This window comes from Vitis riparia, chromosome 6 (assembly GCF_004353265.1).
Source record: "Vitis riparia cultivar Riparia Gloire de Montpellier isolate 1030 chromosome 6, EGFV_Vit.rip_1.0, whole genome shotgun sequence".
NCBI classification, from domain to species: domain Eukaryota; kingdom Viridiplantae; phylum Streptophyta; class Magnoliopsida; order Vitales; family Vitaceae; genus Vitis; species Vitis riparia.
Window position 1 is genome coordinate 20,649,055 of NC_048436.1, and position 142,502 is coordinate 20,791,556.

The 142,502-nt window shown below is 34.5% G+C and overlaps 12 protein-coding genes across 21 annotated transcripts in view; 6 read left to right on the forward strand and 6 right to left on the reverse strand.

Annotated features, from left to right (window-relative positions):
* Positions 1 to 7: 7 nt before the first annotated feature.
* On the reverse strand, positions 8 to 3,279 carry LOC117917158. 2 transcript variants are annotated; one of them, XM_034833411.1, is made up of 3 exons: positions 3,142 to 3,279; positions 2,970 to 3,065; positions 8 to 2,627 (listed from the first exon to the last, which is right to left on the reverse strand). In XM_034833411.1, the coding sequence occupies exon 3, from the start codon at positions 2,596 to 2,598 to the stop codon at positions 1,234 to 1,236; it is 1,365 nt and encodes a 454-aa protein (XP_034689302.1). In that variant the 5' UTR covers positions 2,599 to 2,627; positions 2,970 to 3,065; positions 3,142 to 3,279; the 3' UTR covers positions 8 to 1,233. The 2 variants fall into 2 exon arrangements, with proteins under 2 accessions (XP_034689302.1, XP_034689303.1); XM_034833412.1 differs by lacking the exon at positions 2,970 to 3,065.
* A 369-nt stretch (positions 3,280 to 3,648) lies between these two features.
* LOC117916522 (copper-transporting ATPase HMA4-like) lies at positions 3,649 to 12,359 on the reverse strand. Of its 5 annotated transcripts, none has more exons than XM_034832595.1 (9): positions 12,124 to 12,359; positions 10,484 to 10,773; positions 9,095 to 9,840; positions 8,499 to 8,970; positions 8,264 to 8,431; positions 6,820 to 7,074; positions 5,614 to 5,736; positions 4,591 to 5,076; positions 3,649 to 4,453 (listed from the first exon to the last, which is right to left on the reverse strand). In XM_034832595.1, exons 2-9 carry the CDS (start codon positions 10,739 to 10,741, stop codon positions 4,031 to 4,033), a joined length of 2,931 nt encoding a protein of 976 aa, XP_034688486.1. In that variant the 5' UTR covers positions 10,742 to 10,773; positions 12,124 to 12,359; the 3' UTR covers positions 3,649 to 4,030. The 5 variants fall into 5 exon arrangements, with proteins under 5 accessions (XP_034688486.1, XP_034688490.1, XP_034688488.1 ...); XM_034832599.1 differs by lacking the exon at positions 12,124 to 12,359 and adding an exon at positions 11,889 to 11,960; XM_034832597.1 differs by lacking the exon at positions 12,124 to 12,359 and adding an exon at positions 11,563 to 11,664.
* Positions 12,360 to 18,049: 5,690 nt separating this feature from the next.
* On the forward strand, positions 18,050 to 44,949 carry LOC117916184 (outer envelope protein 80, chloroplastic). Its single transcript, XM_034832085.1, has 16 exons — positions 18,050 to 18,720; positions 22,502 to 22,595; positions 22,758 to 22,840; positions 22,962 to 23,059; positions 23,209 to 23,278; positions 30,075 to 30,168; positions 30,809 to 30,890; positions 31,027 to 31,065; positions 41,221 to 41,374; positions 41,463 to 41,603; positions 42,090 to 42,160; positions 42,287 to 42,365; positions 42,442 to 42,557; positions 43,014 to 43,161; positions 43,794 to 43,863; positions 44,490 to 44,949. Exons 1-16 carry the CDS (start codon positions 18,193 to 18,195, stop codon positions 44,642 to 44,644), a joined length of 2,022 nt encoding a protein of 673 aa, XP_034687976.1. The 5' UTR covers positions 18,050 to 18,192; the 3' UTR covers positions 44,645 to 44,949.
* A 13,412-nt stretch (positions 44,950 to 58,361) lies between these two features.
* On the forward strand, positions 58,362 to 61,122 carry LOC117915872 (zinc finger protein WIP2-like). The gene is made up of 2 exons (XM_034831610.1): positions 58,362 to 59,359; positions 60,434 to 61,122. The coding sequence occupies exons 1-2, from the start codon at positions 58,796 to 58,798 to the stop codon at positions 60,872 to 60,874; spliced, it is 1,005 nt and encodes a 334-aa protein (XP_034687501.1). The 5' UTR covers positions 58,362 to 58,795; the 3' UTR covers positions 60,875 to 61,122.
* Positions 61,123 to 64,830: 3,708 nt separating this feature from the next.
* On the reverse strand, positions 64,831 to 72,171 carry LOC117916765 (zinc transporter ZTP29). The gene is made up of 12 exons (XM_034832936.1): positions 71,966 to 72,171; positions 70,897 to 70,955; positions 70,283 to 70,375; positions 70,091 to 70,180; positions 69,873 to 69,954; positions 67,610 to 67,665; positions 67,041 to 67,097; positions 66,469 to 66,509; positions 66,256 to 66,323; positions 65,852 to 65,908; positions 65,643 to 65,760; positions 64,831 to 65,126 (listed from the first exon to the last, which is right to left on the reverse strand). The coding sequence occupies exons 1-12, from the start codon at positions 72,027 to 72,029 to the stop codon at positions 65,081 to 65,083; spliced, it is 831 nt and encodes a 276-aa protein (XP_034688827.1). The 5' UTR covers positions 72,030 to 72,171; the 3' UTR covers positions 64,831 to 65,080.
* An 87-nt stretch (positions 72,172 to 72,258) lies between these two features.
* On the forward strand, positions 72,259 to 73,587 carry LOC117917097 (cytochrome c-type biogenesis protein CcmE homolog, mitochondrial-like). The gene is made up of 2 exons (XM_034833325.1): positions 72,259 to 72,352; positions 72,693 to 73,587. The coding sequence occupies exons 1-2, from the start codon at positions 72,259 to 72,261 to the stop codon at positions 73,310 to 73,312; spliced, it is 714 nt and encodes a 237-aa protein (XP_034689216.1). The 3' UTR covers positions 73,313 to 73,587.
* A 16,533-nt stretch (positions 73,588 to 90,120) lies between these two features.
* Positions 90,121 to 94,882, reverse strand: LOC117915572 (serine/threonine-protein kinase Nek6). Of its 3 annotated transcripts, XM_034831160.1 has the most exons (14): positions 94,418 to 94,882; positions 94,050 to 94,214; positions 93,551 to 93,617; positions 93,136 to 93,201; positions 92,938 to 92,984; positions 92,754 to 92,799; positions 92,575 to 92,655; positions 92,446 to 92,488; positions 92,307 to 92,356; positions 92,042 to 92,123; positions 91,909 to 91,958; positions 91,742 to 91,815; positions 91,595 to 91,646; positions 90,121 to 91,511 (listed from the first exon to the last, which is right to left on the reverse strand). In XM_034831160.1, the coding sequence occupies exons 2-14, from the start codon at positions 94,166 to 94,168 to the stop codon at positions 90,462 to 90,464; spliced, it is 1,827 nt and encodes a 608-aa protein (XP_034687051.1). In that variant the 5' UTR covers positions 94,169 to 94,214; positions 94,418 to 94,882; the 3' UTR covers positions 90,121 to 90,461. The 3 variants fall into 3 exon arrangements, with proteins under 3 accessions (XP_034687051.1, XP_034687052.1, XP_034687053.1); XM_034831161.1 differs by lacking the exon at positions 94,418 to 94,882 and having other exon boundaries at positions 94,050 to 94,402; XM_034831162.1 differs by lacking the exons at positions 94,050 to 94,214; positions 94,418 to 94,882 and adding an exon at positions 93,727 to 94,013.
* An 8,953-nt stretch (positions 94,883 to 103,835) lies between these two features.
* On the forward strand, positions 103,836 to 106,625 carry LOC117916385 (zinc finger A20 and AN1 domain-containing stress-associated protein 8). The gene is made up of 3 exons (XM_034832352.1): positions 103,836 to 103,946; positions 104,069 to 104,147; positions 105,672 to 106,625. Exon 3 carries the CDS (start codon positions 105,685 to 105,687, stop codon positions 106,201 to 106,203), a length of 519 nt encoding a protein of 172 aa, XP_034688243.1. The 5' UTR covers positions 103,836 to 103,946; positions 104,069 to 104,147; positions 105,672 to 105,684; the 3' UTR covers positions 106,204 to 106,625.
* A 3,196-nt stretch (positions 106,626 to 109,821) lies between these two features.
* Positions 109,822 to 112,859, reverse strand: LOC117915596 (protein slowmo homolog). Of its 3 annotated transcripts, XR_004651419.1 has the most exons (4): positions 112,753 to 112,859; positions 111,145 to 111,684; positions 110,159 to 110,408; positions 109,822 to 110,065 (listed from the first exon to the last, which is right to left on the reverse strand). XR_004651419.1 is itself a non-coding variant. In XM_034831192.1 (3 exons), exons 2-3 carry the CDS (start codon positions 111,659 to 111,661, stop codon positions 110,004 to 110,006), a joined length of 579 nt encoding a protein of 192 aa, XP_034687083.1. In that variant the 5' UTR covers positions 111,662 to 111,684; positions 112,753 to 112,859; the 3' UTR covers positions 109,824 to 110,003. The 3 variants fall into 3 exon arrangements, 2 of the variants coding, with proteins under 2 accessions (XP_034687083.1, XP_034687084.1); XM_034831192.1 differs by lacking the exon at positions 110,159 to 110,408 and having other exon boundaries at positions 109,824 to 110,065; XM_034831193.1 differs by lacking the exons at positions 109,822 to 110,065; positions 110,159 to 110,408 and having other exon boundaries at positions 110,803 to 111,684.
* Positions 112,860 to 124,671: 11,812 nt separating this feature from the next.
* Positions 124,672 to 127,743, forward strand: LOC117916649 (AP2-like ethylene-responsive transcription factor PLT2). The gene is made up of 10 exons (XM_034832778.1): positions 124,672 to 124,802; positions 124,898 to 125,072; positions 125,171 to 125,552; positions 125,641 to 125,723; positions 125,848 to 125,856; positions 125,944 to 126,032; positions 126,172 to 126,245; positions 126,355 to 126,405; positions 126,476 to 126,552; positions 126,698 to 127,743. The coding sequence occupies exons 2-10, from the start codon at positions 124,925 to 124,927 to the stop codon at positions 127,450 to 127,452; spliced, it is 1,668 nt and encodes a 555-aa protein (XP_034688669.1). The 5' UTR covers positions 124,672 to 124,802; positions 124,898 to 124,924; the 3' UTR covers positions 127,453 to 127,743.
* A 3,165-nt stretch (positions 127,744 to 130,908) lies between these two features.
* Positions 130,909 to 132,355, reverse strand: LOC117916773. The gene is made up of 2 exons (XM_034832944.1): positions 131,533 to 132,355; positions 130,909 to 131,212 (listed from the first exon to the last, which is right to left on the reverse strand). The coding sequence occupies exons 1-2, from the start codon at positions 132,293 to 132,295 to the stop codon at positions 131,175 to 131,177; spliced, it is 801 nt and encodes a 266-aa protein (XP_034688835.1). The 5' UTR covers positions 132,296 to 132,355; the 3' UTR covers positions 130,909 to 131,174.
* Positions 132,356 to 141,942: 9,587 nt separating this feature from the next.
* The window catches only part of LOC117915737 (zinc finger A20 and AN1 domain-containing stress-associated protein 5-like), an 814-nt gene continuing 254 nt past the window's right edge, over positions 141,943 to 142,502 (forward strand). Inside the window, exon 1 of the mRNA XM_034831408.1 lies at positions 141,943 to 142,502. This exon is cut by the window's right edge and continues 254 nt beyond it. Within this exon, the coding sequence (XP_034687299.1) occupies positions 142,048 to 142,428 (381 nt within the window). The 5' untranslated portion in view covers positions 141,943 to 142,047 and the 3' untranslated portion in view covers positions 142,429 to 142,502.

A 142,502-nucleotide genomic window follows, 5' to 3' on the forward strand; every position in this document is an offset into this window, starting at 1 on the left:
GATTTCATTGGAATGCTTATTTATTGTTCAATGCAAGGGAGACATTCATCAAAGAACAAAGTGATCGTACCAAGTACAGTCACTTGCATGCAGAGAGAAGAACCATACACGAGGTTGAGGGCATTTCCCTTCCTTGAGATCAGCATGTGCTGGAGCTCCTATCTTGGTGGCTTTATCTGTTGCATTCTCTATCTCCTCCCTCTCTCTCCCTTTCTCTGTGAAGAACTACCTGCCCTTCCTTGAATGTTATTCCTTTTCTGCTTCATCTAATCTCATTTCTTTTCCTTCTTCACCTCAAAAGGATCTTGTTTGGAAGTCACAAAATACAAGATCAAAACCGAGAACTCAGGTAATACCAATAAAGATTTTGCGCAGAAAACAGGAACTCAGGACCCAGTAAGACTAATGACCAGGTTTCTTCTAAATTGTATTACCAATGCCATTTGACAAGGTAGAATGGAAAGTGCCTCTCTCTGTATACTCTAGGTGACTCTAATCCTCTTTCGACCCGGCCCAAATCCAACGCATCCAATATGACCATGGACAGGATAAAAATGAACATGTCGAGAAGTTACAAGAACTAAATTGCTAACTCGAAAAATTTCAGACCTTTTATAGCATGGGTGTTGGGAAGCACAAAGCAACTTCTAGCAAACAGAGAGTTTAACCATAATTATAATAGAGACTGCAATGCTAGTAGAGAATGAATCAGAATTCTGAATCCAATAACAATCAAGCAAACAAAATGGAATGACACAACAAGAAAAATATATTTGAGAGGGTCTTAAAGAAAGATGCCATCCACCAGATAAAACAAGCAAACTAAATGCTATACAAATATCTGGATTCAATTGAAGTTTTTCAGAGGCCCTTTTGAACCACCAATTCTGAAATTACAGAAAAAGAGTGCAAAGCTTCGACTGTTGCATATTTCAGCCAAAAAAGGGAAAAAAAGACAGTTTCAAAACTCAATCAGGTAATCACAAGAACTCAAACATCTTTTACATGGTCTGGAGAACAAGATAGGTCCAAGGTGGAGAAAAAAGGGATCATCAACTTTAAGGCAGAAACCTTTGCAAAAAATGAGAATTTTATATGTTCCTACAATAAAATCTAAAGCATTATCTTGTGAGGTTAATGCATTTCTTACACTTAAGCATCTATGGTTTTCTTGCATAATGGATTAGTAGGATCCCACACATGATTCTAACAGCAACTAGTAGTACACAGGACCTACTGATGCCTGCCCAATTCAATCTGATCTCTTCCTTGTAGCCCGTCAATGCAAAAAGAAGCTGGATCCAAGGATGCTTCTGGACCCTTTAAATCTAATTCCAATTCCTTCTGCTTCAATTCCAAGACCAATCGCTCATTCTCCAATCCCATCCTCTCATTCTCCAGCCTCGAATCCTCCAGATCCCTGCCTTTCTTGCTGCTGAATCTCAACCACTTAAAGCGTTGTTTCTCAAGCTCAAAACCTTGAGCCATGATGGTGACCATTTGCTCTTGAAGTTGCAGCATCCGGTTCTTTATCCACTCTTTCTGCTCCCACGGAGACTTGGCGGGGTCTTCAAAAATCCCAGCCATTTCCACTTCAAAACTATCCCGACCAGCATACTGTAGCCAAGCATTGCTATCCTCATGATTCACTTTCCTCCTTTGATGAAACCCCCCCATACTCTGTGCATGCCCATCAGCATTATCATACTCTTCATTATCCAAATCGTTAAAATCAAAGTCCTCATTTTCCTCAGCTTCTTCCTCCTCAGAACCATTATTATCCTTTGAACTTCTGGCAAGAGGTGAAAAATAACCTTGTAGATCAACATCATGACAATTTGATATGCTTTTACCATTATGGTAAGCACACATTTCCTGATAAAACAAATGTTTTGAGCTCAATATTTTTTTCACATCATCCTTCATCTTAGCAGATAGTTGGGGCATGGAGTCCATTAGTGCAGGGTTTTCCACCACTCTACAAGTAGTTCCCCTCCCAAGAATTTCATTCAACCTCTTGTACCTCTTGTTCAAGTCATTAAATTTATCCTCGCACTGCTGAGGTGAAACGCAACAACCCTTACTAATCATTAACTTAGAGACGGTTTTCCATTTACCCTTCTTCAGCAAAATTCCTGATTTCCTCTTCAGTCCTTCCACACCCTCAAGGGTACCATCATCCCCAACACAAGCAACCACTGCTATAAGAAGTCTCACCACATTATCTGTCCATTTCATTCGCTGCCATGGAGAGCCCTTTTTACCCTTCACCCCACCGAAGTTCTCACTGCTCCCATCTTCTGTGTAACTTAGCTCATCCTCGTCGCTAGTATTGCTATTGTCATTATTTGCAACACTAACAGGAGCAATCACCTTCCCTTTACCATAATTTATAGGAATACCCTTTGGGGTTGAGCCCTTGGCTTCCATGGGACAATGATCATTCTCAAAGCCAGTCATCACATTCATGTGATGGTGATGGGTATGAGGTGGAATACTCATCTGGGCCTGCTGGTGCCTCTGAATAGAAGTTTCAACGTCTAAAATTCCCGCACTCGCACCCGACAAAAACCCACCCCTCATACCTGAATTATCCATCTTCTCACGCTAGGTTCCAAACCCCTAATCTGAAGTACGAAAAATGGAGGGAAAAGGGAAACAATCAACCTTCAAATCTTAAAATTTCCATATCTAGAACAAAAGAAAGAAAAAAAACACAAAAATTCCACTCTTAATACAACTACTTGGCTTGAACCCCACCCCCAAAAAAAACAACGGAAAAATATATATATATTGAATCTCTATTCTTTACTTTTCCACCATTTTCCACCAACCAAACAGATGAGTAACCCAAAAACTAAGAAATAAACAAACGCCTCACAACTTTGCTTCTGAAATTACTGATTAGAAACAGAAACCCTTCAAATTAAATAGAAAAAAAAGCCCTCAAAGGATTCAAACTTTCTTACGCATATCGCACAGTCGAGGCTTATCCAAAACCCCAAAAAAGTTCGAATCCACGAATTTCCCCAGGAAAATTTCCAACTAACGCAAAGAACTTTCCCCTGGAAAAGTACACAACAATTAATGATTAAATTGAACCAATTTTTTCATTAAAAACGCAAATTCCATCAAGCTTACCATTTGATGATCTACAACGGAGATTTTACAAGAACAGGGGTTTGAAAGAGTTGAGAGAAAGAGAGAGAGAGAAATGTGCTGAAAGGGAAGATGAAAACTGAGTCGACGATGAGTCAGGTGAGAAACCTATTGAATTCTTATTGGTCGTTGAAAAATGAGTTTCTTCGACTTGAAGTCACATATTAGTCCATTTAATTCGATGGTTGTTTGCCACGTCAACATCGAGACAAAGATCTTTGGTGAAGTCAGGAGAATGCTTTGGGCTGTTATTCTTTTACACGTGGTGACTGATGTGGCGTGCAAGATTCCACATCAGCAATAAAAAATTATGATAATTCAAAATTATTTCTCTTATTTAATTTGTGAATTTATATTAGTATTTCATTTTGTTAGAAATATAAATAAATTTACTATTTTTTTTCTTGCAATTATCTCATAATAGCAATGATATACATAGTACAAGAAATTTCTTCTCCTAAGCAATGTGGGACATCACAAATAAGTAGATAAAATCAGAATAACAAAATTTCACCTCCCTCATAAGTAATTCTAAATTTGAAAAGTTTCCCATACATAACTTCATGAGGATTAACGTTTCTATTCCTCAAAAAGATGGTGTTTCAATCAGTTCACAATCTGATGATCTTCAAAATTGTAAACTGGGAAGAAACATTGTTAGGTTTACAATGTTAACAATGTTGCTAGATTGTAATACTATTTATTTCAGTAACCTGGAAGATGTAAAGCGCTCACAGTTCTTGATAAGATGCAGTGTAAGAAATTCTGGAGACACACCTCTAGCCCCATCTGGCAGAAGAATAGAGGAATTTATTTATCTACAAGTGCTTGTGTGTCTTCATCCTGAAGGAGGATTGACATGAGGTTGGTTTCATTTGGAATTCGAGTTGTGACTTACATCTCGAGCATCTTCAACATGCAAAGGTTTCTTGTAAGACTGCAACAGGAGAGAAGAGCAAACCACGCTCACGGATGAAGCAGCCATGCAAGCACCAGCAAGCCAAGGTGGTATGCGGATTCCATCTAAGGGGAACAGGATTCCAGCGGCTACTGGCATGGCGAGCACATTGTAGCCAAGGGCCCAAACATAGTTCAGCCGGATCCTTGACATTGTCTTTCTGGAGAGGTCTAACGCTGTGATTACGTCTTCCAAGTTGCTCTTGATAAGAACTATGTCAGCTGCTTCTATAGCTACATCAGTCCCTGCACCAATTGCCATGCCAACATCAGCTGCAACCAAAGCTGGGGAATCGTTTATTCCATCACCCACCATTGCCACAGTCATCCCTTTCATCTGCATTCAATTTTCATATAAATAGTTAAAACAAGGTACTCCTATCATCTAGCAGAAATTGTTTCTGGATAAGAGGATGCTAACTTAAAAAGTAATATTTGATGAATCCACACCCTGGAGTATGAAAATGAGCATACCTGTAAATTTTTAATCTTTTCGGCTTTCCCCAGTGGGTCTGTCTCAGCATACACCTCCTTAATTCCAACCTCCTTTGCTATAGCGGTTGCTGTAGCCCAGTTATCACCAGTCATCATGACGGTTGAGATGTCCATCGAGTGGAGAAAAGATATTACACGCCCAGCCTCCGGCTTCACTGGATCAGTCACAGCAAAAGCTCCAGCAACCTTTCCATTAATTGCCACTAGCACACACGTGCGAGCCAGATTCTCAGTTTCTGAAATGTGGTTCTCAACCTCAGGACTAACTGGCACACTAGAATCTTGCATAAGCCTCTTGTTCCCAACCAAGACTAATTTGTCACCAACTTTTCCGCTAACCCCAGCTCCTGGGTGCACCTCAAACTCCTTAATATCTGTCATTTGTTCCGTTTGAGGGCCAAACTTCTGGCGCAGTCTCTTAGCATACTCCACTACAGCTTTTGCTATTGGATGCTCACTATTTGCCTGAAGGTGGAAGGAAAACATGGAGAAATTAACTTTATATGTTCTCAATCCGCAGCATAAAGAATCTGCAAAACATCTTGAATCCATACATATACATTGCTTTTCAACTGTGCATGCATTAGTAAACTCTATTGCCAAGCAAATAACCAACTCAGAAATATCATATGCAGTGTGCATACATTTCTCAAATTATTCATGAAATTCCAGTTATATTCAGAAAAAAAAAAAAAAAAAAAAAAGGCATGCTGTCAGGACATTCTTTTCTTTTCTTTTTCATGGATTGCTTTGAGCCAACAACAACAAACACCAGAAAAAGAAAACATATATTTTTCTTTAAAAGGAAAACTAAAACTTGAAATTTCAATTATTTTGTTCTGAATTATTTGGAATGATTGCAGAGCATTTTTGTTGCAACTACCTTTCAGACCTACTTTTACAACATCTACCTAATTGGTTCCTGAAATAAAAAAATAAAAAAAAGAACTAAAATACCAAAATTTTCAAACCAAAACAGAATCCTAAATACGTTCAACTCACCTCTGCAGCAGTAGTCATGTCACACAATTCCTCCATCGAAAAACTGGAAAAGAGCACTGCACTAACAACCACTGGTTTTCCTACTGTCAGCGTCCCTGTCTTATCAAAGACAATTGTTTTCACCTGAAGGATCAAACAATAATGCTCAGTTAAAAATCAAGAAAAAGACAAAAAGAGTAGCTGTTTGTCATAATGCATATAATAATGGGCTGCTAATCTTAGTGAAATGATGCATGGAATGATGAGAATAAGACAAGCATAATCTAGATAGTTTCCAAAAAGAAAATAAGGCTATTTAGATAAGCTTGTGAGTCAAAAGCTCTTTTTTTTCCCCCTTTTTTTCTACAATAAAAGCTTCTGAGTGTGTTTTTGGGTAATTTAATTAAAAGAGCTTCTGGCTTAAAGACGAGCATAAAATGGAAGCAATGACAATGTTACTTCTTGTGAAAGCATTTTTTTTAGCTTATGCAGAAAGAAGTTTCATTTTTAATGGAACCTTTGTAATACTATGATTGCTCCTTTGAAATCATGACTTTAGCTTTAAGTTAAAGCCAGTAAAAAGTATTTTAAACTGGCCTAGGCATCCCACTAGAAAAGAAAAAAATAAATCAAATTGTTTTATTTTGGACAAAGGTAATAGCCTTTTCAAGAAAGGATCATTTTCTCCCATTGGAATATAATCTTAGAAGCAACCCACAGAGAATTTTAAAACAGACTCAATTCATTTCAGAGAAATGTAGATTATGTTCTCAACAAAGACTATTTGTTTTAATAGGGAACAACAAATCATGAAAATGGAGGAGCCATGGTTAGATGAAGCATGTACTTCTTAATACCACAGTGCCTATATGCTATGTTGTTTAGTCATTTACTAATATGAGTTACATGGGGCATTGACAACCAGCTGAGATCCAGGAAAGCAGTCCCTAAAAAAAGGAGTATGGCATAAATAAATTAAATTAGCAATCTCTGTGCTGCAAACATCCAGTACTCTGTGCAGTCAAGGTCCATTTCTCATATCTATGTTTCCTTGATACCAAGAGAAAACATGCCCATTTTCCTATTTTCCTGAGCCCCAAACCAGACTTATTGGTGGGTTTTTTCCATTTTTTTTTTGTTCAACAAAGTACTAAACACCGAACATTAATATCAAATCCAAATCCCTATTGTTCATCCCTAGTAGTTAGCAGAAAATAGTGGTGTTACCTTGTGCGCCTTCTCAAGTGCATTTCCACCCTTGATGAGCACACCTAGCGAAGCACCCTTCCCTGTGGCCACCATAACCGCTGTAGGGGTTGCTAGTCCCAGAGCACATGGACAAGCCACCACCAGCACTGAAATTGCAAACTGCAGTGCAAGCTCAAATCCATCCATGCCTTTTGGCATCCAATGTTTCGGGTAGCTGCCAAGTTCTCCTAGGGTGAACCAAGTCACCCACGTTATAAATGCTACTATAACAACCTGGCACATGGTGAATGAACAAAATCAATTTCCCACACAAGCAACCATCCTGGAAAATAGAATTGTACTAAACTATAATAATGCACAAATTTTATGCTCCTTAAATCGATGGAAAAATGATAGGATACAGGTATAACAATAGGAAATAAAATCAAATGCAAATATTAGCAACTGAGTTTATGAATAATATTTTTAACTAAACGAGATTGGTCCAAGATTGAAAGAAAACCAACCCTCCAACTTATACCATGGCAGATTTCTGAAAACCAACGGAAAATATTTTCCAGCATTCATTTGAATAATTAAAACACAGAATGATTTTTATACATTTGTCACGTAGTTGGCAGTAGTTTCATGTATAATATCAATTAATTTCATCCTTGTAATTTTCTGAATCCCAGATTATATTTTCCCTTTTTCCTTCTATATTATGGTTTGTTAAACACTCTGCAACAAGCAGATGTGCATAACTTCCTTTTTCAGAGTGCCTATAACAATGACAGCAATTTGCACAAGAAAAAAGCATTAGGCCTTTTTTGTGGGGTATTTCTCACAAGGCAAAGCTCTGGAGAAGTAGTGTACATGTTTTCAAAATCTGTCTTAACTGTTCCAATTTATATCAGCTTCACAAACTAGAATATACATACGCATTTATGTGTGTACATGTGTGTGTGTATAGTGTATTGTTATTCCAGAATGAAGCAGTGTAATTCAGAGCCAGCTTTTCCTTGTTTTATTCGGCTAGGTATGCAGTCATGGCTATATTGTATGTTTATCATCAATCCACGAGAGAAGCATGCACTCGTTAATACATCATGAGCACTGAAATGAATAGACCCTGACGAACAAGAAAAAAAGAAAGAGTAGGAGAAATATGCATATATAAACATATGGTGCATATGAACACACAAACATATATATTCTCATAGAAAGCATCAGCTCTTCTGATAATACTTCAACCCAGGAACAAGCTTCTGGAAAGACTAGAACAGGGACCGAAGTATCTAAAGTTGATATCCTCATGCAGATGACAGTTACATCTCCAAATTGACAGCAAAAAAATCCAATTTTGAGCTTATTATAATAAATTAAATGAAAAGAAAAGCAAAAACTACCAACTTAAAGCAAGAGCAAACGATTCAAACAGCAAGCAAACAGAATCTGGGATGAAGGAGACTAATGAACTCACAGTAGGTACAAAAAACCTTGAAATCTGGTCAGCTAATTTCTGAACAGGTGCTCTGGCAAGCTGAGCCGCTTCCACTAGTTGAACAATTTGGGAGAGCGCAGTCTCTGATCCAACATGAGTAGCCTTAACCAGTATGCATCCATTCTCATTGACAGTCCCACCAATAACCTATAAATCACAAAAAAGAATGGTTTGTCTTTGAACATCAGAAATATGAAAAACAACAAAGGTGTACCTTATCACCAGGTTTCTTAGCAATTGGCCTTGCTTCTCCAGTGATCATACTCTCATTCACATGGCTTTGACCATTTACAACAATGCCATCAACAGGAACTTTTTCCCCTGGAACAATCTTGAGTATGTCATTCCTTTGTATCAATTGAGTGCTAATTTCGATATCTGATATTACATTATCTTCATCATCCAATGCTATCAGATGAGCCGTATCAGGAGCAAGGTCTGTCAGCTTTGCTAAGGCATCTGATGTTTTCCCCTTAGCTACAACCTCCAAATATTTTCCTAGCAGAATAAAGGATATCAACATTGCACTAGTCTCAAAGAAATCATTTCCTTCAAACATATCTGTAGTCAATGCTTTTATTACTATATAAACAGAGTAAAAATAAGCAGCATTGGTGCCCAGTGCAACAAGAACTTCCATATTAGCAGATCTTCGTCTCAATGCATGATATGAACCCACATAAAATCTGTCAACCACAGGCAAAGCAAGAAGATTATTGAGTTTCAGAAAATCATCTCCAAATCAGAAATTCTCAAACCATAAAACATACCAATAGCAAGAAGCTGTAATTTTAAGTTTTATTTTATTACCTTCTACCAATGATGAATTGCACCGGAGTGCAAAGGATCCATCTTAAGAGCATCCCAACTGTAAGCATGTTTTGAACTTTGAAGTCCAGCCAGTTCCCATAAGGATGAAGCATTGGAAGTACCATGGCAAAAATAAATACTGGAATTGAAAATAGACAGCTCCAGATAAACTGGTTTCTGTACATCCAAATTTCCTGTTGACGTTCTGTTTCTCTTTGTCTTGGAGGGCTGTACAAGGTTGCATGGTAAAAATTGGAGCCCTGTCCAGCTTTTTCAATGCAACATATGAGGGACCTTGGACCAGTAAGGTCAGGGTCATAGCTGACAGTTACCTTATTTTCTGCCAAGTCCATTTCTACATCATTCACTCCTTCTACTGATTCAAGATAGGATTGAATTATGTTTATGTCTTCCTCAGAGCTGATCCCCTCAAGTTTCAAGTGCACTTTGTTCACATCATTCCCAGAATTTATGACATCAGCTCCAAAGCCAGCATCCTCTACTGCTTCAACAATGTGATTGAAGTCAGTGATGCTTGGATCAAAGTGGACCTTTGCTTCCTCGAGAGCTAGACCCACCACAGCCTTTTTAACTCCATCAACCAATGAAAGAGCATGTTCAACCGATTCAGAACAGCTGGTACATGCCATGCCTTTAATTCTGAGACGGCACACTGCTATTTCTTGTTCTGGCAGCTCATCAACTGGAAAACCTGCATCTTTTATGGCTTCTTTAATTGCATTTGCCTAAAACAAAATTCCAACGTAAATGCTTCCAGCATTCAAGAATATAAAGAACCAGAATATAGACATCCAGAAACTATGAAACCACAACCATAAATTCATCATCTAGGAAATAAGACATCACCTTAGCATAAAAATATTAGTAATCTAACTCAAGATTTGTAAAGGTGTCCACAAATCTGCTAGAGTATATCATACTTGGAATGAAGCAAACAAAATTTTTAAGGGAGTAGAACTTGTGCTTTTGCCTCTCTTAAGGACATGCACACATTAAACACACTTGCATCAAATGCTCAGGCATAAGAAAGTTAAAGGGTATTCATTCATAGTCAATAGCATTCTAAGAAACAAATTCACGTTCATGTTATTCTATACTGCATGAAGCCAGTGAAAAATAATAACTCTTCATAAAGAAACACAAAAAGCTACCAAGTTATCATGAGATCTAAAAATGATAAAAAAAAATTGATTTGCCATATAAAACTCACAAAATGATCAAAAAATTGATTTTCCATATAAAGGCTACCAAGTTATCCTGAGATCTCGAAATGATCAAAGAATTGATTTGCCCTATAAAACTCGCACAATACATCATTTCAAGAAAAATTTCAAGAAAAATTCAGCTGCATTGCCAAAGATGACTTACCGTAATGAGTTCTGGTATATATTTAACAGCAGCCTGACCTTGAAGCACCGACACCATAACACTCTCAACCCCATTAAGCTCAAGAAGTACAGATTCTATGGATGTTGCACAAGACGCACACGCTATATTCCCTATTTTGAACATAACCGTCTTAATTTTCTTGTCTATGATGGTACTTGGTTGAGATGCAGTAACTACAACACCATCCAGAGGCTGCAACAGAGGCAGCTTAAGTTCATCTTTTCCATTGATCTCCATTTCCTTATTCCAAGGATGCCTATTCTTCAATCCTGAATAACAGAGAAATAAATCAGAACTACAAAGCCAAACACTTCATCTTTGAAGTTACCAACTTCCCATTTCCTACTCCAAGCAGTGCAATATAAACTGCCAAATATTTTCATAAACTGAGCTCCATTTGATTGATGACAAAACATAACAAAAGTACGGAAAAATAATACAACCAACAAAAAAATTTTGAATCTTCGACTTTTCGTCTGAGCCTGATACACGTATACAGCTTAGTGGAGTTCAATCCCTCACTATAAAGAAGCAACAAGTCAACAACAGAAAACATTGACATTTTTTCTGTTTCTTTTCATTTCCTCTTCTTTCTCAACAATCAAACAGAGGATAAAATAATAAAATAATTATCAAAACACTCCTGAGCAGGGCAGGAGCTGACATAAAGTAAGAAACTTTGTACCCCTATAAACCAGATACCCAGCAATAAAAAATTAAAACCTCAATATTTTTCTAAAATCTAAAAGGTCACTAATCTAAATCACAAAAACTCAGCTGAAACATATTTTTTTAAAACTTTATACTAACATTTATGGAGTACCAAACATAAAAGATAAGTTAAACAATAAAATTATTAAAAAAAGAAAAAGGAAAAGGAAAAACTCCAACAGGAACGTATTAAGACCCAAAGAAACAAAACAAAAACTGGTCATCGTACGCATTAAATGAGCTAAAACATACATCCAAAAACTTCATACTTGTACTTTTTCAGAAATACCAAGTACCAAAAACCTTCAATGAAAGAAAAAAACTGATGGGAAAGAAGAATATTATACTTGATTTTCTCAGAGAAAGATAGCTTCATAGCGACAGATTCCGGGTAGTTTTAAAACTCCCGGAAACTGCTTGCTCCCCCTGGTCCCCCACTTCTTATATATTGGGTCGGGTTGGATCAACCCATTTGGGCACCCAAACCCAAACCCAACAAAAACGAATATTAGTATAACTTCGATTCCCAAAATAAAAAAATAAAATAGAATCAACAATCATTCACAACAAAGGAGCCCAAGAAATCCTATATGCAATTTTCTATAAAAAGTACAAATATCAAACTACGAATAAGATCAAAACAGGGGAAACCTGAATAGAGATAAATCAAGACCTTAAATTTCAGGAGCAAAGAAGTTGAATCAAAACAACGCAAAGCCGAAAAAGTGAAATCGAGACCTTAAATTTCAAGAGAAAAAAAAAAAAGGTTGAAAATTTGACAACGTAGCAGAAAGCAAAGTACTAAGAATATTGAGTTGACATGATAACAAATAGAAAGGACAGAGAAAAGTTCCCAGATTGCAGAGCAGACATCAATGGAGCATGGACTCATGCGGATGCAGCAGTACCTGTTTGGACTTATCCGGGCGTCAGATTACGGAAGAATCACGTGAAGTAGATAGAGCTCTTGGCGGCAGACTTGGGAAGGGAGGATGGAGAGAAATTAGGGTTTCCCAAAAAGATGGCGGGTAGACACTAGACGATTAGGGCTAGGGTTTTGTGAGAATGAAATAGAAGATTCTGGTTGACGAAGGTGTGGCGCACAGAAAGGGGTGGACTCTTCCGCTTGGTTTCGTATACTTTTTGAACTTTTGAATCCGCAACGTCTAATTATTTCTATTTCCCACCAATATTTGTATTATTTAAATGGGGTGTGTTTGGCTCGCGGTAAAATGATATATCTTGTGGAATTCTATTCCAAACAAGGGATTTCATAGCCAAAAATAAATGAAAAAAAATAATAATAAAATAAATGTATAGAACTATGATAAAAGTAACAATATATATATATATACTATCGTTATTTCACATTTTATAAATGGTCCCATTTGATTTCATTATTTTGAATTTTGTAAATAGTTTCATGTTTCGTAACTTATAATTAATTTTATTATCATATTTTTGTCAATTTATTAAATAATATTGTTATCATATTTTTGTTTTATTTTTATTTTTACCTTAATATCGTATAATTGTATCTTATTAAGATTTATATTACTGAATGTTTCGCATCATGAGTGGTATAAGATAGAGAATTAATGTTATAATATTTTAATTTTTAAGATGTCTTTTTGAGTTTTAATTTCTATATTAGTTCTAGTATTGAAAATGACAAAAAATGGTATGTTTGGTAATTAGTTTTTAAAATAATTTTTTATTCTTTAGAAAAAAAATATAGGAAAATATGTTTGATAACAAAAAATTATTTTTTGTTTTCAAATAACATTTTTACTTAATTTCTATTGTTTTCATTTGTTTTCTAAAATCTATTTTAAAAATTAATTATAAAAACATATAGAATTATTAAAAATAAAACATTAGATATTAAAATTATTTTTAAAAATTGATTAAAATATTTTAGGTTTTCAAGCAAACTTTTATTTTACAAAACATCAAATTACGATTTTAAAAATTTGTTCTCAATAAATATTTTTTAAAATAATTACCAAAACAGACGTTACAATTCTATTTATATTTTATTTATCATATTATAAACTATTATGATATTTTTGTTTATGAAATTTTGAATTTTTCACAAAGGAGTATAAAATGGAATAAAAAAAGAAAAAATAATTATAAAAGAAAAATAGATTGAAGCAAAATCTTTGCTTTATACCTTTTTTTTTTTTTGATAAAATATTCAAATAAAAACATAGCCTCAATGTATTAAGTTATAATTCTATTTTAAAATGAAACATTTAAAAAAATATTGCCTCTAAATTTGACTACATGGTTTAATTATAATTTTTTTTAAATATATACATGTGAAGATTGATACAAATTTGTAAAACAACCCTTCAAACCATGTTTTCTAGAAATCAGTATATAATAAGGAGAATTTTAAAAAGGGCAATTAGCATTTTATTAAGTGAAAATGAGCATTGCACTAATTTCTCTCCTTATTTAATTTTAATAATATAAATAAATAAATAAAATTATTCATAAATAGATATGATACTTCTTTCCTTCTTAATTTTCTAATAATAGGAATGAATAAAAAATTTTACCTAATTTAGGAATGTTGAATTTACAAAATTTTCAATAATCATTTTCTAACTAAAATACTTGTAGAACAAAAGTTACGAGCATAAAATTAGAAGTAGGGTTGCACTTGATAAATTATTAACCTCGAATATATATTTTTTTTATTAGTCTTGACTTTGGTGAATATATTAAATTTATAAGATAAGACGTTATAGGACATATATTGATAATTTAATAATTAATTAATAGATTTTCCTCGGTCCTAATGCTATTAATCTATCGAACAACAACATGAAAAATACTAGCAATTATAAGTTAATGGTAATAACATATAGCAATTTTAAATGTCATCCTCCATTTTTTAAACTTTATTTGAATTAAGTTCCACATTTGTCACAATCCCACTACATAAATTTTAAATATTCCTCTACCTTGTCATCGAGCTCATACCTATGCTAAACATGTGGCCTTAATATAAATGCTAGTAGGCACATTTATCTCTATTATGCTAACCAAACAAACCTTACTTAAATTAGATACTGATTCATATTTATAAATATCAAACTCAAGCCTCTTTCATTATCGTCAACATGTGATTAAATTAATGACACGTTTTTAAATATATACCATACAGCATTGCAACCTCTACCACAACGACACTATCTATAAATCAAATTTTTTTATGGATTTGATTTCACTTGATTGTTTACAACTAATATTTTGTTTAAATCGATGAAACTTGACTATAAGGGATAAAAAGAAAAAATTGAAACAACATGACGTTTACCCACCATTATATGCCAAATTTCCCTAATTGGATAAATAGCATAAACCATTCCTTAAATTGATTAATCAACTTATTAATCGATAGCTAAAAAATAGTAGCATGGACCCATGACACACCCTTATCAAAATGTAACTTTGTACAAATGGGTATAAGTTGAGAGCCACTAAAATAGTGGTCCTTGTCCAAATTTTATTTTACTTTTAGTCTTGAGCTAAATGTCAAAAAGAATTCAGGCTTTTAACTTTTGTTGGAAGTTTTGGACATCCCAAAGGCCATAGTGATTGGCCACGACCATAATTCCAATGAGGTGAGTTGTGGAAGTCAACATCATCTCCCCACATTTTTAGGTGAACACCCTTAGACAAGCTTTGGTCTTCCCTCCATTGCCATTCATGGCCGACCATGGAGCATCTTCACATGATTCTTCTTTTAACCTACACTAGGGAAAGGATTTAGAAGGAGGGATGCACCAAAGGACTGTTTGGGAAGATAGAAAATAACTCTAGGAAAGCTGTTTGGAGATGAATCTTTTATGGCATACTAGATTGGCCATCCAAATTGACATTTCACCTCCCACTTTTCCTTTGTTAATCATAAAGTCATAGACTACTAATATTAGTATATGGTGGGTCGTTTTCAATTTTGGTTTTTACTCATTAATAACAACATAATAATTAAATTGTAAAATAACATATGTTCATTAATGCCTAAATAAAAAATCACAATATATCATAAAGTATATATTACAAAACACCTGTGGCAAAGTAAAAATTGTCATATAGTAATAACTCTCTTAAATTAAATCGTGACATGTGTCAAATGGTCCCACACAAGGGAGAAATCAAGTTGCTCCAAATTAAATAAAGGAAATAAAATATAATTATAAAAATAATAATTTTGATAATTAAAATAAAATAGTATCAAATTTCATTAGGGAAAATTATGTTTTTGAGCCATCTGTTACAAATATTGCACATCGATTAGACCATCGGTATTGATTTGGTTAAGTAGCGATTGGTCCAATTGATTAGACCGCCGACTTGCATGATAGTGATTTGATTAAATAGTTGAATCATTTCAAACATTGAATTGAAATCAAATTGCTTGAACCGTCCAAATTGTTGGACTGGTCCAATTATTGAACCGACATTAAACCGTTGAATAGACAATCGAATCATCCAAGCTGCTGGATTGGTCGATTTTTCAAGAATCAAATAGGTTTTCTCTTTCCTGCTTGCAAACCCAACTTTTCCCAACTGTTTGCCTCAACCTTCTGTCATTTTGCAGCTTTTTGCATTCGTTGCCCTCATGCATGATCCACTTTGGAGCACTTGAAAATTTAAGTTTCTTTCCCTCTTCCTCCCCCCAACCTCCCATGGCTCGAAACCAATAACTATAGGCAATTGGTAGCCACTTGACTTATTATTCTTTTGATTTATGAGTTAATTTTATTTACTTCATTGAAGTTTTAGTTAAATACATCTGAGCTTCTTAGGTTTAAAATTTTATCAAATACCTTTTTATTTTAAGTGAGATGGGAGGTAATTGAATATTAGAAATAAAAATGAAAAGGGATGTATAAATATCAAGTAAATGAAATTAACCCATATAAATATTCATATAGTAAAATAAATTTAATAATTTTTAAATGATAGAATAATAAAACATATTGAATAAAATTTGATTTCATTTTAGGATACATCTTCTTAATATTAAATAATGAATACAATATATAATTAAAATTAGTAAAAAAATATTTATATTTAAAAATTTTAATTTTTATATGAAATAGTTAATTAAGTAAAATGAGTTTGAAATGATATATAAAAGTAATTTATTAATTTTTAATTTATTTTACTTCATTTGTTATTTATCTCTATTTTCTTTACTTCACCTTCTCCTCTAAACTTTCTAAAACATTTTTAAAAATGTGTTAGGAAATAATTATAAATTTAATATGTTTTTTAAAAATATATTAAGAAGTAATTAAAAATATAAATAATATTTTGATCAACAAAAATAAGTGGATAAAATCATTTTTTATATTTGAGTTTTAAAACAAAGTTTTGACTTTTCCTGGTAACGGTTTTTTTTTTTAATTAATTTTCGAAAAATATTTTTAAAAGCATTATTAAAGATACCTATTTTTTTTTTTTGAAGTTTTCAATTTTCACTTTAAGAGTTTAATACAGTTGTTTATGATAGATTCTGGCCTTTTAAATATTTTTTAACATAAAAAATATCTTAAATTTCTCAAAAATCAAAATATTTTAAAAATAAATTGTCAAAAGATGCTTTTGAACAATTTTTCTAAAATAGTTGTTTTTTTTTTTTTTTGTTTTTTGTTTTATATCAAATGAGCCTTAGGGTCTCTTTAGTAACTGGTTTTTAAATAATTATAAAAAATAATTTTTGAAAATAATTCTAAAAATTAATTTTTGAGAATTATTTTATAATTTTATAGAATAAAAATTTGTTTGAAAACCTAAAATATTTGTATAGTTATTTTTTAAAATAGTCATAAGAAAAACAAATTTAAACAAATGAAAATAACTAAAAGATATTATCTAAAAATATCTTATTTTATATTTTAAAAATAACACTCAAAAAATAGTTTTTAATCGCCTTAACATATTTTCTATGTTTTTTATTTTTGAAAACATAAAACTATTCTAAAAAACCGATCAAGGCCTATTGAGTTAAAATGATTATAAAAAATAATTTTTGAAAACTGTTATTTAATTTTTATAAAATAAAAGTTTGTTTCAGAATCTAAAATAATTTTAATTGGTTTTTAAATTTTAAAACACGTTTTAAAAATAATTTTTATATCTAATATTTTATTTTTAATTATTTTACATATTTGTATAATAATTTCTTAAAACAACACTCATAAATAAGTGAAAGCAAAAAAAAAAAAAAAAAAAACTAAAAAAGTTAGTTGAAAACACCTTATTTTCTATTATTAAAAATAAAAAATAATTTCAATTGTTAAATATGTTTTTTATATTTTTTTATTTTGAATAACAGAAAACTATTTTTAAAAATACTTTATCGGTAGGCCTTTAATATCTCTCATATTAATACAATTTACTAATGTTGTATCTTACAAATTAATTTCTTTATTTTTGTATTAAAAGGGATAAAATAATAAAATTTCTCCATAAACAAAATTATTATTATTTATTTTATAATCTCAGGTTATTTGATTAAAATGGTAAAATCTAATTCTGAAAATCTTCTTTATTTTTTTATCATATTTTTACAAAAATACCCTTAGTACTTTTCTTGTAAAAATAACTATTTATTTTAAAATTAAGATATAAATATTTGATATAATCAGGGGTATTTATGTAAAAAATAGAAAAACTCTTTCCAAAAGAGGCACAAATATGAGAATTATTATAACCCTTTAACCAATTAATTCAGTCTTATCCTTTTAATCAAATATTTGTTTTATTTTTATTTTTCTAAAGAGGGAAAATTTCTCATTTCAGTGAATAAACGGAGTAGGGTTTATCTCCTTAATTGCAAATTTGCAGACCATAGGAAAATGATAAACCTCCGGCAAATGATTTCCGCTTAGGGTTTTTCAGATTCTCATCCAAAAGCCGTCTTCGATCTTTGTTTCGCTCACTGATCCACAATGTCCAAAAACGAGGATGTTCGATTTACATCTTCTTCTCTCAAAATCCCTCTCTCACCCCCTTCCTTCTTTTCCCAAACCCTAGGCTCCCATCTCACAGAAGCCACAAAGTCAGTGATTCATCTCGTTAACTCGTTCAGAAATTTTCGGAAACCCCTCAATTTTCTCGCCAGACCATCCCCGCTTCTCTGCTCGGCGTCGCTGTCATTGTCTCAGCCCGCCGAGTCGACTCAGTTGGAGGTCGCGGCAACTCAGCCGAAGGGCCAGACCGTTGCTCGCCACCCGAGGGAAGATGAAGAGAGGGTGTTGATTAGTGAGGTTCTGGTTCGGAACAAGGACGGCGAAGAGCTGGAGAGGAAGGACCTCGAAGCGGAGGCCGTGGCGGCGCTGAAGGCGTGTCGCCCTAACTCGGCGCTCACGGTGCGTGAGGTTCAGGAGGACGTGCATAGAATTATTGATAGCGGCCTTTTTTGGTCGTGTATGCCAGTCGCGGTCGATACTCGCGATGGGATTCGATTGGTTTTTCAGGTATGTTTGGAAGACATTGTGTTTTTGATGGAATTTTAGTCAGTTGAATCGTTTAAATTTTGAGGTTCTGACAAATTTGAAAGAATGCGAACAGAATTTGAAAGCATTGACTTTTTTTTTTAAAATTTTCTTTTGTTAGTTTTGCTGAAAATTTAAATGAGTATTGGTTTTGGGTATGTTGGGCTGATATTGTGTCTTTGGTTAATTAATGGATGGCTTTAAATTTTTCTGTCGTGACAAACTTAGAAGAATTCAATACAATTGGCCAGTTTATTACATTTCCTTGGCTAATTTTGCTGAGAGTTTGAGTTTTGGTTTGGGTATGTTTGGTTGGCATTGAATTTTGATGGCATATGGTTTAGGCCTTGCGGTTCTGACAAATTTGGGACAATTCGGGTCTGAATTCAACATGATTGGCTATTTATTAAATTTGTTTTGTAAAACGTGAATAATTCAAATATTTTAGAAATGGCTACTTTAATTTGCATTATTAGTGGGTAGTTTTGCTTTTCTCTAAGTGGTATTTTAGATATGTGAATTTTTAGGTGTTTATCAAAAATAAAAAAATAAAAAAATGGACTCATTATGAACTGCATTGCCTTGTGGTTCTGACAAATTTGGGACAATTCGGGTCTGAATTCAAAATGATTGGCTATTTATTAATTTGGTTTTGTAAAATGTGAATAATTCGAATATTTTAGAAATGGCTATTTTAATTTGCATTATTAGTGGGTAGTTTTGCTTTTCTCTCAAGTGGTATTTAGATATGTGAATTTTTAGGTGTTTATAGAATCATTATGAATTCTTATAAAAAAAAATGGACTCACTATGAACTGCATTGTGAAGATTGGATGGAAATTATATGGTTGCTGTGATGATTTTGATAATGTCGAATCAGTGGGGACATTTAATAGAAGGAAAAAGTAGAGAAGCTTAGGAATGAGTAGAAAATGTATTGGCAAGGAAATGTTTTTTTTTTTTTTTTGATAAGCAAGCACAATTCATTAAAGAGGTTAAAAAAACCCCAACGTATACAGGGCGTATACCAGGCAACAAGACCCAAAACAAGCAAAAAAACCAAAAAACAAACCGCCCCTCAACTGGAGGCCAACCACTCCAGGAAATCTAAAAGGGAGAGCGGCTCCTCTTCCATGTACAATTTAGCCCATCCCCACAAATTACATACAAAAGAATATTTAAACCTCTGAATTGCTAAGTCCCCCCCCCTAAAGGCTAATCTATTCCTTTCCTTCCACACCATCCAAAAAATGAATAACGGAATAGCATTCCAGAATTTTTTCCTTTTTTTCCCCACATAAATCCCCCCCCCCCCAACTAAAAAGAACCTCCTTTACAGTATTAGGGAACACCCACTTGACCCCAACTAAACCCAACACAAAGTCCCAAAGAACTCTAGCCACTATACAATGTATAAGTAAGTGATCCACACTTTCCGCTTCGCAAGTACACAAAAAACACCTATTCGGAAGCTGCCATCCTCTCTTTTGGAGCCTATCAAGAGTCAAGATCTTTCCCCAAGTCGCTTCCCACGCAAAGAACATGATTTTAGTTGGAACCCTTCCCATCCAAATCTTATTTTTTGGAAAATTGACATCCAAAGACCTGTCCAACCAGCTGTACGCATCCTTCACTCTAAACTGCCCATTTCCCCCTCCCTTCCACAAGACCGTGTCATCCTCCCAAGTTATCCTGATGCCTCTTAACGTTTGTAGCAGCTCACCCACCAACTCCACCTCCCAATCATTAAAATCCCTTATAAAACACAAATTCCAACCTCCTTCCCCAGCATTCTGGTCCCACAGATCTCCAACCTTCACAATTCTGTTGGCTGCCAAGTTGTAGAGATGCGGGAATCTTTGTGATAGCGCTGCATCCCCGCACCACACATTAGTCCAGAAACTGATTTTATTCCCCTTTCCCACTTTGAACCCCATTTTATCCCAGCACCAACCAGCTTCCTTTAAAATCTCCTTCCACACCCCCACACCACACGCACCCACAGCCTTTTTGGTCCTCCAACCATACTCCTCCTGACCATACTTAGCCACCAGCATTTGCTTCCAAAGAGCCTCCTTAACCGAAGCGAATCTCCAAGTCCACTTGCCAAGAAGCGCTTTGTTCATGATAGTAAGCTTCCTAATTCCCAACCCCCCATTCTTCTTGTCCCCACACACTACATCCCATTTAACCATATGAGCTTTCCTCTCCATGGATCCCCCCCCATAAGAAATTTCTTTGTAGTCTTTCTAACCTTTTTGCCACAGAAATGGGCATGCGAAAAAGCGACATCTGATACACTGGCATGCTACCCATTGAGCTTTTAATTAGGGTTATTCTCCCACCTTTTGATATATATTGGCTCTTCCAAAGAGCAAGTCTCCTTCTCATTTTCTCTTCAACCCCATCCCACCCATAAACAGCCTTGTTGGGCACCCCTAGAGGCAGCCCCAAATACACGGACGGAAGCTGCCCCACCTTGCACCCTAACTCCACAGCCAGCTCCTCTACCCTCTGCACCTCCCCTACGGGTATAATCTCGCTTTTAGCCAAATTAATTCTTAATCCGGACGCGGCTTCAAACCAAAACAAAATCCAATTTAGATTCGTTAAGTATTCCTTTTTTGCCTCACAAAAGACAATAGTGTCATCAGCGAAAAGCAGATGAGCAATGTGGACAGCCCGCCCTCTATTACACTGAATTTTGCACCTTGAGATGAATCCCCCCTCCATAGCCCTTCTAATAAGGATGCTTAAAACTTCCATCCCCATAACAAAAAGGTAAGGGGACAGTGGGTCCCCTTGCCTCAACCCTTTGGCACTCGAAAAGAAACCAGCTGGCGATCCATTCACCATAACTGAAAATTTGGCTGTGGATATACACCACCACATCCACCTCAACCACTTAGCACCAAATCCCATTTTTTCCATGACTTTCAGGAGGGAATGCCAATTAATGCTATCATAGGCCTTCTCTATGTCTAGCTTGCAGATAACCCCCTTGTCCCCCTTCTTTTTCCAGTTGTCGATCACTTCATTTGCTATTAGAGACGCATCAAGAATCTGCCTTCCTGTAACAAACGCGTTCTGATCTTGGGATACGACTTTATCTATAACTTTCTTAAGCCTGTTGGCCAGCACCTTTGCCAGCAGCTTATAAAGACCCCCCAATAGGCTGATGAGCCTGAAGTCTCCTAACTCCTCTGCTCCTCCTTTCTTAGGAATCAACACCAGAAAAGTATTGGCAAGGAAATGTTAGCACACGGTGAATACAAGAAAGCTTTTAGTATTCTTGTAAAGACTGCAAGAAATAAACAGTCCTCTGTATAACCAAAATTGTAGATGATTAACCATCCTGGGAATGAGAAAGGAAGGAAAAACTGCTGATGTTTCACATTTTATTGCTGATGTGGAATGCTGATCTTGTAAGGTAAGGATTAAGTTAATAAACAAATGGCTTGGGTTAATTAATATATACTAACACTCAGTGGGTTCCAGGGTTCTAGATTTGGATCCTTGATATCCTTTTATCTTTGCTATGATGTCAGGCTTTCATGAGGTTCATCAATTGTAATTAGTTAGGCTGAAAATCAATGTAATGATCCAAGTTGAGTGAGATCCCGGAAAATTAAAAAGATCTATTCCTTTTTTTTTTTTTGGTTTTTTTTTCTTATTTATATATTTGTTTTGGTGGTGTGGGGGGTGGGGTGGCAGTAGTTTGGCATGGATTTGTTTTTTTAACATTGATTTCTTGTGGCATAAGGTAGAACCAAACCAGGAGTTTCAAGGGTTGGTATGTGAAGGAGCTAATGTTCTTCCATCGAAGTTTCTAGAGGATGCTTTCCGTGATGGATATGGTATGTTCTGTTTATATTTATTTATGCTTATGTATATATATATATATATATATATATATATATATATATATATCACATTATTTACCTTTTTGGCTCACATATTTCCAAATGTGCTCATGTGAAACCTCCATTGTCTTTTAATTTTGGTGTCAAGTGTTGCAGGAAAAGTGGTTAATATTAGGCGATTGGATGACGTGATAACTTCCATTAATGATTGGTACAATGAAAGGGGCCTTTTTGGCATGGTTAGTGCTTCATCTAGGATATCATATTTGCAATTGTTTATTTGTATACTAGTCATAGTTTGTCATGATTTGGACTGTAACCTGTTCATGTTAATGGACAATTATTTTTAATCATTGACAGGTTTCAGGTGTTGAAATTCTTTCTGGGGGTATTATTAGATTAAAAGTTTCAGAAGCTGAAGTCAATGATATTTCCGTGCGTTTCCTTGATAGGAAGACGTAAGAACTTCTTTGAGTTGATCTTTATTACACAATGCACATGTGTGTGTGTATATATATAGACACACTTACACTTGTATGTCTTATTTGATGAACTTGTATGTTTAGATTTCATGAGTAATATTATATTCCCAACTCTTTATCTTCAGTGGTGAGCCAACCATAGGGAAGACAAAGCCTGAAACAATACTTCGACAACTTACAACTAAAAAGGGACAGGTATTCACATGGACCTTAGTCTTTTTTATGTAAACAGATGATATTTCTAGTAAATAAATATTGAGGTAAAGTGTCTATTTAAGAAGAAGCTGAAAGTGTGTTTTTAAGAAGAATCTAAAGTGAGGGTGACACTCATTAATGAGCGAGTCTCCACCATAGCTGCATTTTTAACCTTCCATTGCCTTACTGGTATATTTTCTTTCCTTTATCAATATGATCAATTTTCAGGGAAAAATGATTTTCTTTGGTTTTCTTGTCATCCATTAGTATAATATTATCATTGAAAAGGTGTCTTCTAGTGGATATGATTGTCGCTTTATTGGTTTGGAATCTCTTCATCTCTTTTATTAATTCGTCGAGACACTCACAAATTTGTGAGCGATTGAATTCTACTTATTGATCATTTAAAGTAAAATAAGAATTAAGAGTATTTTTTTCCTAGTAACCTAGGTAATAACTACCGATTCATTTGTCTTTTGTATAAAAACAATTAGCATGTGCTGAACTGAAACAGGTAATATCCAAGTACCTAGAAAGTGTACGAGGATGACCAAAACATCAAGTAAAAGAAAAGACTGTCTCCCCACAAGCCTTAGGCTTAGGATACTAGTTCTAAGATTTTTGAGAGAGAGTTTTCCATTACACAAATTTACTCAATTATTTAATCCTAGATGTATCTGGGTGGATAGAGTTCCAACCAAAGTCGCTTTCTTCGCTTGGGAGGCGACGTGGGGGAAGGTGCTTACTCTTGATAGGTTTCAGAAAAGAGGGTTACAACTCTCAAATTGCTGTTTTTTGTGTGGTTGTGAAGAAGAAAATGTAAATCATATTCTTATACACTGTATAGTGGTTAGAGTCCTGCAGGATATTGTTCTTGGGTTAGTAGATGTTAAGTGAGTCTTTTCAGAAACTGTAAAGGAGGTCTTAATTAGCTGGAGGGGCTCTTTTGTGGGGAAGAAAAGGAAAAAGGTTTGGAAATCTATCCCGTTATGTATTTTTTGGACTGTTTGGAAGGAGAGAAATAAATTAGCCTTTAGGGGGTGTGTTGAATATCCAGAAACTCAAGAATTTTTTTGTTTGTAATTAATGGAGTTGGGCTAGATTGTTTATAGGTGAGGAGTCTCTCCCCCTTATAGGCTTTTTGGAGTGGTTAACATCCACTTAAGGGGTGGTGAGTCTCTCTTGGTTTTTTGTTTTAGAGGCCTTAGCCGCCTTGTATACCACCTGTATGCTGTGTGGCTTTTTGCCTCTTCTTTAATGAATTTTTGGTTTACTTATATATAAAAAAAAACTATTTAATCCTAGATGGTATAAGCTTGGCTCTCTACCATATACCATTTCACTAGTGGGGAGTTTCAAACTCTGGAAATCTGATTCATTGCTAAAAGGCATTATCTCTAAGCTACACACATTTAGGGGAGTTGGGGGGGATAATATTAACACTAACACCACTAGTAATTTGGTTTGAGTTCATTTCTTCTCATTCAGCTTCACAATCTCATGACTGCTATACCAGTTTCCAATGGTGTGAACATGACATAATGTGTATATTGATTTGAACTTTTAGGCATTTTTGTTTGCTGTGGTAAATGGACCACATGGAGCGTTTCCATGGATGTGTCTGTATATGTTATAAAGATGTCCTATTTCTATTTGGCATTAGGTGCTTTTTTTATTATATTTATTCTTATTTGTCTATCAAAAGATATGTATTTTTGTCAGGAAGTAACCTTGAACATAGAATGTCAATAATGTAGGAGGGTGGTTTTTTTAGATTATACTAGTAGGCCAACAAGTGGGTGACACTTATAATGGCACAAGGCAATGGTTAAATGACACCTTCTAGGTGTGATATGCAATGTTAAATGTGAATAAGCTCTGTCTATCAAAAAGTGCCATGAAAACTATGAACAAGCATCCGGTGCAAATTTTGCAAGAAGGCTCCTTGAAAGTGAGGCTCACTTGGTACAATGTGGAAAATTTGATCAATAACCACCTTATCCTTAATGCACACTGATGCTTAATGCTTGCTTGGGTTCATGATAGGGTTCAAAGGGTTCTATGGTATCTTAGGAATTCTTTTTTTGCATTCTTTTTTTCTTTTGGATAAGCAAGTAGAGGAAATATATTAAAATCTATGTTACATGGGTTCAAGTACAATTGTTGGATATGAGTACTTGTCTAGGAGTCTGATCCCTCGGATTCCAAAACCTTATGATATGGGGACTAGGCTAAAAAAGAATCTAATAATGGGTGCAAGTATGGGGATTGCAACATATAATATACTTAGATTAGCATCAAGCAGGAAGTTCTCTAAGATAACTACAAGGTTAGAAACCATACTCATATATATATATAATATTAAGATTCTTACTTTGATATTTTTGTTATTTTATTTCCAATAAAATATAATACTATGGGAAATTCTAATATTAATCATTGTTGGTGGTACTTGTATTGTCTATCGTTCTATTTAGGTATAAATTTGAATAAGATTATTGCTAGGTAAAGTAAATGCCTTTGTAATTGTTATATATTCTGCTACAGTGGTATGTTGTGTATAGAAAACATAAGATTTTATAATTTTTTTTTGATAGGTAAACAAAGCAAATATATAAAAAACATAAGATTTTATAATCAAACTATACTCCCAAAATTGCAGGATTATTATTTTGATTATTTTATTTTATCGTTTAATAAACTAAGGTGATGTATTCTTTTATTTTTTTATTATCTCATTTTAAGGTTGGGACTATATTTTATTATTTTAAAATTGATAAAAGGTGATACAATTTGAATTGCACCACATTTTTAGTCCAAATATATTTCTTAAAATCTTATTATTTTAAAATTAATAAAACATTACATGATTTCAATTAGAAACTTATGTTATAAGTCTATGCTTCTTGCTAAGACTTAATTACATGTGAAATTATAAAAATTATAAGTATTTTTTTAGAGGAAAATAAATGAGATTAAAAAAATCTAATAAAAGGGGATGCACCCTATATGTATAGAGGGGGTATTCATGAGGTACCACAAAGTTAAAGAAAACTGCCAACAAAAGGAACTGCAGAAAGAAACACCCATCCCCAACTTAAGCGATCAAAAACATTTAATTGTGAATAGTTTGCCAACTCCATTATTTATCAAAAAAAAAAAAAGTTTGCCAACCCCATTGACACCCTTGACCACTTCATAAGGCACTTGATGAAGATTTCTTTCAATTCTTGATCTGATAGCTCTTCCTCTTTGAAGGTTTTTTTTATAGGATTCCTCTTTGAAGGTTTTACATTGTGCTCTTTCCAAATTCTCAAAAACAAACAAAAGGGAGTTCAATGCCAAACTTTCTTTTTCCCCTTATTCATGTCTTGAACTTTCCATTCAATAAGGAGCTCCTTTATCAACTGTGAGAAAACCCAATGAATTTTGAAGATTGCCGATAAAAAACTAATAAAAAAACCTCATAGCAGCCTGGTTTTATTGCAGTGAATAAGAATGTGGTTTGTTGATTCATCAATAGACTTGCATTGAATACATCTATTCACCATTGATCACCCGCTTCTTGCCAAAATGTTGAGGGTCAAAATCTTTCTCCATATTTCTTCTCAAGAAAAAAAGATGCTCTTAAGGGAGGTTAAGTGCCCCACGTCTCTTAAAATGTAAATAAAAATAGCTACAACCATCAATGTCATTCTATTTCCAATGCAAGTTTATTTTTTCCCCTATGAAAATTGACTTGCTCCTTTATCCCTAAATAATCTCTCATATGGTTAATAAGATCATTTTTTTTTGATAAAAAAGAGAGCATGATATATTTAAAGTGCCAAAAGGACACAACAAAGTATACAAGACACATACAAATAGTGCCTAAAAGCACTAAAAACAAGAGGGAACACAAAGAAACAACACTCTCTCTGAACAAGAACCTAACCACTCTACAAAATCTGTCTCTATGTACATCTTTACCCTAGTAAACAAATTGCTAAGAAAGGAATTCTTCAAAAAATTGATCTGAATGCCCCTTATTATCAAACGACTTGTGATTTCTTTCCTTCCAAGCAGTCCAAAAAAATACATAAGGGAGCTGTTCTCCAAACCTTCTTATGCCTTTTGTCAATAAAGAAATCGTGCCACCCTAATGGAGCCTCCTTAATGGTAGCAGTTTGCACCCAATGAATACTGAACAGATCAAACATCAACTGCTTGTGAAACCTGGCTTCTAATAAACTCCTTTGTTATCTCTTCTTCTTCAAACTTTTTTGTTCTTTGCCATTGTTTAAAAAAATACTGAAAACCAGTCAAGTTTATTTGTGGAAACCCATTAATTTTATTTGTTAAAATAATCTTGGAAAAAAGAGAGAAGAAAGCGCATATATGAAAAAAAAAGAAGGAAAAAAAATCATTTGAGAAAAAAGAATTAAAAAAGAATTTGCCCTTTTCAGTGTGAAATGAGCAGATCTGACAAGGCTTCTGCACTTGCACCAATATTATTTCGTGTCTTCACAACTGTGTCAGGTTAGTTTGATAGTCCATCTATTACGTATTAAAAGGCACTAATAAAAAGGGAGGTGAGGCTCAAGTACATGGGAGGTATACAAAGTTGCTAAGAGAAAAGAAATGGAAGGCTATATGTTGACTTCCATTGTCAATAAAGTCCAACCTAGAGAGATCAAACCTCAGAGGGATCTGAGACCAATCCCAAAAAGTTCTTAAGAAAAAACTGTTTGGCAACAAACTCGAACACTTCTTTTCTCTAAAAGTTCTACCATTACACTCTTCAGTTTGGAGCGATTCTCCACACCTTTCTACGAATCTTTGCCATCGAGGTCTATGTCATCTTGGGAGCAAGTCTCTACATTGTTTGGAAGGATTCAATGAAAAGAAAAGGTCTCAAAGCAAGTGAGCCTTGTTGTTGATGATGAGAATATGGTTATTTAACTCCTCTCCGTCCTTGCACAAAACAACATCTATTTAAGGAACGCATACCCCTCACATGAGCTTATCGATTTTTTCTTTGGGATCGTGCCGGTTTTCTTTGTTGACATGTTACAATGTCAAGGCCTTGGTTGAAGCTTGGTTGGCTTGAAGATTTTAGCTTTGCCGTTAGGAAGAGTCATGTTGTGATGTATGAAATTTCATTCTTAATTAGTTCATAGGTTAGCTAGGAATCTTTCGGGAACGAAGATCAATCCTTTCTATAAATAGGCATACTCTTATCAAAGAGAAGAGACTTTTGAAACTCTATTAAATTTATTGGAGAAAGTGCTTTAGAACCTTTATGGATAAAGTTCTAAAGAATTTCTAAGTTAGAGCTATTCTAAAATAGAAGAAGGTAGTCAATTGAAAAACAATGTAGACTCTTTTTGACTTCTTAAACCTAAAATGTTCAGAGACTTGCAAGATGTTCGAAGGCGTTTTGTCACCCTTGAAATTTAGAGATTTGAAAGACATTTTCTAGAGCTCTTTGTGACACTTAAAAGGAAAGACTTTCAAGACTTAAAAAAGAAAATAAAAATCCGGTTAGCCCTTCATGAAACAAATTGAGGTAGTTATAGATGTAAAAGATAATCCAGAGTGCTTCTTGTGACCTTCTCGCTATGCAGCTATTGCCTCCCACAAGTATCGGATTGCTCTTCCCCTAAGCTAATCATTCTCTTACCATCTTCCCACATCATTATTATAGGATTATGTCACCATTGCATTGTTAGACTATCATCCTGAGATGCAACTTAGCATTGACTGCTTGGATATGCTTCTCCTTTGAAAGGACCCTAAAACAGATTCAACCACCATTTGGTATTTCCTCTGCATAATATAGGTGTTGTAAGCTTTTCTACTTCCAAGGATTGAGCTATTCTGACACAATAATGATTTTCATTTCAATCTAAATTGGCATAGCAGTGTCATGGAGAGCATGTTATTTATGAATTTGAAAAAAACTTAAATCAAGCATCTCAATATTATTGTGGAGTTGTACGTCAATTAAATAAGAAAGGATTAATAGTTTTCAAACTTGAATTTCATTGTACCTTTCTTTTCTTTTATTTATTCATTTATTTTTAATTGTTGGTGTACATGGAACTATGAATACATACTAGATGAGGGCTGGTGAGATTTTTTGTATCTGCTCTTCTTTTTGTTCTTGCCTTTTGGCACCTCTTGTATACCCCCACATGCTTTGGGTCGGCCTTCAGATGCCCTTTTCTTTCTTTATATATATCATTTTTCTGTGCGTTTACTTATAAAAAAAATGAATACAGACACTATTCCTCATCATTGCATGGAACCATTTTCATCCAAGTTAGTCCATGGCAAGTCAAAAGGATGATTTAGTTAGAAAACGGATATTCTTAGTATTGCTATTTGTGATTTTATTAGATTCAAAAAATTCAATGGTTGAAGTCCAGATGTATTACCCTAATTTCAGCTTTGTTTGCCATGTAGGTGTCGGCATGTTGATTTACTGAGTTTTACTTCAATTTGCATTGGTCTTTTCCCTATTTTCCTTATAGTGACTCATTGCCTTCTAGCTGAACATATTTCATCTCATTTGTATTCAATAAGGACTTAATTTGGGATTTCTTTGACACTAATACCTACTTCTCCATTGTGATAGTGTACTGAAGTATTTTCTTATACTTTTTTAACAACTTTACTTATTGCCTTAAAATATTATTTTTTCTTTGGTCTTTGGATAACATTGTATTATCTCTGATTCCAGGCTTAGTACAATAGTTTTTAGCTACATCCTTTGACTAATGAGGATTTTTCTATTTAATTACTTTCTGTGTAGGTGTATAGTTTGATCCAAGGAAAAAGAGATGCGGAGACTGTGTTAACAATGGGAATAATGGAAGATGTTTCTATTATTCACCAATCTGTAGGAGGTAAGATGGGTGTTATTTGTTTTATTTTATTTTTTTAAAATGTTGTGCATATGAAAAATCCTTTGTAGATTTTTAAGAATTTTATGAACTGGAAGTGCCATCTAATTTAGAGTTGGAACTGTAGGTGTAGAACATAATGAGAGAAAAGTTTCTAGTCAACACTAGGCAGCTCCCTGTGTTTATAACTGTTAGTATGTCATTCTACTTGCATGATGAACTATTGACAAATTTATATGCATAAATAATTGGAGATGCTTCTATGCATGTGGGAATGGTTTTGTCTGGGTGTGTGCATATGTTGGTGCCCTTGAGGCCTGGCTTATGTGGCAAGGTGTTGGGATGGGGATGTGGGGGTTTTCTGGTTTGATTCCCAGGAAAAAGGGGTGGTACCTATAAAACAATATACATGTTGGAATGGTTATGTCTGTGCATGTACATATGTTGGTGCCCTTGATGGTTCAAGTGGAAAGGGGTTGGGATGGGGATGGGGATGTGGTGGATTCTAGCCTGTAGGTTCAAATTCCCTGGGGGAAAAAGGCTACTTATAAAAAAATTGTGTAAATACATTGGTGTCTTTAAAGTTAAAAATTTCTTTTCTTTTGTTGTTCTGAAATGCAAAACTTTTGTTGCAACATTGCAGATCGTGATAAGATTGATTTGGTGATGAATGTTGTTGAGCGTGTAAGTGGAGGTTTTTCTGCTGGTGGAGGAATTTCAAGAGGGTAAGTGATGTTATCATGGTGGCCAGCTAACAATACCATGTCACTAGATTTATGTGTATATTGAATTTTAATATTTATATCATTTAAGTTGTATTTATGAAAAAAAATTGTAATTGGTGATACTTTTCCTTTGTAGGATCACAACTAGTCGGCCACTATCAGGATTAATTGGAAGGTAAGTTACAGACTACAGTACCTAGGTGACATCTTTTGTGGTTCTATATACTGCATCCTTTGTCTGCATCTCACAAATGAGCTGATATGCATTGTTGTTGGCAATTGGTATCACAATTCATCAAGGTGCCTTCTCATTCTTGTGACACTTGTTGAGTTGTTAGTTTTTATGTGCATTTTTAGTTTACACAAGCTTGAATACATTGGGATTTCAGGTGATATCTTGGACTATTTCTCTGAGTACCCTTTTTTTCCTTATCTTTTCTCATTTTTTTTTTGAAGGGAAAAAGGAAAATATTCTTAGATGAAATTGATTTGATATTCATTGAAGAGGTTTGGTTGGTCTGAAGGATTTTAACTGGGATTGGATTGATATCTAGAAAGATGTGAATTTTCTTCCAGTTTTAATTATTTATTTTATTTCATTTCATTTGATACTGGACTTTTAGATTTCTTCTTCATACATGACTGTTTTATACTATCTTATGAGAAATTAGTGAAATTCAATAGTTCAGTTTAGTCATAGCATCTAAGAGACTCATGGGCAGGTGGCCTTTACTGGATATGAAGTAGTCTAGGCAAGAAATTCCCTTCCATACATTGCCTTGATAAATTCTTAGGATATATCACCACAAATTGTTGAAACATTTACAAAAGAAAACCATGTAGTCTGGAGATTCATGAACCCTACATTTTTTAGTTCTAAGTGCTAACCCAGAAATGCCAAGTTATTATATCCCTAGAAATAAAGCATGGAAAAAATATGCTACTAAAGTAAAATAGGATTTTATTAGTTAAGATAGAAACAAATTAAGAAAAGGATTCTAATAGTTTAAACCAAAACTAGTAGTTTAATTTTAATGTCTTTTTTTACTTGTAGGAATAGTGGATCAAATTTCAGAAGATAAATTTGTATAAATAGTTGTTGATCATCATGTATAGCTGTATATTGTATCACTTATTAAAGGAGTTTATATGGTGGAAAATCAGATTACTAGATGATTTTGAATGATCCGATACTCCATTGCGTTGAATTGTTTAAAATGGTGTTTTGGCCAAGTGGTCTAGAATAGTTTATCCATGTTGATTGTTCACATACATTTTTTTTTTATAGGTAAGTAGAGCTTGTATTAGAAGTGCCTAGAAATGGCGAAAACAATACACACGAAGTATACAATCAGAACGCCAAAAAAACTAGGTGAAGAAGACAAAAAACCTTTCCCCTAGCTGTATATAGCCATTTTATAAAGTCAATCATAGACAAAGTATGATCCTCTATAAACACCCTAACCCAATTTACAAGAGTATACAAAAAGGAATGTTTTAAAGCTTGGTTTGACCGTTCGATATCATTGAATGCTCTTTCATTTCTTTCCTTCGATAAGGTCCACATTAAGCATATAGGGACAGCCCTCCAAGCCTTCTCCCTCCTCTTACCCACAAAGGCACCATGCCAACCAAACAAATTCCTTTTAATTGAAGAATGCAAAACCCACTGCACACCAAAAAGGGAGAAAATCAAACTCCAAAGCATTGTAGCCTTTTTACAAAACAAGATTAAATGATCACTAGTTTCCTCTTTCTCTTTACACAAGTAGCACCTATGCGACATATTCCATCCCCTCTTTTTGAGCTGGTCGATGGTTGAAATTCTATTCCAAGAAGCTTCCCAAGCAAAAAAGCTCACCTTCATAGGAGCCCAAGACCTCCAAATAAGACCCCAAGTAAAAGGGTCACTATAGGCCCTCGTGAAGGAGCGGTAGAGGGATCTAATAGAGAAAATGCCATCCTTAGTTTCTTTCCAACTCAAAGCATCCTCCACTTCTCTTGTCACTACCAAAGGGTGCAATTTTCGGAACAAACCCTTCACCTCTTCCAATTCCCAATCATTAAAATGCCTTGAGAAGTGAGGATTCCAACAACCTGACTCCCCACTCCCCTCCCAAGCATTTGACACCCACTCATCTTTGTTAACTGCCAATTGGTATATGGTTAGGGAATGCTTCTTTCAATGTTTGGTCTTTACAGCACAAGTCCTTCCAAAACTTGACCTTTCTCTCATTCCTAACAATAAAGCGAGATCTGCAACGAATACCTTCCCATTCTTTTCTAATGGCTTTCCACACCCCCACACCGTAGCCTCCCCTTGCTACTCTCAAACACCACCCTCCTTCCTCTAACCCAAATTTGTTGATGATGACTTGTTTCCAAAAGGACTCCCTCTCTACCGCAAATCTCCAACTCCACTTCCCAAGTAAGGCTTTGTTTAGAGCCACAAGTCTACAAATTCCTAAACCTTCCTCCTTCTTATCAGTACAAACCAAGCTCCAATTCAACTAGTGCGCCTTTTTTTCTAAGGCACTACTGCCCCACAAAAAGTCCATTTGAATCTTTTTAAGTCTTGCACACACATTCCATGGAATAACAAAGAAAGATAGGAAGTAAATTGGAAGACTTGATAAAATACTTTTTATCAAGGTGAGCCTCCCCCCTTAGAGAGATATTGCCTTTTCCACAAAGACAATCTTTTCCTGAATCTCTCCTCCATTGCATCCCACACCCTAGAAGATTTGAAGGAGGCACCTAAAGGAAGTCCTAGATAAAAAGTAGGGAGCTTCCCAACTCTATACCCCATCATTGAAACAACATCTTCCAAAGACTCAATCCTTCCTATGGGGATAACCTCACTTTTATCTCTATTCACTTTTAAACTGGAGATCTCCTTGAACCACAAAAACACCCAACTCAAGTATCTCAGATTTTCACTATTGGCATTGCAAAAAATTAGTGTGTCGTCGGCAAACAAGAGATGGAGCAAATCCCTTCTTTCCCCACTGCTTCTTCTCATCTTAAACCCTTCAACGAAGCCCCCATAATTGGCTCTAGATAGTAGCTGACTGAGAGCCTCCATGACCAAAATGAAAAGATAGGGAGATAGTGGGTTGCCTTGTCTCAAGCCCTTAGTGTTTCAAAAGAAGCCGAAAGGGGTTTCATTGATTAAGACTAAGAAGCTAGCGGTGGAGATGCACCACTTGATCCAGCTAATCCACTTTTCTCCAAACCCCATATTAGACATGACAACAAAAAGGCAGTCCCAGTTGACATGGTCAAACGCCTTTTCAATGTCTAATTTTAGGAAGAGGCTAGAGACGTTGGCCTTTAACTTAGAATCCACAACCTCATTTGTGATCAGGGTAGCATCCAAAATCTGTCTACCCCGAATAAAGACATGCTGGTTAGTTGAAACCTACACCTCCACAGTTGACTTCAACCTGTTTGCCAGGACTTTGGTGCGAAGCTTGTACAGTCCCCCAACCAGATTGATCGATCTGAAGTCTTTCAACTCTTCCGCACCCTTTTTTTTTTCTTCGTGGAATTAGAACTACGAAAGTGGAGTTTAAATTCCTTTGGAACGTGCCAAGGTGGAATAAATCTTCGAAGAGAGCCATAATCTTAGCTTTAGTAAAATCCTAGCAAAAGTGCCAGAACACCACGGTGAAGTTGTCTGGGCCTTGCGCTTTGTCACCAGAAAGGCTGGAAAGGGCTTCAAACACCTTTTCTACCGAAAATGGCTCTTCTAAGCTTTTGGACCTTTCTTCTCCCAACACTCTAAATTGAAGACTCCCAAGACACGACCTCTAGTCCCCATTTTTAGTTAGTAAAGTCTGATAAGCCTTGCACACCCCAACCTTGATCTCTTCTTCGTCAATCAATGTAACCCCATTAATTTTCACCTTGGATAATAAATTCCTTCTCGCCCTGGCATTGGCCATCTTATGAAAAAATCTGGTGTTTTTGTCGCCCTCCTTTAACAAGATTTCCCCATATTTCTATCTCCATGAAGCTTCTTCCAATAAAGCCCATTTCTTATACTCCTCTAAAGCCTCTTTTCTAGCCTTTGCCTCCTCAATAGAAAGGGGATTAACTCTCTCCTTGGAATCCCAGAATTGAACTCGAGAAAAGGCTTCTAATTTCCTGAAGGGGACATTGCCAAAACTTCTTTATTTTAGATTTTGAGATCCTTTTTTAGAGCCTTCAACTTCTCAGCAAGGCAATGACTACTACTCCCAACAACTGGATACTTAGTCCACTTCTTCCTTACTAGCTCTTTCTGCTAACATCCACATATTCTCAAAACGGAAAGGGGTCTTGCCCTTTTTTTAACCCCTCCACCCTTTAGAGTGATGGGAAGTGATCAGAGGCAATTATGGGAAGAGTGCATTGGAAGATACTTGGAAAGTGGTCCTTTCACTCATCAAATACTAAAAAGTGATCCAACCTTGATGCAACTTGAGAGTTAGAGCCACCACACCACGTGAACTAGAAAGGGGTAAAGCCTTTAGTCTCAGTTCCTCGATGACTTCGAAGAGCCTTCTTATCTCTGCTGTCAAATTGAACTCATTCCTCTTTTCCCCTGGAAATCTAATAGAGTTGAAATCTCCCCTTACACACCAGGGATCGTCCCACAGACCTTTAATTGCACCCAACTCATCCGAAAAGTCTTTTTTTTTTTTTTTTCCCCTTGAGAGGACTAGACCATAGACACCAGTGAATGCCCAAGCAAACCATCTTCCACATTCTTAAAACGACCCGAGATGGTGAAAGCTCCGCACTCCAGCTCCAGAAGATCCAAAACTCTATTATCTTAAAAGATCAAGATGCCTCCGGACGCTCCCTTAGCATCAACTGCACCCCAATCCAAAGACTTACCAACACCTAGACTTTTCACCACCTTTAACGACATCTCTTGCATCTTTGTCTTAATAAGACAAACCAAATCTGCCTTCTGGGACCTAACCACTGACTTAAGCAGTTTTCGTTTCTCCCCGTCATTGAGTCTTCTAACATTCGAAGAGAGGGTTTTGATCTTCATCAATCCACCATAATTAGCTCTCAATAGTTTTTGCCACTTCTTCTGGATGCAAGCGCAGAATCTCCATGACTAACCGAACAATCCAACCTCTTAAGCTCTTTTTCAAAGCGAGAAACAAGCACTGATTTCTTCTTCCTCCCTTTACAAGGGATCCCGCTACCAGCCTTTTTCCACAACTTACTCAGCAACAAGCAGATTTCTTTATCACAACCCGTAATCGACATTCCCAAAAAACTGCTAAACTCTTTGAACCTGGAGAGCTCCTTGTCGGAAGGCAAGCCCTAATCAAGAGAAACATTTTTGGGGAAGACGACCTCTGAGCTGTATGGCAAAACCATAGGCAGAGGCCCCTTCACAGCTTCAGCCCCTTTCTCCAATGTGTCAGGAAAAGCCATCTCCGGGGAATCACCCCTTACCTTCACAAGAACACTCCCTCTGCAGTCCCTGCCAACAACATCAAAACCCGAAGCCTAGAAAGGAGAAGAAGAAGAAGGCCCTTCCTCCCAAGAAGTACAGGATGAAGAGAGTGTACCTTGGAATCTGAGGACTTCTTCTAGAAGGACATCGTCAACCGAAGGCTTCAAAGCTGCCATCGAAACCATTAGAGTTGATGTGCAAGGATTGGGGCCTTCAAAGGAGGCTAACACAGTCGATGAGTTGCTAGGGCACCGATCTGGAGGAAAATTACAAGGGAGAGGAGGAGAAAAGGATCCAAAGACAAACTCCCCCCCTCTCCTTAAAGGGCAGTCCTGACCCAAATCTAATTGGGCTTTAAATAAAGGAGGACTTTTAAGTTTAACATCTTTCTTTGGGCTCAACAAAGCCTGGCCCAACATTGAAGACCTCCCTCCACTAAGCTCCAACCCGTCACCTGCAGGGGGCAGAAGATCTCTGTACCAACAACTGCTCCCATCACATCAGGGATGGTGCCTTCTTCCCCTTTTGCAGAGATCAGCGGGTCATCCAATGACACCAGGCTAGCCCCCTTCATAGAAAGAACTTTAGCTACTCTTTGAGGGGCGCGTGACCCATCCACGCCCTCATTCCCTCCCCCCCTTCCTCTGCTACGCTGCAAGGGGTGCACCTCGCTCTTCCATGGAGGAGTCTCCCACCACAGCTGGATCGAGTAACTGATGGAACCAACCACCACCTGCAGGGAACTGGGAAAGTTCCACCCTCTGACTTTGATGAGAATCCTAGCCCACTGCAACAACCTGCATTCCGACGTATCCTCGTCAACAACCACAAGCTTCCCCTAAACTTTTGAACAAACTTTTCCCCCAAAGATGCAAAGGAAGACCCAAAATTCTAACCCACACCTCGCGAAACTCCTTGTCCTCAATGAGACACCCAACAGAGAGGTTCCACCAATCAAAAAACAACTTCACCCCTGTATGAAGCACCCACTCAGCTTCGCCAACATCTTCAAACTCGAAGAGGATAAGGGGTCTTCCCAACAGAGCCAAGTGAAGATTTCCTTTCAACCTCCAAAAGGACTGAGCCCAGGACTTAAGAGAGACGAGGTCAGGGGGTGGGTCAGAGAGTCCCCCCTATCTCCTCACCAAGCTCCTATTCAGAACTTCCTCATTACTGTCAATCACTTCCTTTTCGATTTCCAACCACACTGCATTACGAAGTTTAGCAGAGCTAGAAGTCTTCGCCTCTACCATGGAGTACTCTTTCCCACCAAGGGGTTTAGGCTCCTCTCCCCTTTGGGCGAAGGAAAAACCTAAATTTCTCAACTTTCTAGCCAAGAGTTTCCATCCCCCAACCACACCCCTTCCTTCGGGAAACACCAAGGAGAATCTCTTGCCTTTCACATCCCAAGTTGTGCAAAACAGAAAACGTCCTACCTTGTTACTATGCAACTCCAATTGGTACCTTCTGCCCCCCTCCACCCAAGATTTTCTGAAATGCTCCCCTATCTTGAGACTGTTGCAGGTCTCAACCCCTTCCAATAGGAAGGCCAAACCTTTACCACTGAAGCGGACCCAAGAAGAGAAGTTTGGGCTTCTTTCGCAGACTCTCCCACTCACTTTCCCTTTGACCTCTCCGATAGAAATCTCAAAGGTCTTTGAATCCACACCGAACCAGCACTTGCCTCCAGGAGAAACCACCGCCATTCAAATCCAGTTTTTAAATTGGCAAACAAAACAGACTCAATGCCTCCTCGTTTGACATTATGGATAATTTTAAAATGATTTTTCACATACATTACCGCCATTACTAGTTGAATTGGTTGCCAATAGAAAGTATGACTGGTTATGATTTATTTATTTTTGATAGGCAAAAGAAAAAAAACCAAAAATTTGTATAGCACCAATCAAAGAAAGAGGGATGCGCCCCCCAGTGCGCATGAACTATATAAAGGGTTTCATAAAATGACAAAAATTGAAACATTCAATGAATTCACCATAGACTGACAACCAACACTGAAACAAATTTTAGATGGAAGATTGAGGACTGAATAAGTGCATCTCTCAACAATTGAACTAAACACTCCAGACCATCAAAGATCCAATGGTTCTGCTCTTGTCAAATGATTCAAAACAAACACTAAGGGACAATCCTTCACATTGTTCTTCTTCTGCCTAACAAAACTTCTGTGCTACCCCAAAATCACTTTTCTCACCAACCAAGACAACACCTGAGGGAAATTGAATGGCGAGAATAACAATTGTCATAAGCTCCTTTCTGTGCCATAATGAATTAAGTGTATGATTGGAAAAATTGATTTGTTGGGAAAATTCAGTGTGGTTTTTATCTTTGAGAACTATAACAACGACAAGGTTCAACGTAATTGTAAAGAGTGGGGTAGTAGGCCATTTGGAGGTTAAAGAAGGTGGCTTGGGCTCTATCATAGGTAAGGGTGCGTATGGTGGAGAAAGTAGGCAGTTAGGCCATGTGTTGAGTTGGGGTGAGGTTAGGGACAAAAGGATATGATGGTTGCAAAAGGTGAACCAACATTGTTGCAGTGTAGTGTATGCATTATGTGTACTTTGTGCGCTCTTTTGTTATATTTTTAATAAATTTGATTTTTGCCTATACAAAAACATTGTCGTAGTGTAGGGACCCAAAGTCCCATCCATAGGTCAACTCCCCATTTAGCAAGCTTTTTTGCAGCACACGCCCATTGCATGTAGGTAACAAGCTGTTGGAGGGTTCTTGTAGGGCTTGAAAAGGAAAAGATAAGGTCCATGAGGTGTGTGGACCTCCTGAGTTGTAAACCATTTTAACCTATTATATACAAAAAATCCCTCAAATAGACTCTCCAACAAAAAAAATCCCTAGACTAGTGCTTCTCAAACTTATTTTTATTTTATATTTTTTACCATTGTGTTTCAAATGGAGGATGGTTGAGTAGTGTGTAGGCTAAGGAACAAAAGGAGGAATGTTTGAGGAGGGTTCATGTTTGATTAGCTACTTGGTGAGGCAATATGGCTTACCAAGATGATGGTCAATATGTGATCTAAGAGAATGATCAACCACCTTGGGACTGAGACACTACCTAGACTCCTACGGGAGACAACAAATCTTTTGGGCCTTCTAATATTAATAGGTTGATTGTTTTGCTCTTGTATGTTCCAAAAGGGAAAAAAACTTTTAGAGTTGTTTCCTAGATCTGAAAGAGAGTATATATCAAAACTTGATTTATTAGACCTAAAAGTGGTTAGTAGTTCTAGTAAGTTGACTATGGTTTTGAGTTTAAGCTTAGCAATATTCATCAACTACGGTTTTGAACTTAAAATTAAAATCATAGTTGCTTACTATGGTTTTGGACTTATTTTAACTACCAATTTTTAGACTTTTTATTTTTATAAGGTTTGGTTTGGTTTTATTTTATTTTATTTAATTCTAAATTATTTTTATTTTTATTATATATGAAAGCATTTTAGTTTATTTTTTTATTAAAACAAATATTAATGTATATTTTATATGTATTAAAATTATGTATACAAGACTAATATATAGGTGGTTACTAAATTTATGTGATTATTTTTTTTAATTGTTAATAAACGAGATTAAATAATTTGTTTTGTATATGCTATGATATTTACTTGATATATATATATATATATATATATATATATATATATATATATATATATATTTTAAAGTTAAGTGTGATTTATTAGACCTAAAAGTGGTTAGTAGTTCTAGTAAGTTGACTATGGTTTTGAGTTTAAGCTTAGCAATATTCATCAACTACTGTTTTGAACTTAAAATTAAAATTGTAGTTGCTTACTATGGTTTTGGACTTATTTTAACTACCAATTTTTAGACTTTTTATTTTTATAAGGTTTTGTTTTATTTTATTTTATTTTATTTAATTCTAAATTATTTTTATTTATATTATATTTGAAAGCATTTTAGTTTATTTTTTTTATTAAAACAAATATTAATGTATATTTTATATGTATTAAAATTATGTATACAAGACTAATATATAGGTGGTTACTAAATTTATGTGATTATTTTTTATAATTGTTAATAAACGAGATTAAATAATTTTTTTTGTATATGCTATGATATTTACTTGATATATATATATATATATATATATATATATATATATATATATATATATATTTTAAAGTTAAGTGTGATTTCCAAACTTTTTAGTTTTTTACGTGGTTTTGCATTTTATTTTCAAAAAGTTTTGGTATTTTTTATTTTATATAAAAATATTTTGGTTTATTTTTGTTAAAAAAGTTTGGCATTATAAATTTATTGCATTAATTATTTATTTTTCATATTTTATAATGTAAGTAGTATATAGTATCCAATATATACATGCTCAATTTAAATTTAAATTTAAATTTAAACTTTATAATATTTTAATTTCAATATGTGATAATAAAAAAATAAACAATTTATGTACAATGTGAAAGGAAACATTAAAAAGAAAGTGTGGTCCTCAATGTGTGTCACATGATAGAGCTTTCCTCTTTCTCTGTGGATGCCTTCAATACATAGTCATTTTTGTCAAATCCATATGTGCCATCCGGAGTCTCCATATGTGTAAGCTGAGCTATATGTAATCTACAATAGAAAGCCTTCCTCCTACATATTAATCTCACATACATAATTTTAATAATTATAAAATAAACATTAATATATGATCAATACTGTGAAGTAGAGGGAATGATTGTTTCAGAAGTTTGAGAATATTGATTACTTTAGAATGTTGTAATTTTTTGTTAATTTTTTATTTTTCTTTTGGAGATATCATCTGGTATTACACTAGATTGTTGCTCATATTTCCTTGAACTCCGGTTGTAGCTTTGCATATTCCCATAGAAATGTTTTCGGACGAAACCAAAAGCTCAATGTATCATTAGAAAGGGGGCAAGTTGACTCAATATTTCGCATAAATTACACAGACCCATGGATTGAAGGAGATGATAAGCGGACATCTAGATCAATCATGATTCAGGTAATATAAGGTGTTCTTGTCTCTAACTACTATAATATTTGTCATGGCGGGAAGCTGATTAATAGCTTCGACTGCTTTTTTGGCTTAGAATTCAAGAACCCCTGGAATTCTTGTTCATGGAGGCCAACCTGCCAACAGTAGCTTGACCATTGGCCGTGTTACTGCTGGGATTGAATTCAGTCGACCATTCAGGCCAAATTGGAGCGGAACAGTAGGACTCATTTTTCAGGTAGTTTAAGAGTTTTTAACATACTAAGATTCTTTAGTTCCCCATTGACTTGCTTGTTGGCAAGGTGCAACTGGTAAGGCTCTTGGGATTTCTGAAAGAGTGATGTGGATCTTTGTAATAATGTGATTAAACAATGCTTGCAAGAGGGATTATCTCACTTATTATGACTTCTGAACTGGGTTTGCCCCTTTAAGGCACTTTTTCATATATACTTTATTTGCTTATAAAGAACATATGGTTGTTTATTTTTACCCATGTTGGAGTACATACCTTTATGGAATTGTTTGGCCCGTGCTCCAACAAATAACATAGCAATATATTTACCTGCTGTTCTGTTAAACAATTTTTGCATTTTTTTCTCCTGTTTTTAGGAAGTTAATTGTGAAAAAGGTTGAACTTTAGATTGTAAGTTTTAGTCTATTGTCTTTGTTGTGTCATAGTTTCTGTATCTTGTCCATTTCATTTTGTTGACTCCCAATTTTGCAGCATGCTGGTGCTCATGATGAACACGGGAAACCTATTATTAAGGATTTTTACAGCAGCCCTCTTACTGCAAGGTATACATCTCTAAAGGTTGATATAGGATTGATTGCCAAGTGTAATTTGGTTGTTAATATTGTAGTTGTGGTACATTATACTTGCTTCTGATTTTGCATTTTTAATTTTCTGGTCCTACTGTGCAGTGGCAATACCCATGATGATGCATTACTTGCTAAATTTGAGAGTGTTTATACTGGTTCTGGTGACCATGGGTCTTCAATGGTTAGTTTTTTATCATCTGTTTGCAGATTTATTATTTGATGTTCTACGGCCTCTTACTTATGCCTGTTGTCTGCAGTTTGTGTTCAATATGGAACAGGGATTACCTGTTTTGCCTGAGTGGCTGTTTTTTAATAGAGTAAATGCTCGTGCTAGAAAGGGTGTAGAAATTGGGCCTGCTTGCCTTCTTTTGAGGTATGCTTCCCTGTTTGGAATTTTTTTTTAAGAAGGAAATAATCTATCATCACATCTTCATGGGGCAATAACAGGACAATCAACATAATTGTGGTCTTGTTTGGGATAGCTTCTTATTTTTGGTTTAGATTCTAGCTAAAGCTGAAGCTAAAGCAATGATTTTAAACGACAATCTTGGTACTATAGATGTTCATTAAACATAAAAGAGCTTCCTTTATAAGTCATTAAAGGGCTTCCATGTGATGTAATATGATCTTTGCTTCTCTTTAAGTCTTTTTAATCATGAGCTCTTATAATAAAGTTATCCAAATGGATACAAAAACTGGTATTGAGCTTAAATTAGAACCTATAGCTTTCAAAAAGCCAATCCAAACAGGGCTTATATGTTTGTTTATGAGTTTGCTGCTTTTGTTGTTATTCACAATAAAGTGAAGTGGTGTTTTTATTGCCATGTAGTTTGTCTGGTGGTCATGTGGTGGGCAATTTCTCTCCTCATGAAGCATTTGCCATTGGTGGAACAAACAGTGTGAGAGGTTATGAAGAAGGTGCTGTGGGCTCAGGTCGCTCTCATGTGGTTGGTAGTGGAGAAATTTCTTTCCCCTTGGTAAGAATGTAATTATTTGATTTCACTGATCTCAGTGTTTGGAACATAATGAGGGTTTATTTTATGTCCATGATGATGTCACTCTAGTTGTGCACATGAAGTGAATGAAGCTTCCAAGAATACAAGACAGACATAACAAACTCCTGATACAGGGTTTAAAAACAGGTGGATATGTATCATATATGTAGAACTAGAGCAAAACTTGAGTCATTGTTGGGTTAAGGAAAGCAAGATAGAAAGTAAAATGATGGAACAATAACAATTCTAATTAGAAATATAAGCAGTGGTTTCTTATAAAAATTCTACAATGTCTAAGGGAAGCTTTTGCAATCATATGATGAGGCACCATCTATAAGAAGTGATATTATTCATATTGAAGGCCTTAAGAGGGTAAGTGGTACAGACTACCAAACCAAAAAAGAAAAAAGAGGAAAAAAGAAAATAAAAGAGAAGAGAATAAGTGGTGCATCAAAGGGTGTTGATAGAATGGTGCAGATGGTCAAATACTGAGGATGTAGCTCCAAATGGAGTAGAAAGGAAGAAAATGATGTGTTGTTGGACCCTCCCTTTTCTTTCTTAAATAAATGAAACACATCTACTCATTGTTTCCTTGTGATTTATGTATTTTGCAGTATGGGCCATTAGGAGGGGCTCTTTTTGCTGACTATGGAACCGATCTTGGATCAGGCCCAACCGTGCCTGGTAGGTTCTATTTATTTGGAAAATTTACTTTCCTAACTTTATTTTTCTATTTCTTTCCCTCTTTTTTCTTTGGATGTTCATTAAAGATGATGAAATAAGTTGCCAGTGGGACAATTTCAAAAAAAGCCATAGAACCTAAGTGCATTTTGTGCTCCCATGTTTTCATCTTGAAGTTTGATAATCACTACTCTGTCATATTGTTAAAATGAATGTATTTATGATAATAGTGTTCCTAATAGGATTGTCCTATAGGGATTGGCAATCCTGTCCTTTCATGTATCTAAGTTGTAGAGCCGATAAGCCTACAAGAGTCACCGTTGAGCTGGACAACCCTGCTGTCCATTGCTGGACAACCTGTTGGCATGATGACTTTTTGATACTTAAGTGATCTCTAATGTTGAACATTATTGCCAGCTAATTTTAGACCACCTCCAGTCACCAGATCAATGCTTTTGGATCCTTAAAACATTTTAAAGACCATCTTGGTTAGACAGCTCCATTGCTTAAATGGTCAATTCAACCAATTGAGCATTCAAGTAGTTACTTTTGTACTTATGCAATCCATTTTCTGCTTAATGTTTGAGAATTCTAACTTAATGTTCTTTATTTATTTTTCTTTGTTTCAGGCGATCCTGCAGGGGCCAGGCTAAAGCCTGGAAGTGGATATGGATATGGATTTGGAATTCGACTGGACTCTCCTTTAGGGCCTCTGAGACTTGAATATGCATTTAATGACCAGCAGGCACAGAGGTTTCACTTTGGGGTTGGTCACCGAAACTAAGGTCCTAGGCTTGATGCTGTCCTTGTTATAGATGCTATTTGTTATTCTTCTTCTGCACAATCAATTTCTTATTTTTGGTGTACAGACCCCAACTGGCATCAAACAGTTTTACTTGTATTGCTTATGATTTTGAGGTTCTCTGGAGTTTAGCTCCATAATAAGGAAAAAAAAAAAAGAAGAGACATATGAGGTTCTATCCAAGTACGGCTATTTACTACACTCAATACTGTACAAGTTCACCAGCATGGAGTAGGCTTACCAACACACTTTATAAAATAGCAATAATCATATTCTACTTTACAACATCTGCATAATGGATTTTTTTGTATTTTTCCTAGAAACCCTGTTGCATGTGTGTAGGAGGTTTGGAGGATGCGATTGATATTCCAATCCAAACCTAACGTCTGGTCTACTCTTCATCCCAGTGCTTAAGCTAGCGATACTTGAATTTTGAAGACTTGAGCTTGAATCTTCTCCCAGGAGGATGCAGGTATATGCACCACTGGCTTGAAAAAAGAGAGTGGTATCCTAGTACAGTTGTGAAAAATCTTTAAACAATTGCTCTTTTAGTGATCTTTGGTTCAAGCCCAATGTAGGACACTTATCTCCAGTTGCTGTTGGTGTGTCAGATATGTGTCAACATCATTCACATCTCTGTTCATGTCTAGCCAATTCTTTTGGATAGCTACAAAAGGATCTACCATTATTTACTTTTGGAAAATGTTTCGATGAACAAATACCTCATTTTCTTTTCTGCCAGACATAATTTAACAAGTTGTTACCTTTTCCTCTGCTTTATTTTCTCAATTCTTCTTTTCCAAATCCATACTTGGGGGAACTGTGATTGAATTTGACATGCTTTTGTGTCCACAGATTGTATGACAATGCTGTCTAGGGGGTCTCCAATAGCTGCTATTGAACCTTCTTTATAAAACTTCCAACAATTGTACTGGTGGGGTTGCTGGTAGTACCAAGAAAATTTGACAGATTTAACTAGATTTCCTTGGGGTTTTGTGGGGGCTGTGGATAGGGAAAAGGGAGAGGGAGAGAAAATGGGAGGAGGAAAATAAAAGATAAAGCTGAGTGAGACCAAAATGATTAGATGTAACTTTGTGGGGTTCCGAGTTAGCTCTGCCAATGGACATGGATGGGCTTCGAGTCACCAGGCTGATTTATTGCTAATGCCATCAAGTTTCATTTCTTTTCATGTTCAAGTTACTGTGCTCAGTTTTAACTTTGTCTCAATTGATTGATTTAACTTTGTTTCGATTGAGGTTTGTTATAAAAAGTATGGAAGAAAATTCAAATGTAATTAAAATTAGTTATAAATTTATGCATATTTAATCCTTGTAAGATATTTCCTTTTTTTTCTTCTTCTTCTTCTCTTGCTTGTTTGCCTGACCATATTAGATGATTGTCTTCGAGGGAAGTATAAAACGAAAATATTCCCTTCTTGTCAAATAGCATTTTCCATCTGTATGTTGCTCTTTGTTCATTTCCATCTTATAATTTTTCGAGTTAAAGACACCCATTTGAGGCTCGACTCAAATAATAAAGGGTTGGGGAGAGGGTTTGTGAGAGGTTCCAGTTCAAGTTTCGATAAAGACAAAAATTTATCTATTGAAATAAAAAATACGTTTCGGTTTCGGGTTAAAATTGTGTGGCATTAAGCTGGTAGAATGATTAGCAATTAGCATTGAATTTTGAAATGTAGGGTTGTGATTATTGTTACGCGGAGGGATGGGTGGTTGAAAGTTTGAAAGTAGAATGTGTGTGGGGGGTGTGTATGGGTCTTTTGTGTCACTATCTTTGGAATGCCTTTCGTACATTTTTGGAGTTTTCTACCAACAACAACCACCACGTCCTCTTCACCAATCTAAACCATCCTTGTATCAAAACTTCTCCTTTGTCGGTGTTCCTGCTTCTACTTCTCCACAGTTTGCTGGGCAATTAGAGTTTGCAATCAAAGTAGCTCTTTTCTGAAAGAAAAATTCCCAATGTACAATGGTTTTAAAAAAGATTCATCAAACCAGTGTGTCCTTTCTATATATATATATTTTATTTTTTTCATATCAAAATCACAGTGGATGATTATGATTTTAACTATAAAATTAAAATCATAATTAACCTTAAGCCTAAAACTATAATTATCAACCGTGGTTATCCATAGGGTAATTCAATTGGTCATGATGAACATCGGAAAATGTAGTCTCATAACATATGGTATTGACTTTAAATTTTGTCATTAATGATATTTTGAATTTATTACTGGTTGTTGCATGTGACGTGAAGAGTTTTAAGGGTACGGTGAAAAAAGGTTTAAACATGAAAAAAATAATTATTTAGTAGTTGATTTTAACACGAAAAAAAATAGAAAAAATATAACAAAGTGAGCCCTATACGATTAGTTTGATGGATATTTTTAACAATAATATACATGATTTTTTTTTTAAATTTAATTTAAATTTTTATATAGAAAGAAATCTTCTTTCTAGAGGTTGATTTCAATATTAATATAATAAATTATTTAAAGGTATATAGGAATTAAGAATTAAAATTTGTATGAGTGCCAAAAGGAAGCCTAATCTAATCCTAGTACACTAGGTGGAGAAAAGAAAAGAAAAAACTAAAGGGCCAACCACCAGCCTATATGGCTATATGGAGGTTCCACTTCCACATAAGTCAATAAAATCAGAAAGTGACAAGCATTTCAATAATTATAATAATTAATAATAATAAATAAAGGAATAGTTTCCTCCCATCTTCCTACTTTGTCTCCACTTCACCGACTTTAGTTAAGCTCCTTGTCCCAAAAATGGAACAATCCATACCCATGTGGATGATGAAAGATACAACACATTATATCAGGAAATTTTTGGTTTAAATATTCTTTTGTTCTCTCCATGGTCTTTCATTCTTTAATGGATAGAAACAAAATGCAAAAGGGTTTAAGTGTTGAAATGATAATTGATAAATCATATTTTATCCTAACTATAATATTTCATATGGAAAATAGGTAAATAAGGAAAAGAAATAGGAAAGAAAATGAAAAACTCGGTGGTGTTTGTTTTTTTTTTTACTTAATTTTAAATAAAACTTAAAACTAAATAATTCTTAATGAATCGTTTATTTTTTATATTTTATTTTTATTAAGTATTATGAAATAAATAAAAATCAATAGATTATTTTTAGTATTTAAAAATAAAATATTTTGAGTTTTTCTGTTTAATAATTTTTTTAGAAATAAGTAATAAATTAACAAAAAAATAAAAAAAATAAAAAATTTAAAATATGAAAGTAAATTACTTTAAGTAAAAAGTTTTAAAAAAGAAACACCATCTTAATTTAGGAGGAGAACGTGAACATTACTTTAAAAAGTTTTATTTTTGGTAGAAGAGGTGTTAGAGTTGGTTTAGGTGCCCAAGTGGGTTGATCGCACTCGACCCAATAATGAGAAAATAGGGGAGCAATTTCAAAAAGTTTTAAAACTAACTAAAAATTGCCACTATTAAAATAAAAAATCTTCATGAGAATCGTCTCCTCCTAAAAAACTAGAAAGAAGAGAATATGTTTTTTTCTCTCTTAAAAAAAAAGAAAGAAAGAATACATGCTTCTTTCTGAAAAAACCAAAGTCCTTTCTCTTAAAGGTTTTTTTCCTTGTTTTCTTCGTGAAAATGAAGATCAAAACTTTTGTATTGTAAAAAAAGAATGATTCTTATATTAATATTTTCATTCACGATTTGAGATGAAAAAAATGAATTAGTGAAACAATTAATTGAGATATCTTTGTCATCTTAAAAGGTAACCTGAGAACGTTAATTTACATCATGGGAAAAAATGAATAGAGATTTTTAGTACAAAATTATTTAAAGTTAGTAAATAAAATTAGAGTCTCAATATAAATTTAAAACTCCTATCTTGAAATTATAACTTAACCATAAATTTAGAAACTATGACTTTTAGTTTCTACAAAAATCATAAATGATCTTATTAATTTAATAAATAAAAAATTAAAATAGACTATTTTAAATCATAGTTTCAAGGAATAGCTATCAAATTATATTATATTAAAAAAAAATGTGAATCCCTACCTTAGTCTCCAAACATGGAGAGATTTGTTTTTTTTTAAGACTCTTGGAAAGTCATCATTTGATTTTAAATAAAAAAAAAAAGAAAGAAAAAAATGTGACATGCACATGGTACCATAAACAATAGTAGGGACCGGGCTCTAAACCAGCACGTGAAGGGTCGTAGTGCTTCTCTTTCATCTCATTACTTTTATGGCTTTTACGAGCTTAGCTTATTGGAAAAATTTGAAGGAGAATGTAAAGAAAAAAAAAAAGAAAGAAAAAAGGAAAATTAAATTTAAAATTTATAAATCATTTTTATACATTAATTTAATTTAATTTATTTATTTAAATTTTTTTATATAAATATTAAATAATTTTAAAATATATAATTTTTTAAAATAATTTTAATTATATTTGAAATAAAGTTAAAAATTGAGTGAAAAAAAGGGTTTTTGTGAACAGCAGATACCAATGATTACAGTACACTCTCCATCAATACAAATATCTTCTTCCTCCTCCCCTCTGACATCCCCACACGTGCCTTACTGCAAAAAAAAAAAAGAAAAAAAAAAGCAAGCCCTTCGCGTGCATGGCTCTTTATATATATATATATATATTCATTATTACACACAAAATTGAGATTGCCACGGAACTAATTCTTTTTGGAAATAAAAAATAAAAATCTAAATACGAAATACTTTTAGAAATATTATTAAAATTTTTTTTTTTAAATAATGTAAATTGAGATTTTTTCTTTTTTTTTTTTTGGAGGGCTATTTTTATTAAAACTTTGCAAAAGCATCCTTGCATACCTTGTTGTGATGGATATGAAGGCAGGATCAATACTTTGATACTAAATATTCATATATTATATCAAGGAAAAATTTCCTTCTAGGAATGCATTCCCTATTTGGAGAAAATGCAATATGAATTTTTGAAGGAATATTGTAAAATAATATAGGTTATTATATAAGGGTATAAATATATAATATTAAGTTGTAAATAAATAAGATTATATATAAATAAATAAGATTAAGTATAAATAAATAAGATCAAGATACAAACTAATAAGATAAAACTTGAGTATACATAAGTTTGATCGGGAATATGTAAGGAACACCTTTTTTAGCATCTAAAAGTACATTAATAATAAATTATCATTATTATAAAAGATTTTTGCTTTAATTATATCTTATAATGGTTTTATTGTTTTATTTATATCTAGGTTTAATTTATTTGTATATTTTTCTCACTTTTTTTTTATGTATAAGTTTCATTTTTCTATATCTTTATTTAATAATTTAAATTTAATTAATGTTTAAGATTTGGAGCTCAATGTCATACCCATTCTTATCATGACATATTTTCACGTGTGTTATAAGAATACGAGTAGAATAACACAATATGGCTAAAAATATACTAATAATGTGACCCGGAAAATAATATGATTAAACTATAAAAATATGATCAAAAGTATGAAAAACATAAAAAAGATACAAAAAAACATCATGAATTTAAATTGTATATTAAAATCTAACAATTGATATTGAAACTTGAACACAATGCTAATAGTAGGGTTTATTATGATCTAATCTGGTATGCTCAAATTGACCTTGAATTTGGAAGAGAAAATAAGATTGAATACTATGATTTAGAAACATATGGATAATTACTCGAGGCTCTTGAAAGAGATTAGGCACTTGCTTTAAAAATTAGGGTCAAAAAAGACGGTGCCAACTCGTCCCATTATCAACCCTTATAAAAGAATAAACATGCAAATTAGAGAACCGAATCATATGCCAATTGTATAATTTAATTTAATGATCTTAATACGAACCAAAAAATTAAAAAATAAAAATAAAAAAGTACATAAAGATAAGCCCTTTAATGAATTGGAGAAGACACCAATCCCAAAAAATAAAAAAAATAAAAAATAAAGGAAATTCTAAGAAGGTGAATTAAAAAGCTTTAATGCAGGTGAGATTTGGGAAACCGGGTGGGGATGAAGATGTTTGGAAATATAAGAACATGAGATAATATTGTAGATTAACACACTCGTGGTGTCTTGGAAAATGCTTGTTTTCTTTGTTTCTTTACAATTAGTCTTTCTGATCTCCTTGGAGCTTGTAACTTTATATTGTAAGTTCACATATTAAATAATTCTATTTCATGGTATTTTACAATTAATCATGTACGCATTTTATCTTCCCTAGATTTGTTCTAAAAAATGTGCTTCATGTGGGAATATTTAAATCATTTGGCAATGCCCCGGAGTTTTCTTTAGGAGTTAGGGCCACCGACTATTATGTTGATAACTACGCGAGTATTGATGGGCATGCACGATGTTGGTTCATGTTGAGCAAGGGCACCACCATGATTGGGAAACCCAATGTCCTTGATGTATTAATGCAATTGGCCAACTCAGATCATCTTCACAACCAACCAATATTGGGTTTTGTCTTGGTGGCTTGTGTCCCCCTGCATTGTTTGCGGCCAGTGAAGTCTTATCGCATTTAGAGTGGTGAAAATTGTTGGGATAAACCTATAAAAACATTATATGATGTGATAGAATAAATTTTCATTAATAAATTTATTTATCATGATTTCTGTTTCCATTTTTTTATCCTAATTGCATTAATCAATGTTTGAGTATTTACGATTATATTACTTACATTATACTTGACTTAATTATATTATAAGTTATACAAAAAATCTAAGTTATGAGTTCCTTGCAAGATGATAAGTAGTTCATATCCGGTTTATAAATTTGGACAATTCATTAATGATTGTAGTGCACTACCCCATAATTGGAGGAATAACTTATCTTAGTCATTAGGATAATTTTTCTCATGGTAAGTGTGTTATTATATATGATTATACATTAAATAGGACCTATAATTAATCGTATCGTTAACTATCAAGTAGTTATGATTTATCTAGTTATTATACATTGTGAGCTCTCAATCTTGAGAAAATATTGATATAGTGCTGAGGTCTTCAATGACTTTGACACATGTGTGAAACCTTAATATGGTTATATATTCCCTATAAATTGAGTCATTGTTGATTAAGACATGTGACGATAAGTATTTTCAATATAATACCATGATATCTCATGAGTTTGAGACAATGTGTCATTTTGGGTGATCCTAAGGACATGTGATCGAAAAATCTATTATCGTAATAAATTTTTAACTATAATTTAATATATACTATGAAAGAGCTAGACTATGTCAATTGGATACATAATAAGAGGATTTAAGACTTAAGAATTGAAAAGGTAATCTTGAGAGGTTGATAACATCTATTTCATTAGATTATGAATACCAGTTTATAAGAAGTTTGCATGTAGTACTGGATAGTAGGTCATGGACCAAAGTTTATATATTGTTCTAATATCATAAGATTAGAGTATAATTGACCATTTGTAGTAGGATGTTAAGTCAATTTTAAAATTGAATTTTGAGGAAATTAGTATTTTCTTGTGGGTCCCAATGACTTTTGCTTGAGCTCATATTCTTTGTTAGCACAGTTATTAAGGGATATTCAAGTTCCTTATTTTGGTAAACATGTAAGATTATGGAAGGGCTTATGAATGGTTTATTTGGATTGAGCTAATTAATTAAGTGGAGTCTAATAGGCTAATTATTTAATTTGGACCCAGTGGGTTGGAAGCTTGGGTAGGTTGAGAAGGTGGGTGAAAGAGTTTAGTAGATGGGGGAACTTGAGGTAAGTTAGAATAAGGGAAATGAATGAAAGATGATGAAGTGTGATGGGAAGGAAAGTGTAAAGAGGAAAGAAAAAGGGCAATGCCTTTTCTCGGTGTTGCACATGACTATAAAGGACGTTGATGATGTTAATTAGGGCACACAACTGGATCCACACCTAGTAAGGACAAGGCTTGAGATGACAAAAAAAAAAAAAAAAAAAAATTGAAGAGGCTAATCACAAAAATTATATTAAGTGGAGAGATAGTCTTGAGTCACACGAGGAAGAGTAGCTTAAAGAGTGGAAAAAGGAAAGGAAGTTTCAACGAACTACATATGTTGAGAGATAAAGATATTTTGAGTATGAGGGTCAAGTTTGTGACCAAGAAAAACACAAAGATGAAATTTGGGGTCAAGTTTGTGAGTGAGAAGTATGGTTTTAACCAAGGGTAGAAGAGACAACCAAAGACACATTTATTTTGTTGTTTGGGAAAATAGAAAAAGTTTTTCAAATGGAGACCCAAAATTGTAGTAAGGAGGTGATTTATTAAATCTGTCACAATTTGAAATGCATGAGACAAAAGATGTTGAGGTAAAGAGGCATGATCAAGTAAGGTTAATCTTGTTTCAACAATATATCTATGACATATTTCAGAGATTGCATTGTGTTGTTGTGTGTAAAGAGAGGTGAGTAGATGTTGAATTCCTTAAAATTCAAAAAGCCTTTTGAGTTTGTAGTATTCACTAGCCCTATCTGAATATATAGAGACAATGGGATGTTTTAAAAAAAAAATTTCTCCACAAGTTTGAAGTGAAGAAAATTTTTAGAGACATCATATTTTTTGCACATTGGATATAGCCAAATGCATTTAGTAAAATGGTCCACAAAAATGACATGGTAAAGAAAGCCATCATGAGATTAAACATGAGAAAGTCCCCACACATCATTAAAAATGAGATCTAAAGGATGATGACTAGTGAGAGAAGAAACATTAAAAGAAGTGGATGACTTTTATTGCAAAAACAAGAATTACACGAGAAATTGAAAGACGAGGAATAACGGAGCTTATGAGAAGTAATGACATGTTGAAGAATTTTGGTAAAGAAATGGTCCAATCATTGATGCCAAGCATGAGAAGATGCTTTAAGGGTGACAAGAGTAGGAAATGAATGTCCAAGAGCAAATGTAGGTTGTGGCCATTCATAAACACCATATTTATTCTACCCTTGTAGCAGTGATACCCCCATGCGAAGATCATTTACTTGAAAATAGAAAGAAAAAAATTCAATTGAAGCATCATGAGAGTGACAAAATTTGGAAATAGAAATTAAATTACGTTACATTAATGGGACACAAATAACATTTTTAAGGAGAATAGTGAATGAAGAGTTTAACACAACTAGTGTGTGTTATTAAGAGACCTTTACCATCACCAAGAATGATATTATCAGGACCTACATATTCAAAATTGTTGGCAGATCAGAGGGTTAGTCGCGCCCATCAACTCCTCATGTGTTCGAATGTCATGGGTATTTAGGTAAATGTACTATAAGGTTAAGGTATGCGCATTTCTTGACAGCAATTACTTTTAGAAGAGTTGGTAACACATGAGATCCTACAAGTGGTATTAGAGCTGAGATCACGGGTTTGAACCCCAGGGGTGTCGTTGGGGTTTGTTAGAGAGTTGAGCACGTCCATCAATTCCCCACATGTTCGAATTCCATGAGCGCTTGGGTGAATGCACTATAAGGTTAAGGTATGCGCATTTCATGAAAGCAATTGCTTTAAGGAGAGTTGGTAGCGCCTGAGATCCTACAAAAATGTATTACTAAATTGCTTAAATTAATAGTGACATGGTGTGAGACACTTGAGTCAACAAGCCAAGAATAGTGATTGATAGAGCGTGGTATAGTGTTGTTGGCTGTGGCATGGACATGGCGGAGATAAGAGAAGAGCTTGAAACAACGCTTGATTGTGTGTTCATGTTTCTCACAATATTAGCAAATGACATGACTTAGGTTTGGTTGCTTTGGTTTTGAGTGTTGAGTGGGAAGATAGAATGGGTGGGAGTTTGGTTTTTCAACGGAATAGAAAGAAACAATAGAGAAATTTCTAGTATGGGACTATTTGCGAGTGAAGTTTGCAAATATAGGAACCAATTCAAGATTAGGGGAGTCTTATTGCATAAACTCCTCATGATTCACTAGTTGATCATGAAGTTCTTCAAAAGAGATGGATGTTCCTCTGGATCAAATGGTAACCACAATTTCCTTATATTCTTTCCCAAGTCCATTCAGAGCATGTACAACCAAATCTTCTTCATTAGGGGCAACATGATAGAAGGTAAGTTGATCATATAGGCTTTTGAGTGTTTGCAAAAATCTAAGATAAATTTGTCTCCACGAGTGGTTGAAGAAAGCTTTCTTTTGAGATGAAGGATACAACTCTGGGAACGACTAGCATAAAGTTTGGTTAATTTTAACCATGCTTCATGGGAGGTTTTAGCTGAGGCAATAAGTGGCATGATAGATTTTGAAAGTAAGGCAAAGATGACATGAAAAATAAGTCGATCTTAGCGTAAACAGAGGGAATGAGCAGCAATCTTAGAAATAGAGGGACATGGCAAAGAACCATTTACGTATCCTAAAAGATTATAACCAAACAATAGTGCATAAAACTGGGCATGCCATGAGGGATAATTATGAGCAGTTAACTTTAAGGGAAGTAGGGCATTGGCATTGGTGGAAATAAGATTAGTTGAGGAGCTAAAAACAGAGGTTGAAACATTGGCTATGAAGGTAGACATATCTAAGTCTAATGAGTTTGAAATATTAGTGATAGGAAGGTTAGCCATGATAGATCAAAATTCAAAGAGAGTTGAAATAGCTCTCACACCATATGAAGAATGGTTTTTGTTATATTATTTCTTTGAAGAGAGGTTACAAAAATGATCAAGGAGAATTATCTAGTCTAAACTATAGAAAATGTTACAGAAATGTATAGTCAACTTAACAACAACATGATCGTAAATCATGGAAGAATATTTGGTTGAGCTAAGATTAAGGAGTGAGATTCCACTGACTTAGTGGTGTGAGCGGGTTGGGATTCTTTCCAAATATGAGTTGGTGAGGAATCTTTCTTAATAAATATAATATATTATAAAAGGTTAAATTTTACTGTACATAATGAAAGGAAAGAAAAAAAATAATCACCCCAATTTTCAATAACGTTTTGCATTATTTTGCTGCATGCACGAATAAAAAGGTAAAATATTTCTTGGACTAAAGAAATTTTTTAAAGGACAAAAATTATCAAAAGATTTTGGTAAATATATCAATTTATTTATTTATTTATGAAATCAGAGCAACATATCACCAAAAGATTTTGACCAAAAAAAAAAAAGTAATTGGGTGAAGTTCAAAGAAAAATAGGTGGATCCTTCCAAATTTCTATTAAGAAAAAGAATAGGTGAAATGTTGACTTCGAGGCAAGAAAAAGAATGGGCAATGACGAGGAGAGATGTGCCCATATATATAACATGGACAAACCGTCAAGTATTTATCTAAAAAGTTAGTTCCATAGTAAATATAACTTGTTTACAATTTATTTTTAAAATTTAGGTCGTTTGTTTTTCTATTTTTTTTATAACTTATTATAAATTTTTTATTAAACAGAAAAAAATCAAGATATATAACTTTTTCTAAATAGAAAAAAATAACATATTGATTTTTCTTTCCTTTTTAATACTTAATGAAAATAAAATACTACAAAAACAAACAATTTAATATTTAACACTATTAAATATTAAAATTTTATTTAGAATTAAGTAAAAAAATAAACACATAATTCAAATTTCTTTTATTAATTTATCTATCCTCACTGCTATATATAAATAAATTATTATTATTTTTGTATAGTTTTCCAACTGTCTGTGTACAAATATAGTGACATGTCATGTAATAATAATCCTTATACAAAGTACATCAAGATGGGGGATCTGTCATGAACGGTGCCTAAAAGTCCCTTCAGATATCTGATTTTGGGAAGTGACATGCAATGGACCCTCTCCCCCTAATGCGGATATGAACATGATTTTAGGCAAAGATTCTTGAGAAAGGGTGAGGCGGTGGATCGATGGAATTTTGAAATGTTTGCATAGCTTGTGTCGGTGGCGAACCCAAAACCTACCAAGTACCCTGCCCATTGCCCCATTGGAGTTGGCCTTGTCAATAAGAGGAAGCTGTTGTTACGTACCCCTCCATCCAAACAAAAGGCCATGTATTATATATACAGTGAAGCATTTGTTGTTGGCATGTATATATATATAATATATATATAGAAAGAGAGAGAGAGAGAGAGAGTTATTATGGTCTAGTATGGGGCTGTGTTTCAGTTTAGCAAGTGCTTTATGCTGGGGTTTTGTGGATGTGTTCGGCTTAGCAAATTAAAAGTGGGTAGGATCATCAACAAGAGAAGTCAGAGAATTATGGCGGTTGCAGCTGGAAAAATGGCGTTCAGTTCAGTCTTTGGTAGGCATGGGGGTACAATTTATCTCAGAAATTCAATAAATTCTTCAGCTCCTATCAGATGACGATCAACTTAATTAATAAAGCTGATGTATACTACAGTGTATGTATACGTGTGTATTTAAAGCTAAATTAATTTAATGGACACAGTTATTGTCTCTCTTACAATTTCGTAATGAACATGCCAAAACATTCATATTGTCCCCATGCTTTGCCCCTCAAGTTTCTATTTCTTCTTATAGCATACACACCCTCATCATCCCTTCCCAAATTTTCATGCCCTGATATACATATATATGTATAAACGAAGGTCCCACACTCTCTCTCTCTCCCCCCCTCCTCTCTCTCTCTCTCTCTCTCTCTCTCTCTCTCTCAAAAAGGAGGATCTAGGGTGGGCAGCCCATACTGGTCAGTGGCTGCAGCAAGATGTTTCCCCAGTATTAATGTTACCATGTACTTTGTCTTCTAGTAAAAATTCACCCCATAGTATTTGCTTCTCTCTTCACCTCTAAAAGCTTCCAAAGAACCAGCTGTATAGGCAGTACATCACTATAGCCTTCTTGCCCATTGCCCATCAACTTATCCAGCTTCTCAGCTTAGCATTTTCTTGCCTTCAAGCTTGGGTTAATTTCCCAAATGGACAACTGACAGAAAGAGAGAGATGATGTGGATGGTTCAACAATTGAGTTATATAACTCAAATCACCAATCCAAATCCCTTGACATGTTACATCGCCTACCCGGGAATTTGTGAATAAGATAAAAATAAACCCATGGATCCGAAAGCGATTAATCAGTAACGAATTGGAATTACATTCTTGTTGTTTAATTTAAATTGTCAATAGAAAGAGACGCAACGGAAGGAAAGCAATGATTATAGTACGCAAGTAAAACAATATAAGGGTGTATGGCAATATATTTTCTATTACACATCTTTACGGGGGAGTGTTAGTTCAAAGTAAGGGCTTGTCCGGTGTAGCAGACTACAAATGTTGCAGTAGAAATGAATTAAAATCCCAGGTGGGGTTGAGGTGTTGGAACCACAAGTCCAAGCCACAGAGAGAGAGAGAGAGAGAGAACAGTAAACTTGATGTGCATGTAAAGAGGTAGAACAGTGAAGCTGACTTTGATGTGCATGTAAGACGGTTGAACAGGAGGTTTTGGGACAGAGGCTCAGCTAGTACTGAGCCCAGTCGACCAGGGTGCGCCCACCGAAGCAAATGCCGGGAAGGATGAAACTATTTGTTTCCCGAGGAAGAGAAAACTACAAGTCTAATATATATAACAAAAGATTGTTCTCCTCGTGTATGTATGTATGGTTGTACTAGTACAAAAAGAAAACAAAGAAAGGACTCTCTTTCTCTTTAGCTTGTGTAACATGAGATTATTCAGGATAGGAGACAACCTCCAACCCTAATTCCTGGTCTTGTCTTTGGCCTTTTCTCCTTGCTATTCTTATCTTCTCTTTGCTTGGGTTGGTGGATTTTTTTTAATCTTTTCACACACACTGTTCAATAAGGAGCTTGTTCTTTCAAGTCCCAAGATTATCTTATTCTGATCTCTCACCCTCAAAATCTCTCTTCTTTGGCATATTTTCTCTATTGTTTTTCCAAGCTTCCCTAGTGATTTCTTGTCTCCTTTTTTTTACTCAATTCGGTCTACTTTATCAACGTTGATTTTGTTTATTTTTTATTTTTTTTCTAAGCTTTAAGCCTTGCAATTCTTCAAAGATCTAGAGACCTTTATTTTTTTTTGTTTCTCTCTCTCTCTCTCTCTCTCTCTCTCTCTCTCTCTCTCTCTATAATAGGAACCCATCTACCAAACTATTCTTTCTTCTCAACTTCCATCATGACCGATCCCTACTCCAATTACTCCAATGGATGGTTCAACCTCAATCCTCTTTATCACATCTCTTCTTCCCCTTCTTCTTCCGATCAATCTTTGTGTTCTCCTCGGTATGACTTCAACAAATTGTACTACAATAACTTCAACACCAACAACTATCATTACTCACCCCCCTCTCCCCCTCTCAGAGAAGCTCTTCCCCTCCTCAGTTTAGGCCCAACAAGGTATGATGAACAAGAGTCCTCCTGCAATACTGCCATGGAAGTGGACATGAACAAGGGGAAGGAAGAGACCACCTTATCCAGCTCTGCTGATGATGAAACTGTGACAGTAGCTCTACATTTAGGGCTTCCAAGTCCTAGTTCTACGGATCTCATCTCAAGGCTCTCCTCTTCAGAGACAGAAGACAAGGAAGAAGTCACTGTTGCGTCTGGGTATTCTTCCACAGGCAGTACTCTCATCAAGGGTCAGTATTGGATCCCAACGCCTTCTCAGATTCTGATTGGTCCTACTCAGTTTGCTTGTCCTCTTTGCTTTAAGACCTTCAACAGATACAACAACATGCAGGTATGTTTAATGAAATTAACCCATTGCTTAAAAAACTTCCCTTTCTGTTTTTGATCCTTTTGATTTTGTAGAAAAGAGAAAGAAACCCCATTACTATCTTTGTTTGCATACTTCTTTTCTAGCTGGATTTCAATCTTTCACTTTTATTTGCCACTGAGATCGTATATGGATCGTTAGGGTTTTCCTTTTTCTTTTTTCCACTTTATTTATTTTTCTTCTCTCTTTTATCTTTCTTTTGTTTCCCCTCCTTCTAGCTTTTTGCATGATTCGTGGGTTTTGGGATTTGAATAAAAAGAATAAATCTACCTGGTCCAACACAGACCAAAGATCAGCGACTCTCTTTATGTGATTGAACTACTCATGCATTGTGCTTTTCCTTGAAGTTTGTGTTTCTACGCATTGGCAGGTATGTAAAACTGAAAAATTTCCCAGGTCTTCCAGGGCTCAGATGATCTTCCTCAAGCAACCGAAATTAATTTATCAATCCAAATGCAAAATCTGGAGATTAAACAACCTCATAGAGTGAAAACCCCAGACATAGTCATGCTTCTCTCTCCATGAATATTCAAGAAATCTCACAGTTCCTCACCTAATCATCAGTTTGTAGTCTTCTTTTTTCTGTTAAGACCATATGGAGAGAACAATGTGCCAGTTGAGAAGATCAAACCCAAAATGTGTTGTTTATCCTCACCCCAATTACAAAATGGTTTTTGGCTTGGTAAACACTCTCAACAGAAGCTAATTCAGACTCAGTTTTTCTGTAGAGAACTTTCCATTCACCATACATGCAGAAACCTCCCAAACTTCTAAACTATCAATAGCACTGTTTTCTTGCCATACAGTTGAGTAAAATCCCCTTTGTCTATAACTGCCTTGAAAACCACATGATATACTCTTACTACATAAAATGCCAAGACATTGAGTCTTGTGTGCATGCCCTACTTAAATTCATTGGATGGTATGCTTTTTTTTTGTCCCCAGTTACCAACTCAAAGTTTCATATATAATTGAATGTATGGTTTTGGTTTTGTATGAGACTAATTTAACTTGCCTTCAAAATACCTCATGCTGTAGATGCATATGTGGGGGCATGGATCTCAGTATAGAAAAGGGCCAGAGTCTCTGAGGGGAACACAGCCAACGGCCATGCTTAAACTCCCATGCTTTTGCTGTGCACCCGGGTGCAGGAACAACATCGATCATCCAAGATCAAGACCACTCAAAGACTTCAGAACCCTTCAGACACATTACAAGAGAAAGCATGGAATCAAGCCTTTCATGTGTAGGAAGTGTGGTAAGGCCTTTGCTGTGAGAGGTGACTGGAGAACCCACGAGAAGAACTGTGGGAAACTTTGGTACTGTGCTTGTGGGTCAGATTTCAAGCACAAGAGGTCCCTCAAAGATCATATCAAGGCATTTGGGCATGGCCATGCAGCTTATGGCATCGACTGCTTCGAAGAAGAGGATGAACCGGCATCTGAAATTGAGCAAGACAACGAATCCTTGCATAGTTAAAATGTAATCAGCTGTCTCCATATTATAAGTAAATTACCTAGCTATATCTCTCATTTTGGGCTGACATTGGGTTGTTTACTTAGTTAAGTGTAATCGGTTGGCACTACGATTACCTTTGATCCATGTTCTATCTCTTTAATTTACTTCCTTTTTCTCTACTGTTTTTTTTCCCCTTCATTAGAACTTCCTAGCTAGTACTGTTGGAGAGAATTAAATAACGTTAATATTAAACCCCCAGTTCCTGTAAATCCATTTTGCTGCTATCACTCTCTCCCTCCCCTACCTCTCTCTCTCACTCACTCACTCAGTTCAGTTGTAGACATGTAGTTAGCAATGCAATGATGAATATACTCAAAACAGTTGTTGTACCCATATGTTTTCATTTATTGCTAAACAACTCAATGAGATGATCCACTGTGCACGCAGTCCTTTAACATTTCTCCCATTTACCTATCGCCATGCACAGTGACATAAACATAAAATACAGGCTTCCATTACACACGCATATCTACTTGTGTGTCGAATGGGAATTGAATTTGTAAGGGTCTGTAGCTCCAGCAGTTTTGCAAATGGGTATTGAAGGATTTAGGTATAGAATCTCCGGGCAGAAATGAAAAAGAGAGGCAAATATGTTTTGGGTCGGATGCAGGTTCAGAGAGGCTTTTCGACCTGTGAATGCACCAGCTTTTTGAGAGCATATGATACCATTTGCCTTTGTTTATTTGTGGTGAGTTTTTGGTTGATGGACAGAACACATACTATGTTTAGATCCACTATTAAAAAAATTCAAATCAAATGATTAGGAGGAAGCGGAAGAGAGAGAAAGAGAGAGAGAGAGAGAGAGGAGTTCAGGGTTCTTGAAATGTCATATCAATCAACACATTCGGGGTATGTACTGTAGGGAAGCAACAGTGTGTGTCTCACAAATGAGCCCAGGGTATTGTACTGTAGGGAAGCCACAATATGTGTCTCACAAATGAGCACAGCCACAGGAACTGAGAGGCTTTAATTTCCAACCTCCACCTTGCCTCTTTCTTTCCTCTCTCTCTCTCTCTCTCTCTAAGGATTTACTGTACATACTCAAGGGAAAAGACTGTTTCCATACGCACGTTATCAATACCATTAGTTATAAACATGTAATCTCATGTTAGGTCTGCTATACACAATAAACTTTTCTTGAATCAGCCCTTAACTTTTACTGAGACATGGGAAGGAGAAACAATCATATCAGCTGCGTAGATCTCTGACTCATCTCCCCCCATAGCCTGCAAAAAACAAAGCTGTCAAGGCAAATACAATAGTGACTGCATGTAGAAAAGTGTGAAACCCATGTACATGGAGTAATTATCAACTTGAATATTTATACCCTTATGCATGAAAAGTTTAGGGGTTCAAGTCCCCACTAAGCGTATATATATATATACTTTTGCTTAATTCAATTGCTATGCACTTACATCACAACCATTCATGATCCCCTATAGCATTGATTACGTTTTCTTTCCATAGCTAATGATGTCTATCTGACTGTTCATGTGGTTCAACCATTTAGGGAATTAATCATAGCAATAACAGTTTCAATTAATTCATGATTAGATCATTTGACATTTAGAATTAATTGATCATACCCTCTCTCTCAACCATTCATCAATTATTTATGTTTCAGCATCGCATAAAAGTCATCCGTTCCCATGAATCCATGTTTTGTTCATTTATTTTTATCTCTTTTCCAACACAAAGTTCTTTTGCTAGGCATTATGACCATTTCTTAAATAAGTTAATTACTCCAACCAACATTGTCAAAGGAGACTAAGTATACCAATGATGAACACCTGTCATTATCTTGTTCTCTGTCATTGAATCACATTCGATCACATAAAGAACAACTGTATCTTACTTGGCTTGAATGACGCTTCTAAGAATCCATTTTAAAACAAGTATAGTGAAAGTGCTAACATCCGTATCCTACTTGCTTGAATAATTTTTTAAGAGTCAATTTCAGAATGATTATAGTGAGGGTGCAAACAACTGTATCTTACTTGGCTTATAATATTTCAAGAGGGATTGAGATTTAGGTAAATCATATGGAAGTTGGTGGTGCCAAGCACTCGTTAATTTTGATGTAAAAGCACTTAAGATTTAGGGTTCAACTTAGAGAAGTTCCACAGGGAAAGGAAAAGGCTAAAGGGCAACACTAATTTTTGACCCATGAACACCTTTTGGCTTTTTGAAAATGAAAAAGAAAGAAAAGAAGAGACAATAAGAAATCCTTTTGGACTTTGTTATCAGCCGTGTCATATACTTAGCTTCGTAGATTTTACTGTCTTCAAAAGTTGTCAGGCTTTGGATTTCCAGAGACCCTCTAAATTTGGAGTGTGGACAAAGATTCCCAGAAGGAAAAATATAGTGAGCATAATAAAACAAATTAGACTTATGAAAATACCATGCAATGGTATATTTATTTTTGTATTAGATAAATACTTGAAATATTTGATAAAAAAAAAAATTATTGATATTATTATTGATCATGATAGAAGGTAGGGACAGTCGAAACTTGAATCATCACATTATTATATGTTTACCATATTTATTTAAATATTAAAATATTTTTAAATATAAAAACTTGCTCAAAATTATCATTATATTAAATTACTAACTAATAATATATTTTATAAGATGGTCTATATTTTATATCTTTGAAATGAGAATTTATTTATTAAAAATTTTATTTTAACTTTTTTTATTTGACAACTTGTGAAATTTTGTGGGAGGTGGTAGGAATCTGAATTGCCTGCAAGCTTAGCATGAGTTAAGAATTTGCAACCCAATGTTAGATTTGATTTGACATATATTTTAAGCTTACTATCCATCCAAGTTGCAACCCAAATTTTGAAATTTCTTGATTTGGTGTCTGGATTTACTAGGATTTTGATGGATTGGTTTATCATTTGAAGGTGTGCCAATAATGAGTGTATGGGTGGGTTGGTTTATCTAACAAGTTGCTTTCTTGCCAATAAAGCTTTAGGGAGGAGGGACTTTAGGGTTTTCAATCTTTCTCCTTTAGATGATGCAGCACTTTGGTTCTTTTTCTTTCTTTTTGAGAGTGAGGACTCTCTCTCAAGCAATTCCCATTCATTTAACTTTGACGAATCCAATCAAAAGGTTAGCTTTTTCCTATATTAAGGAGATATAGGAGTAGACAGCTTTAATCTCATGAATCTCTTTATGAGATTTGTGTTTACTTGTTTGGGAATTTACATTTCCCAGGAACTGCAGTGAGGGAAGGAAAAGGTTGATTGAAACCAGATTCCTTCTTTCAATTGACAATTCAACAAGATTCAATTCAAATATGCAGATGGGGCCTATGAAATTTCCTCGACTTCATAAATGCAGTTTCTCATGCCTTTGTATGACATTGCATGTTGCACACAACTGTATGGTGTTGTCCCTTTTCTAATTGAGCTGTTTGTTTTCTGGGAAAATGATAAACTTCTCATAATGTCTCAAGTCACCTTCTATGAGTGCTAACTATCTTCTTCAATGCTTTAAATCACGTCAACACATTCTAAAGAAAAAACCCTTATGAGTGTCAAGATCATCTCTTTACATCAGGTCTGTTCAAAGAAACTATTTCTTCAAGTATTTAGAGAAGTTTAGCAGGTGGTTTTAGGGAGTGAAGTGACTTAAGGAAGTGTAACAGTCATTTATAGAATATCTCATTAAGGCATTTCCATCAAAATGGAATTACTACAATCTGTTTTCTTCAATATGCAGAGGCACAAACCTATCCTGGAAGGATTGTCTTTGCAGAAAAATGGCAGCATAACTAAAAATGACTCAATAATAATTAAAATCCTGAGAATTTCCAGCAGATAATGGGTGGAGAGTCGTTTTATTTAGTCATAATGTGCAGACAAAGGTGATTCCTGAATAATCACATAGGCCATGGGGGTTGGAAATTTTCTGTAAAAGCTAAACATATTTCGGTTTATCCATTGAAAGTGCGATAAAAGTACATAGTTTTTCCATGGGTGATAACAAACAGCTGCTATCCAAGGAAGCCATATCTTCTCAGCTTTTGGGATATGATGGGGAGAGATTGCAAGAAGGTTAACAGGAAATATGCTGCAGCCAAGTACCATTAGCAGCCCTGTTATGATGGTTCCAGGAATGTACAACATTGTGAAACACTGGCAGTTCCCCCAATAGCTACAAGCTCATATCTTTGGGTAAGCTGATTTCAAGAAAATAAAGGCTGCAAAACCGTGTAAGGACAGACATAAGAAACATATGAATGCAGAAGCACACAAGGAATTTGAACTAGTAAAATTGGATAGGCACAGATAGCAGAAGCCATGCATTGCTTGCAACAAAAAATACAGGGGAATTAGAAGAGCAGCAAACTCCTAGTGTTAGCCCTTTCCTTATAGCTCTTTTTCCCTTTTTGTGAGATCCATATTTTCATTTTAATGGAACATAAATAGCATTATTTCAAGAGGTGCATTTCCTAGCATTTAACGAACCCAAATCAAAACCTAAGATCAGAGTAAATGCCTGGATAGTTGATGAAAACATCTAAGACCAATGACACCTTGCCAGTTTTTTGTTTCTTGTTCAGTTACTTCATTTAGTTTCTGTTTTATATTTTGCTTTTATTTCTATTTGTTTATTTTTTTTTTCTTTCGGGTTGTAGGGCTACCAAAATCATTGGAATTACCAGAAACTTTTTAAATGGCTTATGAAAGAGTGTCCTGCTAGGAGTTGATTTTACCTTGCAGACATGAAAGCCATTCCAAAGAAGACTGCCTTGACAGCTTGCTTTGGCCCAGCATAGTCAAATGCCAATGGCAGCATTTCATGCAAGGTAAGAAAAGCCATCACTCCACCAACTGCATGGATACACCAATTCATATCAGGAACTTTCACAGATATCAAATGTTTCTTTCACAACTTGATAAACTTTAAAAGCCAAAAGCGAACCTGATCCTAACAGGCCCTCAAGAATTTCTGGATTCAAGCTGCTTGGGAACAGATAGGCTGCAATGCAAGGAAGAAGTCACTTACTGACATAGAATACCATAGAATTTGTAAAACCCAAAATCTTGGTTGTAAAGACCAAGAAAAACCCCTTAATGTCTATGACACCAACAAATATTTCTTTCCATATGCATAAACTGTTTTCCATGTGTTTTGGCCATAAATCTCAGATGGAGAGTTAAATAATGCCATAAAATGCAAGGCCTGACCCAAAAGACTGACTATACCTCAAGTATTGAGGCTCAATAATACCTCAGAAGCATTTCCTATTTCCTACCAAAGAAATGTGGCTTTCACTTTCTTCTGCATCAAACATTAGAACACACAATAAGGTAGGACTGACATACCTACAATTATAACACCCAGGGGCTCAGCAAAGCCAGAAAGAGTTGCCAGTTTGAAGGCCTGCCATTTGCTGAGGAATATATAAAAAGGAACCATTTAGAGATAAATCAGTTTTAAAAAGCCATAAATAAATCAATCAATCAATTTTTTTTTTTTCCTTACTACTTGAGTACTTTAAAAAAGCTAAACTTACAGTGCCTTAAAGAAATTCTTACCTCTGTGTTGCAAAATAAACAGGAAGTGCAACAGCAACACCCTATAGAAGAAAACTTGAAGAAGTTAGGACCAAAGAAGTAAGGCTAGAGGTTACTGCCTCCCTATAAATACCCTCAGAAGTCCACATTCCTGCCTCTAAAATTAATATTGTCCCACTTTATTGTTTATTCTTCTCTTTTGCAATGCTTTTGTAATTTACAAGTAAAATACCAGTCTAAAAACAGGGAAGCCAAAAGAGAAAAAAGAAAAGAAAAGAAAAACCAGTTGCCTTTACATGCATTTTAGCACATGCTAAACCAGTACGTACTTAAAGCCAGTATAATTCATTTAATAGGGAACGAAAGAAGCAGCTGCTCAGATTTCAGAACACCTGTCTGGCAATAGTAACCACAGAAAATGGTTGGAAGTCAAATGTATCTGTATGTGTGCAATTGCCTGTTTGTAAATAAAACTCATGAGAGCAATTGAGAACCACTTCTATTCACAGCAGATTGCAAGTGTTTAAGAGAACCCATAGCTTCTAAACAGTATACAAAACATACAGAGTTATACTACAAGACAACAGTCCTACCTCTGGGATGTTGTGCAAAGCAATGGCCAGTGCCAAGTTTAGTCCAACCCGAAGGCCCTACAAAAGAAGCATGTAACAAATGAGAATTTTGAGAGGCATCAATATAAGTGATTTATTGTTCCTCAAGGCTAGAAGTTCAGAATACAAATAGTGGCTTCTAGATAACTAATTCCCTATCATTGGGACTACGTGCATTAAAATTTGAATCCACTGGAAAAATAGAGTATCAATTCATGAATTCCTTCAAGGCTGGAAGACAGTCATTTTTCACATGCAGATAAAGTTGGGTTATATAAGCATCGAACTAATTCCAACTCAAGAATAATCTTTACCAATGTCCCTTGGGCTAAAGCTATACACTGAACTGAAGCGTCCAAAAGTTGTCAATTATGAAAGAAAGCAATGCATAGCCAGGTAGTACGTACTTTATTAATTGGAAATACCCATAAGACAATTGATTTTTCAGTTGAACAGCTAAAACAGATAAGAGATTGTATCCTGACAGTGAAGGAAAAAGGTTTATAGCACATCTCAAGACTCCCAGAATAATGTAAAAGATCAGATATTACCTTCATTGATCCAAGGAACACAGCCATTCCCTCGGGAAAATTGTGCAAGCTTATGCCTGCAACTCAGAGGATAAGGTTCCCTGTTAAATTAGAGCAACCTAAAACAGTTTAACTTATAGAACAAAGAAAAGGGAATGAAACCCACTGAGAATTTAAGGATCAAACTTAATTAGGATATTTCATCTAGATATTTGACAAAATAGGGTGTCTGATTTGTTGTGCACTATTCATAACCTCTCAAGGACATCATCTGCTAACCAATATGTCCAGTTTACAGTACAAAAGGACTGCCTAATGGCCAGAAGAGGTGGGGGTGTGGAATCAAAATTGCTCTCTAAAGCACAATCACATCTCACATTTGGGGTTCTGATCTAACTATGCACACAAAGTTAATTAATTACATCACTAAGTAAAATAGTTACATTGGATTGTAAGCTTCAACAGGAGTTATCACATGCACATACAAGTCAATGCCGAGTGTATCATGCATCCAAAAATTGGCATAAGTTAACTCATTTAAGTGACTAAACCAATGACCTTTCTGCATGTAGAATCATACTAATAATTGGCCTATATTTATCCATGCTATCTTAGTACCTTGGTTTCTTGTTTATAATATTATTTAAACCACATAAAGAGTTAACAATCAACCAAGAACCTCTATGTCCTTGAAGGAGATGCAAGAAAATGATCTTCAAATGTATTTAATAATAAATGTCAAAAGCAACTTAGTTATCATGTAATTTCCCTGATCTGCAGCATAGACCTTCATCTCAAATTTCAAATTCCAATTACAACATTAAGTACCTTGAAGCATGCTATGCCAAAAATATTTTCAACATCTCTCTCCCTCCCTCTCTCTCTCCCTCTCTCTCTCTCTCTCTCTCTCTCTCTCTCTCTCTCTATATATATATATATATATATATATATATATACACATACATACATATATGTGTGTGTGCGCGTGTGCCAAAAAGAGGCCATAACCCAACTATAGTGGGAGTAAAGAAGGAAGTCCCTCAAGCAACCAGGGAGTCAAGGGGGAAGAAGGAAAGAGATTAGAAGTTTAAGAGCTACATAATGTCATTGAGAGCCTAGGCTTTCAAATAAAGTGAAGGAAGCATCTTCTACTTCTCAAACAGATCAACTATTCATGAATACAAGAAGTCCAGGACAACTTCCTCTATCTCCAACATTTCAACCCTTCAAAACCCCACTACTATGTTCCTTCCAAATTTATCAACACAGACAAAGGGAGGCCTTCACTCCTGTTCAATTCTTTTCAAATGCACCATAACAGATAGAGGGAGGCTGACTTCCGCACCTGCCTCCTATTACTATCAACAAAATAACTGTGCCAACTAGAAAGCACTTACCCCAAAGAATGAGGAAATACATAAATGACAAAAAAGCTACAAACAATAATGATGAAATTCTTTGTGCCACCAAACAATGAACTACAAATGGTTTGTCAAGTCCCCAAGTCCTTTTACACAGAATGCACCAATTTGCCGAACCCCTTCTATACATACACTAATCAATTGTTAGAGTCCTTTTCCAAGTTGACCAAATGAAGAAGGCCATAATAACAACCACTACAGAAACATAAAATTTTGTCATCAAGTAGTATCAAGAGAAAAAAAATCCCAAGAGGATCAAAATCATGCACCCAAAGAACAACCTTCTGACATATCCTAAGATAATCCATCAATTCAGTTCTATATAAATCCATCATGGCGCCTATTTGTCTGTTTGGTGCATTTGGGGAGAGCGAAATCGAAGATTGTTCAAAGAGGAAGAGATGTCAGATACGAGCTTGAGGAACCTCTTTCTACGGTTTCTTCTTGAGTGGTCTCAACAGTTTATGGACTTGGACTATCTCTATTTTCTGAACTTGTTGGGTGATTGGGGTGTTGGTTAACTTTGTCATTTTTAGGTTTTTTCTCTCCTTTGTTGCCTAGGGTTTGACTTTCTTTGTATACTGCCTGTGTACATAGAGAGCGCCCCCTGTTTTGGCCTGTTTTAATTTAATTTTGTCTCTTTGTCTATCAAAAAAACAAAATCAATTCAGTTCTATATAAATCCCTAGCAGCAGCCATATCAATCAAATAGGCAGTTATGCCTAGCCAAAAATCTATAAAAAATGCAGTTTATCAGCCAACTATAATTTCCAATCATTTCGATGAAAGAGCTCACATAAATCTGGAGCAATTCAAATAACAGGCCAGGAGAAGACTGCAACAAATTGGCAAGGTAGACATACCTACTGCTGTGATAATTCCACTGAATAAAACTTGGCGCCGATGTTTTTTCATAGTGTCCTGTTGCCCTTCAACCCCATTTTTCTGTTCTCCAGCATCAAGCACCATTTCAACTAACCTTTAGATACTAGGCCCAAATTATGGAAGTACCCAATGTCGCTATGCATATGCAAGCATAATTAGTGAATGTCCCTTTATTGGGAGAATAGATCATCCAAACCTTCTTATTTTTCACATCTGAACTGGGAGCAAGTGTTGGCTCTGGGATAAAACCAACCACAACAGCAAAGAAAACGACACCCGCAAAGAACTGCATGGTCAATGAATAGGCAATTGATTTCAAAATCAAAATGGAGTTATGTTAACAAACTGATGGATTTGAAGTTAAACACTGACAAAGAAGAAAGTTCACCCAAAGGTTTCCTTTTAAGAAGCCGATGGAGTTCAAAGCATTATGAGCCAAATCTAGGAAAGATATGCTCAGCATGAGACCTGCAGCAAATCCCTACATGAAGAAATCCAGATATCCAAACAATGTTACTGCATAATAAATCTGGAATGCCTCTGACAGCTTAAACTTAGATGATGCTCCAGAACCCTGGCTTAGGCAGTAAGGGGTTGGAGTGGGGATGAGAAGGTTCTAGGCTTGATTCCATGTAATGCATATACACACACGCACACACAAAAAGGTTACCTATCAGGAAAAAAAATCATAGATGATATAAATGTATTAATTGTTCCAAAAATTTTCATTAAACTAGGTATAATACAAACTAGAAAATCGTCTTGGTGAATGAGACGTTTGGTAATCCATTAATAATGACAAAAAGATAGAGAAGAGAATATAAACAATGAAGCTCAACAAACACTTTATTTCATCATTCGGACAAGCATTTTTTTTTGGGTAAAGTTTAAAAAGAAAAAAAAAAAAAAAAAGGGACTAGTGATACCCCAGTGATTAGTATTCTGAGAATAGACAAACAACTTTTTACTTGAGAACTGGAGGGTTTACCCTCTGAACATTACCTGTAAAAGCCCAAGCATCTTCAGGTTGGGAGTCTCATTAAGAATTACAACAAGTGCACCTGTCCACATCCCAGGACCCATGGTTAAATTATGGAACTAAACCTCATCTGGGATCAATGTTATCTAATCATCAAGGCCCATGAAGCAATCAGAAAAATCAAGAATAACGCCCAAAAGATATAGTGCCAAACAGCTGCAAATCATAAAATTTCAACAGAGGATGTATTTAACATGAGCAGGTGATAGAGCTTTCTATTATTGGATGAGTCAATGAACTCAACTGTGAGTCAATAATTATATGACTCACTTTCAATTAACCTCTACTTTCCTCCCTCCCAATTTCTTCTGCTACTCTCTGAGTAAAGAATAATATGCTGGGCTATGTTTGGTTCCAGAAAGCACTAAGGAAAGAAAAAAAATGTTAAGAAAAATGATTTTCTTTTGTTTGGTTTCTAAAAATATGAAAGAAAATCAAATTAATTAAAATTAATTAGAAATTTATAAGTTTTTAAATTGTATGATCTTTGTACAATAGAGGAAAATAATATATAAAAACAAATTTATTAACTTTAAATCTATTTTTTATTCTACTTTCGTTTTTTTCTTTCCTCCTCATTTTCCTCTCTATTCTCTTTTGCACTCAAATTTTATGGGAACCAAACATAGCCTCTGCAACTCTCTGCCCTCTCTGGCTAGAGGAAAATATCCGGACTGTTCTAATTTTCTTCAGTGAAAGGAAGTTATTTCAAACAAAATCTAACCAAATCACCAAATTGCGTCACTAAAAAGCCAACCCAAACGCTGAAATGCTAGGAATTTAAAACTACAAGCAAAATTTACCCAAACCCATCACATTTCTTCTCATCAGAAATTACCAAAAGTCCAAACTCAACAACTACCCAAAAAGACGTTTCAAAAATCACTAACCAATTAGTAAACAAACCAAAAAATAACACAGTAAGTGAACCAACTCAAAGAATAATTTTCTGTAAATTGAAAATCACAACCATATTGAACAAAACCCATTTTTCAATTTTCACTGAAGTACAAGAAAACAAGTTTCCCATACCTATAGAAGTACTCGCTCCGCCCACAAGTGACAGACCAAGAGCAACCATGACCTGAGAATCCATTGATGCTCTCCGCCTCTAAAAATCCGAAAAGAAAAGATAAAAATCTCACAAATTTGAAGAAAAAAATCCAGGGTTTTGAGAGCAGGTTGAGGGAGATGCAGAAGGCATACTATTTAGATGAGGTTTAGGGTTTAAATATGGGAGAAAGAGAATCTTTTGGATACATACAGTGGAAGGAAGAGATGGTTTGATTGGGTGGTCCACGCAAGACTTGGATTCACATGCTGACATGACGACGTATTATTGTTCAGAACACCGAAATGGGTGGACTGCATCGCACAGAATAGAAAATGTTTCTATTTCCATTTACCACATGGCAGGAGGTTTGGAAAAGAAAAGCTATTATAAAATTAACTTTTTGCTAATCATTACTTGCCACGTGCTCAGATAAAATAGGGTTGCTCGTAGCGGATTGCAACGGCTGACGAGCTCCAATCCTCTGCGTGCCGCCTCACACCAAACCCTTAAAAAATCCCTGACTTTCTCGTAAAATTTCCCGCGAAAGTTTCTTTAATGGCGTCTCGGCTTGGGTTCTGTCTCGGATCTCGTCTTTTACGCAGCACCATCCTATCCCAATCCTTTATCCGCCGCCAACATCCGGTTTTCTCCGTGATCGAATCTCAGACGTTGATTTCCTCCGATGCTCGTGTACTTGATTTTCAGTTCATCGAATCCGGCCTCCGGTTCTTCTCTGCCGGCGCCGACCGGTCCGGTCGAAAACTATCGACATTGGAGCTCGAGCTCGTCAGCTCCAGAACCGGCGACTCTGGACCTATGCACTATCCTTCAGCGGCAGCGCGGCGATTATAGTAATCGTCTTGTACCAATTTCAAGATCAAATGGTGTTCTACGTGACTCCGACTGAGGCTCTGGAGGATTACGCGGCAAATCCTTCCAAAAACAAGTTCAGGTTGGGCGGTTTGGTGCTCGAAGGCAGCGTGATGCAGCCAGCGCACTCGCCGGATATGGAGTTCGTGGTCACCGATCTGATTACTGACATCTTGGTACGGTACCAAGGCGCCTTGCCGGACTTGTTTCGAGAGGGACATTCGGTGGTGGTGGAAGGATTTGTGAAGCCGTTCACGGATGAAATCCGTAAGGAGGTGTCCGCGAGGAGTGTCTCTGGGAAGGCAAGAAGTGGAGATTATTATTTTTCAGGGATTGAGGTGCTTGCAAAGCATGATGAGAAGTATATGCCTAAAGAAGTAGCAAAGGCTATAGAGAGGAATAAAAAGAAACTCGCAGAGATGCCTGAAGATGGGGAGAGAGCTAAGAGCACATAGATTAATGGGTATGATTCAATTTTCCTGTTTCTGAGCCATATCCAATTTTAATATTATTGGGATAGGGCCAAGGGTTCTAGAAACTGGATACTGTTTCTACCACTATTAGTTAACCTTACTGGAATCTGTACTGAGAAAGAGATTTGAATTATATTACTCGAGGCTCTAACTAAAGATTTTGTTGTTGTAATCCCTCATTCATTATTCTTTTTTTGGCAAATGTACTGTGATGGAGTGATGAATAAATACAATTCACAATAGATATTGTATTATAACTGTTGAAGGTGTTCTACGCTTATACATTGCTTTGGTTTCAATTGGATTATCTGTTGAGTTGCTTTCTTATGATCCAATAGAAGTTGCAGATAAAACAGAAAAGAAAAGAACAGCAATTTGTGTTTTCCCATGCTTCATATTGATATTTCCTGTGATAGTTTTAGGTTAGAGGCATTTTCTCTGTCTGTTCATCTCCTTTGCCAAGGTGACACCATTTGATTTCACCTTTTGTTCCTGTCTGCTTCATTATATCTGTGAAAAGTTAACTAAAACAAATTGGGCAATATCTTGTATTTTGGAGGACTGCTTTGTATGTAGATACTAGATTTTCTATTCCCTCTTTTTTTGATTTCTTATGTTTTTGAAGTCTTGTTCATAGAAAACTTAAGGTAATCACTAAGAGAGGGGGAGGGGAAGCTTGAATTGAGCTATGGTTACTTTGTCAAAGTTTTCTTAATTACAAGATATTTTAATAATAATGATAATATAATTACAAGATATTTTTTCAAAGTTTTCTTGTTCAAAGTTTTCTTAACAGTGTATGTGGTTTGGCACCAACACAACTATGTCCACGGTCCTCAAGCTTCAATCCAGGCCTTGAAGTATTCATCTAAGCAAGGATCCTTAAAACCAAGATTCCTTCTATGTACACTTTGTTTCTAGGGTACCAATTGACTTTACAATCCCACTAGGCCACTAGTGTTCTTCCAACACTTAAACTCTCGCTCACATAGTCACACTAGAGCAATAAACATAACTTGAATAAAGTACAAGAACAATATTTACAAAATTGATTACAAGTTAAAATGTAGCTAGTCTTCAAAGGTGCAATGAAGTCTAATTGCACTTAAAGTATCTTAAAAATTCAAGTTTTTATTACTATAATGATTTGCTTGTGGTAGGTAATCTATAAATGAAGAAGAAGCTTTTATATGATTTTCTTGCAAAATATGGTTATTAGGCACATTTTTCCATTAAACCAGTTGACTACTCAATTAACCATCCAACTAGTCATTGGCACTAAATGCATTATAAAACAGTTTAACTAATTGGATGACAGGGGGTGGTGCTCAGCCAGTAGGTCATCTGTTAGCTACTGTCAAAACATGTCAAAAAATTGGAACCAGCCCACAAGGAACTCATCAACTGCCTGTGCTGGAAACTCCAAAGAAAATGCAGTGTCCTATAACAACAGCCTAGGTTGGTTTAGGTTTGATCCTTAAACTTGAAAAAGAACCCTTCTAACAATAAAAGCTTGTTAATCCGTGTTCAAATCACACTCATTTTTTTTTATGAAATAAAAAATAAAAATAAAACTCATGAGTTCTTTTAAGGTCTTCTAAAAATGTGATTCTTTGTACTTCAAAAAGAATTAGTTTCTAAAACTTATTTTTAGGGCATGCTTTATTAGCAACTTGACCTAACTTTAAGCAACCTGATTCTAAAATGATCTTGAGGGGCCTTCTAAATTTAAGTCTATTGCACATGCTTTCTTCTTGAAGCTCTTAATGTTGCAATTATATGGGCTCAACACTTCAAGAAAAGGGCTAAACACTAATTCTTTGTTTTGTTATCATAAAAATCAATTAAGGAGAAATTTTTTGTTGTACCCCATTCTTTTTGCTTGTCTTTTAGCTACTATTGTACGTCCTATATACTTTGGTGTGCTCTTTTGGGGGGCCCTATTTTTATTATACTATTTATAGATATATATCTATATATATATATATATATATATATATATATATATATATATATATAAATCTTCCCTTTGATACATGCATCCCATAGAAAATAATCTCTTAAACAAAACTAACATGTATAGCAAGGGAATAACCATTAAGTACAAATACGAAGTAATGATCAAGAGGATATGAACAATCATGGCTAATTGAGGTTGAAACAAGGCCCAATAGCAGCGAACGGGAGGTTAGGGAAGGAGGGAGGGGGGGGGGGGGGGGGGCTGCTTTCATGTGCTGGTGGGAGTGTAGGGAAAGATTAGGAGTTGTGTGTTAGGGCGGCTGAAGACGTGTCTATCAAAGAGTGTGGGTTGTTTGTTGCAAGAGTGGTGAGACAACTTTTTCTGATACGCCATCTTGTTCTCCTATTGAGAGCAAGAAGGTGGTGTGTTTGTATGACTTTGAGAAGGCCCTTTTGGGCTGGACAGGTGTAGGCATTGTTGGTGGGTGTAGGCTTGATGAGGATGCCAGGGATTTAAGGTGGGTCATTTTGGCCCATTCAGAGCCTTTAGAAAATAATGGCAGGATTCTAAAAGATGATGGGCTAAGAAAGGGGGACTAAAGGAGTGGATCACAAGCTATGGAAGGAGACCCATGGCAAGGTGATCAAGGTGTGTGAGGGTTAGGCCAAGTTAGGCCCTTTGTGTGGGCTGAGCAGGGGTAATCCCATTGGGCAAGCAAATTCTAGATTAGGCCATTTTCTAGGCCCTAGTGAGTTTGATGGTGAGCTAGGGGTGTAGGTGGGCCAAGCTCAATTGGCCTTAAGGCGCTTCAACGCTCCTTTTGACTCTAAAGCGCTCATCCTTAGCAACATGTCATGCTTCGAGAAGGAGTTTGAAGCCTTTGCAAACAATGCATTGATGCTTTAGCGGTTAGTGGTTTGCCCCACGAACATTGACAAGGTCCTCATGGTTGAAGCGGCAAGGTACCCTGGTTCTCCATTGCTTTCTACTTCTTCTTTTAGAATTCAGACAACTTTTCATTCTCTTCTTTTAAGGAATGGTCTCAATTTGAAGGGTTTTGAGGTGGGCATTGAAGTTGTTTCTTTGGGGGAGGGTAATTAGAATGGTTTTAGTAGGTGAAACCTTGATAGAGTTTGAAGAGGTTGAGGCTAGGCCAAGAGATGCCACAATGAGTGAGATGGCTAAGGAAGAGGGGGTGGGTTTTGGTTCCAAGGGAGAAGGCGCCTCTAAAGGATTGGTCCTCAAGGAACTTGGTAGCTTTTAGTAATTGGTTTGGCATGTCAATAGTAGGTTTCAAGGTTGAGATTTTGGCTTTTGTAAATAAAATGAAGGTTAGGAAAAAGGCAAGGAGGGTGGGAAGAGGAAGAAAAATTCTCCTTCAAAATTTGAAAGGGAATTAAAGAAGTTGAAATGTTTTGTGAATTTTAAAGTGTAGAAGGTAAACAATTTGGAAGTTGAGACATTGTTGTGGTTGGTAGATGATGTTTATTTCATCCTTTATAATGTTAGAGGGGTGAGGAAGATCATCTAAGCTTTGTTTAGATTGCAGAAAGCGAACTTGGTTGCCTATAAGATGATTGATTGGGGGCGTTCCAAAGCAGCCATGCTTTTATGCTTTATTTAGGGTTCAATGGATAATGTTATCTTCCGTCAGGGATGCTCTTTTGAGCTGGCATGGTTCATTTGCAAGGAAGAAGAGGAAGAAAGTGTAGAGAGTAGTTCTTTTATGTTTATTTTAAACCAGATGGAAGAAGAGAAAAAGAAGAGCCTTTGAAAACATCAAAAATACGGATCAAGTAATTAAAGAATCCTTTCTGTACATTTTTTAGGAATGGGTTAGGGTGCACATAGGAGACTGTTCTTTGTCTTTGTTAGATTTTATTGATTGGTTTCACTCTAAGTAAGGCAAGGGTGGTCTTTTTTTTATAGGTAAAGAAAAGTCATATATAAAGTAAAGAGGGGACACAAAATATAGTGCCCTTAGAGTATACAGGAAGTATACAAAAGAAGCCAAAAAGCTCAAACCAGAGGAGGAGGGATAAAAACAAAAAACATCACCTGCCCTTACTTAGAGTCTTAAGCAGTCAATGAAGCTTACAAGCAAAAAATGACTCAAATCTACAGACATCTTAACCCAAGACCACAGGTTACATACAAAGAATTTTTCAATCTTTGGAATGAAAGCTCCTCATTGTCAAACACTAACAAATTCATTTCCTTCCATATTGTCCAAAATACACAAGGGGATCGTTTGCCAAGCATTTTTATGAGCTTTACCCACAAACGACCCATGGCACACAAGAAGAGTTTCCTTCATTGAACAAGAAAGAATTCAAGACACACCAGAGAGAGAGAAAAGAAGATTCCAAAGCACTCGAGTCTTTGCACAGTGAAGAAGAAGGTGATCAACTGTCTTTTCTTCAAAGAGGCAAAAAAATACTTATTTGCCAAGAAGTGTCCCCTCCTTTGAAGTTGGTCCAGAGTTAAGACTTTCCCCCAAGAAGCCTCTCAAGCAAAGAAAGCCACCTTAGGAGGCGTGCTCGATTTCCAAATACTACCACTAAGGAACAAAGGAGAATCTTCAGGCTCTAAGATAGAATAAAGAGATTTAACTGAAAATGTCCCATACCTCGAAACTGTCCAAATCACTTTATCTTCCACATCCCTGTGCACCCTAAAAGCTTTGATCTTTTGTAGAAAACGCTCCACCGACTCTAACTCCCAATCATTAAAGGCCCTTGAGAAAAAAGGGGTCCATCCACCTCCATCACCTTCAAGGTTCCAAACATCTGCCACCCAAGCTTCCTTGGATGAAGAAAGGGTAAACAAAGAAAGGAAGGACTCACAAAGTGGCTCATCTCCATACCACTTGTCCATCCGAAATCTAACTCTTTGCCCATTACCCACTTGGTAGGCCAATCTGTCATTCAAATAATTCCACTCTTTCCTAATAGCTTTCCACAATCCTACACTATATCTCTCACTCACCTCGCGAAAGCACGACCCCCATCCTCTTCACCATACTTTTGACTAATGACTTGCTTTCAAAGGGCCTCTATTTCATTGGCATACTACCAATTCCACTTGCTTAAGAGAGCTATATTTACCATAAAGGGATTTTTCACACCTAAACCACCTTTCCTTTCCTCTAAGCAAACCATGTTCCACTTAACAAGATGCAGTTTTTGCACAAGAGCTCAACCACCCCAGAGAAAATCCCTCTGAATTTTCTCCAATCTCAACCTCATTTATCTTAGCATGCAAAAAAGGGACATGAAATATATAGACATACTAGACAAAGTGTTTCGAATTAGAGTGAGTCTTCTTCTTTTTGAGATATATTGTCTCTTCCACATGGCTAGTCTTTTTCGAAATCTCTCTTCAACACCATCTCATACTGCCATTGATTTGAAGGGTCCCCCCAAAGGAAGACCCAAATAACGGGAAGAGAGACTGCCCACTTTACACCCTAACTCCAAGGCCAAATCCTCTATATTATGCACCCTGCCCACCAGAATTAGCTCATTTTTCTCTAGATTGATTTTCAAACTTGAGCAAGCCTCAAATCACATAAGAAGTCAGCTTAGATAAGTCATATGGTCTTGAGACGCCTCACAAAACACCAAAGTATCATAAGCAAATAACAAGTGCTAGATCGAATCCCCTCACTACTCTTATCTCTTACCCTCCAATCAGATAAGTAGCCCCCACTAATAGCCCTCCGTAAGAGACAACTAGACATCTCCATGACTATCACGAATAAGTAAGTGGAAAGCGGATCTCTCTGTCTCAATTTCCTCGAACTTTGGATAAAACCAGAAGGAGATCCATTTTCTAAAACAGAAAATTTCGCAGTAGAGATGCACCATACTACCCATTTAATCCATTTCTCTCCAAAGCCCATCTTTATAAGCACTACAAATAAGAACTTCTAATTCACATGATCATACACCTTCTCTATATCCAACTTGCACAACATATCACCTTCATTGTTTTTTAACCTTGAGTCCACGACCTCATTTGCAATCAAAACTACATCTAAAATATGTCTACCCTCCACAAAGGCATTTTGGGACTCCGAAATCACTTTGCCCATTACCTTTTTAAGTTTATTAGCCAACACCTTGGCCAACAACTTATAAAGGTTGCCCACAACACTAATCGGCCTAAAATCTTCCAGGTCTTTTGCACCTCCCTTCTTAGGAACAAGATCCAAGAAAGTAGCATTCAAAGACTTAACAAATTTGCCCCCTTCATCGAAGTCTCTGAAAAAACCCAAAACCTCTTCCTACACGATATCCTAACAAAATAGCCAAAACGCCATGGTGTAGCCGACCAGACCTAGAGCTTTGTCCTTGCCTAGATCTAAGACAGCTGCAAATACCTCTTCTTTCGAAAAAAGGAAGCTTAGCCTCTCAACCTCATTGCTATCTAACTCCATAAAGGATAACCCATCAATATAGGGAAACCACTCTCTTTCTTCTGAATAGAGGTTATGAAATGCCCCAACCACACTATCTTTTAAATCATTCTTCTCGGTGTACCAACAACCATTCACTTTCACCTTGGACAACCAGTTTCTTCTATTGTGAGTATTTGCCATCATGTGGAAGAATCTGGTGTTATTGTCTCCCTTCTTCAACCACACTTCCCTTGACTTTTGTCTCCAAGAGATTTGCTCCCTCAGAACCCAAGTCTTACAAGACTCCCTAGCCTCATTTCTGGCTTCACACTCTTCCATATTTAGGGCTGAAACTTTCTCTTTCTCATCCCAATACACAACCTGGTTGAGAGCTTCGCCCTTTTTAGCCTTGATGAAACCGAACACTTCTGTATTCCAAGTCTTCAAGATTGTTTTTAAGGCTCTTAATTTTTCATCTAAAACAAAGCTGAAAGTCCCAGTAAAATTAAAGCTCACCCACCAATTTTTAATGTGATCTTTGAACCCTTCCTCCTCCAACCATATGTTCTCAAATCTGAAAAGACATGGTCCCCTCCTCATACCTCCTCCATTTAGCAAAATAGGAAAGTGATCAGAAACCAATCTGGGTGAAACACCCTGCACAGACCCATTAAACAGGTTGTCTCAATTATTAGTCATTAAAAACCGGTCAAGCCTAGATTGGGATTGGTTATTCAACCTACCCCTCCAAGTAAATGGGCTCCCCTACAAAGGAATGTCCCTTAGCTCCAAATTCTTTAACAATTTTGAAAATCTCCTCATTGTTGAAGATAACCCTCCTCCCTTACTACGTTCCCCAGGAAATCTTATCATATTAAAATCCCCATCTACACACTAAGGGTTGTTCCATAAACCTCCTATTGCCCCAAGCTCTTCCCAAAAGTCCTCTCTTTCCTTTTGGCACACCGGACCATACACACCAATAAATACCCACAAAACCCCATCCTCACGGTTCTTGAAATGACATGAAATTGAGTATTCCTCTTTTTCCAAGTCAACCAAATCGAGCACCCTATTATCCCAAAACACCAGAATGCCACCAGCTGCTCTCCTTGAATTGACTGCACTTCAGTCTAAATGTCTTCCCACCCCAAGGCTATGCACAAGGCCAGTAGTCATTTCTTTAATTTTGGTTTCTTGCAAACAAACCTCGTCCACCATTTGAGATTTTATCACTAACTTTATTATCTTCCTTTTATCCCTGTCGTTTCCCCCTCTAACATTCCAGAATAATATTCTTATCTTCATTTGCACATCGACACAGAAGCCCAAACAGAATTTCCTAAGGGTGGTGTTTTTGTGCTCCCTTTGTCTTTTTTAGCCTTTGGCTTATTGTATGCATTGTGTATACTTTTGTGCACCCTTTTGAAGGCGTTTTTAATACAATTGTTATTTACCTATAAAAAAAATAAAGAATTGGAGGCATTATGCTTTTCTAGGTCTTTGGGGTGTTGATTTTGTTTCAAAGGATGGTTTGTTGTTGTCTTTTCCATTTGCTTGCCTATTGCTGTTATTTGTATGCTTCATGTGTACTTTGGTACCTTTTACCAGACTTTTACTTTATTTGCTTATTTATCTAAAAAAAAAAGAAGAAGATAGAATCATAAAAACATCCATAACAAAGTAAGGGCATCCATCATCATATGATAAAGAATAAGGCTAATATAAGTATCCATCATAGGAACAAAAGTTTACCCATTAAAAAAATAAGTATCCATTATAGGTACATGCCCATAATATTATAAAAGCATAGAAAAATATGTTAGTTTTTCAAGAATTATATGATTGGCACTAGTTTATGTAAACCACTAAATGGTTGGTAGGTCTTCTATCTAGATATTGCTTCTAAGGTACTTCAAGGATGTATTGGCTAGCTGGTATGACAATTTGTTAAAAAGCGAAGGTGGGTTTGGAGGACGACTCTTTTATGCTTAGCTTGGGTATGTGGGGATTGTGGACTAGTAGGATTTTGAGGGAATATGTTACCTTAAGAATTTTAGAGGATTTGTGGCACATACCAATTCTTTTACAAACCATAAAAACACTTGAAGGCTACTTGCCAATTTAGTCATAGTTATTCCTTTCATATATTGCAAGAGGGTATAAAAGGCTTATTGATAGCCTGTCTCAATTGTTTTGCAAAAAGGCATTGAAGAAAATGATCATGATAAGTACTGTTTATGCAGATAGTGTGGAAATCAGATGGCTTCCCAGTCATCTTAGTTTGTGGCTCATGTAAAAATTTTGTAGGATTTGATTAGATTTGATCTTTTATTTGAAGAAAGTGTGGAGTGCACATCACAAAACCTGACTAGGCTTTCATTTGATTGTTTCAGTGAGGTCCTACTACGAATTATTCCAGAATTCAGAGTTGGCACTAGACAGTGATATTTCGTTGTGTTTAGCCAAGTCATAATGAATATGTTGGATATATAGTTCATAGAGGACGCCATGGATGTTAAAAGGAGCCAAAGATGGGGCTGAAAGACCGAAACAGGACAAAAAACAAAAACAAAAATTGAATGAGAAGAAGAAATTAAGAGAAGACGAAAATAGAGGTGTAGCATGAGAATGATAAAAGATTGAGATGTGTTAAGAGTCAGATGTCAGCCACCCCATTTAGAAGCCAAAATCTTTGAGAAAAGTTCCCACTACAGAAATGCCATATTTATGATCTCTGTATGAATTGGATTATTTGCAGAACTGTTTACCTGTGGTTTTCTGTACCAAAATCAATAACCCACTTGGGGGGTTTGGCATACCAAGAATAAGAATCCAATGTTGCACTCCTACTCATTATTTTCCCAACTTGCCTTCTTTTGTTTGTATGTTTGTATGTTAAAAGCAACTGGCTCTGTGCTTAAACAATTAGTGTCTTTCATGCTCTTACCTTACACGCTTTGCTTCCCTTTTTCAAGTATGCCTCATTCTTTTCATACATAACTCGGGTTAATTTCATCAACCTCCATTGAGATTAGACTTTAATACCTTTAAGATATTATTTGATGATTAAATTTTAAATTAATCTTAAAGAAAGGTAATCATTTTTTTTTATACAATAAAATAAAGAAAAATGTAATAACAAAGGCTAAAAGAAAGAAAAAGGAAAACAAAAGAAACAACTTTATTGAGCATTTGGTCTTAACAATACAATCAATGGAAGAATCACGGAAACATGAAATCACCACCGCTGCAACACTCAAAAGCACTCGCTCAGGAGCCACCACCCTAATGCTTCAACAGACCAACCATGGAGAAGACAAGAGAACACCCCAGGAGTGCTCCGGCCACCGGCAAGTTGACTGCCGATCCTTTGTCCATGGTCGGAGTTGGCGCCGGCGCCATCTCACCACCTTGCCCTGATGCTAGAACAGCAAATGCGGAAATCACAACCAGGAAAAACAGAGCATTAGAGAAGGTGAAACGAGCCATTTTAAGGGAAAATTAGTAGGGAGTGAGATGTTATGTAAAATTGATGTGAATGGCTCTATTATGGTTTGAGAGGGGGTGGGGCGTCGACATTTATGTGGGGGGCAAGGGTTCATGGGTGCTTGGTGAAACCAGTGGGGGTTTGCCACGTGGAAGGAACAGCTCAACCATGAGCATGGCGAGTGGAGATTGTGCCAACATGGTTGGTGGACGGCACCGAATATATTTGCTGTCCACGTGGGTTCATGTTGGTCTGCTTTCGCCGACCAGAGCTGCCATTAGGTACACCGGTGCCTCTTGAAAATGGATGTTTTGATTTCATCTGCACCGTTGAGTGGATCATAAATGCTGATTCCATTGGATGCCTCAACGAACCTATTGCATTTCTATTTGGATATTCTGATTTCATTTCTAACAGGATGATATTATATCAGAGGTAAATATCATTATGATGTATATTTTAAAATATCATATCATTAATATATAAATATGGTTGCTTGGTATATAATATTTGATATTTCATTAGAATTATAATTGGATATAAATCCTGAGATTTAATTTCTAACAAGATATGTATTATATATATAGGATTGATCTTTTTTTAACTACAGATTTAATTTTTAATCAAAATTTTTATTTTATAAAATAAGTAATATAAAAAATAAAAAAATTGATAAAAATAAGAATGATAAATGGATCAACCGATTTTATTTCAAATCAAACAAATATCTCATCTCACAATCAAAACACAAACTTTTTTTTTTTTTAATTTTTTAAAAGTTTGTCTAAAAATCATATCTATTTGGCTTCTAATTTCAATAAAAGGATGAAATTGAACCAAAATTCTAATTTAAAAAAAAAAATAAAAAAAATCACCATCCATGTGAAATCAAGGCTCCATCCAAAAGGATGATGGTAGCAAGTATAATAAGATGTTTGGGCGGTGGGGGGGCTGTTTTTAGAGGTTGCATTTGAATTTTTAAACGGTTTAACTTTTTGTAAAAATTAATAGAAAAGGAAACTGATTCAAAAAGGAAGAAAAGAAAATCCCCCTTTTTATCAGTCCAAAAGTGGGGCCAATTGATTTTGTAATTGAATTTGGTTCAGTTGCATCAAGATCAATTACCATAAATTTAAAACACAGAAAAATAAATAAATTTGAAGACAAAGATTTAATAGCATAATATGATTTTATTAATATGGTAAAAGGCATATATAATATCACAACCCTAACCAAAAATTAGGGCAAATGAATAACAGAAACATCGATATTCACTCTCCTCATCTCAAACCACAAATGTAGAAATTCTCCTTCCCAAACCTCCCAAATTCTACTGCCGAAGAAGCGCCACCATGGAAATCAACACAGAGCAGCAAACCACGGCGCCGGACACCGGCACCGCAAATCCAGATCCGTGCTCCATCGTCGGCGACGGCGCCGGCGCAGGCACAGTGTCCTGCTCCTGTGCCTTGACAACCGCCGCAGAGAGGAAGCACGCCACGACGAAGACAACGAGATAAGTAGCTCTGGCGATGCTAGCGTGCGCCATTTCTAGAGAGAGAGAGAGAGAGAGAGCAGAGAGAAAATGTTGGAGAGTGTGTGAGATTCGTGCTCTCTCCGTAAGATTTAGAGTTGTGAGAGCAAGAACTGGAGAGGCCAAATTTATAGCCGTTGGTTTGGTGTTTTTGAACGTTAATCTGATTTAAATTTTGGCAAAAAGAAAGTGACTGGTCAGCTTCTACCCAGTGGGTCCAGCAACGGCTCTCTTGCAGGTGGAGTAGATACTCACCGCTACTAAAGAGTACGTCCACTTCAACCTTATAGGTCTAAAATTGTGAGTGTCAATAACTTTATGATGATCATCTAACGGTCGAAAACTGAGGAAAACGTACTCGTGAGAAGTATAGGAGAGAAAGGGTGAGTGACGTAAGGGAAACAAGAGACGTTGATATTGCCACGTGGCGACACGGAGGGTGTTGCGTAGTCTTAAGTGGTGGTAAAAAGAGTGGAAATTTAATGAACGAGGGTTTTTAGGGTGGTAACACTCCTACTTTTTGTAATTTCATGAAAACTAGCCGTTACGTTTCCAACGGTCATTTTCCTGGTGTCTCCAATCTTCCTGACCCAAATCTTGCCAAAATAGCTGTAGATATGTTGAAAATAATGATTAATGCATATGGAATTGATTTTTCATTTTCATTCTCTATTTTTTATTGTTCTAAACATACCAAAACACAATGAAATTATCGAATGCTAGCAAATGATGAAGTCATGGACTAAAAGCCCATTGACCATGTAACATGCCTTACAATGGTTTCACGTAGAAAATCAACATAAAAAGTCACAAAATATAAATGGAAATAAGAAATTGAGTTATGTTTGTTTCCATGAAATTTGAGAAAAAATGTGAGAGAAAGAAAATAAAAAAGAAAAATAGAAGAAATAAAAATTTATTTCAAATTTATTTAATTTATTTTTTATTTTTGATGTAACAATTATATAATTAAAAAATATTTGTTCTTTTAATAAATTTTAATTATATTTTATTTTCTTTGTTATGATGAAATAAAAGTAATTTTTCTTAACATTTTTTCTTTTATTCCTTACTATTTCTCGCAAACCAAACATAATGTCAGCAATTCAAAGCTAATTAAACCATATTCTTTGAGTTCAATCTCTCCTTAGAATTAATAGATCTCTTTATCTTTGCCCCTACATGCAATTATGTCCACCCAAAACCCGCCTAAAACTCTGACCTAATTAATATCACCCACAAAGCTCAGCCACCCTCTTCCCATGCAAAACCACACACGTAAAAACAGAATGAATAAGCCATGCCCACAAAAGCCCTGAAACCCTAATTAACTAATATTTTTCCAAAAATAAACCTTTCTCTCCCTATATGTATCCTCTTCCTCCATCTCAATAGTCCTCACCAGGGCTGCATTGAAGAAACTCACCCCAAATAATATCATTCCACATCTCCAGGGCGGTTTTTTCGGTGTCGATTCTCTTTTCTTCTCAGGAATTTTTTCACCGATCTTTTGCCGCCATGGACATGAAGAAGATCTCCTGTGCTGTTCTCATTGCCGCCGCCTCCATGACTGCTGTTTTGGCCTCAACCGACACCCTGTCTCCTGCACCCGGACCCTCTAGTGGCTCCATCGAAACCTTGCCCGCTGCTGGAACATTGGTGGGAGCCTCGGTCTTGTCGTTCTTGGCCTTTTACTTGCAGTAAAAATCTCTTAGAATTGAGGGAAGAGAAGCCTTCAAAGAAGAGAAGGCGAGGACTAGAGGAAGATGAAGATGAAGAACAGAAGAGAATGGTGGATAGATTAATTCATGTGTGTAGCTTCTGGTTTGGAGTCTTGAGCTTCAACTCCTCAGTTTCCTCAATGTTTGTGTTTGAATGTGTGAGATCATCCTTTTTGTCTCATGCCTTTGTGTGGATTTTGTTGCTTTTTTTGGTGACATAATGTAATAAAAGGAAATATTTGGTATATCTTGTTGGAGTTTAATTAATTTCCTATATATCACTTTTGGGGTAATCTCTCATGAAATTTTACTAGTTGTCATGTGGATACATGATTATGTTGGAAGTAGTTGTTATGTTCATGTGGGTGTTTTTTTTTTTTTAAAAAAAAATTAAATTAAATATTTGATTTTGTCGTTAGCATTGAACTATAAGTAATTTAAGACTATGTTTGATTTTTAAAAATTACTAAGAAAAAAAATATTAAATAAAATGATTTCCTTATATATGTTGTATTATAAAAAATATAAAAAAAAATTAAATATAATTAAAACCAAGTAGAAATTTTGTATATTTCAAATTATTTAATTTTTATATTCAAAAATTAAAATAAATAAAATGAGATTGAATTAACATATAAAAATAATTTATTAATTTTAAAATAATTTTTTATTTTTTATCATTTTATTATTTCCTTCTACTTTTTTTTCTTCCCTTATATTTTTCTTTAAATAAAATGCATGTCAAATAAAAATAATAAAATTAATCTTCTCTACTCACGGTATTTGACATGATGAATAAAAGGAATGTACATATATATATATATATATAATAAAATAAATACGTTCCATCTTAGGGGTGGCAAAGGTTGATAAGCCAATAAGATTTAGGTCGAGTATAATTAGGTTTTGGTCAAATTCGTATAGACCTACACATATGATTTGATTTAACTCATTTGATAATCCTTATGATTAATCTAATAATAACTTTTAAACTATTTAACAAATATTTGCTCATTTTAAATTTGTTTTTAAATAAATAGGTCAATTGAGTTGCCAACATATTTAGTTGAAACATTAATCATATAAATTTATATAATACTTAAATCAACTTGGTTATTAAATAGGAGAATTCGATTATTAAATGAGTTATATGATGTGTTACCTATTTAATATTTATATAGTAATTGAGTTCATATTTTTAACATGATTATTATTTATGTTGGATATGGATTGACTTATATAGTAGAATGCATAAATTTTGACATGATAGAAAAATGACCCACAAACAAGAATTGTCATTCCTAGTATGCTGTAGACTTGATAGAAACGTCTTATTTGTCAAGACATTATTGTTGTACACCAAAGTATTAATTGACGAAAGTGCATTAAGTGATCAATTATGTTTCTTGTTTCATCATAAGCTTGGAACTTAGAAAACACAAACCCACGGTGGACTTTAGCCTTCAATCCATTAGCAACAAATGGGTTGGTAATCAAACCCCACACTATTTAGGTTATCAACCATAGGACACTTTTCCTTTAATTGAATCCATTTGCACCTTTAGTTCATTTATTTGCATATCTAAGGTCCTTATGTTAAGATTGAAGTCATTTCACATCAATTAGGAGACAAAGGGAGGGAACTTCCTAAGGCCATATAAGAAGGCCTCCTCCCTATTCATCCCAAAGTTTTCATCATTTTATAAGTTTTTATCTTATTTCCTCATTCACAAAATATTCTTTCCTAATAATTGAGAGAGATATTGTAATTTTGTATTCTTATTAAATTTTTTTCAATCCTACCCCGTAAAAGTTTCCCTCATATAAAGAGGGTTTTACCATGTAAGTACTTTTATTATTTTATTTATTTTTATTATATATTTTTGTTATATTTCCAAATTATCGTATCATTTAACACCTTGCAAAATGGATGGCCATGGTTACGGGTGAGGGTCAACATTGAGAATGTAATTGCATTCATCATCGTAGGCTAGTGTTTTATTCCGATGCATTAAAGAACAATTCCTCTTCTCAAAATTCTCATAGTGTTGTTGCAACCAGTCCTCCTCTAAGCATTTCAATGGATCTCCCACACCATTCTACTCCCATTATACCACTTAACATTTTCTTCTCATATACCACACAAAATTTTAGGAGTTCAAAAAGCATCTTTCTCATTCATGGGTTTGGTATTTATATAAGGCTCTAAGAACAATTATACAAACATACATGCCGGCCTAAAATTAAGCTTCAAGGGCATGTGGGCTAAAAAAATTGTTATCCTTTGTGTGTGTGAGTGATAGGATAGTTGATAGACTCTAATTCCGACTACTATGTAATCTAAAGATGAACTAGGTTACCATATAGTGTGGTTTTTGGACTTTTCTCTTAAAGTCTGTTTGTTTATTAGTTTAGGAAGCATTTTTAACCTTTTTATCACTTCAAAATTTTTACCAAGAAAATGTTTTCAAGTGGTGCTTTTTAGAATTATTATAAAATAGATTTTTAATAAAAGAATTTCGGTCTTCTATTATTATTAAATTTCATAAAATATCACTCACTTTATTCCCACTCAAAATAAAAGAGATATTTAGGCTATGTTTGGTTTCCGGAAAATTTGAGGGAAAATGCGAGGGAAAGAAAATATAAAGGAAAAGTAGAAGGAAAGAAAAAGTGAAGGAAAATAAAAAAATAGATTAAAAATTGATAAATTATTTTTTTTATTACTTCAAACTCATTTTATTTATTTTAACTCATCAATATAAAGATTAAATAATTTAAAAATACATAAGTTTTTAATTAGTTTTAATTATATTTGATTTTCTTTGATATTTTTCATAGGACCACCAAACATGAGAAAATCATTTTTCTTAGTATTTTTTTTTCTTTCCTTTGTACTTTCCGGGAACCAAACATAGCCTTAATGAAATTTTAAATAATGGGGTTAATTGTATATAATCAAAACCTCTATATAGATGAATGAAATCAACATGTTGTTTTGTAAGGAAAATACTAGTCCTTTTTAGGCTCTAATATATTTACAACTTAATATAAAAATGATTATATTTAGAAAACCTATTCCTCTAACATACATGGTGTGCCCTAAAGCACACACCATTTGTTTTAACTTGGGAGACACACTCCTCCGTTTCTTCTTCCTTCTAGTCAAAAAACCCACGCCTCTTGATTTCTCCGTTTCTTACTCTCTTACGTTAAAACGACATCGTCGCTTTTTCCCTGTTTTGTTCTTTGCTTCCTGCGGATTTTCTCCGTTTCTTCCTCTATAAACTTAGAACGAGACCGCGTTGGACCCTGGTCCAAACGACATCGTTTCATTTTCTCTGCTCATAATCTTGTAGATCAACTGTTGTGTTTCTTTTACCCCGCTCATGTGTTGTTTGGTTACTGAGAAAACGTTGGAAAAAAAGAAGAAAGAACTTGAGAATTTGAATTTGGGCTGAGAAAAAGCCTCCACTCCACCGAATCAGGCTAATTCAACATTAGAACGGAATATTGAAATTTTGGTTATGCTTGTTTGACTGGGTTTTCTCAGCAACCAAACAGGTGGTTATTAATTTTAAGTTGGATCATCATTAGGACTAAACCCGAAACTGAATTTGTCAGAAACGATGTCATTCTACGATTAAATCAAAGAATAAACATAAGAGCAAGGAGGAATGAGATTTGTAAAAGATTAAACTGTGTGCTGTGATCATGACCAACTCCTTTTTTTCTTTTTTTCCTTTTTTTATCCTCCCCCTTTTCCAGGTCTGCAAATTTTGGGAATTGTGATTTACAGCTTGAGAAACAAGTATTAATCATGCCCTTTTGATCTCAACAACTGGTTCAAAAATAACACCTAACACCACCTTATCAACAATCAAGAATTCAAAAGCAAGCAGAAGAATAAACAAGAGAGTTACTTCCTAGCTGAACTATGCCGATGATCTGAGATGAAGATAGGCTATCCTGAAGGCACTCTGCAGAAACCCGAAAAATTCCCTACACCATCTATCAAGTGTTGCTAGCTTCCCCCATTATGTCTTCCTAAACTTGCTATGCTCTTTGTCAACCAAATTGCAGTTTCTCTTGATGAAACTGCTTCTTCCCCAAATGGTTTTAACACTCCTGCAAGTTCCTCAAGCCTTTCTTGTCGGAGTAAACGTGCACAAAGCTCAAGCAGTGACTCAAGAGCTTCTGCTCTCTGCTGGTTTAGATGGTCCAAATTAATACTTCTGTTGTTGCTGTTCAGCATACTTGGAGTTATTATTGATGAGATGTCACTGACCGCCCGGTTCAGCTCACGAGCCCCTTTTTTGGGTGTTTGGAAAGGGATGATGAGAGTGTCTGTTTTGGCTTCCTGTTCATTTTCAGAGGGAAGTGTCACTGTACTTTCCATTGATGAGTTTCCCATGGAAGTATTTGCTGGATATGAACTGAGGTTCTCCATTGTGTGTAAGCAGCATGACGGTACTATTTCACGCTCTTGTTTGGCAATTTTCATGGCTTCTGATGGTGGTATTGGCCCTGCATCCAGTGTTTCCAATCTCTCCTCTTCTGTGTCTGCTTCATCAGTAACTTGCCCTTCTTTCTTTACTTTCTGGGCACACTCAGAAATGAGCTCATCCTGTTCCACATCTTCCTGATGGGTGCTTGATGTTCTTACTGAGGCGGTTTCTGCATTGGACTTTTCAGTTTGTTCAGTGAAGTTGGGGTCAACTACCAAACGCTTATTGGCTTTAGGCATTTGGTCATAGCAGCTGGTAGGATCAACCATTTTGGTGTGGACTCTAGCTTCCAGGGAATCAGAAGAAGTGGGCATTTGATTATAAGCCGGATTTCGTGTATGCACATCAGTATTTTCCTTAACTAACTGAACATTTTCCAACTCCTTCCTCAGTCTTGACTTTCCACCTTTGCTGTCTTTGTCAATGCTAGACTTGTTAGATGATCGCGTTCCTGAGGTTTTGTCATTGGAGTTGTATTCAGACTTTATTGGAAGAAAGACAGGAGGTATGTTCTGGCACTGAGCAACGTATGGTTGTAAATGTGGATGCCTCAGTAGTTCAGCAGCCTAAGAAACGGAGAAAAACTTCTACTGTTAGAATAAGTAATTACAAGATAACATAGATGTTACCAAACTGACACTGAACTCACAGTTGGCCTGTGTTCCGGGTTTTTTCTTAGCATGCTCTTGATCAGTTGTTTCCTGCAGATTGAACAACCATGTGAATACTTTTGTCTTCTATATTCATTGGGTGTTCACTGAGAATTATGCTTTGGATTTGGACATCATTCACTTACAGTGTAGAGGAATATACAGTTGGGAGCAAAGACATGGAGGATCGGTTGATTTTGTTGATGAGTCCAGCCATATCCTGTTGGGTTGTTAACAAATTTATACTTTGAAACTCGTAGCTTTTTTCTCAAAAAGTACGCAAGTATATAGATATGGTAGAGATGATACTTACAGGAGCTCTGAATGCAGGATGATGTGCAGCCATTTCAAACATACAGCAGCCTGAGAGAGTAGCAAAACATCATTTCTATGAAATCAATGCCATTGAGTAAAAGAAAAGCATGAGATGGGGGTGGTTTCTTTACCTAGGGACCATATATCTGATTTGTAGCCATATGGTATATCAGCAAGGAGCTCTGGACACATGTAGTTTGGAGTGCCTACAATCTATAAAAAAAATGATCACCATAAATAGGCTGATCAAAGTGGGGTTTTTCAGTCCTCTGTTTTAGCTAATTCTCTGTATGCAAGTATCTTTCATCTACACAACTTTCCTCTTTAGTCTTTATGATATAATACTACATTGAATGGACAGGAAAAAGAAAAGAAAGAAGAGGCGATAGTCATTACCGAGGAAGCTAGATCATCTGTGCTTAGCAGTTTGGCAAGTCCAAAGTCACCTGTGAACCCAATGTATGACGAACTCCATTTAGAAAAAAGACAAAGCAAGATCAAATAAGGGAAAGATCCATGTATGTTGCCTCCTCACCTAGCCGGATGTCATTGTTTTTTGTAAGGAATATGTTGGAGCACTGAAATCAAACCATAAAGTTACTTCCTGCTGATATCAAGGCTAAACTCTTTCTCACTGAAAGTAGCTGGTGGTGCAGATATATACCTTAAGATCCCTGTGTAGGACGCGGTTGGAATGAAGGTAGTCCACAGCTAACAATAGCTGGGCCATCCACTTGCAGAGCTTCTGGAGGCAACAATGGAAGCAGAATCCAACATATTAGGTTTAAGTTAGTGTCATTTCCATGTCAAAGAGGTTTCTTGCATATCTTTCAGGTCTATTACCTCCTCAGGAAGAAGGGTTCCTCTTGCCTTCTTTATCATTTCAGCCCTGAAAGATGAGTATTAGAGATTGATAGAAATTTATCAGCAATTCGCTTCTGTAAGTATCACATAATGCTTTTAGACGTAACAATTCAAACACCATAAAAACCAAAAGAACTTGCTGAAAAATACAGCCCAGACATACATGTCACCTCCTTCACAGTAACTTGTCACAATGCATACACAACATCCCTGCAAAACATCCATTGACACACTCTAGTTAGTTACACCACCATACAAACATTGTCAGAATACATCGGTTCTGTTTTTCATTTTCCCTTTTTCTTTCCCCCATGGCTTGGGAGTTGGGGGAAGATGTGATTATACCAAAACAACAGACTACCTTCTCCACCCATGCTTCTTTATACCCCACAATGTAAGGGTTGTTTAGCTTTGATATCAGATTCATCTGCAAGAAGAAACAAATGTTAAAGTCAATCAGATCAATGTCATCTGTAATCTTTTCCGGTAACTTCTAGCTATTAGGCCATGAAATAACATTCCAGTAGGCATTAGAAATTATCCCTGAAGCCTGCCCCAAGCCTGATTCTTAGGCTCCATTAGTTAATGTACTAAAGCTTTGGTCTAAAAGGAAAATTTCACTGAAATAATGAACAAGGAATGTGGAATAAGGAATAAAAATGAGATTGATGCTAGTGAATAGTATGTGTGTGTGTATTTTTATATATATAGCAGTGGTTGTGCCAACTAAATTAGTTCCTGATTAATTATTTAATATCGGGTTTTTGGCAGATAACCTCCTGATGGGCTGTGCGCTTGAACTTCTCTGTTTGTTTGGCCAACCGAATCTTCTTCAGCACATACCTACAAGAAAAAGTTGATAGGGAAATGAAGAAGGTTTGAAATTGAGATTATAAACTGCTAATTTCGCAAAGACGTTAATTTTCATTTTGAAGACCCCAAAGACATTTACCTTAGAAGCAGCTTAGTTAAGTACTCAGTACAACATCAAATTATGACTGCATACAGCATACTGAGTAGAATTCATTGGAAAAACTCTTCTAGTACTCTCAAAAGTCTACATGATTTTCGAATTTTTCCATCCATCAAGAACAAAAACAACAGAAAATTATCCATATTATTAGATATCTCGAAAATTCTTCCTGAGTTCTTCTACCTCTATTGCTGAATTCAGTGAATTGTATGGGAAATTCCTAAATTCTAGATTCCAAACCACAGAGAATAAGACTTGGTTGGTTGTGAACATGAGAAAGAGCAGAGGAACAATTTTCTTACTTCTTTTTCTCGGTTTTATGGAGAACAAGAAAGGCAGCTCCAAAAGATCCTCTCCCAATCTGCTCTATCACCTCATAATCTTCCATCTTCGATATCATTTCGTCGTTGTTCATCTCCATGGTAGAAGCAGAAGGTATGCTCAATGGCTCCTCTCAAGCTTTGGCTCTTAAATCCAAAGGCATGTCACACATCATTAAATTGAATTTAATGCTATTTCAGAAACCTCAACTGTCTCAAGGTAGCAATATCACAGTAAAACTGAGGGGTGGAGCAGGGACAATAAAATAGGAATCATGCAAGAGTCATGAGCTACAAAGAGTATTAAATTTGACAGGGACAGATACATGCCATAGAAAGAAAATATTTACCCGGAAAATATATTCTGATGGAAATTTCTCTGCAGGGATCACTGCTGCAGAAGCTAGAGAAAACTGTGATGTGTGGGAAGATGAGAATTGAAGGAAAGAAACCAGAAATGAATTCTTCCTTTTTTTTTTTAAGTGAAAAAGGGGGAGAGTTTTGTGACAAAAGCAAAGGAGAAAAGAAGGCAAAAGGCCTCATTGACAGGTATGCAAAAGAATAGTTTAAAATATTAAAAAGGAAAAGGGGAAAAAAAAAGACATGCTTTGCTTGTATTTCCAGATTCCGGGTATGTAATTACTACCATGTTGTTGAAATGTCACCATCCCCCAACTGAAAATCTCTCCTATTTTTGACCTCTCAACAGCTAGAGATTCATTTGGCTGATTTCCAGTTCTGGTGGGCTGGTTGGTTTCCCAGAAAATTATTCATCTTCTCGTGAATCTGTAGAAGATTTGTTGGGAGATACGCGAAAAGGAATACAAAGAATGGAAAAAGGCAATGGAAAATCCTGTGGGGCTGGTATGAATATGTGAACAGAAACTTGTATTAATCGGTTCTTTGACTGCTTCACAGTGTTTGCTGGAGCTGATTGGAGAATGGTGGAAGAAGTCTAAGCTGGTGAGCATGGTTTGGTCCCCACGTCTTGAATGAAATTCCACGGCCTAGGCCAGCTGAAGTTGGCTTTCTGCTCCAAAAGAGAAAGTACCATACGTGAACTGGGGCATACAAAATCATAAAAAGGGGCAGCACAAGCGTGTAATGGGGGACAAGTCACTAGTTATTTCAACAAGAATATGATCTTCGTCTTCATTCTTTTTAGTAAAGCAAAGTAATGTCTTTTCACCCTGCTTTACACTCATCCGTAGCTTCAAATTCTTTGGTCATTCTAATAGAGTTGCAGTTATGACCTTTCATGGGATGCAATAATGTCATCCTTAAATACGAAAAGACCCGTAGTGTGACGGTGAAAGTCACAAAAAGGTTTGACATATCCTTAATGAATACAAATTTATTTCAGATAAGATGATTAAAACCCTAATTCAGTAAATAGTGTCAGGGTTAAGGATCATAGGCTCAAATCATGAGAGCTCGCCGCTCTTAAACCTAATGATAGGTCACTTGAATGATGACTTTTGGAACAAACATGCAAGTTTGTGAAGAGTAGGTGAAAATTTTGTATAGTTGGTTAGAGAGTGGTTGGGATTGCTCATAGATCAATATAATCCGACTTAGGGTATGAGGAGAGCATTGAACATAATGGGTACAATTTGAAGGATGAAAACTTCAAACACAGGTGAAAATTTATCACATTGCATAACCTGTTCAGGATACCATACTGCAAAGATCCTTTTACATCTCTTTCTTTGAATCAGATCTTTGTTTGTTCACCTCAAAATTTTTCAATGGTCATCTTCAATGAAGTGAAAGCAATTGAACAGTATCATTTTCATTGGAAAATGGTCATTTCCCTTATCATAAAGTGTCATTTTCTTTCATTATCTTTTGCAGAAGCACTGTGTTTATATTGTTATTCATAAATCGAAGACTAAGGATTTGTTTGGTAACTGTTTTTTAGAATAACTTTCTATTTTTTAGAATAAAAAACTAGAAAAACATGTTAAATAATAAAATACTATTTCATGTTCTTAAAAATAAAAAATAAGTGTTTTGAGATAACATCTTTTAATTTTTTATTTTTATTTTTATTTATTTTTTATGACTATTTTAAAAAATAATTATACATACACGTAGAATGATTAAAAAAACATTAGATACAATTTTTTTTTTAAAACATATTTAAATATATTAAAAATAAGTTAAAAACATTTTCGATTTCAAAACAAACTTTTATTTTACAAAACATTACAAAATAATTTTCCAACAATATTCTCAAAAATTGTTTTTTAAAACTATTTTTGAAAATAGTTATCAAACGAACCCTAAGGGTCTGTCGAAAAGTTTTTCAAAAATAATTCTCCAAAAAAATTTTCTAAGACTTGTTATTAAGCATTTAGGAATAAAATTATGTTTCAAAATTCAAAAATGAAAAACACTTATTCTCCATGAAATTATGATATATTTTCTTTACAATGCAATAGTTTTTAAATTATTCTATATCTTTTTAATTGTCATTTTGATAAAAAAAAAAAAAAAAACAATAAAAAATGATTCAACTTTACTCTTAAAAGTAACTTATTTTTAGAGTAAATTTGAAAAATATATATATTTTTTATGGAAAGTTTAGTAAGAAAAGTGGAAAAAACTCTGATTTTTAACAAGTAATTAAATAATAATAATAATAACATTAATAATAATAATAATAATTATTATTATTATTATTATTATTTATTTATTATTATTTTTATTCCTAGTCATTTGTACTAAATATATGCAGTAAAATAATTTCAATTTTCAATAATAAGCAACGGACGAGTTTAAATATAGAAAAAGAAGGAAATGGGTGTTTTTGCTAGTTGACTAAAAAAAAATTGACAATCTGTCATTTTCAAAGAAAGAGGTGGTGGATGGAATAAATAAAGAAAGAGGCGATGGTTGGAATAAATAATAATAATAATAATAAAAATACAGCCTATGAATGAAATTGACACAAGGTGGATACAAATTCGAAATTTGCTTTCCAATTTTGGTTCCATTTTTAGTTTTCTTCTTGGAAATGATGGATGGGATTGGGTTGAGTGGTACAAATTTAAAATGGGAAAACCATACTCCACCCTTAATCTTTGGGCTTATTCCATTCACATCCCATCTATGTCAACATGTTTGAAACAGATTGCTTGGTACCTTGAGTTGAAAGTTTGTTGTCAAAGAAAATGTATATTTATAAATAAAAATATATATATATATATATATATATATATATATATATATATATATATATATTATTTACTTAAATAAACATTTTAAAATCTAATGTATCATTACAACATCATCTCAAAGATTCTTTTATTCATTTCTAGCTTCTTCCCATCATAAGTTAGATTTTGATGGATAAATTTTATTAACATTTGTATTAATAATAAATGGTCATGCACCAATGTGAAATATACTCTCAACAATGGTTATGCCCAAGAATAAGGCAAATTTGTTTGAGCATCAACAATGTAGTTATGCCTTGGTATTAGGTGAATCCTTTGGAGCATCAACAACATGGATATGCCCTAGTATGAACATCCAATATCATATGGCTATGGTCTAACATATGCTAATAACTCCATAATAACGACATACCCCTTGAGAAAACTCTTATAACTCTAACTAATTTGAAACACCACCAAGCAAGCATAAACTATTAAGTACAATGTGTGATGTCATAACTTTAAGGTAGTCCAAATAAATGAGATGAAACATAGATTAAGTGATGAGAACTCAAATTGTATATTGAGATGACTCTTCGAGAACCAATTTCAGTATATTTGAGGCACTTATTATATGCCTAGTTCCAGGTTGTTAAAACCTTAATAAAGATTCATTTGATGTGTTTTGTGAGATTTCTTTTGTAAAATTGAAGTATGTTTAGTGCAATTTTAGTACTTCATAGACGAAAAGAACACTTGAGTGGAGTGTGTTATTGCTTGCACATTAAAGAAGACCAAGCTTAAATTGTGCACCTCGAGAACACCAACCCAAATTGCACATTAAGAAAAGTGCACTTAAGGTACTCACCTTCTAGCACCCATTTGGATTGCACACCCTAGAGCTTAATTTAGACTAAATGTTTCACCAAGTGCACTAAAAAGGCAGTCTAAATTGGGCATGATTGAATAAGTGGATAACTCATTTCCTTTATGTGGTTACATGTGCACAATCATAAAGCACACAATGGAAGTTAGTGCACCAAACCACTCCACGCTTGTAGGGACTTGCAAAAGTGCATCATGACCCATAAGTGTGTTATTGTAATAATAAAGTGCAACTTACAACAATAGTTCGAGGTGTGCAATTTTGATCAATAATAGCGTCCCTCAATCACAATTAGCAAGGAAAAGTTTAGAGCAGTAAGGGAGGAGAGAGATTTTCGTTTATAAATAGGAAAATTGTAAATAAAAAATGAGCTCCATCTAAGGGATTAATAAGATGAAAGCAATAAGTTAGATTTAGGTTTTTATTTATTTCTTTTGTAATATTATTTTATTTTATAAAGTTTTTACATCTGTTTGTTTATTTTCATTTGTGTTTGTTTGCTCCACTAGTAGCAAGGAGAGTTGCAACCATCAATTCATAGATTGTCTTATCCTTAGTTTAGTTGCTTATTGTTGAACATGGTTGTTGGTAGATCAGAGGGTTGACCACATCCATTAACTTCCTTTGTGTTCGTCATGAACGCTTAGATGAATGCACTATAAGGTTAGGGTATGCGCTTTTCCCAATAATAATTGTTTTAAAAAGAGTTGGTAGCATTTGAGGTCCTACAAGTGGTATCAGAAATGAATTTAAGGGTTCAAACCCTAAAGGTGTCATTGAGGGAAGGGAGGAGGTTGTTGGTAGATTGAAGGGTTGACCGAGTCTATCAACTTCCCTTGTGTTCATCGTAAGCACTTGGGTAAATGCACTATAAGGCTATGGTATGCGTATTTCTTAACAGTAATTGCTTTTAAGAGAGTTGGTAACACTTGAGGTCCTACATTGGTCTCTTTTAAGTGAGTGGTCACGAGAACTAAAATTAGTTTCCACTCAACGAGGCCAAGGCAATGATGACCAAAAGAAGTATTCTTGAGGAGAAACGAGGACATGTAGTTTAGGTTGTAACGCGAATCACGCAATCGAAGTTGCGTACCCCCACTTCTCCATCATTAGCCTAATAGACGATAAACATACCTTTTGACATGAAGAATAACCTATCTACATCATCTTATTGCGAGGACTTACAAATGAACAATCGAACCAAATTGAGTCATTATTGAAGTGGTTGATCCTCACGTTAGTTGGAACCCATTTTCATGGGTGTAAACTCTTGGTTTGAGCCATGCGCCACAAGTGTTAGGTCAGGGCCTTGCGAGTGGGTAAACTCAAGAGTTGAGACTTTAACCCCCTTTTTTTGGCAAAACTTATGTTTTTTTTAACTTTGCTTTTTATTTTTAGGTTTTCTTTCCCTTCTAAAAATCTTAACATATATTGTTTTATTTTGTTTATTCCTTTGTTCCACTCATAACTCCCTAATTGTACATTTGACTAAGTTGATGCAAAGTTGTCCTTGTGGATACGACCTAACGTTATCCAATTTTAGTTATTTTTTATTTTTTGTTCAAGGACTAGGAGTTTTAACAACCACCTTGGTTTAAAGTTTTGAACTTGAAAACTTCGTTGCAAACACTTTTCCCATATTTTTTTAAACCAAAAACTACTCTAAAGGGGAGAAGTAGTGTCATTACCAGGAAACCCTTTGAACTCAACTTCGCTATCTTTATTCCTAGTTATGGCAGCTCACCTCGGAGTGGAATAAAAAATTGGCATTGCTCTTAGGAAATCTTGATTAGACCTTTTTCCTTAAGCTAAACCATTAAGGTAATAGGGAAAGAAATTAAGGGAAACTAGGCTCAAAAACCCAATGATAAACCTCAAGCGTTTGGTATACATAATGTGATAAATAAGAAAAACTTGGGGTCATGGACCACACAAATACTCTGATAATGAATAAGAACATAATTATGTAGGAAAGACTAATAAGTACTAGACAAACATGATATCAATGAATAAAGCAATAGCTGAGTGGGAAGGATGAACAATGAGACTTGGATTAAAAAAATGTGATGGAACATGAAAAATTATAAGGGTAACTTTGTGTTCACAGGTAAATAAATTGAGATGATAGGTGATAATGTTATATATGAACGCAAAAATATGGAAATGATTAGGATGAATGATGAAACTTTAACTAAGATGTATGATCGAACACATGAACTATACATAGATTGAATATCACAAATGATGGTGAAACTCTCTCTCTCACACACACAAACACTTTTCTCTCATGCCTACAAAATCATATTACTAAAACCACGATACTAAAACGAGGAAAATAAATCATGGAAACCTCATTATAAATCATTAATGATGTGATAAAGAAGGAAACAAATCAAATCACATTTTTTTTCCTATGCTTACAAAATCACATTACTAAAACATGGAAAATAAACAATGGGAACCTAGGATAAATCACATTACTAAAATGAGGAATAAACCATGGGAACCTCATGATAAATCATCAATGATGTGATGAAGAAGGAAGCAAATCATGTCAAATAGATTGTAAGCTATGAGCCAATAATATTATTTTATATGAATCAAATAAGCACTAACAAAATTATGTTTCTTTTAATTTTGAATTTTATCTTGAAAAATAATTTATATAATTATTTTAAAAAATAAAAAATAATTTATTTTTCTATTTTCTATTTTTGTTAAGATTTTTTTTTCAAATTAATAAATTAAAGCATTAAAATTTAATATAAAGAGAAAATATTTATTATTTTTTATTTTATTTATACATTTTAAAGTTTATTTAATAAATAATTCCATGCAATTAATTTTTATATAAACAAATAAAAGAAATTAGTTTTTCAACTTTGTATTATGAATACACATGAGAATAAACAATTCAAAATGAAATAAAATCCATAACAGTTTTTTTTTTTTTTTAAGTTCAATTTTTTGAAAAAGTTAAATATAATACAATTAATTTAAGAAAAAAATATACAACAAAGTTTACAAATTGTTATTACTCAACAAAAAAAAGTATATTTTGGAAACATAATTTAAGAGTGCATAAACTTTTAAATATTTAAAAATTTGTGAAAATAAATTTCATTCAAGAGACGTGAGAGATTTAATGCAAGACATTTGGCAACAATAAGAATAATGACAATCATGAAGCTAATTGTCACAATAACATCAACTATTAACATCTTTGTAAAAATAACAACCACCGTGAGAGTTTTTGAGACAATGACAAGGATAGAAGGCAACCTCTTCCGGTGAGGAATGTTGACGAGGACAAAGATGACCTCCTTCAAGTTCTTTCTTGAAAACATACATTTAAACTATATTGATTAGATAATAGTAATATTATTAACTAATTAACGGGATTAGGCTTAGGTTAGACTAATTTTTTTTAAATTAGGTTGAAGCTCGATTGATATTATTCAATTCAAGCTTAATCTAACCTATGAAGTCATTTATCCAAACATGCCCATAGGTTAATTTGCATTAAGTTTCACCCATTCGATTTTGTAGTTGCACTATGTTGTGGATTATGGGTTCTCCCTCCTTTTAGTGCTCCATGTTGGACCACATAATTGTTTATAGTACATGTCAACAACAATATATCATTTTAATTTAGGATTCTATGATTGCAGTAATTAGATAATAATAACATAAAATGTTGATGTCCCATCTTGCGAAATTTGTGTGGATGAATAATAGTGTACCACGTGTTTAAAATATGTCATATGAGCTATATCATGATATGATTAATTACAAAATGTCACCTACCTTGGTAAATAGTAGTACATTCTCAAAACCACTTTTTGCTAACATGACATATTGTGGATCTTGTCCTTAAACTCTATGCTTAGACATATCCATGATCTTATCATATTGCTCCTATGCAATAGTATTGCTTTATTGAGACATGGATATCTCTGTCTTCAAACATATTTTTGAGTTACTTAGATACCTAATGAACAATGACACGCACCTATAATGGATGCTCAAGGGATCTCTCCTACTCTACCTCTTAGTAAATGTGACCAACTCATTGTTTCACTCCTATTATTAAAGGATGTTTTCTATAGGAAACCTATAGCTAGATAATCTACACCATTTTTGAATATGTCTTCAATCATTAACTTTGAAAATGGTGATACCTTTGAAAATGGGGTAAATCATCCGGAATAGAATTGAATCATAGACTAGTTTGACTCAGAGGCTAAATTTGAGGGTTCATTGAAATGAGATTAACATACATCAAATCCATCTTGATCAAAACGAGAGAGAGAGAGAGAGAGAGAGAGAGAGAGAGAGAGAGAGAGAGAGAGAGAGAGAGAGAGAGAGAGAGAGAGAGAGAGAGAGAGAGAGAGAGAGAGAAGGGGGGACCATTATGTTTTTTCAATAAATGTCATTTTCAAAAGCTTCCACGTTATCTTTATTTCATTGTTATAAGAGTATTACATTCTAGATTACTATAAAAAAGACTTTATTTCCCACCAAACAAAATAAAAAAGAATTTCACGCCTTCCTAGGTTCTTTCATTGATCATTACTGCTCTTTATAATTCTCTCATGCCTCTTCCTAAATTCTATTCTCCCCTCATACCTTGGACACCTTACCATCCTTCTTGGCTAGCCTCGATCATATGATCAATGGATTACATGATCTTCTATTCATCTCCTCTAAAAAAGATACTACATTTAAATTAAAATAAACTTTTAGAGATAAATCACACCATCCCAATTTATATTGAATATTTCCTCTACTCTAGAAAGAAGAAAATTCTAAAATAGAAAATGGATAAAACTCTATCAAAATTACCAAAATTCTTTGCAAGCTTCTAGAGGATGCTTGAAACACAAACAAACATCGTCTTTCTTCATTTTTCAAGGCCAAAGACCAAGTTCTACATGTCAAAAATTGTTCAAGATCAAATATTCATTGGTTATTGATCATATATTTTGATTCACGAATAACTATTTGTTACCCTTGAATCAATATTAGCTCGAGTGATCATATTAGGGGATTTATATTCTTCGGCATAGAGAATACTACAAAAGATTGTACCCACATCATTCTTTGAATTTAATTCAAATTTAATTTTATTTGAAAATTTCTTATCCACTTGATTTAGGACTTAGAAATTTAAGTTTACAACTTGTTTTAACATTAAATGAGACATTTTCTCTTCTTTTTATTCATGATTTAAATTGTAAATAATAAAAAAATAATATTATATTTTTGCATAAAAAAAAATTTTCAAATCATAAATTTAAAAATTAGTTACACATATCATCATCTTATAAAGATAAAAGGAAATCTTCCATTCAACTCCACTCGCAACCACTCACCTAAAAAGGAGCATTTTCATAAATATATTTAAAGTAATATTTAAAATATTTAATTTTTTTTAAAATAACCTTTATTTTCATCATAAGAATTTAAGAAAATGGTTTTTTTAAAAAATATTTTTCGCCAAATATAACTAAAAAAATTAAAATCAATCTAATTATTAATTATAATACAGGTGTTCAAACCGATATGGGAACAAACATTTTTGTATATATGGAGCCTCCTCCATTGGCTAATGGCAAAACCGAAATGAGAAGATAAAAACGAGGGCAAAAAGAGAAAAAAATTTCATTGCCCACGATGACCTCCTAATCAGTAAAGAGCGTTGTTTGGCAGAGAAAGAACGTCTCTCTTTTCCTCTATTTCCTTCTTCTCCCCTCTATATATTTTCCAAACGCCCTCTGATAGAGAGAGAATAAACTCTTCTCTCTATAACTCTCTCTTTCTCTCTCTTGGGTTAGGGTTTTTGTCCCTCCTTTTCTTTGATTTAGGGGTTCAATCTCTCTTTTTTGCATTTGTTTTTGACTTTTGGTGGTTTTCGGGATTGATTGGTTGATTGCGTTTTGGTTTTGTTTCAGGGCTCCTCCAAGGCGATTTTAGGGTTGGAGATCGGTGTAAAGCACCGATTTTTTGAACGGATCTTTCTCTGCCAAACAGGTTAGGGTTTTCGGGTTTCACGTATTTGTGGGTAAATTTTGGGGGCTTTTTGGTTAGCGTATGGATGTTCTGCTGTAATATCTCGAAATTTAATTATTTTTCCGGTTTTTGTTTGGAAGTTTGAGTATAGTTTAATGGGTTTAAGTAGAGAGTTTTGGGTCTTCTTGCAGTTCATATGTGGAATGAAATGGTCCTTAAGTTATTCATGGTTGGAAAGCATTTTGCGGAGAAGAAGTTTGGGATGTTTTGATGTGATGATTCTGTTTGGGACCCTTTTTGTCTGTCTGGTTCATTGATTTCACATTAAATTATGGGAGAATTGCTTGGTAAGGTTGTCTTACTGTAGATGGTGCAATTTATACTGGTACTGGTATAGGTGGTGTTTGTTAAGTGTTCATTTCTGTGCTTTGTTTGGTTGGTGACAAGATATAAGGAAAAGAATTGATATTAAAGTTGATTCCTTATTATTTTGTGGGCTGATGAGAAAATGACATTTATCTGAACTTGGTTTAGATTATTGACAGCCAGAACAACTTAATACCTAGAGGGACAAGTTTGTCTACCGAGTTGGGCTTAACACAATCATTTAGCATGGTTGAGCAAAGTTAGAATGGCGAAAAAATAGGACTCACAGTTGCATATATTTTTTTCCCTTATATGATGGAATGTTAGGTTTTCCTTGCAGTTTGATTCATCAATTTTGTTGCATTTGATTTAGATTTTCTAGTAATTAGGCATGTAAGTTTAATTTTGTTTTTAAAGTACATACTAATTTCCATCTCTTGGTTGGTTTACCAAAGTTGAGTGGTAAGCCTGTCTCTCAACTCAATTATACCTGGTCAGGGATGGTTGTTTATTTACATAAACAGAGTCAGAGCTACCTGATTCTTCTATTCTTAAAATATGTCTGGAGGCTAGAACAAAGAAGAATTTCTATCTTACATTGTCTACCCAATTTCCCTTTGATTACCTCATTTCTCTCTATGGAGGATCTGGTCATCCAAAAATTTTGCTTGCTTATTAGTATGAATGTATTCATGTAAATCTACCTCACCATAACCACCCAATTTCTCTTTGATTACTTCATATCTCTATATGGAGAATCTGTGGTGCAAATGTATAGTGCGATTCTTTTTTAGGTTTGCATTAGCTTTTCACTTGTAGATCCTTATTTCCCTGTATCTAGTTCTTCAACATCAGTTCCTACAGATGATTTGATGTCAAATTCATGTTTATGAAGGGCTGAATGCCCTTGAGGTCTGGCTCAAGTGGGTTAGGAGTTTTAGTGAGGAGTTGGGAGGTTCTAGGCTCAAGTCCCATTGGGAACAAAAAGGCAAAAAAAATGAATAAATAAATAAAATAAAATAAAGTACAAAAGTTTCACCTAAAAAAAGAACTTACGGAGGCTTGGGAATTTTTCTGTCATTGTTTCCTATCAATTTTTTTTTTTTTTTCTGTCATTGTTGATTTATTAGTCTATTTTTATTCTTTGGAGTTATGGAATTTCAAGTGATTCCGATGCAGGAGAGTTGGTAAAATGGATCATGATGAGACTGGATGCCAAGCTCATCCAGAGGGTCCCATTTTGTGCATCAACAATTGTGGGTTCTTTGGAAGCCCGGCAACTATGAACATGTGTTCCAAGTGCCACAAAGATATGATGTTGAAACAAGAGCAGGCTAAACTTGCTGCATCATCCATAGACAGCATTGTTAATGGATCGTCAAGCAACAATGGAAAGGAACCTGCTATTGCATCCACTGTGGATGTGCAAGTTGATGCAAAGGAGCCAAAGATCATTTCTGTGCAGTCATCCTTTTCTTTTGGCTCTGAGGGGAGTGGCGAGGCCAAGCCAAAGGAGGGTCCAAACCGGTGCAGCACCTGCAAGAAACGAGTTGGTTTGACAGGATTCAATTGTCGATGCGGTCACCTTTTCTGTGCAACACACCGCTACTCAGACAAACATGACTGCCCTTTTGATTATCGCACTGCTGCACGGGATGCGATAGCTAAAGCCAACCCTGTTGTCAAGGCAGAAAAGCTGGATAAAATCTAAATCTGATGGGATGAAGTGCATGAACTGAATATGATGTCTTTTCATCCCTGAGATTTCTGATGATTTGGCTGCATATCTTATCAGGTGTTCTTTTATATTGATGTATTTCCTTGGAGGCCTGACAGTCCCGACATCTCTGCAGTTTGAAGAACTTTATATTCCATGTGATTGGCGAGATTTGTTTATTGGCTACCTGTTTCTTAAGTCTTTGTCTGTGCTGGTTTGGTGGACATCATCATGGTTAGGTTTGTAATATGTCATTCTGGTTCAAATGGCATTTCTATTTAGTAGTAAATCTCAAAATGGTATGTGCAATTCCCAAATGATATGGAAGACATCCATGGATATCATCATGGCTATCTTTGTAAATTATGTTTCTGCTCTCATGGTATCTTTCTAGTAATACATATCAAATTGCACCATGCAGTACTCTAATGTGTTGAATATCACCAATATAATTTTCTTGTTAGCATTTACATATTTATTATAGGATATTCCATAGTTGTATTTGGACAAGAACAAGGTTTTAAAGAGTAGAACATTTTGCTTATTTCATGTCCTGTAGTATTGTTGCTAGTTGCTGTTATGTTCAGGTGTGCGGTAGGTTAGGATCTTCTCATTATAGCATCTGGTATTTATTGCACCTCTTCATGGAGGGGGTGTGTATGCATTCCACTGCTATTTTTTCTTTCTTGAGAGTTGGTTGGTGTCCAGTAGTTTGGATAGTATAGGAGCTCAGTTATATAGATGTGAATTTTAGCCAATCTAAATTTGCTTTAAGTTCTAAGACAAGTCCAACTTGCTGCCTGTTCTCTGAGGTTTTTGTTGTTAGGCATTGGAGGAGAGTAGTGATTACGAGAGTGGGAAAGTTGTGAACCTTTCCATAAATATCAGTTTTGTATTATATTGTAGTATAGGTGGTCATAATCAGTTATCATAAATATCAGTTTTGTATGATATGGTAGCGGAGGTGGGGGTCTTAATCGGTTAGGCATTTGAAGTAGGAAGTGTGGGTTGGTTCTGTGCAGGTTTGTTAAGCTGTTGCTTCTATGTATTGAGAATTACTTGTATAGAGCAGTAAATTTCCTAGATACTGCAAAATTTAGCTACTGTATTGCAGCAAGATCCTCTGTGATGCAGTGGCTTAACATATTCAGAAACCCACCATTTTATGTGGGGTTTGCTCGATAGGGATGGTCAGTTATTGGACTGCTACATTCAGCACAGTGAAGAGGATATTTCACCTGTTTTGGTTGTATTATTATGTAGCCTCATGGTTTTAGAAAATATCTAGCATTTTTGTAGAAAGTTGAATAAATCCCACATGTATTATGAATTTTGAGATTGCGGGTCCAACTTGAAAAGGCTATTTTCTCATGATATGTTTTTAGGGCCTCCAGAAAAAGGAAAGCGACTTAGAGAACGACTCTCTGCCTTAAGCTGCAGATAATGTTTAGTTGCATGAAGTCTTGCATGATTCATGACTGAATTTGCAGTAAATTGAGCATTTGTTTAGTTTCCATATCACTATCACCTTTGAATTCCATGCTGCTCATGCTCTCTTTGAATTCCTACGCTGATGTTCTGGAACTGGACGTCACTATTTAGATTGTTGCCCTTCTTTTCCCTTTGTAATTTTGTATTTGTATGCCAGAGCACATAGGCCTTCAATTATTAAGATAACTCTTTTTTTAATGACATTCTACTTTAGGAAATTGCTTGTTCTGCTGGCTGATTTGTGATGAATACCAAATGTCAGTCACCTCTGACCCACCATTAATAAGCCTTCTAAAATAATAACATATTTGTTAATGCCTCGCTATCCTTAGAAGCCAATTATGAACCTAAAAGGCTTTGCCCACTTTCTGTATCAAACCTTAAATACCCATGTAAATTGCCTACTAGCAGTGAAGGTCTTCTTGCTTATGCTTGATTATTAATGTCATGGAATTTCATTCCAGTGTTTATGGCTTGTGTTACCCTTAGCATCTGCTCTTGCTGGACTCTGTTTTCACTTGTTAATGCTCTCTCTGTTTTCATCGGTCTTCAGTGATGCGATAAAATGTTGAAATGAAACCCAAACTGAATGAAGTTCCAAAGTGTTGCAGAAGCAGTTCTTACAGGGGGTTGCAGGTATAATATCCCTCCCAAGTGGACTTTGTGTAGAGCTAAGCTCATGTAGGGTCTTTCATATATAACATATGGTCAAGAAACAGAAGTGCTCAAGTCAAATTGAGCCACTTCCTTTGGCTAATAAGAACTCCCACAAAGGTTCCAAGCTGAGCTTTGATGATTGGAGTCAGATATCACCCCACTGGTTGCATCAGGCCACGGTTGGAAAAGGTTAACCTTCAGATACAGGAAAGATGATGGGTGATTTCCTCCTCTGGTGAAGGCCCTTCTCTATTCCAACACTGCTTCACCATGCATTACAATCTCCTCTGAAGGCGCTGCACACGCCTTAAAGGAGCTCTAAGACCAGCTTTGGAAACGGCTCATACCTCAGGAAGCGAGAGAGGAAAGGGGTTACTTTAAAAGCTTTTGTCATGTAATGATTCATTTTAATCACGTAATCGTGTTTAAAGCCATACAGAGCCAAGGCCTAAAATCCACAATATGTCTACATGAGGGTGTGGGGCCATTACAGAAACACGCAGCCTAATTGGGTGGAAATATTTCCTAAAATTTATACAGGAAGGAAGGGCAAAGAGGCAGCACTGTCATTAGGGAAATGCTTTAGACTGTGATACGCCTTTCCAAAAGAGTCAAGACTGAAGCATATGATATACAAATATTTACTAGGCTAAAGAAACATTTGTACCGAGTGCTCTGAAGTTATGAAGCCTGTACCTTTTTTTTGGCCACTTGTAGCACTTTTTCTTACATGCAACAATAATTTAGTTCCCAAAATAGCTTTTCTGAGGTCAACAAAAGTTTTCCATACTCAAATCTGGCAGTTATCGCCTAACAGACTAAAGTAGAATAGACACTCTCAAAGAGGACAGCTAACTAAAGTAAACAACATGCTTGACTACCACAAACAGGAAACCGCCATTACAACTTCAACCATCAAGCTTAAAGATGAACTTGAAAGTTTTCCATTGGATAAGATAGAGCTAATTCTGAATTTCCCTCAAAAACAATTTTCTACATCAAGAGAAGGTGGTTTAAAGAAAGAATAATGCCAGTGGATGAGATTGGCCATGCGACCGATCTCATTTGAAAGAAAGTTAGCAATTGTTGGCTTCGGTCTTTGGTAAAACTTAATAATAATAATAACTTAAGTTGACTTTAAATTAAATTGATTTTAAATTATTAACTTAAAAATTATTATTTAAAGTTATTAAATTAACATATTTACCCTTATTAGTTGTAATATTTATTTTTATTAATTTTAAGTAATAAATTTATTTATTAAACATTTATATTTAAATTATTGTAGATATAAAAGGTAATTTTAAAATACTTATAAAAAATATGTCATAAATATATAATCATAATTATTAAATATATTCTCATTAGATATAAATAAATAACACAAAAAAAAAAATTAAATATTAAGAATAAATTAATTATTTTGACTTAAGTTATTTTACTAAATGTGTTAAATCCATTTAATAACTTAAACTCAAAGTTTGCATAACTGATCAGAGTATTGCTACATAGAGCATAAAGAAAGCAATATATGGTTGTGAATTTGGCTAACCCATTTTTCACCACTTTTCCCACAATAGGGACCTCTGTGTTACAGGCCTGCTTTGCAGTACAGCCACTATTTTTAACTGATGCTTCATAGAGGATCAAACCACCAAGCTATTGGGGTGTCTTCTCTTTGTTTTTGGTGTATCTTCATCCATGGAGGCTACAATAGAATAGATATCTCAAGTCAATTGAAGTTTTAAGAGTTCCGACTCATTACAGATACAAATTCTAAAGAGCTCTCTGCAACCCATACCGTCCAAGGCCCTCGGCATAGAACCATCCTAAGCATAGCTTTCAAGAACAATGAGCCACTTAATGCTTCATCACAAAGAAAGTTAACTATATCTGCTTCCATCAAAATTTTGCACTTAAATCTCTATTATAACATAGAATGTTCAATGTTGAAATATCTAGTAGAGGTAAACTTGGTCAGGGTCAGATACCTGATGTATGCCCAGTTATAGGTATCCTTTAGAATCGAACTGCACCACCAATGCCTACTTCTGATGAAATCCCAACAGAAAAACCATGATATAACAGTATCCAAAGGATCTTTTTTTTTTTCTTGTAGTTCTGAATATACAAAAAAATGACTACATTTTCCACATGAAAGATAAAAGAAAAGCAGCTGCACTAGCTCGTATAAGGAATACCTTGTTAGAAGATTTGGTTTTTCCCCTCTTTCTTCCCTTTGATGAGTAGGAGAAAGTTTAAAAAATTAACAGGGTCTGATCATATCTATATATACTTGTATAGTTTTTACCAACTGCAGAGGCACACCTCTCTTCCAAGTTACGACATAAAACAAGAAATGCGCCTTTTCCCCCAACAGCAGGAGGTTCAATTACAAGATAGCAAGCATGCATCAACAATTCAAACATTTAAAGTATGTTAACCTTGCAAATGTAATTCACCTTTGGTGATTCATTCTATATGTTCATAAGTTAGTGTCACAACAATCAAACATAAGCCAATATTCCACTATAAACCAGAGTCACCCAAATCTCAAAATTAGATAAGAAATAAAGGCAACAAATACAAAGCCTAAAAATCACATTTTTACTACATCAAAATTGTAGTGAATCCAGAGGAAAGATCCAAGATCAAACCTCTGTTGTTTTACATCCTTCTGTTATGTTCTGCTCAGAAAGGGCTTACATGCTTTGAGAGCAAGGATTGTAGAAACTCAAAAATTAATTTAGATAGAAATACCACGAGATTCAGCCTCAAGATACTTACAGATCCTTTCCATAACTTCTCTACCCTTGACGCTATTCTGCAAGAACTTCTCAGCGCATCGTTGCTCCACCTTCTCTGCCATTGATGCTAGTGCTGACAATGGCTTTATCCGAATACTAGTCTCCTGTTGGCAAATTGTCCACCCATTTGGATTATCTGGGTGGGGTTCATATCTGATCTTCTCCTCCACTTCCACAAACTTCTGGAGACTGGTGTTGCGGGTGGTGAGTTGCATAGATCGTGATTGAGCGTCAACAATGGTCGATTCAACACAATGGCAAATATCCTGCCCAATGATTTTGCGAATGAACCATGGCCCTGGAGCATGGACAGTGATAGCACGAGTGGTATAAAGCTTCCCAGACGCAGGGTCAAGCTTGCGGTTCAGAGTGTCAACTTCAACAATATGAGACAATATGCGCTTGTTCTCAGGATCAGTAAACTTTCGCCAAGATGCAGATGTCACCCGCTCCCACGGGTGCTTGTAGACATGCTCTTGTGTATATGCTTTTACCATTATGTTCTTCCAATGCTCTCTTCCTTGAGAAAGAAATACCAGAGTATGTTCACAAGAGGGATAAATTAAACATAAATAATAAGATACAGTTTCGTTTTCTTTCCAAACCTGAATGAAATCTACAAACAACCAGGAATATATTCGTTAGCTTCTAACAAGATTTTTTTTTTTTTTTTTTTATAAGTAAACACATATATTAACACAAGGCAAAAACGCCGCATAGCATACAAGAGTATACAAGGCAACGAAGGCCTCTCAACAAAAGACAAAAGAGACAAAAAACCCACCAGCCCTTAAATGGAGGCTAACCACTCCAAAAATCCTATAAGGGAGCTTCTAACAAGATTTTGCAGACCATTCAAAATATTTAGACTCCTATACTGAAAGTTGAACCGGTTCCAATTAGTACCTTGTTGTATAGCTCACCATAAAACATTCCAAATAAGGAGTTACAAGAGATCAGGACAAAATGACAACCATGATTCGCAATGGTTGTACAAATGGAACCAGAAATCATGACTTTATCCTTCAGATTCCCTTGATTCAGAACCATAGAAACGAGACTGCTAAAAGGGAAAATCTTCACTGGACACCTCCAACAAACATACAACAAAAAAGCTTCCAAACATGAAATGTGTCACAGAGAAATCTAAATCGAATGACTCCATTAAGAAAGACACTAAAACCAGGTTCCAAAAGCATTTTTTAGACCCCAAATATGTGTTACAGAAACTTCAAGCTTCCTACAATAAACAATATTGCTCCGGACACCCAAAACCAGTGATGGGTCCGACAGAAACCTAAAATCCCATCATTATTTTCAAGAAAAGAAAGAATCAAATCAAATCCACAGCAACTGCAAATTTAATTAGATTTGAAAGGTAAGAAAGAGAAACAAGAAACTAAAATTCATCATAGATTTACCATTTCGTTATGATCCATTTCAATTTGGGTTAGCTGGGGCATGTAATTCATTTACAATTTCTCTCTTTTCTTTCATATTCTTTGATTTTCTCAGCAACCAAACACAAGGTTTGAAGATTAAAGCAGATTACATACATGAGAAAGAAGAAGGTTAGACGTAAACATACCTTCTTGCAGAGATTGAAACGCCTTTGATCACGGAGAAAGACTGAGAAACAAGGAGGAGCGATTTTATGGTCAAAGACGTTGGTGCTGTTTGTCGATGTACGTCGTGCTAACTATTTCTGCAATATATGCTGTATTGTAATTGTACTCTTAAGACCGAATTGTCCTCTTTAAGTCGGCCAATGAACCCTAGAGTTCCACCGGCCCATCATATTTTTGGGCCCGGGTCTGGGCCGAGAATTTGGCACCAAATTTGGGCCAACTTCGTATATTCGGACCATAATTTTGTAAACCCTAGAGTTCCACCGGCCCATCATATTTTTGGGCCGGGTCTGGACCGAGAATTTGGCACTAAATTTGGGCCAGCTTCGTATATTCGGATCATAATTTTGTAAAATCAAGATATTTATATTATCTGTTAGATAGCCACATATAGAGATGGTGGAGAGAGAGAGAGATTAATTTATTAAAAGCAAGTGTTATAAATGCAACAAAAATAAAATAGAGAAAAGAAAAGAATTAGAAATACAAAAGCATATTAATTGATATTTTATTTAATGAGACCATAAATTAAGCTTAAATGAAAGAATAAATGTGATAAATGTGCAAACGAAAGAGAAGGAAAGAGAGGAGAAGGTGGTGGTCATTCATCATTATATTAAATATATTTATTAATGCATTTATAATATTTTTCCAATATTATGAATATTCATCATTTATAATATTTATTAATGAATATGCTTCATTAAAGCTTTAATAAAAAAAATCCAAAGAAAAAATATTACAAAATTCTTTTAATGCTTTAAAACTATTATGAATATTTCATTAAAAATCATGGCAATAAGACTCAATGGATAAAACTCGGATAAAGAAAAAAGAAAGTACAATACATTAATATCATTTTATAAACCTCCTCGTATTGATATATATTCTCATACTAATTTATCATGAAAGATCCTTGAACTGACTTATTCCAAGTTTGTGTATTTACCTTTTAAATGTTGAGGTTGACAATGACTTTATGAATAAATATGCTAGACTATTATTTGAACTTATTTTTTAAACATTAATTTCACCACTTTTTTGGAATTCAAGTATATAGAAGAACTTTGATAAAATGTATTTGGTTTTATCTCCTTTAATATAACACCTTTTTATTTGTGCAGTACATACAACATTATTTTCATATAATAATATTGGGTTGTCTTTGATCAAAGATAGTCCACATGATTCTTGCATATATTGAATTATACATCTTAGTCATATACATTTATAATTTGTTTCATGAATTGCAAATATTTTTTAATAATTTGAAAATATGGTCATCATTATTTATTTAATAGATTTTCATGAAATAACAGTACCATTACAACTAATACATATCATGTTTATGACCTAACTTTAGTTTTGAAAGGTATCTAATGTCTACATCCCCAAGCAATTGAACCTTCGATTTTCTTGAATAAAGTAAACTTATATTAGTTCTTACACCAATATAACACAATATATATTTGATATCATTTCAATGTTTTTAGGTTGGAGCGCAACTATATCTTGTTAGTAAATTGACCAAAAAAGCAATGTTTAGGCACATACAATTGACAAGATACATAAGTGTCAATAATACTAAGATATAATACTTTAAAACCAAATAATTCTTCACCATCTTTGTGAGGGTAAAATAAGTCTTTTTCTCACTTCAAGTGATCAAACAATTATTAGAAAACTTTAAATGATGTGTTTTATCCATATAAAAATACTCTATGATTTTCTCTATACATATTGATTAATGTACTAAAATTCCATTTAAAAAATGTTTGATTGAATAGTTAAGATTTTTTTTTTTTTCCTAAAATCTTTTGCTCCAAATTTTTTTTTCAAATAATTTGTTGTTCTTGTAAGTTATTCAAAAGTTCCAACAAGATTTAAGTCATCAATATACACTACAATAATTGTAAATATGATTTATGATTTCTCAATGAAAACTCTTGAACATATAGGATTAATATTCACATATCCTTCTTTTAATAAACATTCATTAAAGTGATTGGACTACATTCATCCAAATTGTTTTATTCATTTATAAGGATCATGGTAACTTAATTGAATACATGCTATAAGACTTTCCATTATTAGCTTTAGACAATGTAAATCCCAAGGATTTTCATATATCCATATAAACATTTATGAAATGCATCTTCAATCTTTTTGAGATTTCCAAACTAGTTAAAAACTCAAAATGTGATTGTGTCCATGCTAAGAAAATATGTTTCTTCATAAGCAATATCAGGTCTTTATGAGAAATCCTAAGTTACTAATCACTCTTTAGATCTTATGATCTCATTTTTCGCATTGTGCTTTCATACATCAATTCATTTGTATCTAACATGTTTTACATTTTTAGGTGTTTGGCTATACTTCTAAATACTTTTCATTTTATTAACGATCTACTTGCATGACTCTTTTTTCATTTCAACCAATCATTTCATGTTATCATTCTTTCACATTTTGTGGTTTGAAATCCTCACTATTTCTTATAATTTCAAAGGTCACTTGAAAAGCAAAATTGTTAATAACAATATTTTTTCTTGCCCTTTTTTATTATTTGTACATAACTCATTGAGATCTCATTATTTTATTGAATGTCGAATATAGTAAAAGAATAATAATTTGCTAAAGTTTTCAAGATGGATTTTTATTTTTAGTTTTTAAGTATTAAAATCATATGTACGTCCATAAGAACAGGTTTCATCTAAGTAATGCAAGCTACAATTTTTTGTTGGATACAAAAAGAAACAAAATTGTATAGTGAGATTGTTTTGGATACATATATATATATATATATATATATATATATATATATATATATATATATATATATATATATATATATATATATGAAAACCAAAAAACAATGTTTTCACTCTAAATGACTAAATACAAGTTGTATAATACAATTCAAAAATATCATAATTCAACTTAAAATCTTACTAAATAATAAAAATATTTTAAATAGATATTCATAATTCAAAAAAGCTTTTTGTTGTTAAAAGAGTGAGAAAGAAGAGGAGAAAAATGGGTTATGGTGAGTTTAAGGACAAACCAAGGTAAGAAAAAGGGATATTATATTTTGGTTGGTTCTATTAAATTACTTGTTTCTTTTTTTTGCTCAAAAACCAAATATATATTTTGGTATTTGATCAAATAGAACCAATAGATTTAAAAAAAAAAAAATTGAAAAAAAAACCCAACTTACATATATTCAGTTCTTTTTTTTTTTTTTTTTGATTGATTTGATGATTTTTCTATATGCCCTTACTAAATGGTAATTTCATTTATATTCTCACCTTATAACCAAAGTAAAAAATAACAAGTAATCTTAAACAAGGCCTAGACTTTATCTTAATACTATTAAGATGTCTCTAAATAGAAGTGGGTAATTTGGTTTTTATTCATAAGGATAGAGTGATTGAAGGTATTTAATAAGGGATTCTGTCAAACTATTTTGGGTATAAATACTAGCAATAAAATGCTTAATATTAATTCCAATCAACATAAAATAGTCAATGAATATTTGAGAAGTAATTTTCATCAGCATTATCAACATGCATGTATAATCTTAAATAAGGCCTAGCCTCTACCTCAATACAAAAATGGGTTTGCTATTGGACTAACCCATCTTGGGCAAGCCCAAGGCCACTGGTGCAGTGGAAGGCCCAACTTGAAGCATGAGCTGAACGAAGAGACATTTGCCTTGTTACACATTCCATGTGAACATATTTAAATGATTAAGGTCATTGGCCATTAAGATACTATTTTCCACTAAGATCTTGATGTGTTAAGATGAGTAGAAATTGTAGTGAGTCAATGAATGAATGAATTCAAATTAGAAGACATTTTCTTACTTCCTCCAATCTAGGATCCATATATGTATATAATATGATCATTCTCAAATGCATTTTTGTTTATTTTAATTGGTTATTTTGCATAAATCAAGACAATGCCATGCACATGCCTTAGACATACTCCATTAATTATTTTAACAATACAGGCATTCAATTGGTATATATATCATGAATAAGATACAGTTGAGATACATGGAAGTTGTACACAAGCTTTCTCTATTCTAGCCCAACTTGCATTCATGTTTCCATAGATTATATTTGTATTCTTGAGGTAATTGTCTTTGAAAATGTCCCTGGTGACCACTAGGATTACATAACTTATAAAAAGAAAAATAATAATTTAAATATATAAAACATAATGTTTAGAAAAAGAGCAAAGAGGATGATTATTATAATAATTATTAATTTCTACAAATTAAATAATAATAATAATAATATATATTTTTGAATGGTGAATCACTTTTAATATGTATCTTGGTTTGTGGAATGAGGATTTTGCGTAGAGAGAGGGCACATGCGCATGGACATTGTTATTTGGAAGATGAAGAAGCTAAGTTGAAGATTTGTAATTATGGATCCTACAAACTTGCATGCCTTTGCAACACACCAATGATGATTTTGTTAGTAAAATTTGGAGCTGTTTCCAAGTAGCTAGATTGCCCACGGATCAATATCTCATTTCTTTCTTAATTTTAATTGAGTAATCATTTCCATATATATCAATTTGAAGTCTAGTTAGATCAAACCATCCATCTAAAATCTTGTTGAATTATAAAGTCTAAATCGATTTTGTTACATTTTGCTCGGGATATTGGGGGTCGAGTTATTTGATCAACTTGCAGGGGTTGAAAGGGATAGCATCTAAGTGTTTTTCATTTTTTATTTTTTATTTATTAATGTATTGTTGAGTGTTAATGCACTTTGTAAATATATGAATCACATTTATCATTGAATTACGTTAAAAATCTTATGTTCTTTTTTATATTTCTATTCATATATGTGTGATTTGGTTAACAAATCTCAATACAATGTGATTTATCTTCTAAAATAGTTTTTAAAGGTACATAATCAAACATGTCTTTTTTTTTATATATATAATTATTTTCCATTTTATTTCTTTCCATTTGTACATGCTCATTAATATGTGCATGTTATCGGAAAAAAATGTCACCTTACTTAAATGATGCTTAAGAAAAAAAAAAAAAAAAACTTTGAATTAGTTTTAATATTGAATGTTGTAAAAGATTTAACCTTTTTCATTGAACGCTAATCCATTTTTACATGAGATGATGATATCCTAATTGATCAAAATAATATTAATTAAAGCCAAGGTTGTGACTATAAGTGCTCTTTTCAAAGCCCATGATCAATGTAACATCGATTGTTAATAGTAATCGATCATCTCCTTTCTTATTTCAATTTTTTTATAAGTAAAAAAAATTAATTAGAATATTTATAGCCTAATTGATTAGGATATTTATTGTCTATTTGACAATCATATCAGCACACTTGTAATGTAAAAGAAAGACCTTTTGAAAAAAAAAAAAAATTAGATGTTTGATAAAATTTTTAAAATATTGTTAAAAATTTTAAAAATAATTTATAGTGCTTCCTATAAACACTTGATAGTTGAATCTTTCAAAAATACTTTTAAAGAAAGTACTTTTACTAAAAATATTTTTTTTAAAAAAATGTCTAACCCACTCTAAATTTGCCAATAGAAAACCATGGATTAGAGATTAAATGCACAAAAGTATACAAAGAATATCTCACTACCAACCCAACTTCACCTTCACCTTTAGTATAATTTTTTTATGTTGTCTAGCCCTATTAAACATCTATAATTAAAAGGTCCATTAACTATATACATGTAAGCCTGTAATATGGAAAGTATCATGTTGTATAGCTTAAATTTATTAGAAAATTAAGTACTTAATTTTAGGAAGTGTTTTTTTTATAAAAAAAAAAATCTCTAAAAATTGATAGATTTTTAGAATAATTTTTTAGAATTATTCTGTAATATTTTGTAAAACAAAAACACATTTGAGAATTGAAAGTATTTTAAATTTATTTTTTATATTTTTAAATATTTTTTTAAAAAAAAAACTTTAATATGTGTTGCTTTGTTGTTAATTATTCCTTATATTTACATAATTATTTTTTTAAAATAATCCTAAAAAATAAATAAATAATAATTAAAAATATTCTCTAAAAAATACTATATTTTTTGTTTCTAAGAAAAAAAAAATTGTTTTTTTTAATTATTTGTTGTCAAATGTAATTTTTTTATTATGAAGAACAAAAAATTATTTTAAAAAAAACTGTTTTGAAAATAGTTAGCAGATACTTGAGTGAATGCTTGTTGAACTCTCATGCTTCGTGGATATATAAAAAAGATGTATATTTTTTTAAGTGATTATTATAAGTCTTATGTTTAATAAATACTTACATCAAGAATGTCTAAATTATAGGCCTTTTTTGAACTGTAGATGATGCTGACAAGCCTGACATTACCACCTTGGGTTCGTTAATTTTTGCCATTTCAAAAACATTAAATTCAAACAGATGATCTTGCAAAGGAAACTAGCTATGCCACTATGTTATTTTAACTTAAATTCAAGTGTACTCACATAGAAGAGGTTCCACGACCGACTTAATATATGTTACAGCATTTCAAGGATTAAAGTAAAAAAATTGGAGGGTCAAGGGCATTCTCACTCACTAGGTGGTTGAAAATAAGCATTTTGAACAAAGCTTTACAAACACCCTTAATTAGCTAAGCACGCTATGCAAAAAGAAAGTACATAAATTTTTCTTGGGTTGCAAATGACATTAATAAATTGGGTAAATAAATATGTAATGGTGAGAGTCAAATACTTGACCTCTCACTAAACAAGACTTTGATATTATGTTGAAATGGTAATTTCTAACTTAAATTTTTAGGAAAATTAATAATTTAATTAATAATTATAAATATGATAAACTTTTCTCTCAAACAATTTAGGATATCACATGGTTGAAGAGTCAACTTATTGAACCAACTTATCTCATTTATTCTTTACTGATCAATTGATGAGCTTTTGGTTCCAATAGCCTTCTTGGGTCTAACTTGGATGGTGTTTGTTTTTTTAGCTTTTTACTGAAAGTAATTTAGTTTTAGAATTTAGGTTGTTTATTTTTCTATTTTTTCATTATTTATTATAAACTTTTTACTAAATTGGAAAAAAGCCAAAATATGTAGTTTTTTCTAAATAAAAAAAATAACATATTGGTTTTTTTTACTTTTTAATACTTAATAGAAATAAAATACTACAAAAACAAACAACCTAATATTTAACACTATTAAGCATTAAAATTCTATTTAGAATTAAGTAAAAAATCAAACACCACCTTGGTCTTTATGCTTATGCTTTTCCTTCCCACTTTAACATTATTATTGGTTTAATATAAAGATTATTATCTATAATTACTAAAAAAAAAAACTCATTCCACTGAAACTCAATCTTTTCTTGGCCCCTTAACCTTAGTGTTATTCGATATCAGTTTTTTTATGATGTTTCTTCATAACATTCTGAAGTGAACCTTATATAGGTTGAGTTTAAGATTATTCATTATTTAAAAATTAATCAAAACGTCACGTAGTTAACTACTAGTTTACTTGCCCTTATATTCTAGCAACATAATCAACCATTAAAAATAAAAATAAATTCAAGATTCCATCTTTTCAAAGGCCTTTCTCTTATCATTTTTTTTGTTAGTTATCACAAATTTATCTTTTATTCTTAATTATTAGCAATTTCTTTGTCTTATAAACTCTACATAGTCTATAAATTACTCATTTCTAAAATCGAGAATTTAACAGAGAAATACAAAGTCTTTTGCTTCTAAATTCTAAAAAGGTATGAGATTCTCATCATGGTCCATGAGATAACTTATGTAAAAGCATTTGTATATATCAAATAAATAAGTTATCTCTTATGAATATTAGACCTTATTCTACGTTAATTTGATAATTATAATTAAGGCCATATGTGGAAGAAATTACAAATTATTTACGAGAATAGATGAACTTGATAAGGTTTGAAAAACCAAAATGCGTTTCTCTTTTCTTTCAACTTTAAATTTTCAATTCTATTCAAGTTTGTCATCACACTTATATTGTAAAATGGTATTGAAATAAAGTCTTCACGAAGAAATTTGAGAATTAAGCTAGTCATTAATTTGCATTGAACTTTCCATATGGATATATAACAAGCTAGCTACCATCATCAATTATCACTTGCTGCCTAGTAGTATATATATACATATAGAGGAGGCAGAGGCCACAGTGCAAATAATTGAGGTTACTATTTTATTTTATGTCTTTCTCAATCTTCTTTGGATCCCTATTAATATTGGCAGTTGTTTTAAAACCCTAACCCTAGCTCTAACCCTAAACCTAACCCTAATAGATTAATTTTATTAAAGTATGCAAGAAAACAAGGGTTTGAAAGATGAAGCTGGCTTTTAAATGCTTCATAAATCGAGGCGACACGAGCATTTTCCCGGCGTTCTCTCCCATGATATCTTGGAAACTCTCAACTCTTCTGTGGATTTTAGTGGCCTTCATATGTCTGGAAATGCCCTCCTTCCTTCACATAATCTGCCAACATGCCCCTCTGGTTCCCGTTGTTGTGTCCTCAACATCAACTTCATTTTACATGGAGATCTTGCATTAATATTAATGCTCCCCCACTGCAACTCAATATAGAGTCCATTTCTTATGATTTCAATAAAATATGTGGTAAAATGAATACCAAAATGATAAATGTGATATCTCATATTAAATAAGGAAAAAGTTTTTGATACTAAAAATATAAGTTTCTTTTAACTTTGTAAACATATTTTAAAGTTGTATGGATCCTATGGGGCCAAACCAAATATTATTACACCATTTGATACGAGTCGTTATTGAATGTTATCAAAATCGATCTTTGACCCTAATATTGGAGGTTTGTTTGATCTCGTAAAAGGTATGTGTCTGTTTCGCCTCATAATCTCATAGAATACAACAATAATGTTTGTATCTCATATTCTTAATCATGTAAACGTATTTTAAAATCGTATGAACCCCTTACACTTATAGCGGACAATATCTACAGAATTGGATACGATTCATTACAATAAAAGACTTCAATCAATATATTCTTATGATCTACAATAAGATCTCGTAAATAGAACAATTGATTGGAGGATTCTTCTTTGAAATTTGGGCTTGTTTGCTAGTTAATTAAGACATAAAATAATCCCTAAATATATGAAGAATGCTGGTGATGAATGCAGTGAAGAGTATGGAGCATGAAAATGGACTTATTCTATTATAGCCTACACATACTGAGAGGGGACCATTGAGCTTGGACTTGACAACTTTCATATATGATCCCAAGGGGTGGGATCCCCACACTGATATATATAGTTAAATTTTAATTCTTAGAATTAAGGCTAATATTGAAGTGCATAGATGCAAAAATCAATATACATCAAAATTATTAAAATTAATCCTTAATATGTTAACCATTTCCATGTTAGTAGAATGATGATGACCATTCTCTTCTTTCTATATTTTCCTTAAATTTAGGCTAATTTGATTTGACTTTCAAGAAATTATGAGATTTTTCGAGTTTGTTTATATTGTTTGATAATTTTGTTAAGAGTTAATAACATAAAAGAAAAACAGTGTAAAAGTTGAAAAAAAACACAAGAAGTTATCTCATATTTGATAATATTTTTATAATATTACTGTTATTTCGTCTTTAAAATTATGACTTTAATATCGGCTTTCACTTCAAGTTAAAAAAGGAAAAATTATGGACTTAATAATAGTAAGATGAAAAAAAAAAATTATTCAAAATAGTTATCTTTGAAAATTTTCAATTTATAACAATTTTTTATTTATTAATTCTTTTCTAGTATATTATATGATAATATAATTTACTAATTATTTTCTTAAAAATTGAATTATGTCAACCATTAGATCTTTCTATCATTATTTTTTTTTCTTTAAATTGAAATTTTGGATACAAAATTATATTAGAAATTTCCAAATTAGACGACACGAAAGTCCTAATTGAATTTTTTAAAAATTTTAAAATTAGAGATGAATATTTTTAAGTGTAAAAAAATATTAAAAAGTCAAGAAAACGGACACGTGTCAGTCACATTCCTCCGAACTTGACCGCAAAAGCTGAAACGGCGTGGCGGTCTGATTAATATATGAAGTTTTTATCGTAAAAACCCCACCACCCTCCCCTCTTGTTTGCCCTCTTTCTTCTTCTACCATTGCTTCACAAATTCCAAAAACATATATATAAATGTAATAAATACAGAGAGAGAAACTATAACAAGAAAACACAAGATTTTAGAGAGAGAAAATTTAGGGTTTTAGGAAGTGAAGGTTTGATGGTTGGACAGTGGAAGAAGAGTAAGTTCATAAATGCCTTATCCTGCAATTGTTCTGGAGTATTTCTAATGGATATGGACAAAAAGGGTTTATGCTTTTCTTCAGTTTTTTTTATTGGTTAATTATTTTTATTTTTATTTTCCTGTTTTAGGGTTTGAATATTTTTTTTATCGTTTTGGAGGCTTTCGGGGTTGAAAAGGTTGGAGAAAGCGAGAGACGTGGGTCCTGCTTCCTTATTGTGGTGCAATTCAGTCAACCAAACCTTATATATTCTACAAGAATTTGGGGGAAACTGTGTCAGTCTTCATCAATGGCAGGTGGTTTTTTATTTTTTATTGTTTTTCAACATTTTGTTTTTTATTTTCCCTTCAGATTCTCAGTACATTTACCTGTTCAATTCAAGTGTGTGGAGATGATTTGAACCTGAAACCCTTCAAAGATTTCTCTTTGTAACTTCCATTTCCATGCGTATATGAAAACATGTATGTATGCATGCACATGGGTATTTATGAAGACACAAAAGCAGCCCATGAAGAAGGAGAAGATCAAGCACATGGGCATGGTCATCATGACCATCTATGCATGTACATGAAGAGACACCATGATGGGATGGTTTGGAATGAGACACATGTTCAATTTGATTTCTTCTACAAGCCACTATAGTAGAATACAAGCTTCTAGTAGCGTATGTGCATAAGACATGCATTGGAAGTCTTTTTTTATAAATCTGTTTTTCTTACTTTTTACAGAGTGTGGATTCCAACTGGGCGGTCAACACATTTTTACTTGGGGAACCAAATGAAATCCTTCAATACCTCTTAATGATCTCTCTTCAAATCTATAGTTTATTGAACAATGTTTGGTGTGACTAGAATAAAGAGTAATCCTTACTCTTTTTCCAGTACTTTTATAATTTAATATGTCGGATTTTACCCATAAACAATTGCATGTCCGTACACATACATCTTTAACACATGCAGCACTCGGGGATCTACAAATTGGGGTTTAATTTTGGTGGGTGCCCCATTTATGAAATCTTCTATGGTTCTTGGTTTGATGGTGTTATCGCTTTGCTTCATGTGGATGTGTGTGTGTGTGTGTGTGAGAGAGAGAGAGAGAGAGAGAGAGGGAGGGTCGGAGAGAGAAAGAGAGAGCTCTTTACGTAGGGGTGTCTATCCTTAGACTGAGATGATTTGCAGAGTGTGGGAATGCTGAGCTTTGGGGAGTCATTTATTGCAGAGAACGAGGACGAGAGTTCCAATAAACCAAGTGGGTGTGGAAAGAGAGAGAGATAGAGAGAGAGAGAGAGAGAGAGAGAGTAGAAAATAAAGAGTATAGATGGGGTCTTCTCAGTTGGAATTTTGGGGTTTGTCCTAGTAAAAAGGCTAAGGATGGACCCCATATCTCAGTATAGTAAGACACTATTGGACCCTAAAGGGACTAGTATGGGATATATTATTATATGATTTGGGAGTTGAAATGTTGGAATTTTGTATGTTGAGTGAGAGGGAGAAAGAGAGAGCAATATTATAAGTACCTTGTATCATTCTCAAAGTTTTTCTTTTCCACCTCTCCTCCTTCCTCTCCTCTTCATGTTTTGTGAAATGCATTCTTCACCAAACATAAAATTTTAGAGGGAGAGAGTGTGTGTCTGTGAGAGAGAGAAAGTCTGTCTCAGTTCTGCTGCAAACCTTTCTCCTCTAGTTGGGTAAATGGCAAGAGTTCATGATCTTTCATGATTCTTCTTTTATGTACTTTTTCTATAACATCTACTCATATTTTTGTGTTTTAATTCATATATAGGAGATCATTTCTGATTGATCGAAGAATATGGGATCCATGAACTCAAACAACTGGCTATCTTTTCCTCTTTCTCCCACTCATTCCTCTTTGCCACTAAATCTACATGCATCCCAGGCTCAGCAGTTTTCTCTAGGGTTAGTGAATGATAATATGGAAAGCCCATTCCAAAACCAAGGTATACACACAACAAACAAACGCACACACATATATCCCTTCTCTTCTCGGTTTAGTGAATGCTGTTTTACATCTACAACCCTTTCTGCAAATCAACAGAGTGGAATTTAATCAACTCACACAGCAGCAGCGAAGTCCCAAAGATTGCAGATTTTCTTGGTGTGAGCAAATCTGAAAACCAGGCAGATCTTGAGGCTTTTAATGAAATTCAGGCGAATGATTCTGATTACTTTTTCCCAAACAACAGCCTCCTGCCGGTTCCAAACCCCGTAGCAGCAGCAGCAGTAGTAGCCAGTCCCAATAGCTATGAGTTTCAAGAAAACAATAACAATTTGCAGTCACTGACATTGTCCATGGGTAGTGGTAAAGGTTCAACATGTGAAACCAGTAGCAACAGCAGTACTAGCATTGTGGAAGCTGCCCCCAGAAGGACACTGGATACATTTGGGCAAAGAACATCAATATACCGGGGTGTAACCAGGTGGATGTTGATATTTGTATAGATTTCTAATTCAAATTTTTAGTTTTTTCAATCTGGAATTTGAAAAGGGTATGTGGTGGGAATGTAGGCATAGATGGACAGGAAGGTATGAAGCTCACCTTTGGGATAATAGTTGTAGAAGGGAAGGACAATCAAGAAAAGGTCGCCAAGGTAAAGCTTATAGCTATTCTATATAGTTTCTCCCTCCAATCTCCTTAACATAATCTAAGACAGTTGCTGACTATTTTCCTTTCTCATATCGCTGGCTTATATGTGTTTCCTTTCTCGGTTGCAGTCTATTTGGGTGAGTACAGATTTCTTGTAGCTTCGTTTATGCAAATAACCATTACAAAAAAAATAGTGCTTAATGCATCATTATTTTGTTGAGCAGGTGGGTATGACAAAGAAGAGAAAGCTGCTAGGGCTTATGATCTTGCCGCCTTGAAGTACTGGGGAACATCCACAACTACCAATTTCCCGGTATATTTCTATACATATATAGTTTCTTTTATATACAAATTGCAATTTAGATATTAACAAGGAGCTTTCTCATCAGTGTACTTAATTATAAAAGAAAAAACTGGTTAGGGCACAATGACTAATGCCTTTGTCGTTGCAGATCAGTAACTATGAGAGGGAACTGGAGGAGATGAAGCACATGACCAGACAAGAATTTGTGGCCTCCATTAGAAGGTAAGGGACAGATCTCCACCCAAGAACTTGTAGTCATTAATTAAAAATACCTTAACTTACAAACCTGTTATTAGTTACTAATTAATCTCTTTTTGGAATTGAATTTCAGGAAGAGTAGTGGGTTTTCTAGAGGTGCATCAATGTATCGTGGAGTTACAAGGTATGGAATTGAATATATAGATCATTGTCTCTTCTCTATTTGGCTCACTTACCCAAGATGCTTTGAGCAGGCATCATCAACATGGAAGATGGCAGGCAAGGATTGGAAGAGTTGCCGGAAACAAAGACCTCTATTTGGGAACTTTTAGTAAGTAGTTTGAACAAAGGACCATTTCTTTTAAGTCTTCTACTTGCAAACATCTAGATATTGGCACCAATTTAACCGAATTACAGGATAATTTACAAGAACAAGGTGCAATTATTCTTGATAAATCCCAAAACTGATTGTGTAGGTACTGAGGAGGAAGCTGCAGAAGCCTATGATATTGCAGCAATAAAGTTCAGAGGCCTTAATGCAGTGACCAACTTTGACATGAATCGATACGATGTGAAGAGCATTCTTGAAAGCAACACTCTTCCGATAGGTGGGGGAGCGGCCAAGCGGCTAAAGGAGGCTCAAGCAATTGAATCATCGAGAAAACGGGAAGAAATGATAGCCCTAGGTTCAAGCTTCCAATATGGGAGCTCGAGCTCTAGCAGGTTACAGACATATCCTCTAATGCAGCAGCAGTTTGAGCAACCTCAGCCTTTACTAACATTACAGAACCAAGAACCATTACTAACTTTGCAAAACCCTGAAATTTCTCAGTACCCCCAAGACTCCCAGTTTCACCAAAACTACATCCAAACTCAGTTGCAGTTGCACCAGCAATCTGGGTCGTACCTGAACCATTCAAGCCAAAGTCCTCAGTTCTACAACAGTTACCTCCACAACAACCCGGCTCTTCTTCATGGGCTGATGAGTATGGGCTCTTCTTCATCTGTCATGGAGAATAATGGGAGTTCTAGTGGGAGTTACAATGGAGGATACTTCAATAATGGACTTGGGGTTGCTTCGAATTCTACGGTGGCTAGTGCAGTAGGATCAGCAGAGGAGCTTCCCCTCATCAAGGTTGATTACGATATGCCGGCCGCAGGCTATGGCAGCTGGTCAGGTGACTCAGTTCAGGGACAGAATGCTGGAGTTTTTACAATGTGGAATGACTGAGATATTGAAGCATGGAGGAGGAAATTAATCAGCGTCCGACTGAGGGAACAATTTTACTATCTTTATTATATATGTTTTATTCAAAAGGAGTTTGTTTTCAGTGAAAGAAAAAACCTTGAAGAGGTAGGAAATTTTCTCTAATAGAGAAGCATCTGTGTTTTGTGTTTTCCTTCCAATTTTTGCTTACTGTTCGGCTCTGTTGCTAACAAAGTCATGTACTACTTCTTCAAAACTAACTCCCTATTACGTACTCTTCTGTATTTTATACAAGATTGTTGGTTCCTAACTGAATTCTTGTATGCACAAGACCTAGATTAGTAAGAATTTGGATCTTGGTCTGATTTATGGTTATTAATCAAACGAGACGTGCTTTTATTGTATAAGGTAGCGTTTCATGAGTATTATTACATCTTCTGATCAGATCATTGATTGGTCAAATTATTCTTTCAATAAAATATGTCTCAAGTTTAAACTTTTGTATCAAACTTTGAAGGGATTGTCAAAAGGTAGTCTTTATTTCTTCAGTTTCCTTGTGTGTTGAATACAATACTATATAGATACAGAGCAAAGAAACCTATTCTAGCATATACATATCTTGCGGCAAAAAATAAGGCCATCCCTTGAAGTATGGGATTTACATAATCAGGTTTCTATACTTATCCCATTAGACTTCTATACTTATCCATTAGACAGCTCACGCCAACACTCCCCCTCAAGTTGGTGCATAGATATCTTTTATGCCCAACTTGTCAAGTGAGTTGTAGAAATTCCTTGCAGACACTGCTTTTGTGAGTACATCAGCCAACTGGTCTTCTGATTTGACAAATGGAAGCTGAATAATCTTTTCTTCAAGGTTTTGTTTGATGAAGTTCCGATCCACCTCAACGTGCTTAGTGCGATCATGTTGAACCGGATTGTGGGAGATAGCAATGGCCGCTGTGTTATCACAGAACAAGTTCATTTCGGAACTAGGAGCAACACCGATCTCAGCTAGCAGCTTTTTCAGCCAAATGAGCTCACATATTCCCTTGACCATCCCCCGAAATTCAGCTTCAGCACTAGATAGGGCAACTACTTTCTGTTTCTTGCTCCTCCATGTAACTAGGTTGCCTCCCACAAAAGTAAAGTACCCAGCAGTGGATTTCCTGTCTGTGATGTTCCCTGCCCAGTCCGCATCTGTGTAGCCAGCAACCTTCAAATGACCATTCTTTGAGAACATAAGCCCTTTCCCCGGAGAGGACTTCAAATAACGAAGGATTCGCATTACAGCATCCATATGGTCTTCACTCGGCCGGTGCATGAATTGACTCACTACACTCACAGCATAAGCAATGTCTGGCCGAGTATGAGATAAATAGATGAGTTTACCCACTAACCGTTGATACCTCTGTTTGTCCGTTGGTACCTGGTCTACATATTCTCCAAGTTTATGATTTTGGACAATTGGAATATCAGCAGGCTTACACTCTAGTAATCCCACCTCTGCCAGCAAGTCTAGTATATATTTCCTTTGGGAAAGAAATATGCCTTGTCTTGACCTTGCCACTTCAATGCCCAAAAAATATTTAAGCCCCCCCAAGTTCTTCATCTCAAACTCACTTGACAATTGATCTTGAAGCTTGGCTATTTCTTCTACATCATCCCCTGTAATTATCATGTCGTCTACATAGACTATGAGGGCTGTTATTTTTCCCAATCGATGTTTTAGGAAGAGAGTGTGGTCAGAGTTGCTTTGTTGAAATCCATACTTCCTCATTGCCGAACTCAACCTGCCAAACCATGCTCGAGGTGATTGCTTTAGTCCATACAATGCTCGTTGTAACCTACATGCGATCTTTGCATCTGATGTGGCAGTATAGCCTGGTGGAATATCCATGTAAATCTCCTCTTCAAGATCACCATGGAGGAAGGCATTTTTTACGTCAAGTTGGTGCAATGGCCAATCTAAGTTTGCTGCAAGAGATAACAGTACTCTAACAGTTTTTAGTTTTGCTACAGGTGAGAAAGTTTCCTGATAATCTATACCATGTTTCTGTGTATAACCCTTTGCTACTAACCTCGCCTTGTATCGATCAATCGACCCATCTGCTTTATATTTAATAGAGAAAATCCACTTGCACCCCACTGTCTTCCTCCCTTCCGGCAACACACTCAAAACCCATGTATTATTTTTCTGCAACGCCTCCAATTCTTCTTTTATAGCTTGAGCCCATTTCGGATCCGAGAAAGCTTCTTCAACCCTACTCGGAATCTGACATGAGGAGAGTGTATGTGCAAAAGCTCTGAGAGGTTCAGATAATCTTTGTGTAGACACATAATTGGCTATTGGATACTTGGATCGTCGTTCTTCTATGTCTGGGGAGTATCGATTTGGAGGCTTGCCTCGATTGTGTCTGAAAGGTAGAACATAACCCGCAGATGTATCTATAGCATTAGTTTGTAAAGGTATGGTAGGAGAGCTTACCTCAGGAATATTCTCAGTAGGAGGGTTGTTGGGTACTAAAGAGTGAGGGAATACACCAGATTCTGCATTTTCCGCTGATTCAGGTACTGGTTCAGCTTCAGTTCTCAAAGGTTCAGGTACAGGATCTGGTTCAGCTTCAGTTCTCAAAGGCTCAGGTACATGATCATGTTCAACCATGTCGTTGTCATCATTCGGATGTGTTGGATTGTCACCAACGTCTAACACTTCAACATCAGACCAATTCCGTTCTTCACCATAGATCTCCCCCTGAAGAGGGGAATTGGATATCGGTGTAAAAAAAAATTCAGATTCAAGAAAGGTGACATCCATGGTAATGTAGGTTCTTTTAGCAATGGGATCGTAGCATCTGTATCCCTTTTTGTGTACTCCATACCCCAAGAATAAACACCGGACAGCACATGGGTCCAACTTAGTGCGTTGATTTTTATGGAGGTGGACAAAAGCAACACAACCAAAAATTCGGGGAGGAATCATCAAAACAGTCGGTAAGGAGACATGATAAGAAAGCACCTTTAGTGGAGTCTGAAATTGTAAGACTTTGGTGGGCATGCGGTTCAGTAGATACACGGCTGTGGTAACAGCATCACTCCAGTATCTATTCGGCACATGTGCATTGATCAATAGAGCACGGGCAGTTTCTAAGATATGCCTATTTTTCCTTTCAGCAATACCATTCTGTTGTGGGGTTTGTGAACATGAGGTTTCATGGAGAATACCATGGTTGTTGAAGTATGTCTGGAATTGTTGATTAACATATTCCCCTCCATTGTCAGAACGAAGTATCTTAATTCTTGCAGAGAATTGTGTCTGAACCATGGCATGAAATGATTGAAAAATAGAAAATACTTCATCTTTGTGTTTTAGGAGGTAAAGCCATGTCATTCGTGTGCAGTCATCAACAAATATTACAAACCAACGATGACCAGAAGACGTAGTTACTAGTGAAGGTCCCCAAACATCGGAATGTATTAAATCAAAAGGAATCATACTTTTATTCATGCTCATGGGATAAGAAGCCCTATGACTTTTGGCTAAGATACAAGTATCACATTTAAAATCTAAATGTGTTACATTTGAAAATAACCCAGGTAATAAGTGCTTCAAATACCCAAATGATGGATGCCCAAGTCGATGATGCCATAACCAAATCTGCCTCTCCTTGTTACCAACCTTGTGACGCATGTGATTTGCTCTTCCCGAACTGAAGGCATCCACGTAGTATAACCCCCCCCCCCTCTTAGTACCACGCCCAATTATCTCCTTGGTGAGAATATCCTGAAGAAGGCAAAAAGTAGAATACATCAATACCACACAATTAAGATCTGAAGTAACTTGGCTTACAGACATCAGTCTATTTGAAAGAGAGGGTACAAGTAATGTATTAGATAATGAAAGGGAAGGAGATAAAGTCACTGTTCCAGCCCCTGTAACTGGATAGGTGACCCCATTAGCATTTGCAACACAGCTCCGTCTCGGCTGAGTTGTATTAGAGAAATCCTTTGAATCAAATGTCATATGGTCTGTTGCCCCAGAGTCGAGAATCCAGTCCTCATCATCCTTGTGAGTAAAGATATGAAATGCCTTACTCGAAGTACCTGAATCATGTGAAGATTCGGCTTGAGGAATGAGGGATAACGAAGCATCACAGGTAACCACAGCAGCTCTCCCAGTGTGGTTATCATTAGCAATGATTTCCCGTTTTTTCCGTGCTTGAAGGTCATTCCACCAATCTGGATATCCATGCAGTTTGAAGCAGGTGTCACGGGTGTGTTTAGAGTTGCCGCAATGGGTACACTTCATGGCGTCAGATGGTGGTTTAGTTTTGAATGAGGAGTTGGATTTCCCGCTGCTTAGGGAAAGAGCTCCAGGTTTCGGTGGCATCTGGTGATGGCTGCCTTTGATCCCTTTGGATGCCATAACTGCTCCTGGAGGAGTATCTGCACCCGAGATCATCACGGTCTGCCTGTTCTCTTCCCTACGGACAAATGCATAGGCCTGTTCCACCGTAGGGAATGGTTTGATTTGTAGAACATCACTCCGAGTTTTATCCAATCTGTCATCTAGTCCATCAAGGAAAGTATAAACTCGATCTTCCTGTAGAATGGAATTGTATTTCTGTATGTCAATAGCACACTCCATCGGGTTAGGACGACGAAAATCGATTTCTCGCCACAGCCCTTGAAGGTCATTGTAGTATTTTTCAATGGATCCACCCGCCTGCTTCATACGAGTAACCCGACGTCGGAGATCATAGACTTGAGACGTGTCTGTCCCATCAAAATAGGTTATAGCAGCAGAATCCCAAATCTGTTTTGCAGTTGGGAATCGGATAAAATTGGCAATCAAGGAAGGGTCCATCGAATTGATCAACCATCCCTTGACAATGGCGTTTTCGGTGCGCCATCTCCTGAATGAAGGATCTGTTTCTGGAGGCTGAGGAGAATCTCCATTGATATATCCCAGCTTGTCCTTGCCAGAGATATACATCTCGACAACCTGGGACCATAAGGCATAGTTGGATCCTTCCAACTTGATACCGATCGGAGTAGTTGACGAATCAGCAAGCAGAGGTTGAGGGGAGGTCTGGGCTCTAGTCAGGACCTCGGTCATTCTTGTAGTTAGATCGCTAAGGATGGAATCGGTCTGGGGAATGAGAGGTTGTGTTATATCTCTAGATTCCGCCATGGAGTCTGTCGGTTCTGGTTTGACAAGATTTGCTGTATATTAACGGATAACCGGTTGGAGCACTGTGAGGTAGCAGGAATCAGAGGGAAGCAACGCTGGAATCTGACCAGGAAGATGAAGTTGAAGATGATACCAGGTGGGTCTTCCGGAGTTTTTTTCTGGTCACAATGGCTGAGCAGAGGTCCTAGGGACGTGCTCTGATACCATGTCAAAAGGTAGTCTTTATTTCTTCAGTTTCCTTGTGTGTTGAATACAATACTATATAGATACAGAGCAAAGAAACCTATTCTAGCATATACATATCTTGCGGCAAAAAATAAGGCCATCCCTTGAAGTATGGGATTTACATAATCAGGTTTCTATACTTATCCCATTAGACTTCTATACTTATCCCATTAGACAGCTCACGCCAACAGGGATCACATGAATCTCTCTCTCTCTCTCTCTCTCTCTCTCTCTTTTGTTTTTTTCTAACATTTATTAAGGCCATATGCATGTCGAAAAATGGTTGTCCATTAAGCCACTTTACAAAGGTTGTCCATGAGATGGGGCATTGAGACCAATGCAAATCGATTTAAGCATTTTGGTCAAATTAGAGGTTTAATTTAGGAGGTCGGTTTGCCATTATACTGGAGCTCAACCCAACATATATGGAGCTGATTTTGTCAAGCCAAACTCAAAGCCCATTGTTCTAAATTACTCAAGTTAAAAATTGGTTTAGACTGGATTAATAAATATATGTTCACATTAATTTGCTAGGAATATTCATCAGTATTAACTTAAGTCCAATGTAAGACTAGAAGATCAAGATATATCACCAAGATTCCATTTGGATTTTGAGAATTTTGAGGGCAATTATGAGGGGGGAAATAAGAAAGAAAAAAAGAAGAAAATAAAATGTGAATTTTTTTTTTAAAAAAAAGTTTAAAATTAATATAAACCTCTTTAAATTTATTTATCTTATTTTCTCTTTCAAATAAGAAGTAAGAATTTAAAAATAAACAAGTTTCTAATTTTTTATTTATTTCATTCTTCTTCTGTACAAACCAAACATTAAAACAATTGCATAAGCGTATGGTCTTTGCAAGCAAAGAATCCAGTGAACCAAGTATCATATCCTTGATGGTGCATCATAAAGTAGCAGGGGAGATGCAAAGTATGAAGTGAACTGCTTCTAAAAGTTGGTACTAATTTTTTCTTTAATTTGTTGTTGAAAGAGGATATTTAATGACAGGATATTAAAAGAAACCCCCTAAGTTTTTTTAGTAAAAAAATGACCTGTAGCTGAGTTTTTAATTTTTTAGTATAAAAATTAATTTGCTCCTTTTTTCACAACCAACGCGCGTAATCTCAAAGCCTATACGATTAAGAACACCAAAAGGTAATTCTTAGATTGGGCATTTTTAATAAAATCAAAAGGTTTTTTTTTTCCCCCAATTTTAGTACCCACGTTTTTCTTCTCTCATCAGTCTAAATCTTCAAATCTTGAGGTTAAAATGGTAAAGTAGGAGTTTGAGTTAAGAGATTAATTTTTATAATCTTGAGAGAGTTTGTTTAAATGTGAGGTATCACTTGAGAATTGATGTTAAAGATCCTTGGAATTGGAAATTAAAATGTACAAGTTTAAGACTTTAGTTGAAAGCATTGGAAGATAGTGAAACCCTTGGTTTAGATTGAAGATAAAGGAGAGTGGATGTAGGTGGGTTATTTCAAACCATTATAAACAAAGTTTACGTCTCTTTGTCCCGTTTCCTTTTTATTTTACTTGCAATTATTTTATTTGTTACCATTTTCATCTAATTTGGTAACAAGTTTTTAAAAAAAGATGATCTAGAGTCAATTCATCCAGGTTTATTATTTAGATCAACTTCACAATCAATGTTAAAGTTAGACATCTTGTCTAGGAGTTCATCATCTAAAAGAATAATAGTAAATTTACCCTACTTATCTACCATGGAAGGATATTTCATGAATAAACCCTTTCTAATTTTTTTTCCAATGTTTTCATTATAGTTCCTGAACAAGAGTGGGATGAGGTTAGCATCTCCAACTCTCATATATAAAATCTTTGGACTATGAGCTATAGGATATCATTGAAAACGGACCGCACGTTCTTTTAAGAATTCTTAATGCGTTTGGCATTCCAAAACTCAAACAAGAGTGAGATGAACTTGATAGGAAGAAAATGCAACTCAATGTTATGTTTGTTAATCTTTTATTTCATGCATCAGATAGAAATGAATATAATAGAATTTTAAATTGTAAATCAATTATGAAAATATGAAGAATTTTAAAAATTACACATGAGGGTACAAATAAAGTAAAAGAATCTAAAATCAACATATTTGTTCTTAGTTATGAACTTATTAAAATGGAAGAATATGAATTAATTGTTAATATGGTTACTAGATTTATGAATATCATAAATGGCCTTCATGCTCTAGGAAAGACCTTCTCCAACACCAAAAAAATGAAGAAGATTTCCAAGTAATGGAAAACAAAGATGACCTCTATTCAAGAAGTTAAAGATCTTTTTAATCAACCTCTTAAAAGAATTAATGAGTTTTCTCATCACCTATGAAATTAATTATAATGAAGAAACATGAAGAGGTGAAGAAAATGTGTTTCATGGTTTTAAGGAAAATGAGAATGAGGTAAATCCTAACCTTAGGTATTATGAACTCTAAGATTCTTTTCAAGAATTATATGCTGATCTAGAGAATCTTGGTTTAAAAACTACATTGCTCAAAATTAAATAAAATCCTCTTTTTCAAATGAACTTAAAGAATTGAAAGACAAGTATGATCTTATTGAAAACTTCAAAGTTATTCTTGAAAAAGAAAATTAGGGTTTAAAAAGAAAAATGAATGACTAACCATTTGCTTCTCAAAATTCTCAAATGGGTAAAAGATTTTTAATATGATCTTAGCAAACTAAAAATGTATTTTTGATGAAAAAGGATTGAGTTACAAGCTTCATAAAAATAAAAAATACTGTAAGAACCATTTTATAAAAAAGATTTCTAATACTGGCCAAGCAATCATGTGCAATTTTTATGGGAGAAAGAATCATATTAATAGTACTTGTCTATTGAGAAAATACCCGTGCATGTTCCATCTACTTGTAAATCTACTTACTTTCTAAAGGAAAGAAAAACTAATCTTTAAGAACCCAAGAAGGTATTAGTACCAAAAGTCACATAAAATTGTTTAATTTGTAAAGAACCATCTAAGAAAAAATTAGGATATGTTCTTCATTGAGACAATGCAAAAGTATTAGCATTAGAAATGTTGGTAATGGAATCTCTTATTATAGTCACATATTGTGCTCTAATAGCACAATTAGAGAGTGAACTATGTGATAAAAAAGCTTAACTTATCCCACTTAACTCAAATTGTTACTTAGACCCTAATAAGGAATCTAACATATTTCTTAAGCTAAAATCCAAGTTTAAGAAATGAAAATGATGCAAGTTAATGTAAGAACTTTTTTCATCCATGATAGCTTAATGTGCATACAAAGAGCTCTAACAGTTTTGAAGCATGATGAGAGATGCAACAATTGCAAATGGAGAAATGCATGGAATGAAAGATGAGTATGAATATTATAGAGAGATATGGAGAGCAAGAAAACATAAGAAAGAAGATTAGAGGTCATAACTTAATGTTCAACATGAGAATTGAAACTCAAACCCAGCAATAGCATATAGCCTAACTTTGACTTAATTCTTGAAAGACTTTCTAAGGTTAATTTTGAGTAAATTATCTTCAAAATATCAACAGTCCAACATTTTCACCAATATGCAAATTAGAGTTGAAACAAATAAGTTATGGTCGTTTGAAAATAACTAGGTATAATTGAAGAGCCATTTCAAAATTTTAACTTATGATTTCGAAATCAATTTTGAAATCACCCTAATTTTGAAATCACTCACTACCACTTTGAGGTTTTGCTTTTCTAGCTTAGGAATAATGTTTTTGACACTCCATCCATCCTAAGTGGGCCCTATATGATTGGAAATCAAGATTTTATTTTTATTTATTTTTTTGTCATTTTTAGGTAATTATTTAGGAAATAAGTTGTCGATAGGAATAGGAACATGTCATGTGTAGGTTTTTTTTTTGCCAAAACTTAAAATAAAAAAAATAAAATAAATAAAAAAAACCTCAACTTTTAGGTTTTCAAAGGATTTTGATTTTTTTTTTTTGTTAGAGTGAAGAAAACAGAGTCCGGATCTTGGGTTTTTTTCTTCTCCATTATTATTAATTAATATATTATTATTATTTTTATTTTTTTAACATTCAAGAATGATTCTTTATCTTTCTTTAATGGATTGTACATGTGACAAAACACACATGAGAAGCCAAAGAGCTTTATTGGGGTGAAAAATATGAAAACTTAGAGTAAAGGCTTGAAAGAAAATAATGAAAAATTAAACTCAATAATAGAATGAAATAATTGATGGAAAATATAACTAATAAGAATAGAGATACTCTCTAAGATTTGTTTGAATTAGGGGATGAGACAATTATCCATTCTTTGATTTTAGGGATTCTTGGTAATTCTTAATCCTTAGCTATCTAGGGTTTAGCCATGGTCATCTTCCATAAGGCAAATCCATATGCAATGGTAAATGCTTACAAATCTTAGACCCAAACCAAGATTTCAACTCTATGCATCTAATAGATTATTCAAAATAAAATAAAATATTATACATAAGGATACATAAGCAATTAACCCTAAATTATTGAATTTAGTTTGATCTAGATTAGCCACATTTTGAATAGCACCAGATTTATACAAATAAATATCCTTATTTCACCTAAAGTCCTAAATTCCTAAGCCCAAATTTGGATTGTGGAAAACACAATCTTGAACATTTGAATAAAAAAAATAATGGATTCTTGCATTTTTAATTTAGGCTTATTTAGCAAACTCAACTTCATTTAAATAAATTTTCGAACATTTTCAATTTAAAGAATTTGATTAAAGTTTACCTGGTTTGACAAATTTCATTAATCAATCTCTTAAGATGATACTTGGAATATTGTAAAAGTTGTAATAACTTTTTCTCTAGCTCTTCTTAACTAAAATTGTTGTGTACAAGGCTTAACATTTTAAACAATAGAGAATAGTGGTCAATCTTCCATAATAAAAAATGTTTTGTATATCATTTTGTTTAGCATAAATCAGTGATTTTGTAATTAAAAAAAAACTAACACTTTAAAGTTGCTTTTTAACCCATCATAAGTTATTTCAAAGTATTTTATATGCAAATGTTTTACTCTCAATACAAAATAAAATTTTGGGAAAACTTGATTCAAAACAATTGTGAAGTATTTCTTGGTCATGTGCTCTTCTAGAAAGGCATATACAATTTTCAACAAAAGAATTCTTGTAATAAAGGTGTTTGTGTATATTATATGTAATCAATCTAACCCTATTTGTTAGAAATATGCTCAAAGTGATGAAGAGATAATAATTGAAGATGGCTTTGATAAGTTAAAAATTGATGATCATGGTTTGACTCAACAACAAAGAGAAGTAGTAATAAAGAAGGATGTAAAGCCAAATAAACTTGAAGAAACTCCACAACAAAGTGAATAAGAAAAAACGCTCCAAAATAATGGAGGCAATACCGCTCATGATCCAAAAGATCAACTTATTGATAGCATAACAAGAAGGGTAAGAATTCATTCTTAACTTAAAAATATTTACAATAATTTTTATTTGAATCTAAAATCTTCATGAGAAAAAAAAATGATGATTTTTGGATTATGGTTATGCAAAGAAAAAATATGTATTAAATCATTTGATACAAACTATATAAAATGGTTAATTTGTTGAAATAAGATTAAATTAATAGCCCAAGGGTTGAATAAAATAGAATGGTACGTATCTTTACATGCTTTAAACTATTATCTTGCACCAAATGAATGTTAAAAATGTTTCTTAATGAAGATGCATATATTGAAAAACATCTCAATTTTACTTGTAACAATTTTCCAAATAATATATTTAAATTGAAAAGGACTTTTATGATTTAAAGTAAGCTTTATTGAGATTGATATAAAAGTTTAAGCAAATCTTTTGGAAAACGGTTTCAAATGAGAAAAATGGATAAAATCTTGTTTGCATTAGTAAAGCAAACTCTTTGTTTAGTTTAGTTTTAATACCAATTACTCCCTTATTATTTTTACTTAGAGATTTTTTTGTTGATGACGAAAAAAGGAGAAGTGATATTAGGTTGTTATTTATGATAAAATAATTAAGTATTAAATTGATACTATTGTTTTAGCAATCTTATGAATATCAATGTTATGTACTAAAATAAACATACATACATACATACATACATACATATACATATATATAATATCCACCTCTCCCAATTATTATAGCTTATTACTAATTGCTCGTTATATTACTTTCTTTAATTATATTATTTTGAGCACCCTTAGTTCTTAGACTTGATAGTTTGTTAAGTAAAAAATAGTTTACTTTGAATGTGAGCTTTTTTATAACCTTAGTTTATCATCATTAAAAAGGGAGAAATTGTTAGATCAAAGTTAATCTAATTGAACTTAAATTTTGGTTCAACACAAGTTTTGATGATAATAAAGCAAAGGTTTGGATTTAAGACCTACTTTTAAGTGTGATAGACAAAAAGATCTCTTTGGAACAATATAATTAAAATAAAATAAAATAACTACATAATCGTACATATCTCATTAAAGGTAAAAAAGAAATCAAAAGAAAATTCTATTCAAAGTTAATTTTAGGTTAATCTTAAGTCAGACTAGGTATAGTGAGTTAGGATTGCATGCATATTGCCATTAAAATATTTAACATATCAAAAATCATCCAATTACAATTAAAATTGTTTTTAAATATTTTCCAACGTTGGGTAAAGTATCTTTCAAATGAAAACTACCTTTGATTAATATATTTTGAGTTTGAAAGGCTTTTAAAAATGACTTGGGCATTAAGGCATGAAGTGCATTCAACATAGGACCCTCAAGTTTGTGTGTTTTAGTCATGTATCCTTAGGCAATCTATTGGATGATCGACTAGTTGCACACAATTCCCAATCTTCCAAAAAAAAAAAACATGTTTTGGTAGTGTCTAGCAATCAACTTGGGATGCAATTGAGAAAGCGATCAACTAGGTCTTTAATCAATGGGTTAAGCAATCTAAGTCTCAAAGGTAACTTGTAGTGCAATAAATGCACAATACCGAATTGGGTGAGATCAACCATTTCAATGGGAAAATGTGTGTGAGCTCTTTTGAGTAAAAATTATATATAAAAGACTCTTGAACAGTATTCATTGTAAAGAGCATTTGAGTCCACCTTGCTTTAACAACTTGTATATTTACCTAGTGCACCTTAACAATCCTAATTTATCTTGAAATCTTGAACTTAAAATGGTAAACTATGAGTTTATGTTGAGAGATCAAATCCTATAATCTTGAAAGAGTTTGTATCAAATGTGAGTTATCACTTGAGAGATTATATTTAAGTATAAGGTATCGCTCGAGGATTGGCGTTGAAGGCCCCTTGTAACCAAGAATCCAAGTATACAAGTTTAAGCTTTAGTAAAAAGCTTTTCAAGATAATGGAAGCTTCAACTTGAGATTAAAGTCAAAGGAAAGTGGATGTAAACGAATTATGTTGAAGCACTATAAACAAATCAAGTTTGCATTTCTCTATTCCTTTCTTTTTTTATTTTACTTGCGATTAGTTTTTTTGTTATCATTTCCATCTAATTCAATAATATATTTTAAAAATATACCACTACCTAATTCACCCCTCCTTTGAGTGTACACCATTGGTCTGCTATACTTCATAGTATAAATTTTCAAAAGAAGCAATAAAACTTAATGCTTTTATTACAAACTATCAAAGTCAATACCTGCAAGTCGAGAAACCATGTCTTCTTCCTCTTTAAACCTAAAAGAACCTAAACTCAACGTCTTATCCTTCCATCAATATTCTTATTTGATTTTAGTGAAACTAAACACCATGAATTTCCTTTTACGGTAAGGCCTCTAGGCAGTTCAAATTTTGTAATAAAAAAAATATCTCTATGTATTAGTTCAGATCACTCGGTCTTCAACCTCAAACTAGTTGAGAGTTAACATTTTTTCCCCAATCAAACTTAACTTACAAATTAAGTTATTTGAGTACTTAAAATATAATTGATTTCGAGTGAGTCAGTCTCTACAAATTGACATCTTAAGTCAAATCGGTAGCTTTCATATAAATGGCAGAATAAAAATAAATAAAAATAAAAATAAAAAACAATTTTTAAAATTTTATTACAGGGAAGTCTAGCTTTGTTAGTCTGTTTGGGCAACTAGAAGTCTAGAACTTGGAATGAAAAACATGGTACCATGCAATTGACATTTACACTTGCATAAAGACTTTGGGCCGCCTCATTTGAACACATGCATTAATCCTATTTTGTCCGTGGTGACAGCCAAGGTTTAAATGGGAAAATTATTTGAATTTTTCTTTTCAACCTTTCCTTTGATTAATTTTTTTTTCTTTAAAAAAATAAAAATAAAACCTATTAAAGTGGAAGAAGTGACATTCACGTGCTCTCAAGTAAGTACATTTTTATTTTTATTTTCTATTTATAAAATGATTTTTACTCTTATCAAGAAGAAACTTTTTCTTGGGATAGGTATCAAAGCGGCACCATCACTAGACATACTTTTTCTTATAGGCATAAATCATCGAATATTATTTATATAACTCGAATCTCGTACCTTTATATAAATAAATTTTCATTTTTATCACAAAGAAAAGTTTAAACAAAGTGAATAAGGGAATTTCTCGTACCCCTTATTTTACTTGAGTTTAATTTTTTTTATTATATATATGTGTGTAAAAAAGGAAAAAAATAAAATTAATTTATTTAACTTCACTCTCACCCTTTTAAATACTTTATTTTCATTTTTTATAATTTTATTCGATAATTCAAATTTTGAACGGCTCAAGTTCAAAGAGCGGTAAGAATTCGTTCATTAGTCTTTTTCTAAAATAATTATTTTTAAAAGAAAATATGGAAATTAAAAAACATGTTTCGAGATTTGAAAGTAGTAGAACTTTAGACACAAGCTAGAGGGACAGGTGTAAGGTCCCCACTGGCGGGCTCGAAACTCCTTTAGGGGACAAAAGCGTCCAATCATCTCTCATCCCAAATTCCACGTCATGGCTGATCTATACCACTAAATACAGAAGCCATTTGCATCAATTAAAAAAGTCATAAGGGTATTACAGTAAACCCACTTTCACATGCCATTGATTCGCTCTCCATTATAGCCCCATACTCCATTACCAGCCCCTCAAATCCCTCACTTTCTCGAGAAAATTCCATTTTCTCGCTCTTCAGCCACAAATCTCAACCCTCAAATCCCGAATGGCACAGAAGAGAGAAAACGAACAGGCCACCGAAACCGAGCTCAAAGTCCCCGAAACTCTAACCCTATGCGTCCAAACCTGCGGCTTCTCTGCATCCGATAAGCCCAGATCCAGATCTCCCTCGCCGCCGGAGGACCCCGATTCGACCCTCGAGAATTCAGATCAAGGCGCTGTGAGAAGGAGGGAGGTGAACCGGTGCTCCGGCTGCAAGAGGAAGCTAGGACTGATCGGCTTTCGGTGCCGGTGCGGCGAGATGTTCTGCTCGAAGCATCGGTACTCCGATCGGCATGAGTGCAGGTTCGATTACAAGGCGGCGGGACGGGAGATGATCGCGAAGGAGAATCCGGTGGTGAGGCCGGCGAAGATTCTCAAAGTTTGACCGACGGGGTCTGTTTGTTTGGATGGAAAATGGGTTTCGGGGAAAAGAAAATTTTTCTCGAGAAAAAGGGTAAG

What these genes read in the sequence shown, in the direction of transcription:
- LOC117917158 (XM_034833412.1), bottom strand. Translation starts at nt 2,598, where the DNA reads ATGGATAATTCAGGTATGAGGGGTGGGTTTTTGTCGGGTGCGAGTGCG.
- LOC117916765 (XM_034832936.1), bottom strand. Translation starts at nt 72,029, where the DNA reads ATGGATTCTCAGGTCATGGTTGCTCTTGGTCTGTCACTTGTGGGCGGA. An exon ending in TCTTAAAAGGAAACCTTTGG is followed by an intron (nt 70,181 to 70,282) that starts GTGAACTTTCTT and finishes TTGACCATGCAG; the next exon opens with TTCTTTGCGGGTGTCGTTTT. An exon ending in GTTTATTTTGCAACACAGAG is followed by an intron (nt 66,324 to 66,468) that starts GTAAGAATTTCT and finishes TATATTCCTCAG; the next exon opens with CAAATGGCAGGCCTTCAAAC.
- LOC117915596 (XM_034831192.1), bottom strand. Translation starts at nt 111,661, where the DNA reads ATGGTAAAAGCATATACACAAGAGCATGTCTACAAGCACCCGTGGGAG. An exon ending in AGAAGTTATGGAAAGGATCT is followed by an intron (nt 110,066 to 111,144) that starts GTAAGTATCTTG and finishes ATTCTATTGTAG; the next exon opens with CCTCCATGGATGAAGATACA.
- LOC117916184 (XM_034832085.1), top strand. Translation starts at nt 18,193, where the DNA reads ATGTCCAAAAACGAGGATGTTCGATTTACATCTTCTTCTCTCAAAATC. An exon ending in AGCAGCCCTCTTACTGCAAG is followed by an intron (nt 42,161 to 42,286) that starts GTATACATCTCT and finishes CCTACTGTGCAG; the next exon opens with TGGCAATACCCATGATGATG. An exon ending in GAGAAATTTCTTTCCCCTTG is followed by an intron (nt 43,162 to 43,793) that starts GTAAGAATGTAA and finishes TGTATTTTGCAG; the next exon opens with TATGGGCCATTAGGAGGGGC.
- LOC117915572 (XM_034831160.1), bottom strand. Translation starts at nt 94,168, where the DNA reads ATGGAGATGAACAACGACGAAATGATATCGAAGATGGAAGATTATGAG. An exon ending in CATAAAACCGAGAAAAAGAA is followed by an intron (nt 93,618 to 94,049) that starts GTAAGAAAATTG and finishes TTTTTCTTGTAG; the next exon opens with GTATGTGCTGAAGAAGATTC. An exon ending in ATCAGATATATGGTCCCTAG is followed by an intron (nt 91,959 to 92,041) that starts GTAAAGAAACCA and finishes CTACTCTCTCAG; the next exon opens with GCTGCTGTATGTTTGAAATG.
- LOC117916522 (XM_034832595.1), bottom strand. Translation starts at nt 10,741, where the DNA reads ATGGAGATCAATGGAAAAGATGAACTTAAGCTGCCTCTGTTGCAGCCT. An exon ending in ATATACCAGAACTCATTACG is followed by an intron (nt 9,841 to 10,483) that starts GTAAGTCATCTT and finishes ATTTTGTTTTAG; the next exon opens with GCAAATGCAATTAAAGAAGC. An exon ending in CACTTGAGAAGGCGCACAAG is followed by an intron (nt 5,737 to 6,819) that starts GTAACACCACTA and finishes TTGATCCTTCAG; the next exon opens with GTGAAAACAATTGTCTTTGA.
- LOC117916385 (XM_034832352.1), top strand. Translation starts at nt 105,685, where the DNA reads ATGGATCATGATGAGACTGGATGCCAAGCTCATCCAGAGGGTCCCATT.
- LOC117915872 (XM_034831610.1), top strand. Translation starts at nt 58,796, where the DNA reads ATGACCGATCCCTACTCCAATTACTCCAATGGATGGTTCAACCTCAAT. An exon ending in ACAGATACAACAACATGCAG is followed by an intron (nt 59,360 to 60,433) that starts GTATGTTTAATG and finishes CTCATGCTGTAG; the next exon opens with ATGCATATGTGGGGGCATGG.
- LOC117916649 (XM_034832778.1), top strand. Translation starts at nt 124,925, where the DNA reads ATGGGATCCATGAACTCAAACAACTGGCTATCTTTTCCTCTTTCTCCC. An exon ending in TTTGTGGCCTCCATTAGAAG is followed by an intron (nt 126,246 to 126,354) that starts GTAAGGGACAGA and finishes ATTGAATTTCAG; the next exon opens with GAAGAGTAGTGGGTTTTCTA. An exon ending in CCTCTATTTGGGAACTTTTA is followed by an intron (nt 126,553 to 126,697) that starts GTAAGTAGTTTG and finishes CTGATTGTGTAG; the next exon opens with GTACTGAGGAGGAAGCTGCA.
- LOC117916773 (XM_034832944.1), bottom strand. Translation starts at nt 132,295, where the DNA reads ATGGACCCTTCCTTGATTGCCAATTTTATCCGATTCCCAACTGCAAAA. An exon ending in CGAATCTTCACATGATTCAG is followed by an intron (nt 131,213 to 131,532) that starts GTACTTCGAGTA and finishes TGCCTTCTTCAG; the next exon opens with GATATTCTCACCAAGGAGAT.
- LOC117917097 (XM_034833325.1), top strand. Translation starts at nt 72,259, where the DNA reads ATGACGACGTATTATTGTTCAGAACACCGAAATGGGTGGACTGCATCG. An exon ending in CATTTACCACATGGCAGGAG is followed by an intron (nt 72,353 to 72,692) that starts GTTTGGAAAAGA and finishes CTTGATTTTCAG; the next exon opens with TTCATCGAATCCGGCCTCCG.